The following is a 121,896-nucleotide window of genomic DNA, read 5'->3' as shown; positions in this document are numbered from 1 at the left end:
TCTGTTTCACTATATTTCACTACTTATGGTGCAACTGACTGCAGCTGATAAATATTTCATCAGAAAACCCACCATTTGATGGGGCTCTGGTCGAAGTTCAGAGGTCGCGTCATTGTTCCAGCTGACTCGGTGATGGAGCACTGTTCTCAACCAGCAGGGGAGGTTATCTCAGCTGTAATCAACGGTCTGCTTGATTTCTCTCTGACACACATACACACTCCTCTCAGACAGATATACTTATCTGCTGTGAGGCAGTTTTGTAACAAACCATCTGCTGAGGTCACGTCTTCTGTAGATATTTGGACCAAAGCGCTGGTCAAACAGTGTCACTGTAGGTTGTATTGCACTGCGGGACTTAAATCTTTGCAACAAAACAACCAGATCCATCCTGACCTCAAATAATCCCTGAAAGATGGCGATCGGTCGTGAGTTTAAATCACCCGATGAAATCAGCTCATGCGATCTTTGACCTTCAGTAACCCTTTTGAACTGAGGAAATGTTTTCTGATCTATATCTAAGTCAATTGTTGAGAAGAAATCATCATGTGTTCTGCATTCATGGGTATAGACGAGTGAAAAACTGCAGTACGATAATTGAGGTGGTGCCCTGGAAAACTGGAGTGAAAATGCACCCATACTGGCTCGGCAAACCTATGAAGGAAATGTGGCCCTATGCGAAAGAAATGCTTAAATTGCTGACTTCATTTTTCATTAGAATTACAATTAAAAATGTTCATGCAATGAAATCTTTTTTAGGCCCCTAAATACTGAACATTTCAAAAGTGGTGCTTGTTTTCATTCAGCAATGACATACATATATGTCATTACTGAAATGAAAATATGTCGAATTTTTGTAATCTAAAGAGCCGGGACAGAACCAAATATGGGCCTTCCAATGTGGGTCTGAAGGCCTGTTTGTAAATTAAATACAACTATTGCACAAGATTAAGAGGTTATTCACCCTCTTACGAGAAATGATCCACCCACGACATGGACAAAGAACAGCCACATGTCAATTATCCATAGTGCTCTTGGGTTGTAAATAAGTTTTTAAGCTCAATGTGGATAGATTTTGGTTTGTTCTTTTTAAATTGCCTGAGCCATTTGTTGAAGTATTTCTTTTGTATGCATGCAAAGGGACGTCAGCTCTGCAGTAGTCGGAAGGAAGGAAGAAGCCGTCACAACAGGATCCCACAAATGGGGTTATTTAACAACTATGTGTTAATTGGGACCCTAGCTGGGGAGATTAGGGGAGGAAAGTGACATTTTTTAAGATAATTTAACTCGACATGTTTTTTCCTGTCGTCTCTCCTTTGGTGCTGTTAATATTCCAGTTATTTTCCAGCATTGCTGTGACCCTCACATTATTTGTATTGAGGTGTAATTATATAATAGTGCGACCGATTTAAAAAATATAATAATTTCACTAACAATTGACTTAAATTATGTTTAATAGTCTTAATCTTAGACATAACAAGCCAAGCAATATATTACAGCGAGTTTAAATGGATGATGAAAATCATAAAACAAACTTTTAGTATGCGAGAAGCTACCACTAAAAGAAAAGAAAACAGAAAACTAACTCACTTGGTTGGACCACACTCAATAAAACTGATCATATCATCATATTCACATTTCTTTTGGTTTCTTTGTTTGACTTAATGTATAGCATTGTTTCTCCAGTACAAATCGTTTTTCATGGTGCATTTCAAGTATCAATGGTGCAATGTATTTTAATTTGATTTTAAGTATGTAGCATTATCATATAAGTTGCTATTTATTCAATAGGTATTTTTAATATTAGAATTATCAGCAGCAGTTTCTAGCTATTAAAAAATGTTATTACACGAAAACGAACCGTTAATAACCCCTTGGTGAAAACAAAAGATTCCAAGGGTTCCTGAACGCCTCTTAGGTCTCTCAGCCACTCAGAGCGTCGTTTCTATCGACAACAGGAAACGAAATGGATCAAGGCAGCAACAAGCGTCCTTGGAGATGTTACAAATACAATTAAGTTTCGTGATTTTGCCTCAATTCATGTCCACCATGCACCTCGTGTATTAGACACAGTGTAGGAAATTGGTACAGAGGATTTTGGAAGGTAATTTATCTCATAAAAAGTTACGTCAATGGCTTGTTGGCGGTTTAAGTAGCTGAATGGCGCCCAGCTAATGCTTCATGTAGCAACTAGCATTGATACCTTTCTTTATCCCCGGTCCATTTGCTTTTGTAAATTATCGCGGTGGGCTAATGGCATCGGTTAAGTTGCGTATACATTTTTTATACCTGACGTATACAGTTGGCTGTATCGTCATTTAGTAAATGTTTCGGTGAAAAACAAATCCTGCGGCTCGTCCCCACCAATTGAGATATATATATAAATATATATAAATACACGCTTATTCTGCCGTCAAACACAGATGTTTTATTCATTGGATTCATATAAGAAAGGATATGTTCATAGAGCAAGATGTACAGCAAATGTACTGCTGTTGTATGTGCCTTGTTTTCGGGAATGACGTGCCATCATTTTCATTTGATCTCTCGTCAACATCTTTCATTCTGTGTATTACTCGCATTCCTGTAGTTGTGGTTTAACCTGTATGTTATCGTTTTTGGTTCCAGTTACTATGACTGCAGCTGCCATGGTAGGAGACCAGCTGATTCTTGAAGAGGACTATGATGAAAATTATGTTCCTTCAGAGCAAGGTATTGTCACTGCATTGAATTTGGTTCAGGATATTATTGATGTGCCGGATATAAATGTGTACAAAAGTTAACAATGAGTCTTCGATAACAATGAATAAAGGTGATAATGTAGCTTCACTCTGCACCTTGGCCCTGACATGCTGGGACAATCAGTCTCTTAGGGCGGGCAGTTTAAAATCACACCATCTGTGTGGATTCAAATTTCGAGTTTGGATCGGCACATCCTAGAAATATATGTAGATTTAAAGCCTATTATTGTGTCGAGAATGTATTCTGTTGACCTTTTCTTTTTTAACTGTAATAATAATTTCCTTTTATGACTTGAATCTAGTTTCATATCAGGGTCAGGACATTTGCACAGGGTTGACTAACCTTTATTCATAGCATGTCAAGGATGTCAGGAGTGACCTGGCCCTGTGGGGGGAGGCTATAGGCAGTAAAATAAATCAACATTTTAAGATTGACGTTGTCTATTCTAAATCCTAAATTGTGGCTTTTCATGCATAAAATGTTTTTGACAATAATCCCTCCTATGTTTTCACCTTATCAGAGATCCACGATTATGCAAGAGAGATTGGCATTGATCCGAAAAATGAACCGGAGCTCATGTGGTTGGCCAAGGAAGGTGTAAAAGCCCCACTACCCCCTGAATGGAAACCTTGGTAAGCTCTTATTCTTGGTCCCTCTGAAGAAAGATGGAGATTACAACTGTGTTTTTGTCATTATGTTTTGTGTGAGGATATTAGGATCTAATAAGATATTTTTCTTCATGTTTCATTTTATTCTGTCAAACTAATACTTTTCATGTTTTGTGACAATACATTTGTGCGATAGTGCCATTGTGATTGAATGCTACATTTAGTGTCGTTTTTTTTATGGGGGGGTTTCTTAAGCGTCTAAGATAAGTGTTTGCCCATTATTTTCTTCCAACCTTGGATATATCTATATATATCTATATCTATATCTATATATCTATATATCTATATATATATATATATATATATATATATATATATATATATAATTTTATTTTATTTTTTTGCACGCGCCTTCTGATTCAGTGTTTTTTCTTTATTTTTACTACTTTCTACATTGTACGTACTTGAGATGACTCAAAGTAGCCACCCTTTGCTTTGTTGGCAGCGCTGCAAACCCCCTTTTATTAAGCTTCACGATGGAGTCACCTATTGGTAAACCTTATCAGGTGACTACATCATGAAGCTCATTGCAAGAATGCCAAGAGTGAGCAAAGTAGTAAGTAATCAAGGCAAAGGGTGGCTGTTCTACAACATCTATGATATAACGCACTTTGAGTAGTTACACACTTCTTTGTTTACTATTCCATATGTGCTCATTCATAGTTTTGATGCCTGCAGTGAGAATCTACAATGTAAATAGTTAGGAAATTAAGAAAACATATTGAATGGCCAAACTTTTGGCCCGTACTGTACATCTATATATAGCTTTAAATGTTTTCCAGTGTGCTTTACTTTTTTGGCCCTGGATTTGCATTGTAAATATGTCATTTTAGGTGTGCAATTGTAGCTTGATTAAACACAAATGCTGCCAGATTCTTCATAATCATGTGATGGAAGGAAGGAAGATAACTTAACTCGACATGTTTTTCAACAAGGAAGGCAAACAAGTTACTTCTTAACTTGTTACATACTCAAAACTATTTGAAATATATGTATTTGTCTTTGTGTACAGCCAGGATGTGACGGGGGACATTTACTATTTTAACTTCTCAACGGGCCAGTCCACCTGGGATCATCCTTGTGATGAGCACTATCGCCAACTTGTGGTCCAGGAGCGAGAGCGTGCCAAGATTGCATCTGGACGTTTGGGAGCTACAAAAGATAAAGATAAGAAAAAGAAGAAGGAAAAAAAGGAGAAGAAAGAAAAAAAGAAGAAGGATACTCTCAAGAGCTCTGAAGTAAATATATTTATATATATCCACAATTTAATATGTCAGGTTTCATGTTTAACCTTGGCCACGACCCAAATTGAAGACAAAAGAATGAACAATATTGGGATCCTGCTGCTGACTAATTTATTTAACCTTTTTTAAAAATGCTTTAATTGCTTCTGTTTACTTGCTAAACCCTCTTAACTACCAGCCAGTCTGTCTAAATATTCAGTGACACGTCATTCAGATATGATTCAATTATGAGCTGCTGGCTTGCTTTTACTTAAATGTCTTATTTATACTGGATGGTTCTAATCGGCCACTTGGCTTCTGGTCCCTTTAAGGCGCTCAGTTCTACTCTTCGACCATTATCGTCCCCCTTGGGTAGTCTTGCCCCTCTCAGAGGTTTAGATGCCCCTGGACTGGCACCACTCCCTGGGTCTGCTCCTGCTCTTCGACGATCACTCGGTACTTCTGGCGGTCTGGAACCCCTCAAAACAGTAATGGCCTCAAGTGATTAAGTCAATATGTTTTAGTGCTTAAAGTTTCAAATATTAAAATCCTAAATATTGTTTTAGGGTCTTCGAAGCAATGGGGCAGCAAGTGTTTTGGGCAGCAGGCAGGAGGAAAGAGTATCACTTTCCCTTCCTGGCTTTGATGATGATGACGATGATGCTGATGGTGGTTATATTGGAGGAGACAAAACACCCAAGAAAAAGGTAAAGCACAACAGAAATCTTGATGTAGTTACCTTGAAACGAAACACTTCTCTGTGATTAGTTTCATTCCAAGCCGTTTTCTTCATCTTTTTTAAGCTAAATGCTGATGCTGGCTCAAATCCGCTGTTGAAGAACATATACATGGATCTGGATAACCTGACCGGTGGTCAGCAGTATGAGGTATGTAAACTCTAGATGTAGTAGCTAGTGCTGGTGAAAAGTAATTTTGTCTTCTTCTCAGGACAGTGATGCCAGCAGTGCTGTTCCAGTTGAGGAGAGGACAGAGCCAGAACTGCAAGACTTGGCACTCTCTGGAGACCACAGTCCAGAGCCTCCATCTCAGCAGGTGCATATCTAAATAGAAAGACTTTGTATATTTCCTGCACGTTTGCTGATTTAACTTAACCTTTTTCTTTGCCTTGGTAACTGATATCTCTTTCTGCCTTGTACAGAACTAGACAAACAGTCTTGTGTCATTGTTTGAAGCGAAGAATTATGTTTGATAACATCTAGTTTTTCTAAAACTGTAACTGGTGTCTACAACCGCAATACATGTAGGTGGAAAAATAGGTGTTTGTGTTGCTTGGATCACTCTAATGGTCTCCATCTTTTACATGTTACAGTGGCTGACTGCTATAGTGGGATTGTTCCATTGTCTGATGTAACTTAGATTTCATCCTTCTCTTTGCATCCCTTTCTCGCATGTCATGCCCTTTTGCCTTTTGCACTGTGACCCAGGATGTCTTTCTGTAGCTTCTATGCTGCTGGAATCTGTCCTATGGGCACGGCTGCCATTGCACCCTCCTTTTTGTCCTTCTCTCTACCTACTGTCACTGTTACTGTTTTGCTGTCTGAAACCCCGTAGCATGTCTCTGTTTAAGTCTTTCATTATTTTTATTTTTTCCTTCAGCGTTCATTATGTTTAATAGTGTCACAGATAAACCAAGCTTCTAAAGTTAAATCAATGAAAAGAATAAGTAGAAAAAAGGAGGCACTGGGTTTTGGTTGTGAAGGAGACCTCAAAGACAATTCTTTCTTTTTTTAAATTACATTTAGTTATAAATTTACTTTGTCAGTCAATTGAATATTGTCTTTGCGGTTGTGCATGCGTTTATGTAAACAGTTTTTTCAACCCTTAGTCCTAATCAAATTTATCACATACTTTGCCTGCCTGCACCCTTCACTTGCCTTCCACTTCTCTTTGTCCCCCCTGTTTGTCTGTGTCTTTGTCGACCTATCAACTGGATGGATTGTTCCTCTTGTACACCTCACCAAGGACCCTTTGAGGGGCCGACACGTCCACCTGTCCCTTCTGACGGACCACAGAAGCCTTGTCAGTGAGGCAGGGGCTGGTGCTATCAACCCTGAGCATTCCCTGGAACAAGAACTAGCAGATGATGAGATAAAAAAGCGGGACGTTGAGAAAGAGGAAGTTGATAGTGAAGATGAAGTGAAGAAGAATTGTGCTGGGGAAAACAGAAGTTTTAGTTGTGAAGAGGAGGACAGAGTAGACCACGTCAGCAGAACTTCATTCTCTTTCAAGCACAGAGAGGAGGTGCGAGAGAGTAAGGGGGAGACACCCAGTGGTGAAGAGGAAGAGAAAAGCAAAGCTGTAGAAGGAAAGACAGAAGACGTGGAAAAAGCTGTGGAAAGTGCTCTGATTCTGTGTAAAGAGGGAGATCTGGCTGATCAGGGGGACAGCCTGAAAGGGAAAGATCGCTCACAAACGGATATAAATTTCCAGAACGTTAAAGTAAGGAGCGATTTTTTTGAGCAACTTCTAAGCAGCGAGGAGGCTAAATTTGGCAGCGAGAGAAAGGGGATCAATAGACAATCCCTCGCAGAGGAAAAGCTTGTAGAAAAAGACGTTGAAGTTGTAAGTGAGGTGGACTTGGAGAGGTGCTCCCTTAGTCGGAGGAAGCAGGAAGAGGGTGATGAAGAAGCGTTACAAATGTCTGATCCGAGCAATCCAGGACCAACAGAGGGGGAAGGGACGGAGCTAGATGAGGAACCAGATGCCCATAAGCTCCCATCCGAGAATGAGGAAGAGGTCATCCGTGTTTTTGAGACGGAAATGGTCCAGTCCACCAAGATGAGCAAGAGAGTGATGCTACGTGACCTTAAAAATGCTGGAAATATGAAGAGTCTGACAGATAGCAGTGCTCTGGAGGAGGTAGGGTTTGCTGTAGCCTTGATGCCTCTTCATTACCCTTCCCTATCATCTCAGGCATGCTACTAGAAAGTACAGGTACATGCAAATTGCTGAATCCAATGCCTTAGGGGCTCATCCTTTTTGGCAAAATCATGACCAGCTATTAGAGCCCCTGAGGTTTGGAAAGCTCTCACTCCCTCCTTTTCAACCACTGCTCAGCTTGTAGTCGGTGTGCGTTTGTATTTTATTTAAAATCAAATTTCACATTGAAGTTTGATTTGATCATTTTTCCAATGTTAAATTCAGTCCTTGCTGCCCATATATATTCAGTCAGCATGTACACTGCTGTGGTTTTGCTTTCATGCTTTTCTCCCTACCAGCGCATGTTTCACTGGCATGTGTGTGTGAATGCTGAACTTGTAACCATGCTGATGTGTTTCTGAAGGAGTCAAAGGGCAGCGATGTTGAAGAATTTTCCTCCACTGGAGCGAAGGTAAGAGAGAACCCGACACTCCCATAGTTTAGTTCAAGTATTAATCTTTGTTTCTCTTTTGTTTTAAGTTGTCAGAGAAAGCTCTGGACATCAATGACTTATCTCCGGCTGTGAGTCCACTGCACACAGACGACAGAGAGGATGGCAGACATGCAGGGTTGCAACGGAAGAAAGCAGAAGCTCCTCAACGGTTTGTCTTATGAGCCATTTGATTAAAGAATGTAGAAAGTCAGGTCTCATTTTTCTTTCATGAATTATTAATTGCTTTAAATTTTTTTTTTTTGTTTGAAAAAATATAATTGGCATATACAGGTGTAGGCCCACCCGTCGCTTGAAATACAAAAGCATTGTACCAAGGTTACCAAAGTTGTGGTTTGAATTTTATATGTATAAATCTAACTGATACTATTTGATCTGATGCAGATTCATGAATATGGCACGCAAAGAACAAAGTCCAGCTCCAAATGTTGACCGACTGGTCCTGCATCAGACCTGCTCCTCTCCATCTCTCTCCAGTCACTCCCTCTCTGAGCCAGTCCTTAAACATCTACCCAAGGCTGAAGCTCACTACAGTGCCTTGAGCCTGCAGAGGCCTGAAACCTCTCGAGGTAGGCCGGCCCATATTTGTAAAGATAATGAACCTGACATCCAGCTTTCAGAAGAAGAAGAAGAAGAGCCTGAGTGGGGATTAACAGCAAGCAGAAGTGGTGACAAGCAGGAAGAAGATGAGAACATAAGCGAAGGGTTCAGGAGTTTAAGGAACGTTTGTGATGCCAAGAAGAGCGATAGAAGAAAAGCAGAACAGGAACTTGAGGAAGAGAGGAAGCGTTTGAAGGACGAGAAGCAAAATAAGATTTCTGAACTGCAGAAACAGCTTAAGGATGAACTGCAAGAGGAAGAGAAAAGGTTAAAGGAAGAAAATCAGAAAATTCTAAGGTAAAGTTCAGCACATACCCCTGAGCCATATATCCGGCACGTGGTGATCACAAGGTCTCAAGAGAAAATGTAATGTTTTGTGTTTGGATGTCTCTTCAGGGATCTACAACTGCGTCTCCTCGCTGAAAGGAGTGAGGAGGAGAGCAGTCTGCGTGAAAAGTCTAATAGGATGCTGGAAGAATATAAAGAGTCTCTCCAGAGGGAACAACAAAAAGTCAGGTCAGAACCTCCCAAACCCGCCCCACCCCACCCACCAAAATGATCAAAAATGTGTTAGTTCTATCTTGAAATGTCGGTGTGTTCAGGGAGGAATTTTGCAAAACACTGGAGGAAGAACGTGCAGCTGAGTGTGACAGACTGAAGGCTCAGAAGGAGAAGGACATTGAGCTCCTGAGGACGGAGTCGGAAGCAGAGCTGCAAGCGGAGAGGAAGAAAATCCTGAAGGAAAAGGAGGAAAAAGTAAAGGCCTTAAATCAAGAGGTAACAAGAGAGTGTGGCTACGCAAGTGGGGCTGCTATGACATGAACCTCCTGTCCTGTCTCTAGCAACACTAGTGCTGCTGTGATCGGTACTGGATTATACCCGGCAGAGAAAACCCATTAGCATTTTGGCTTTAAATGATGGGCCACGAAAATATAATTTCCTGGAGAAAAAAAAGTCATGGAATTCAGTGCAAGCAACATGGTGGACCCTCCCATGGGGTTTTTAACCAATGACTGTCTTGTTAGTGTTCTGACATTTTCAACTGAATCAGACTGTGCAGAACCTGTGCTATGGGCTTCGCCCACTGGATGACCAATCAAATGCTTGAATGAAAAAAGGACTGACCAATGACATGGCTTCCACCTTTAACATTAATCTTTGTCCCACCTTCCTCATTGCCACTCATGCATGAGGTCCCGAGGAGCAGGGAACTAACTAAGACTAAACGCAGGTTGTCTAGTAGTCAATGAGAAATATAACATGAATACAATGTTGACCAGTTATAGGTGCTGTTAGATCACTTTTGAAATGTCCCTTTTCCCCTTTTTTGCTCCTAAAAAGAAAAGAGGAGTTTGAATTGCTTTTAGTCTGATTGGCGAACACAGCAGTTGCATAAAAAGAACTGTGCTAGGGGACAGATGTGGGGTCATCTGTGTTGGTGGCCTTGAGGTATTGCACAACAAATTTCAGTCTGTGTCCAAATATTTACCTATTACGAGTATTTCCAATGAATCGAAATCCATTTGTTTCATTTTTAAAATGGCTTTCAAGGACATTTTCTAGACAGCCACCATCATCGTGAGGAGGGGTGCCATATGAACTCCTGTTTGTAGTTTCAGGGATGTAATGAGGATAAACAGCTTTGTTTTGTTTTGTGTGTATAAAGGTCAAGAGTGCAGACTGTAGGAGGGAACCGATGAGTCCGCGACCTGAGCTGCAGTTGGCCAGCTATCACAAAGAGGTAACAAACACAGTTATCGAAAGCTTTCTTTGCGCACTGAATTAAATTTTGGCTTATGTACTTTGTTGGTGCAACACAGGTACCTTAGCCCTGTAGTTCAGTTGGTGAAAGTTGGATGTCTCTCTTAGGCCATGTTGACCAGCTAAAATCTTTATGTTTCGTTTCAGATGCGTCTATATCTTTGTAAATGCGCTGTCTGAATAAGTGAGCGTTTGTATTCACTCTAACAGTCAATTTGCTTCCTCCAGCTGGGTGAGGTGCTTCAGGAGGTGCGGGAGGAAGTGCAGCGTGAACATGAGAGGAAGCTAGAGCAACTGAGAGAAGGCCATGGAAGAGAGATGAACAAAGTCAGAGAGGAAAACATGGATGAGGTCAGAGCATTTGATTGGCGCCACCAGGGGAAAGAAAATCATTGGTGTAGTAGTTCTTGATTTTGTATGCTCTGGTCTTGACCCAACAATGAAAGTTTAAATGCATGAATGATTTAAAAAGCCACAAAGATTTTATTTGTATCCCCTCTAGAGGGAGCGCTTGCTTTCGTCTCATCTGAAGGAACGAGAAAACCTGCAAACATCGCACAGCATCCACCTGGAGAAACTTCGCTTACAGCTCGAAACTCAAATACAAGCGTTACAGTTGTCACACTCAGAAAAGGCGAGGCCTTAATATTATTATTATTGTTATTTTATCCCTTAGTTGCTGTCCAACTCAGATGTGTTTTTTTTTTTTTGCAGGAGTCAGACCTTCAGGATCGAGCCAGTCAGTTAGAGCTAAGAAGGAAAGAGCTGCAGAGCCAGGAAGATCTTTTTCAGAGCAAGGTGTTTGGCTCAAATCGGCGACTGTTGGTTTACGGCACTGTGTGCGCTAACGCCTCGGTTTCTGATCAGATGGCGGATTTAAAGAGGAGGAGGTTGAAGCTGATGGCTGATGAAGATGAGCTGAACAGAGAGACTGAAGTAAGGAATGGATTGTAAAGTTGAAAGTGTAAGGTTCCCAACTTCATATTTGTTTATGATTCGTCTCACCAGTTAATGTGGGAAAGAGACCAGCTGAAGCAGGAGCTAGAGAAGGTAAGGGAGGAGACGTCTCAAGCCAGAGAACTCTTGCTTAAAGCAAGGGAGGAGAGCAGCAAGGAGGAGAAGAGGCTGATCCAGGAGAGACACCAGCTGAAGCAGGAGATGGAGAGGGCGAGAGAAGAGAGTTCTAAGACCAGAGAACTTCTTCTTAAAGCCAAGGAGGAGAGAAGTGAGTCCAAGCTGGAGGAGAAGAGGCTGAGACTGGAGAGAGACAAAGCCAGAGTGGAGAGCAGGAAATTCAGGGAGGAGAAGGAGCGGCTGGAGAGCAAGGTGGCACGGCTGCAGGAGAGATGTGACCGTCTCAGAGTCAGGTATTAGAATTACAAGAATTACTTTCAAATATGTAGCGTCTAATAGCCACGCCTAACAAAATGGGTTTAAATGTGTTGTGTCTTTCAAACAACAGTCCACTGGAGGGTCAAGACAAAAAGATAGCCTTCAGTCAAGAGCAGCGTTTCACAACTAAAGCCTCGGTTACATCGCCCTCTAGTGAGTGGAAGGAGACATTGCTTCGTGCGGACAACCTGGAGGAGCACCCACTTTCCCCTGTGCCTGACAGCCACAGCAGCGTTGATGAGTACGGAGAAGCGCCCCCTAATGGTTGGACGTTCTGACTGAATCACGTTGTCTTCTCAGACTGAAGATGTACATCTCCTCCCACGGTGAATCCATCCAAAAACTCAAACTCTTCCTGGAGAAGGAGAACAGGAGTCTCACTGAGAGACAGGCAGCTCTGCAGGCAGCTCAGACCAGCTCCTCTCAAGACCCCAACCTGCAGGAAGACCTTGCAGAGGAGATCATGAAGAACCTCGAGGAGGTGCGGAACTTCATTCAGCCCATAGTTCAAATGATTTTGGAATGAATTCCCCGTTTGTGTTGCCAGGAGGTCAGAAATGTGGAGCAGATGCAGCGGACGGTCCAGAGAGGAAATGATCTGCTCCAGAGAAAAGAGGAGCAACTGCAGCGGCTGGAGAGCTCGTTGGTGGAGGAGGTCAGGTTTTCTAAACGTTTGTGTTCATCCATTACAGTGGAGCTCAATTGTTGTCAAGAAGTACATGTCCGTGATCGTCCAGATGATGTTCTGCGCCAACTGGCTGTGGAAGACTCTGTTGGGGACAACCTACGTCTGTTGAGAAGAAACTCATTCAGATAGGTTGATAGGTTTTTCGGAAAATACTTACTGGTTTTATGGATACTTAATTAATGTATCGAAACTGATCCAAGTCACATTTTTTTCCTCATTTTCTAATGATAAAAAATGAGGTTTCATGAAACACACTTGAAAGGCCACTAGATGGCACTGCCTGCGGTGGATGTGCACTGTTTCATCGAAACCTCACATCATTTTTAAACCAAGAGCTCCACCTACTGACCTGAGAAAATAATAGTCAAACATATGTAACCAACAATGGAGGGGGAGAAGCCCATTTTGCAGCTAAAAAAACACTAAAGGTTTTTGGAAGCCAGTGTGTAGAGGACAATTGTGGTTGTAAGTTTGATGTTGAGGTGAAGGGGTTAGAAAGTCTCTCAATCTCCAAACCTCCTACATGGAGCACATTTTCACGTCAGTGTACAGACAATGAATAGCAGTCGTGTGTTCTGTCTGCAGTTGGTGGTGGAAGGTTTGCCGGGGACAGCTGGAGAGAGGAAGGTGATGTTTGATGTGACGGATTCAGACCTCAGCACGTTGGATCATACAGATGGGACAGGTAGCAAACCCAAATCTTTTCCAGCGTCGAGACCCTCATTCTGCTTCCTCTGGTCGGCAGCCCGTCCTGCAGTTCCCGCCGATATCCAGAGATTGGCAGAGTCCCTCCAGAGACTCACCAGCGAGTTCAACGCTGTCGTGGGCTCCCTATATCCACAGAGCCAGAGTTTTGCACCGGTCTCCAGCGTTCCTCTGCAGGGGTCTTACTCTCACCCCAGCTTGACTCCCGCCTACACGCTTGGCCCGTCCCCATCTCGCCAACTTTCAGAGAAGGCCTGGAGCTCCTCTGTGGCTGCGCCTCTCTACAGCACCCCCATCAGCAGTGCCCTCAGAGCCTCCAATGACCTGGCCATCAGCAGATGGAGCCAGATCTTCCCTGGTATGATCCTGACAGGTATCAGTGACTGATCTAATCCAATAATCTTCCCTCTGTGGTTGTGCAGGAGCTGCCCTGGGTCCAGTGGCCCCCGGGAGCGTGAGAAGTTCTTCAGGTTACTCCTCATTCACCACAGCCACGTAAGGCCTAGCCTTGTTGTTAGCGTCGCGTTAAAGTCACCTTTTCACCGCTACTCTTTTTGGGTTCTAGTGATCCTGGACCGAGCCGAGCAGCTGTGTTGAAGTCAGTGGAGCTGGACAGTCAGAGGCTGCAGGGGCAGATCGACAGCAACGTCAGATGGCTGGAGATGCGCAAGAAAGACGCTAGCTCGTATCCTTTAGCACTGAGTATTACACAGACTCCTGTGCACTGAAAGGCTACCCTGGCTTGTATCACCCTTGACTGCCTCAGAAACCTCTTCCCTCACTATCAGGCTCCGGCCACCAAGAGCCACCTGGTCCAGTTGGGCCTGGACGAAGTCCAGCAGATTCGGGTGTACCATTACTGAGGCCACCAGGGAGTGAGCAGACTCGACAATCATCACATGACAAGCCTGCGTCTTCACCGTCTTCTAGCACAATGGTCTTCTGGGAAAGTCCCGCCCTCCCTCCTGTGACCGGAGTAAAGTGATGACAGTGCAGGATTTGGCAAATCAGGGAAACCACGTGTCAGCGGCCGAGGACTTTCCTCCTCCAGCCGGGCTGAACTTTCACAGCACTTCTGTTTACACATCATTGATCCACCTCTGCCAAACTGTGTTCCCCTGTGTGTCACAATCATGTCATGCGACCGTTACACATCAACCGTTTCATTTAGGTCTCACATGATGTTTATGAATTTTAAGTGTTCCGTTGGTGAGATCCGAGAGAACAAAGGTCAGCGTTTAACGTTCACGTTGCCCCTGTTGTTTCAGTCTCGTGTCTTGTGTAAAAGTATATTGGTGCTATAGACACTTACAGGTGGTTTACATTTCAAGTTAGATGTTTTTTGGCCAACTCTTTCAAAACTATTTTGTGTATTCATGTACTTGTGTAAACATGTATTTTTCTAAAAAAAATATTTTAATAAACAGTGTTTTGTATTTGGTGCTGTTGTCTTCAGAGCATGACACACTTGACTGTCTTCAGCCTGAACTGAGAATGAGACCTTTATTCAGTAAACGCGTGACGCGATTATTGACATTAAATCTGTTTTTCATTCGCAACAGTGCAAAAAACGTTAAATACAGTACAATCATCAATGTCTGTGAGGGAGTGTCGCACAGTATATCAGGATTATTGGAACAGTGAAGGCCACGGACGCACACTGTCATGTAAACGCACACAACTGTAGAAACACACTCGGCGTACAAACATATCAAAACGCGTCATTAGTAAAACAATATAAAATGGACTGCAACGGTCATTTTTAGCGCGAGCAGTAGGTGCACATCCAGTACAGTTAAAAACGATGGCAGCGAGAGGACGACACATTTCACCATCAGCTTCACTCGTGATTGACACAGAAGTGTCCTTCAAAAAACAAGTCCCGAGGGTCCTTTCCCACCCCTCCATGTGTGTGTGGTTAAGGAGCCACTGGAGGGAAGTCTCTGACCCCACGGCGGGAGGACGGAACACCAGAGAGAGAAGTTGTAAGGCAGATGACGCATCTAAAAGACGTAGATCTTGTCCCTCTGGACACTGTCGAGGTCGTCGTCCATGGTGAGCAGGACCTGCAGGAGAACCGGAGAGTGAGGAGCTGAAGGGATGCAGTCAAATTCGTATGAAACATATCTACAACGCTTCTTTACTTCAACAACCAATCAATATTATCAATAATATTTTTTATATCCAGCACCGTTACTGGGTTACAGTGAGCCACGAATAATCCCCACTACTAGAGGCAAAACTAGACTGTTAAAAAAATGTATATATTGTTTTTTAAATCAGAAAAAATATGCAGTATATTTTCAGAATGCAGCACATTGATACAATAGTTATAAAATCGTAATATACTGTCAGTAACATGTTTGTAAGGATTGAAATAAACATTCATTGATTCATATAAAAAATATGAATACACACATAACACAAACATTAAAGAAAATCAATAAAACAAAATCAAAATATAATTTCCACAGTTAGCAATTTTCAAAAATAAGAAAAATAAATATATTATTGTCATTAGTACTACTACCGCTACTGCTATTATTACTGTACATGTTTTCAAAGAATAGATCTAAATATAAAAAAATTAATGAAACACAATATAAAATAAAATGTCCAAATAATAATGTTTAAATATTTAAAAAAAAGGTGAACTCAGTATATACAGTATTGATATTGGACTGAAGTGGAGTGGAACTCACCAGGAAAGAGCCAAACATGGCGATGGAGGACAGGAAGTGCCAGATGTCATGGTCGTCGAAGAAAGAAAGTAGAATACAGTCTCGGTTGTGTTCGCGGGACTCTGCTGGAGTTTTCTGACCAGAGAGAGGAAAAAACAACACTGACTGAACCCGTCAACAGAGCGGAGCTACAATGTGTTACAGACCTGCCATGTGCTGAGGCCTTGGAAGAAGAAGTACAGTGCAAAGCCCCAAACCACAGCGGTGAAGAGGATGCACACCAGCGCCAGACACTGGATCCTCTCTCCGCTCCGCAGCTGAGCGCACAAGTCACAGCAGAGTGAATCCACTCAGGAGTCTTGCAGCTACGCTGAGTGGATGACCTCACACTCACCTTCATGATGATGTAGAAGGCAAAGTACAGCAGCAGGTTACAGATGGCGATGGCCAGCAAGTAGGAGGCGAAGTCGTTGGGCCTCTCGATGAGGCCGTACGCCGCCCTGCGGACATACTCACGCTGTCAAATCGGCTTCTTGTCCAACTGCTCAGAGCTTACAAGTTCACTCACAGAGACCAGTTGACTATGTTTCCCATCACCAGCAAAACCATCCGGTCCTAACACACAGGAGAGAGGTGATTTAGGAGCAGACAAAGCTTGAATCGAAAAAAACCCAACCCACATCCCTTTACTCCACATTTATAGAAAGAGGAAGAGATGAAGCTTCATGAAGCTCCGGCCTCATTTCCAGAGCCCACTAGAGGGCGGTCTATGTTCAGTAATCTCTGGCTTTTCTAACTGCATCATTTTTGCACTTAGAGCGCCACCTACTGAGTTGCGAAAATGAGGACACAGAGTCATGAAACCTCATTAACCCGACACTTCTTACTACCATCTTATTCCTATTCATCTACTAATACTTTTGAAATCAGTTTAAATGCTGCTCTACGAGAAGTTTAAAGCCTCTATTTCCCGTTTTTTTTATTTCCCTCCTCAGTTTGCTCTTCCTCATTTCGCTTCTCTCCCATTTTTTTTTATGTTTTCAACGTGAGAAAAAAAACATTCCACACTTTCACTTTTTATATCATTCCATAACTTTGTTAACTGTGTCTTTATAGCGAAGGGAAAAGAATGAACAGATATTTTTGTGTTTATAACAGCTGGGACCTAGTGAGGTTCATATGGATAAACAACAGAGACAGAAACAAGTGATTCAAAAAGCACAGATTTTTCAGTCAGTAAGACTGTTTTTGTTAAAAAAAAAAAAACGTGAACGTAAACTTTATGCAGCACTTCCACATTAAAAATTCAGTTATTTATTCCAGCTTTACGTAGCTATAATGACAGGGACTATGAAGGCAACCCAGTGTCTATGAGCCCTGTTGGCCAGTTCACTCAAGCGCACCACTGACTGGGATACAATGATCGACCGCTCCTTCAGTTTGCAGCATGAAGAGAAAGCAGGTAACTCACTATATACATGGGTCCGCTGCACTGGCGAATGCAGTCCGTGTAGATGATATTAATCATCCGGCGCAAGACTCCCGAGTCTGGAACACCAAGCATAGGAGAGCGTTGCTTGCACAGGCGAGTCACAGACATCACGAGACAGGATGTTTCCATACTTCACAACTACAGTACTATTCAGTAAATTAACAGTTTCACTCCGACAGTACATAAAGAGCAGGGCATTCTTAGTGGACCACCATGTCCTGCGATGAAAAAGGTCACGCTTATCTGCATGTTTAATTCAACCTGGCGTGCGGGAAGTAATGAGAGTGAAAGAATGAGTCGGCGAGACCTTACCCAGTCTCCACCTGCCCATGTAGTAGAGCTGAGTGCTGAGCAGGAGAGTGGCCAGGATGTGGATGACCGAGAAAACGATCCAGAAGGCTGCGTTTCCTTTCCCGAACACCTGAAATGGCATGACCATGATAAAGCCCTTCAGGGGTGAACAGCCCCTGGAGGGGAGACTTACCACGCCCAGCACGGAGAAGAAGATGACGGCGGCCAGACAGGCGTAGGCCGTGTAGGCGCTGGCGTTGATGTCTGGGTGTCTCTTCTGATACAACTTCAACATGCACAGCCCTGCGATCATGTACATGAACGACGTGTCTGCAAGAACACAGCTGACCTTAGACGGACCCAAGACGCGCGCTGTGTCAGACCAGGCGGGTGGGTGAACTCACCAAACTGGAAGTTGGTGTAGTTGGGACACACATGGTAGCAGGCGCTGAGCAAACCCTCCATCATCAGGGCGGTGCCCATGGCGTAGAACAGACCAAAGTGTTTTGGAATCCCACATTCCTGTAAAAACAAAACAAGTGAGTAAGTCACCATCACACACCGTGACTCTGACTTGACTGGCAGCCTAACCAGTGCGTTGATGTCATTGCGGCACAGAGCCCGGTTGTGGACGACGTCCCTCTTCAGGACAATGAGGAGGAAGAGGAGCCCCAACATCACGTAACCCAGGTTACTGAGGATGTTGTTGAATGCACTGTTGACAAGCAGACACGCCACAACTTTAATCTACAAAACACGTCCATTTATGTTTCTATAGCAACCACAGGGCGCCCCCTCTTTATTTAAAGGACAATGTTTAGAACACACTGTAGAAGTGAATTCAAATGGCTGACATTGAAGCTTTAACTTAGAAGCAAATCGCTCTGAATGTCATGAAAACACTGCCATTATTAATACATCTGATTTTGCAACTATTTTTCCATCAATCAACCTGCCTCTCTCTGCATTTGTCCCACTGGATGTGTGACTTCAGTTCAGCGAGCAACAGACTTCAGTTATTATGAGGTTTCTTTCGGGATTTTTCCTTTAAAAACATGCAGAAAACCACCATGATCACATCCACGTTTTCATGTTTCCACTTCATTTTAATATGTTTGAATATGTGAGATTTCATCTTTAAAAAGATCATTTTCCTGAAGGCATGGTGGCTCTCATTTATGCCAAGGCGGTTGTTTACATGTGGAAGAAACCCGAAAGTGAGTAAAAAAAAAAACTTTTATCTATTTTTTTTTTTTTTTTTTTTTCAATGAAACCTTGTGCAGTTTCGCATAAATCGGGCCCTGGGTGGTCGCCCACATTGCCCATAGCTGAAACCGACCCTTCCACCAAATGACATCTACATAGATGGATGAAAAAAAGCAAAAACAGGCGACTCCTGAGACCTTTCAGTCTTGCAATGCATGATGGGTCGCCTCAGGATCCCCCAAGACATTTGTGATATGACTTGTGGTCTTTTATAAAGGAGCCTGTTCCATAGATCTAGTGGCCCCCCAGTCAATTGAGTTTGCAGCTACTCCACATATCTACGATTCCACGTTTTGTATGCACTAAAACAAACAACACAACCTGATTCTATGGCACTAACTGAGGGCGGTAGTAGTAACTGACCTCAAAGCTCCCAGAGGGTGAGCGCACATGAAGTTGTAGTAGCAGATATCCTGGTTTCCCGTGACGTTCACGACCTGATGGCGACAAGTGAGGAATCTTTCAGTATAGAGCTGATCAGTAGCTGTCAATCATGAACTGAGCTCACTGTCTGATACGTGATGACCAGCTGGATGACCGGCAGAGCGTAGAACACAGCGATGGTGGAGATATTCCTGAGGAGATGCGATAGGTCAGAAAAATGAAAAACGAGCAGGAGCGCGTTTATCAGGTCCTCACCAGAAGTAGATCTGATATTTCTTGCTGAGGATTCTCTTGTCTTTGCGGGCCAAGTCCGACACACACAGGTATTTCTGAAGCAAAGAAACAATGGATCTGAAAAAAGCTCAATTGAAATCTGATATTTTGACCAATGAAATGACATACTTTGGTGCGAACTATGTTCTTGTCTGATTCAATATCATCCAGAGTGTCGTAGTCGTCCTCCTCCACTGAGCTCAGGGACTCCTGTCTGCTGCGGCCCACGGTGTCCAGCGATCGTTCTGACAGACACACAATGTTTAGAAAAATGTCCCATGATCATCTGTATCCCGAGGTTTTAGACTTAACATCCGCAGCCTTTTCTTCAGAATTTATAAGGATTTAAATTCATTCACTGGTAAAAGTGTTACCAGGTCATGATTTTTATCATTCCCAGTTCACTGAATCATCAAAGCGGCTTCAAGCATCAACAGCAGGTCGATAGGGAGGTGAGTGATTGGTTGTGAAGCACTGATTCAGGTATTTATAAAGCAGCGTGTCACCGATGCGGAGGGCTATGTGGTGAAGGTGATTGAGGAAGGGCCGACGTTTAAAAGGCTCCCGTCCTGATGAACAAATACACATCAGGGTCTGGTGAGGGGCTGCGGGCTGAGAAACTGAGGGATTGACTCCAGTGTTGTGATACCTATGTATCCATAGTTGTTGTCAGTGGATGTGGCGCTTTCTGTGACGGCCTCTGAACTCAGGGTGCTGCAGTTGTCAGCTGGGAAGAGGAGGAGTCACGTAAATTGAAGTGAACAGAAATGACTAGCGTGAGCAGGAGGAATGACTCACCCATTGAGCCGTACTCGTACGGTGACGCTGGAGTCTTGCCTGTTGACACAAGACACAAACGATTGAACAGTATACAGGGGAGGTGGGAATTTAAATTTCCTGAGGGGCCACATTAGTGATGGGCTGATGAGCTTCCATTGACATGGCTGTTCAAACCCCAAGAAAAGAGAGCAGCGAGTTGCATCTGGTGGGCTCTGAATTCAAACACAGTTTCAGTGCACATTATATACTGCGACTGTTGTTCTGACAAGATGGACACTCAAATCTTGTGACTAAAATATCATAAAAAAGGAGAAAATCGGATGTGTAATTACGGCACAATATTTTATGGCCAAAAAAACAACAACTAATCATAAATACTACGTTTTTAAATGGTGAATTTCTCTGCAACTACGGGCATAGCATAAATATAAATGTACTTTATTACATGATATTTTTTTGAATATCTATTTTTTATTCATGGTGAGGGACAAGAAATACTATTAAAAGGATTATTAAACAATCAAAATCAAATTAACCTTTCAAGTCACGCATTACTAGCTACAGGGAAGGGAAACCTCCTGAACACAGGCAAAGAGCCACATGTGGCCCCCAGGCAACTCTTGTCGGGTACATATCATCAGCCGAAACAACAGATGAATGGCTGGAAGGAGACATTCTCTGTCTAAAGAAGGAGTTGAATGCATATTGTGAAACCATGCAACTATAACAATGAATCACTTGTAGCCACTTGTAGGAGCAAGTTGAAATCCTGCTTTCAAGCGCAACTGGAAAACAGAAAAAAAAATGTTCCGTGTTAAAGTAAGAAAAATTTAGAAATGGTGCAAAAAATTTTTTAAAAACATCTCATGTGAAAGACAGAGTGAAAATTACAGTTATTGCACAACTAGATACAGGAAAAAAGGGAAAAACCTCATGTGAAAATGTAAAAATAATGAAGGCTGTGGAGGAAAAAAATGAGGAAATGAGGCACATATTGCGGCATTTCAGAAAGACTGAAGAATATTACAGCAAGGACTGAGAAATACGTTGAAAAGAACTGAACATTTGGATGATTTATTTGACAATGATCTGCCAGGGACCATTAGAGTGCTGAATGCGTCTTTAGGTCATTTAAAATTCCTTTGAGAATCCTCCAAATCTGATAAAGTGGATCCTTACTAAAAGGTTGGTGTGTCATGAATTTTCAATGACCTGAAGATGATGTGTATTAACCGCTTCATTTCGGAGCAATTATTGAGCGTTGACGAAGCAGCGTTAAAAAGCCATCACACAGCAAGTGGCCTCGTGCATGCAGAGCATATACAATGGTAGGACAACAACAGCAGTGACTTGTACCGTCTCCACTTTTCCCGAGCAGGGAGGCTGCACCACACGTTAGCATGGGGGAGAGAAAGTGGAGGACATGTTGAAAACATGTTAAGAGGGTAGGAAATTAAAAAAAAAAACAAGTTTTGCTGTTGCTATGACATGAACTTTTTTTGTTTTACGCTCGGTTGCCAGGTTACCTGTCTCTGCGGGCGACATGTCAGGCGGATTCTCGAACACCTCTCTCTTCTTACTCGTCCTACAGCAAGAAAAAAAGGGAGATGTTTCAGAAACAGGTTTCATCGATGCAAACTGGTGAAGTGTCCATAGTTTTTTTGAGTGTTACCGTTTGTTCTCCACACAGGCAACCAGCAAGGTGAGTAGGTAGAAGGAGAGAAATATCCCCAAACAGAACAGCATACCCATGACATAGATTTCCGCTGTAAAAAGGACAAATTATTACAACAATCATTTACGACCTCAATTATGCACCAATAAAATGCAGCTCACACTTGAGTTACATTGAGTCTAAAGTGCTCCGAAGTACTTCCTTTTACAGAGACAGGCAACAAAGCCATATCCCAGCACTTTTCAATTCTTTGGAGAGCTACAGCATCGCTCAATGCTTGGAACTCTGCCAAAACCGACATGAACACAAAGCAGTTTGAAATTGCAACAGGTTTGAATAAAGGTTTGGACTTGATTTAGAAAACAAAAACAAAACATCTAATTAATTACATATTTTATAATGAATCACATTAATATTTGACAACAGAATGACCAGATCTAAGATGAACCTGTATGCATTCATGTAAACATCAGGGTGGAAGCCATCAAGTGATGAGTGGTCTCTTTGCTGCATTACGTGCACAGTATGCACATGTTTTGTGTACACATTTTTGTGTTTTTAATTAAATTTTCCCTCCATCAACACATTTTTTTCTCCTTCATAATCTAATCATGAATTTTTGGTTTATACATCACATTGTTCAAAATGTATACTACCTGTGAAAGGAATATGTGCTGTTTGGATCGATTATTTTCTGTAAATCCAAAGTTAATATTTATTATAAAACACATACATTATAATTCCATTTGTTCGCATTTATCTCATGATTTTTTTTTCTGCAACTTCAGTAAGGTGAGGAAAAAACACTTTCAAGGGACTGAAGTTAGTGCAGATGGTGATACTTGTATATTAATAAATAAAGGGAGAAAAATTACTTTCGTTTCACCATATGAAAAATCACACTTTCATATTTCATTTTCAGAACTTACTCTTGATCGCAGGAGAGACCACAATATCAAGGACTTTGGTTCGATTTCCGGCATCTATGAGTTCATCTGGGTGCAGTGGGTATAAAAGTAGCGGACCTCCGCATGCTTCATCCTCGGTTTTGACCACGACCACCACATAGAAGCTGTTGTTGGGAAAATCTTTCCTCTAGTTCAGTGGAGAGAGAAGTCACACAGGTTTGTAGTGAGCCTGCACTAAAGCCTAAATTTCCTTCGAGGTCAATACCTGCACAGTGATGGCACCTTTTTTAGTCATCGTTTGGTACATGCCGATGAAAGCTACATTGTTGTCCAGGTCATACACAGGACACTGAATAGCAAAAAACATCAACATGTTTAGGAATAATCATCCATATCACCTATGTTAATGATTTTACAAAAACATGTGTAAACACATATCTGGAAAAACAGTACCTGGATATCTTGGATAGACATCACAGAGCAGGGAAAGTTCATCTCTGAGCTGACTTTGACAATGACAGTGTCCACTCCATCTGGAAAATTATACTTGAAGTACTATAAGAGGGAGAAGGTAAAAAAAAGGATTCATTCAGACTGAACATTTACGATACAGAAGTCAAATATGTACACATGTATATTTAGGTGTGTATAAGTGTGACGGACCATTGAAGAGACCAAGACTGTCACGTCACATACCTGTGGTTGGGACGGAGAAGCGGTGAAGCTGAAAATGATGTTTGTCCTGTAATTAAAAAAAAAAAAAACAACTGACGTCAGACAACACGCAAAATGATCATGCTGCCATGGTTTATCACTCACTGGAGGGTGAAGCTTTCAACGCGACTGACACGGAGCTTGTAGTTTGTTGCTTCATTGGACAGAGTGGACACATCCACGAAGAAGTACTGGGTCTCTGCCACTGCCTTGGTTGGAGGCTGACACAAGGTCCGACCCACATGATTGTAAGGGTACTTCCTTTGGTATCTGAAAAAAACATAATTGGAAAATTTGTCACATTGAATGCACCACAATTAAATGTAGAACTTTGCTACTCTCATCTGTAGATTAGAAAGCACTTTGCTCCTTGAATGAGAGGCTAAAAATGACTATAACAAAGTTATAAAGTACTTATACAGATTACAGAGGACTACTGGGCAATGATGAATATTTATTTCAATCTCATCTCATGCATTGACATTTTATTGTAGTATATTCTGTACATTTTGCATATTGAGTTGTTCAAATCATTGTCAGGATTAGATTCCACCACAAAGGAATCCATTAGGGGAAAAGGGCTCTTGGAACTGTTGCTAAACACAAGCATGAAGCAACAATTCCAAGACTGGATTGCTCATCGTTGAAATGACAACACACATTTAAGAAATGCTGTTGAAAGTACGGTTCAGATTAGGAACTAAAGCTCATCTGTCTGTGGCCTATTATTCACTTGTTTATTTCCGTTGCAACTGAAGTGCTCCCACCAGAGACAACACACCATCTCACATGCGAACAAACAACTTTGTAGCCCTTCATGGTTCATTCACAGTCAGTAACATTTTCAGACTGACAAAAAGGAACGTGGTAGACCACTGAAAGTCCAGAGTTCAAACAGTAATCTGATGAACTTCCCATTGCTTCATACATAACAAGAGAATGCAAACTAAGCAGGGAAATTCTAGAACCTAAAGAAACGTGTGAGAGACATTGTAGACGTCATTATTGGGCAGTTGGCCAGAGTTTAATCATTGTCTTTTATTGCCATCTCATGAAATTCCATTCGATTAGGTCATGACTGTTGAAAAGGCGTCCACCTACGTGACATACCAAAGGCTGTGAGGCTTTTAACTGATTTATTCATACAGACCACACTAGTTTAACTCATGAATAAGGTAATGAAGTGAGCAATGAGTAAGGAAGATGATACAAAAATAGAATCAGATACTACAATAAACTTCACAAAACAAAGTTTGAAAAGGACAGACTAATCGGTCACTTCACTCCTAGTCATTCTTTAGTGGGTCTGACTAGAATTTCCTGAGCTGATAACCCATGGGAACAATTTGAAGCGTATTGGAAGCACATCAAGGAGAGTAAATCAGTCATTGACAGAAAACAATATTACATAAAACCACTGCTCGCTGTTACTCACAGGCCTCTTAGAATGAGAGGTACTTGGAAAGACAGGACAGCCTGCTTCTGTCGGATCACAAACAAGATGGGGCTCCTCATTTCCTGAGACAGCACGTCCACTGACACACGAACTCCCTCGGTCTGAAACAAGACAAACAATTAGGATTCTCTCACATGGCATTCAAATGAATTGTGCTATATCTTGACTCGCCTTGTTCCTGGAGACAGTGTGGTTGAAAGCATAGATGGTCTGGTTCTCACTAGTAACCGTGTCATTATAAGTGATATCAAACTCGGCGTCTCTCTGGACCACATTTTTCGCCTGCGCCAAGTCACCGCTGCTGCAGCCGATCTGAGCCACGCACAACCACAGGAATAACGCCACTCCTGACCGCTGCCAAACGACAGCACCTTTATGTCGAGATTTCCACCGACTCCTTGACACCATCTTCCTCAGCTTTGTCACTGATGAGTAGCGTTCTTCTAGTGCGAATAAGAAAAACTCCACCCCATCAATGTCATTGAGGAGGTAACTTGTCAAGCTGACCGGCCCCACTTCCAGTAATGACCAAAACACCGGGAAGCTACAGTGACAGCGGGATGTTTACATCGACAAAAAACACCTCGACTTTACGTTTTCTTAAAAAGGTTAAACAGACTGTGAACGAAGAAGCCAAACGCGTCGCTTTAACACCAACCCGAGACAGTGATATTCAAGTCTCCCTCAAAGCTGGACAACTGTTCGTCAGCAATGCTGACGTTAGCGCTGTTAGCTTCACGAACACTACAATGTTTTGATTCTAGGTTTTAGTCCCATGAACGTTTTCTCCGAGAAGAAAATAGCACGGCGTTAAAACTGTCCAGCGACAGCGCCGACTGTCACAAAGTAAATCCCATGTGCTGCGTGAATATATCCGTAATTCTTGCCATTACGGTGAAAAAGTGTTGACAACCAGGCAGCTCCATTAGCGCCCCTCCACGCTCACACAATAAACAATCCAAAAGGACGTCATGACGTCATGACGCTGGCCGACTGAGGTAAACACTCCAACAGGATATAGACGCAATGTTTACTTTTTACATCGTCAACATGATGTATATTATAGAGATGCAACTAGGTCGTTTGACAACCCGGAAGATAAAATTTATTTTAAACAGGGATACAGTTATTGTGCGTTATGTGTTGTTTTATTTTCTTTTTTTCTATATGTGTATAATACCATTACAAAAGTGTATTATGCTCTATCACATTGACTGTATATTATAATGCCTTTTAATTAGTTCTGTTCTGTTACAATATACTTTTTTTTTTTACATAAAAACATATATTAAAATAGCTGCTCTTATGACAACATTCAAAAATAAATTAAATCCCATAACTCTTGTTTGTTCGTCTTTGCTTTGCTTTGTAAACGACAGCAATGTCAAACCACTGGACGCAGTAACACCTTCCAACCATGGTGTGGTAGTGTCCACAAACCTATCGTGCGCCGACCATGAGCTCACGAAACACTTAATAGAAGAGTCCTACTTAATATCAACCGTGCAGCATTAATGTGCTAATATATTACAATATGAAATTCACCAGATTTAAACCACGTGGAAGGTCGGCTTCCCAGGAAAGTTATTCCCCATGATTCATCTTTAATAATTAATCCCACCTAAATACCATTGTTGAATCCCTATATTGGAGATATTTTAATCGTGATTTGTGTAGGTATTAACGCGATTGATCATTTTTGAACTCGCAACTAGTTATGTGTGTATTGGTGTAACAGTAGTTTGAGGCTTTTGAAACCTCCCCATCACACACTGTGCAGCAGTTCGGACTAGAAAAAAAAAACGAATCACGAGAAGCAGGGAGATAATGCGCACTTCTTTGTCGCCATGGCAACCACAATACGTTTCTGCGAGTGAAGTCATTTGTTACGCTCATCGTTCCCATGGTTACAACCTAGAGAGGGCGCTGCGGAGGAGCGTTTAACGTAAAATGACGCAGGGCGGGGGCGTGGCCGAGATGCGCGCTGCGCAAGGCTGCTTGTTGTTCCCGCAGAGAGGCGAGAAGATGGCGGCCGTGTCAAGCGGAGGTACTGCTGGGTCCGCTGCGGCCGGGATTACGCAAACTGCCCGACCGACCCACGCAGTCATGGGCTCTCAGAACAGAGCCCAGCAACCGTCCGGCATGAGCCATCCCGGTCGGACCGCCTCAGCCGCTGGGTGCATCACCAATTCTGTCCACACTTCGGCCACCAGGCCCCCCCCAGCTCGAGTGGGCCACTACGAAATCGAGCGGACCATTGGCAAGGGGAATTTCGCGGTTGTCAAACTAGCCACGCACATCATTACCAAAGCCAAGGTAAGAGAGCTGTTGTGAAACTCTTGCCAACAAATGAATAGAGGCTGTCACTGTTGTATTTCAAGGCTTTTCCCTCATTTACCGAGGATGACGCCGGGGCCTTCAGGCTCCGGAGACTCAGCGGCCAGCGCGCTCTGGTGACACCGCTGCCTGTTCAGGGGGGCGTCCATCTAAAGGGCGCATCATTCCGACTTAAAATAAACACCTGTACTATAAGCACATGCGTTGCCAACATGACCAATACACCACTTGGATGATTCCTCGAAGGCCTGCGGATAATTTGTGACAGTGCAACAGAGGACGTAGAGAACGGTATTGACGAAGATGAAAAAGTTAGCTTAGCCCTTTTAGCTCATTAGCTTCTTTCTTTTCGCTACATGCCAACACACCAAAGTGTAGTTTTGTCAGCAGCAATCCCAGTACCATAAACTTCAGTGGTCTGGGGGGCTCGTCGTGTAGTGAAATGAAAAAACGGCAGGACCTGGGTTTTGTTTTGAGCATGCTTCATACTCCTCCATTCACTGGGGACGTTTGTATTATCTTCACAGTGGAGTGTAACTGTTCATAGTGAAGTAAAACTGTTTATGCTACCTATGCTCATCTTGACTGTTGTTGTTGTGGGGGTTTCTGATAATTGCTAGGTGACGTTTGCACTGGGCAGGGAAACGTACGTCATTAAATGGTGTGTTTCTAAACAGGCAACAGTAAACACGTGTCCACAAACAGGCAACGAATATCAAGTGATGCCAATACACGACCACCATTGCTTATTGTGGTTTCTCCCAATCCCACGTGAAATTTGTCGCAATCCATGAGCTTGTAGATCCCAATGGCTTCTTACTTGATCTGTATTTAAAAGGTAAAATAGTGTCACAACATCAATTCATTCTTTTTATTGTCTGCTCCTTTGTCACATCAAAGTCAGGGTAATATTAGAGGTCATCAGCACAGGGACTCAGCAATAAAAATGCTCAAGCTTTCAGTCAAAGGTGTTAGTTTGATGCACGCTTGAGACTATTTTCTCTGCTACGCTCATCACAGAGGCGCTGCACCGTGACTTCCTCTTTGACACCAGCGTCTGATGACCAAGCAGGAGAGATTCAATACCAGTCAAAGGTTTTCTGGATTGTCCCTCCCATGACTCACATGCCTGCTCTGCATTTGATCACTTTCCTTGTTGTCCGTGGAGTGAAGTATCAAGTGCAGCCAGCATTGAAAATGTATCAGATGCATTCTGCTTTCCATCAACTGACTCCTTGCTGGTGTGGTCCATTGTATGCTATATTAATGGGGAACTCTGTCTAGATGCTGGAAGAAATAGACGCCCCGTATGTCAGTGTTTTGTGTTTATGCATTTTATTTTTCATTTTCTGCACTGCTTTGTTCCTCTGATTTTAGATTAGATTAAGTAAATGAAAATTAAACTCAAGTTATTATTCTACAGTATGAAAGGTTTCTCTTTTTACAGTTCAGTAACAAGGCTATCTAGGCCTGACTTACTGTTTTGGTTTATATGTTGTTGGGTTTTGTGTTGATCGTAATATAGAATGATTTGTTGCTTGTGCTCAATTTATAGTGCAGTAAACAAATTCCCAATGTCAAAAAATCACATGCTGAATCACAATCGCAGTATAGTCAAAATAAATTGCAATTCAATTTTTTCCCAAAATTCTTCAGCCCTGGTTTGAAAGTGCATGCACGTCAACTGTGCACAAATAGGCAAAGATGGGTCATTTGGTTTGTTTTGTCCAAAATATCCAGAGGACTTGACGGGCCGTAGTGGCATTTCATGGCAAAACAAACTTGGATCAGTATGTCCTGTAGTATTTCTTTTTGAAGGCCTTTGATAACCTGTTATGACTACCATGTTGTTAACAGAGAGCTTGGCTGCTTCAGAATCATATTGCCGACCAACGACAGTCCAAGATTATAATTAGGGATTTGCTGTCTGAGTTTGACACCAATCTGTGCTTGTCTGTGTCCTCATGCAAATGTGTCATCCTGAGTCTAGGGAAATGACAAGACCAAGATTCATACTGGGCGATTTCAATATCAAAATGTGTTTAAACAGTTTTTATTCAAGGGCATCCAATTGAATCTATATTTATATTGTGCATTAATTTTCTTGTGAATTCTTTTATTTTTAATGTCACATACAAATAGTGTGGGTTTGTTTGAAAACATCATTTTAAATGAAGGTATTTATCATGTTACGTTGACTTATAGTTTTATAGTTTAAAAATTTGTAGTGACACTGTTCCACAGTCAGTGACTCACAAGTACTAATCATCATAATCATTATTGGTGTTTTGTGGAGCTTTGAACAAAACCATTCTTAATAATAATAATTGTAATTATAGTAATAAAACAAAACAGAAAAATACTGACTCAGTGTCGACTGGGTAAGACTTCTGTTGCTGCATTTTTGCAGTAGGCGAACCCGAAAACACGTTTCACTCCTTCCCAACTGAGATGCTGTGATTTGAGGAGTGTTATGTTCCTTTCGAGATGGTCTCTCCCTCCTTCAGTTCATGTATTTGTCTTTCATTCTTGTGATGACCAGCATAAAATTTAATACTGGAATTTGTTCAAAAATGGGTTAATGATGTTTTAGGATGTGACAAAATCATTGGATTCACTTCAGTGACACCAGCTCCTGACAAAAATAGATTCACTGGTTGGGGCAAGCAAGCTCGAATCCTGGAAGAATTGTGCTGTGTATTTTTTGAGTGTTGATCTCAGTCTGACTTGTGACAGTCCTCCATAGCTAACAGTGGTTTCACTTAAAACATGTCGCGAAAGGAGGCGGAACCTAAGTCAGTTGGTCTCTGACCAGCATTTCATGGTCAGCAGTCCAGTAGTATGAGCAGATTTTGCGAATTTATGGTATTGGGTTCACATTAAAAAAAAATAACTGGACCTACATTGTTCTTCCACATCCGGCATTCCTTAAGGTGATGTTTCATTTTAATGCAATGTGAAACGCTCCTTTAAGAATAGAGCATGGGCATCCCTGGCAAAAAAAAATGTTGGTTCCCCCCGAAAAACCACTGTCCATGTGACAACAGCAACGAATGAAGTTGCCCTTTATTCTTTAACTCCATGCCATGTAGCTGATGATTCAGAATTGGCCACTAATGCTAACGTACAGAGGCACCTGCCTTCATTTTTGAAAGCGAAATAGCAAGGCCTGTACACCAACTGGAGGGTTGTTTGGAGCACATCACCTGACCCTTGAGCCCCACGTCTTATCAGGCAAGAGTATGAGCTCTATGTGGCAAATAGTTCCAATGGTCGAAGGCCTGGATGTTGTTTGAGGCTTGTTACTACACTTTTTAGCACATGCCATATCTTTTGGCTCATTGTTGATTCACTACCATCTCATCACCACCTCTAATCTCATGTCATGGCTGTAGCAGCAATGAAAGGACCTTCACAAAAAAAATAAATGCTACGATTCAATCAGTTGAGACTGGGAGAACAGAAAGTAATATAAATCAGATATTAGTTGTGCTACCACTAAGGGAATACTGTAGTAGTGTGAAATTGCCTGAGTAATGTGCCTTGTGACTTTTGGATCCATCCAATACTTCATTGTGATAGAACTCTATGTGGCTGTTAACATTCACAGCTTTGCTGTGTTTCTGGGGCTTTTAGCTCACGAAAGGTTGTTGTGCAGGCATCGCGCTGCGTGTTCATATCTCCCACTTCAGAGTTTAATTGGCTGATAGATTATTTGTAAAGATATCTGTGTCTGACACTTCCATCGACACTTGAGAATGTTGAACATGACATTTTACATAGAGCGAGCCTCAAATGGATGTGTTGTCAAGTTTTCCCTCTCTGTGGCATGTCACCAGTGAGGCACCCTTAGCTGAGTCATTTCCATGCTCACACTTGTGCACAACACACTAGTAGAACATCTCTTTAAGGCATTGTGCTGACTCATACAACCATTGTGCTTTCATTTGTGTCGGCACGTGCTAAATACAAGAGTTGCATGGTAAAGCTTTTGCTGGCCTGCCCTGCTTTGACCCTTTTTTTTTACGCAGGTTTGGCACAACTAGATTATTCTTCATGGATACATTTGGTGACGACACAAAGGAAAGGTTATGTGTCTTTGCATCTGCCTCACTTGTCTGATATGGGCTAATCCGGATCATAAGGGTTTGGTGTAATCCCTTTTTGTAACCTCTGTTATTGTGTTCTAGTAGTAATTATTACGTAATACTTGGGGTTCTCCCCAGCACTTTTGCGGAATACTGGTCACCTACGCTGGAGTTTAACCCCCTCTGCTGGGATTTCACCGCCTACACTGTGAAAATACCAGTGTGGGTGGTGAACCCCAGCATCGATCAGTGGTCTGATCTATTTTTTTGTACATTTTGTGAAGTGATAGACATTAATGTTGAGGTGTAAAAACTATGATCATGCAAATGCAGTAGATTGTTGATATCAATGAAGAAGTTTCTGAGGTGAAAATATTGCCAACCCTTCTTCAAAGGTTTAATTTGTGCTGAATTTCAAGCTTCACTAAATGAAACTGAGCTTTTCAAACTATTTGAGTCATACTTGAAAAATCTCACCTACATACCGTCCACAAAGCTAGTTCGGAATCTGGTGGTGCATAATGAAGACCGTTCAATTGTCATAATCTTTAATAAATATAATAAGTTATAGCTTCATTTCAGCCTTTTAATTGCATAGTTTTATTTATTTTCTCTCACTTGCTTCTCCATAGCATTTTGCGTTTTGTGATTTTCAACATTCCAGAACCACAATGTGGGAAGAATAAAGTCAATATAATATAATCTTAACACTATCACATTGTTTCCAATTGTAGGGGAAAACACCACGTGTTTGTGGTTATTCTGTTTATTCAGTCACCTTTATGAACAAGCTTATGTTCAATAAAGCATCAAAGTTCAATGTGGACGAACAACATGGATGCTGTCTTTAAAGACAGAACCTCAATAAAAGTGAAATTAGGACTGCTTCTGTGAATTTCACTTGAATGACGCGAGTTGAAGAGTTTAGTTGTGGCACCTCGTGTGGCTGAATGCAATACCATGTGATAAAATTTTTCCCGGGGCTCTGTCTGATGATCCAGCATCAACTGATAATTATGAGAAAAACAATCTTGTTTTTTGATTTTTCTTCTGTTGACTTGCTCTAAAACAGGAACCAATTTCCTTGTTAAATATCTGTTTGGTGATTTTAAAAAGCACACAAAGTGTGAAGTGTTGCGTTCTGTCTGTGTTTGTACATGACTTAGGTGTGCTGTACTTGTCCTTGTATAATCCTGTATTTAATTGTGGTCCCTCACAGTGTATTATAAGTTGGCCGACTCCATGTGGGATTTATCATATGGAGGTTCATAATTTTTTATGTTAATATAAAAGGTGCACGTCAATAGCCTTTCAAGTTCAAGATGTTACTGCCATCTTGAGGCGTATTGTTTTCTTGATTGTTTTTTTTTTAAATGCATTTTACTAATAGTCACAGTTTTAAATTCAATTTTACTTTCATTATTCAAGTTTTCCCAAGGCGGGGGTTTTCGCCACGATTTTTTTAAAACAATTCTCCACTTTAAGCGGTGATAGCACCATCTCCCCAAACTTGCTGCCCGGTTGACTGGTGACCAAACAGGAGGGGTCCAACTCGAGTGGAAATGACTTTCTGACCCATGTATCACCCATTTCCTCTTTATTTGACCATTTCTTTATTGGCCAAGGTGTCGTGTATCATGCGCGATGCTTCAGTGCAAGGTGTGATACGTGTGAAGTCTGCATACAGGTTCAACACTGCATGCAAGAGCGAGAATAGCAGGATGAACCTAACTATCTAGAGCCTTCTGTTTACATTATCAGCCCATTGTATAATGGAAAATGGTGTTTGTTTTTCTATTATTTGAATAGCAAAATCTAAAATATAAAAAAGAATGTCATAAATATTCAATTATCTTAACATAAACTTTCTTTGACAAACATGTATGTTAATGTGTTCTCGACTACTTATGTAATGTTAAAAAAAAACAACACATAACCACATTGGATATTCAGCATTTCGCCAAGCGTTTTATATTTTATTTGACTTCAGCACGAATTTTAAGTGCATCCCTATTTTAAACACACTGTTGTTAAAGTTGTTCATGTTTGAGAGTTGCATGACCATAGTGAGAGGTGAGTGTTGGGTACGCTGCAGAACCCCGCAACACAACACAAGATAATGAAGGTAATATTCCAAGACGTATACAAAAGTTGTGTATGTTGCAATGATAGAGCTTGACAAGGATCCTTACTGGCGGGAAGTAAACAGATTCTCAGCAAGACACCTTTACCTTTGCATTTCTTTTTCCATCGTCAGAAATTGTTTATTGTACTTAGCATGCACAACTAAAACAACATTCTAATATCATTCACAACAGCTTGTTTTGATGAAGAAGTGCTGTGGATCACGAGTTGAACCTTGACATTGTACTTCATACAGGACCTATAATAATATGGATAATGCACCTAAGTATTTCGTGCACAAGTTCAGTCTTCACAAGATGTCTTTGAATTGAAACCTTTTCAGATATTGTGCAGAAAATCATGTTGTCATGCTTGTGTGAGTCTGTGCCTGCCTCTGAACCCAAAACCTTTTCAGGAAAAAAAATCAAAAGAGTCAAACAGGAGTGCTGAGGAAAGGGAAGCGCCCAAGGCTGCTTTGGTACACACTCCAAGTCACAACACACTTAGTGTACTTAGCTCGAGAAGAAGTGCAACTTATCAGATCACAGTACACAGTTGCAGTTGTGTCTCTGCAAACACAGCTCATGCAGTCTCATTAATGGTATTCATCTTTGAATGCTCTGGTAGTGGAGTGTGATTTCTACAAATGATTGTGTCGTTTTTTCCCCCTTCTGCACATGAAGTTGCCTGCTTTGAGTTTGCTAGTGCTACTTGCTTTACCGTAACTCTACTGCTTCTAACGGGATGACTAGCAAAGCTGGAGGACTCCATGCGCTAAAACCAGAGATAATTGACAGGCTGATTCCACAGCGACCCCTTTTAAGCGAGCAGCACATGATCACTTGGAGGCAGAATACTAATCCAACCTGAGTCTTGCCAAAAAGCTCTCATTCCCTCTGAGAGCATTGTTCCCTGGCAAATGGTAAAATGTGAAAGAGATGATTTTCAATTCCCATTTCACAAGATGTTGACATTGGTTAGGCACCTCAAATATTACTGCATCTATATTCATCTCCAGCTGGAATCAGAGACCAGCGAAAATATCAATGACCAGTTTACTTTTGATATGTATTTGCTAAGCTGTTTCCAAAATTGCTCTGTTCAAAAAGTCTTAAGTCTAAAAATTGAAATGGAGGTAGATTTACGACATGGACTGATTGTCAAGTATTGTTTTGTACGTGTTTGTTATTCCACATGTAGTAATAATTGTTGTGTCTTTTGAGGTTTGCCAGTTAAAACCATTCATAAGCATGTGTCTCTAAATGAAGGGTAATATGGCATCTACCAAATTTGTATGACAGCCAGTGCTAAGAATAGATTGCTCAAGCTTAAAATACCGCTTGGACACACACTCCAGTTATTCCAACATGACATCAACACACAAATGTGGGGGGGGACAACCTATTAATATATTAACAAAGAAAGAACGTTGTACGTCCGTCCAGTCTTAATCCAAGTCTTACTCCTTGCATATGATTGTGGTTAATATAGTTAATAATGGTTGTTGGTGCTTTTTGATGTCCTCGAGCTTCTTGTTTGTGCGCATGCTAGCTGAGTGATCTTGTTAAATGTTCCCGCTGAATGTTGAGTTGTTTAGGCTAATGTCTATCTGTTGGGATTGCGACGATAGACAAGGTTGCCCCTGGTGTCCATATACTGTAGTGTTCAAGTTGGAAAATCTCCGGCAGTCGTTATTGTCAAAACTTGAGTGCCACGCTTCAAACAGCTAGGCTCCTTTTTCAAAGCTCAGTTATAACAAAAAGTCATTAAACAAGCTGGACTCAAGGCTCAAGGCTCATTCCGATATCAGTGAATGTGTTCTTTGAATGCAAATCTTGTTTATTAGCCCAATTGTTTAGGCCTTTCCTCTGAAATTAACCAAGGTGTCTCTCCATCTCTAGGTGGCTATAAAAATAGTGGATAAGACCCAGTTGGATGACGAGAACCTGAAAAAGATCTTCAGAGAAGTGCAAATCATGAAGTTGCTGAAGCACCCCCACATCATCCGCCTCTACCAGGTACACACTTGCTGTTACCCACATATGCAGTCATTCTGACTTGATGTCAAAAAAAATTGTTGAGAGAACCTCCAACTAAAGTGGTTCTCTCACATTACAGTCAAACTTTCCATGATAACCACACGTGTTTGGAGTGGTTACACAATACCTGTTGCTTAGTTACAGTAAAATTGAAACACGGTCCACTCTCTCCTCTATTGAGTTTCATATGGTCCTTTAATTGATGTGTGTCGATAACAATACTTGTCACAACTGGGGTTGTCACGATACTAAAATTTCAAACTCGATATCGATATTCGAGCTCAATACCATTTATGATAGTGGTGGCTCACATTTAAGATGCAGCGGTACACCACCGTTAACATCTTGCAGAGATCCAGCAGTCAGAGAATAAAAGAGCATTTGTTCTTACTCATGCTTATAGGTACAGGCCCATGACTAACTCATGAGTGTGGGTTTTTCCTTTGTATTCTGCTACTGTCTTTCTCTGTTTATCGCTTGTATCTCACCATACTTTGGAAGGAAGAAAAAAAATGACAGAAAAAGGAACGACAACTCATGCAATTTGGTCATAAAAAATAATAAAAATTAAAAACATTGCACTCTCTTTCTTCATACGAACAACCATGCACTCATATCCAAGTTTCTCACGAAGACTAGCTAGCTGCAAAAACAATTTGAAACATCTTCATGGACTACAGAATCTACAATTCAATCGGTTACTCTATTAAATGTTTACTTTTCTTTCTGAAAAAGTTTTAAGTAAATGAAAGAAGTTAAATATTAATTATTGTTTGCATGTACTGATTGGCGAGATATTTTTTTCTTTTCATTTAATTACATAGTGCTTATTTACACACCATCAAGGTGAATACTACCATGGAAAAATGACATTTTTCTTCTCAATATTTAGAGCCTTCTGTCTGAACAAACACTCTTACTCATACTGTTGTGTAACAGGTGAACCACCCATCACTGAGTGTTGGCTGAGGTTTCTGTTTTGCTTTTTTTGTTTTTTTCTTTAGGTCATGGAGACTGAGAGAATGATCTATCTAGTTACAGAATATGCCAGCGGTGGAGAAATATTTGGTAAGGAGTTTTTAGTTTAGTATTCTGATCTGTTTCAATGTTTCCAAATAACATTCTAAAACGTTGATGGGTAACATTAAACTGTAGAAAGCATATTTCTTGTTGTGTTTTGGTGGTGTTGAGCTGCCCCAGGAAGTACGATGGCAAAACTAGTTCACTCAAACTCCAAATATTGATTTGTGTGCAGATCACTTAGTTGCTCATGGGCGCATGGCAGAAAAAGACGCCAGGAAAAAGTTCAAACAAATCGTGGCAGCCGTCCATTTCTGTCACTGCCGCAACATTGTTCACCGAGACTTGAAGGCAGAGAATCTCCTCTTGGATCACAATCTCAACATCAAGATCGCAGGTATGAGGCAAACATCATTTGGTGCCCATAAGTCAATGGACTTGTGGGCAAAGGCAAGTGCCAACATGTACAATGGAGGCATTCTTCTCTCTCCTCCACTTAAACTGATGTGGTGACATTAATCATTTCCTCTGTCTCCTGTCAGACTTTGGATTTAGCAACCTGTTTAGCAGAGGCCAACTGTTGAAGACGTGGTGTGGCAGCCCGCCGTATGCTGCGCCAGAACTGTTTGAGGGAAAGGAGTATGATGGACCCAAAGTAGATATATGGGTGAGTGACATGATTTGGCTCATTATATCATTCAACATGTATTTATATTCAGGATGCTCCGATCAATCGGTCACCGATCATGATCGGCCGATTTCAGTGTGATGGATGAATACTGATCACTACCTGTCATTGCCCATCACAACAACTGATCATGTGTGACAGCTGGTGCTCTGATGGTTGTGATGCGTCCGCTCCTCTCTACTCGCTGCTCACTAAGCAGCGGCATGTCTGCTGTGGAGCTTCTTTCAATCTGTCATGTTAAGTTTGCATCCTGCAGCACATGGACAGGAAAAGGCTGCACAGGGAATCACCTTCAAATTAAACATGCCATTTAAAGCGGCTGCACTTGGCGGAGCACAGAGTTTTCTGGGCTCATGACAGTGAGACCGCTGGTTCCTCACCAGCGGGTCCGACTGTGACATTCGAAATGATAAAATCATGATTAATTTCACGGAACCTGATGAGCAGCCTTTCTCAGGTGTCGTTTACGCAGAAACAAAAGTCAGGAGTCAGGTGCAGCGTCGGTGAGCCACTTGAATCTGAAACTTTTGAAAACATCCGGAGTGGAAATTTTCGTAAAATGCAGTGCTCTGTCTCGGAGTCACGCTACAGTATGTAAATATTTCACGGACCTCACACAGTCTCTAGAGATTCACCTGCGATGTCTCTCGAATTAAATTCTTTTCAGTTGGTCCTTTTGACAGAGTAATTGCTGCATTCAGCAAGGTTCTTCTATTTTTGCCATCTTGAAGAGCTGTGTAAAAACATGTCTGAATCAAAATGATTTTGAAAATGACTTGAAGTTGATTTTTTCACATCATGCATACAGAAGGTCTCATCATTTTGATGACAAATTCATTGTCAATTTATGTGGTCGTTATTGGTGATCGGCAGCAAATGTGTGTGTGTGTATATATACAGGGTTTGGACAAAATAATGGAAACGCCTTCAAGCTAAAAAAGCTTGAAGGTGTTTCATTATTTTGTCCAACCTCTGTATATTCTAGTTGATCAAGTGACGATGTAATTTCAACTGATCAAAAATACAAATCTGTTTTCTGTTGCTTACATTGTGCAGAGCTTAGGTGTCGTGTTATACGTCTTGGTTTGTGGCGCCCTACCTTTTGACGGCAGCACTCTACAGAACTTGCGAGCACGAGTCTTGAGTGGCAAGTTCCGCATTCCCTTCTTCATGTCCACAGGTAAGAGTGGAAAAGTAATATCCGAAGAGGTCATGTTTTGTTGCCAGTTTTCTGCTGTGCCATTTTGCCACATTACACCTGTTGAACCTGTTGTCTTCGCAGACTGTGAGTACTTGATCAGACATATGTTGGTGCTGGAACCAAGCAGACGGTTGACAATGGAGCAGATCTGTAAAAACAAGTGGATGAAACAAGGGGACCCTGACCCAGACTTTGACCGGGTGAGACATGTCCTAGCTAAGGAAGTGAACATGAATGGGGTGAAATGACTGTTTCTGAAGAGGTCATTGGTGTTAGTCTTCAAGAAAACATGCACAAAAAAAGTCTCCCTTTTTATTTATCTCTAACTCAATGGCCTCTTCTTGTCATCTAGTTGATAGTAGAGTGTGAGCAAGTCAAGACTGAGAGGGAGACTGAACTCATCAATGACCAGGTGCTAATTGCCATGTCCGAAATGGGCTTGGACCGCGAGCGTACAATTCAGGTTAGTGCATTGCTGAATTGCTTAGTGGCATCTTCAATGAATACTAACTCATTCTGCCATGCTTCATTTTCTCCAGTCACTACAAACAGATGCATACGATCATTTCAGTGCCATTTACAGTTTATTGGCTGACCGCCTCAAGAAACACAAGACCCTGCGTGTGGCACCACCAACACCCAGATCCATTAGCTATCCTCTCAATCCCATACAGGTAGGTTTTTATTGTGACGTTAAAACAAGAGAGTGGTTTGTTGCCCACTAGCTCACATAGTGGTCTTCGTGCCAGGTCACTGTACAGGGTTGTTCTGGCTTAACCCACATCTGTCACTGCTCTAAGAGGATTGTTTGAAAATTAGTGCAATCATCCCATGGCCTGTGTGTTTGCAGGTGGATGCTCAGAATAATCCTGTCAGCATGACAGTTCCCCACGTCCAGCTCATCAATCCAGAGAACCAGATTGTTGAGGTAACAATGAGAAATTCTGAATGCTAAATGCATGTTGGCCACAAATGGGTTCTAAGCACATGTGTTTGTTCAGCCGGATGGAAGCATGGCGTTGGACAGCGATGAAGGAGAGGAGCCTTGTCCTGAAGCGATGGCACGGTACCTCTCGATGAGGCGGCACACTGTTGGAGTACCAGACCAAAGGTTAGCACGCCACTCAATTATTTTCGAGTACAGCAAATGTTACTTGCTAAAGGTTTAGTGTTGCAAAATGTTTCTTGATTTCCTTTACAGGACAGAAATGCAGGAAGACATGCAAAAACTACCACCAGGTTTCCCCCGAGGTGCCGTGCCTCAGCCAACTTTCCCTCCTCTGGCTCCTATAATGGGCCAAATGCACACCCTCATGCCCACACAAAGTTTGCAGCCCACACAGCAGCTTGAATACAAGGTAACCTCATTCGATGTGATATTGGAAAAGCCCTGCAGGCCATGAAGAATCTTTGAATTTTTTTATTTTTTTTTGCTTTAATATAATCTTATTGATTTTTGTATTCTCCAGGAGCAGTCTTTACTGCAGCCGCCCACTCTGCAGTTACTCAATGGCATGGGTCCTTTGGGTCGAAGAGCTTCAGATGGTGGGGCTAATATACAGCTGCATGCGCAGCTACTGAAGAGACCACGGGGGCCATCACCACTTGTTGCCAGTCCTGTATGTATAAAACAAGGCAAAAACGTATATATTGTGTCCACGAAATCATTTTTTTTTTTAATCTTCTATCAGCACCCAATCCCTGCTGTAGCTCCGGTAGATGAAGAAGGATCTGATGGAGAGCCAGATCAAGAAGCTGTCCAGAGGTAAACATGACTTTCCTTGGGCTTTTGGTGGTGGGAACTAGTGTACAGGGGTGCTGTCTGGACTGGCGATGATAGGACTCTTGACTATCAAATAGATAATTATGTAAATGTCAATCTTGGTTCAGTAGTTTGGTGATGCAAGACATCCCGAGTCCATTCCAGCCAGCCTTGTTTCGACAGCACTTCCTGTAGTCCTCGCTGAGTGTGTTTGGCTGCTGTGCTTTTTTTTCCGCGGGGGTGTCCTCTCAGCTGTGGTGCTTAGCCCATCTCTCCTTCCATACCATCCTGCAAAGTGCCTTTCTCTCCAGTTCCAAAACCAAGTCCTGCCGTGCTGTGGCTCCACTTTAGTCAAACGCTTTGGCCTTTTCTCATTTCAGTGAGCGCCAATCTATTCTTTCTCAGCTGTACTCACAAAGCCTTCCTAATTTTAAAGCTTGCAAAAATTAATTCGGGAAAAAAAAGAAAATAATTTCTTCATTGGTCCTTTTGTTCATGAAGAAATGCTGTGATCTCACTGGCTTTCTCTTATTGGCTGCGTGATATTGATCATGACACCTATTGGCAAATTTAGGAGGAGGTGGGTCTGTCCCCTCCCTGTTAGCCAATGAGGACAGAGAGCTGACCAGCGCTGCTTCCTGTCTTCCCCCCTCATCCCCACCCTCTTCCCTCCCTGCGGCCCAGGTACCTGGCGAACCGCTCCAAGCGGCACACAACGCACGCGCTAATGAGCACATCGCATGGCGAACCCTCAGCAGAGTCACAGCGACCCCAGGGCCCCCGCCCGAGGGTGGTCTGGGCAACCGACTCACACACCCGGTGAGGGGACACACCCGCACTGAGCTAAAAATGTATAGTACACCACGAGGGGTGTATTAAGACACACACTAGTATGATGTTTATTTCTTCATTGGAAGGTTTTTTTTTGTCATATTGTGGTGGAGTGTATGAGTCTGAAATGGAAATTTATAATAATGGATAATAGATTTAGAAAACTGCTGGGTTGTTTGTTTTGACTTGAATTTGGCAGTAATGATGCTGTGATCCATGTAAATGTCTTGTATTGTTTTTGTTTTGCTCATTGAATCATTTGCTCATTGAAAGTTTCCTTGAATTGTATTTTAACCCTGTAGGCACCAGCCTTTTTCTTCAATGAACTATTGAATATTGATGTCGCTATTTCAAAAGGTGCTAGCTTGAAAAAGGTAACAGATAAAGGCATACTTTTAATCAGAAAAGGGACATTCACTCATCTAAATTGTGATGTCACCTCCTCTCTCAAGCCGTGTTAATGGCTGGGCATCATCACTGTTTTTAACAGCAGGATAATACCAGTGCAGCATCCACCGCTATTAGCTGTATTATCTCCTGTGGCTTTTTTCTTCAACATTCACACTATCTCTGTTGTACTAAGCAGTGTGTTGCTCTTGTCATCGAATGCGGTGAAGCAACGCGTCGGCTCAGGTGCTGCTTGTTGACTGGAGGTGCTAACAGACATGCTGTCACTACATGCAGAAACAGCGTCACTTTCGGTTAGACAACTAAACATCTTCAGAGCACGAATTTTCCATTTCTGAATCTAAGCTAGTCAAATTCACTCTTTTCCTGTCTCTGATGCTCATACTGAGCACACAAACGTTGCTCAGATTGAAGCTACACGTTTGTACTCTCTGCTTGTGTAAAGCAGTAACTACGCCAGGCTTCATCTTTGCAACTTGGCTTGTTTACATGTAGCGATGCTTCTTGCCGCAATAAAGTGTTTAATTCTCAGACAGCACTTCATTAATACTCAATTATCATACTAAACTCCACCTTTTGAATATTTCAATGTTAACCAAATACTTTAACTGAAAACATTTCATGCACATTCAATGCACTCTTCTCAGTGATTACTGCACCATCCCTTATTTATGACGCGTAACACATAGGGTTGTAAACAGAAGTTCATTATGACATCGGTTCAAGGTTCAAATAAAGTAGCAGCTTTCAGCATGGATGGAAGCTGCCGAGTGATTCTTCTGGATTTTTGTTAGTACTGAATTATTTCTTTTGCAGAAGACATCTAAAACTCAAATTATGTATTTTCTCTGAAATATAAATATATTTCAATAAATTAAAATGGGCATTTTTATTTTAACTGTCATTGTCCAAATCTTCTCATTTTGAGTCAGATATCTGAGTAACTTAAAAAGTGGCCTTGTTTTTCACAAGCCAACCTCCGAGTTAAACCTTTCACACCTGTGTTATCTGCGTTTGTCTGACTGAATGTTTGGGTCATTGTAATCATGTGCGTGTGTGCTCCGTGTGTTCACATCCTCCTCAGATCCAGCTACAAGGACTGCAACACCCTTCATCTGCCCATGGAGCGCTTCTCTCCTGTCAGAAGATTTTCAGATGGTGCCGCTACCATCCAGGCCTTCAAGGCTCAGTTAGAGAACAGCAGCCTCATAAAGCAGCTGAAGCAGGTACATCTAATCTTGTCAGCGTGTCATCTATATCCCCTGTCTGATGCCTTTTGTTTGTCTATTTTGAGTTTGCATGATGGTGTAATAACTGCAATTATTATTTAATTACAGTTGGGTTTTGGTTGGAGCAATGTGGGTAGAAGAAGCATGAATAGTGTATTAGGGAGGTGCATGCATGGATGTACAAAGCTCATGATCCTGTGTTGCGAAGGATAATATAGTCAAAGAGAGAGTCCACCTTAACTTAAGAGACATCTTAAAACTTCGACATCAGCACCCAAGATTTTTTATTTAAGCCAGTCAGATATCTGAGATTCAAAATAGAAAAGTGTAAAATATTTCCAGCTGGAGTCACATATTCTCTGTCCATAGGAGTGTGAGCAGCTCCAGAAGTTGTATGCGGCCCAGCAGGATGAGCGACTCCTGGAGCACACCCAGCAACAGCATATACTCTACCAGCAAGAGCAACAAATTCTCCACCAGCAAATCCAGGTAGGAACCTAAGCAAAGGGTCGTGGGTTGGGCCTTACTCTGCAATGTTGAAGCCTGTCGTTTTCAAAAGAAAACTATATTAAACTAAAACTATATTAATATTTTCTCCTTCTTCTTCATACCTTATGAAGTTTATGTTGTGTTCACTGTGTCCGTTAATGCAATAGTTGTTTCTAAGTGCGTCAGTGGTAAACAATATCTAAAAATATATATATATATATATATATATATATATATATATATATAAATAACGGTGGCAGTTACATTTTCAGAGGCCAAGTGATTTACCGTGACTGTCCCGCCTAAATACAGGGTAATAAGAAGCTTTAATGTGATGGAAAAACTTCAGGGAGGGACATTTATTTTAAGACTCTTTATGTATATACGAAATATGTGAATGTTTTCAATTAAAGTGATGAATATCTTGTAAAAAGAACCATGGAAAAACGGCTATTTTTTAAATGTTTTAGTTTTTTATTTTGTCTGGAAAAAAAAATATTTAGCCATTTTACATTAATTATTAGCAATGAACATCAAAAACAAAACATGATCATTTAAAAATCCTACCACAGAAAACAAACGACAACAGCACGATATGTGAGTGAATAGGGTTTTCTTGTCACTTGACTTGCAGGGTCTGTCATTAGGCCATGGAGAGAGCCAGCCCAGTCACCTCACCCACCAGCTGCAACGGCAAGTCTTTGCGTGCATTAAGGTCATCCCTCAGAATTGGTTTTCTGATGGAACAATATCCTCTTTCTTACTCAGGTTGCACATCCAGCCATCCAGCCCTCCGCCAACTCATCCCAGCAACCACCTCTTCAGACAGCCCAACCAGAGCTCTCCACCTGGCTCTGCAGGGATGATGCAAGCGCATGGTTTGTAGCTCATCTGTCATATATTGACTTGCCCACCGCAATATTTTTTAAATATGAAATCATGTGTTTTTCATTTAAGAATTTTCACATTCTATATTCTATTCCTGCTGGGATAAAGTGAGCGAGGTGTTTCACATTTTAGGTGTAATCTGAAAGTGCATTCCCTACTACTGCACTCGGATTTCAGTGAAGCTGTGCACTCTTGAGTCCACAATATGATGTCCTTCAACCTGGAACTATTGGCACCAGAACTGCTAGATTGTGTACGATTGGTGCCTTCAGCATCTCTGCCCCAGGAATGTGTGTATGTTCATATCATTGCAGTGGAATGTGAATTTGACTAAGTCACCCTCTGGACAGCACTGTCAAACTTGCTGGCTCAGTTTGGGAGTTTTAGGAGTATTGTTTCATGATGCAACAGCCTGCAGGGCAGCAGCACTCCCACTGGGCCTCGCCTGCTCTCTTGTCTCGTCACACAATGTTTGCCAGTTTTTCCACTAAGGTTTCTCATTCTATGATCGTCAATAGAAAATGACCCCACATGCTTTATTTTTAAAACGTGCCTGTCTGTCTTTTGCTTCAGGTCCAGCACCTGTACAGTACCAGCACGGTGCCCCGGCACTGTACCAAGGTCAGAGCGGAAGCCCACCTCCCAACAGCCTTCCCAGGGTGTCCCTAGCCCCCAGTCAGCAAGCAACATCTGTGCGCCCCTCTGTCCCACTGACCCAGGGTGTACCTCAACAGCAGCAGGTGATCTTGCATTTATCATTCAGAAATATTCATTCATCGGCCCAGTCTACCACTGCACTGATAACTGACCAACGTCTGTTTATAATCAGGTGACCATTCAGGTGCAAGAGGTGGAGTTGGGAGGTGGGTCGCAGAGGCAGGGGTTTTTGTCGACACCATGCGGACACAGGGTCCTTGGGAAGCAGCTGAGTGCGGACAACGCAGAGACCCACAGGTGACCCAATCGTCTACCACGTCACCTGCAGATGGTTGCCAAACCTTTTTCTTTCTCCCCCCATATATCTTGCTGCTTGGACTTTTATCTGTAGTTTCGCTATCTGTTCAGATTAAACACATTTTGCATTAATGTGGACTGTTAGAGCACAAAGTTTCTTCATTAACAATGATACTATAAGTGTCTCCCATGGGCTCATTGGGATGTCATCAACACATTCTCCACCTCATTGTGTTTGGGTGAGTGACTGGCTGCTGTGTTGGTGCATATAGAGATTGTCTCCTTCATCTGTGGCATTTTAGCCTCAGTGTGTAGCTTTCTTTGTTTTCAGTGAGAGGCATGGTTATTTATTGAAACTGGGCTTGGGATTTTTTTTAATTTTTTTTTTGGTTATGTACTAGGTCGAGTTAGTGCTTTATTTTGATTCCTCTCAGTGAAAATCCTTGGTTGTTTACCTTGTATAAAGATGTGAATTAGTTTGATCAGTCTTGTCTTTAAAAATATAAGCATGTTTTAATTCACTCTTTTTATCTTCTCATTTAGTCGGAGCCTTGGCCGCTTCACGTCTGCCTATGACCAGGCCCAGTTTAATCCCAACCTCTTCTCTGGTGACGTTGGCTCGAGGGGCCCCTCTGGTGTGGTTGGATCATACAACCCCTACATACAGGGTACCCTCAACGTCCCGGGCCTCGATGGTGGCTTCCAGAGCGGGGCAGTAGGCGCCGGCAACTATGGCACCCCGTCTACACTACAGCAGGCCCTGCTGTCCCCAACTCCGTTGGACTACCGCCCCCCACAACAGCATGTGACGCCGACGCTGCAGGGTCTCCTGTCTCCCCGCCATTCTTTGACTGGCCACGCCGACCCCCGGCTGTCACCCCAGGACTTAGCTGCGCTATTGAAGAGACAGAGCCCGCGACCTGTCCCGCCCACTCCCCCAGGTGCTGCGCCGCAGGAATATGGAGAGATGCTGCTCCTACGCCAGCTGAGTCAGGGGGAGACATTGGAACAGTCAGCGCCTCAAGGAGGTCCAGGAAACCAACACTACCATCACCTCCTTCAGATCCAGCCCCAAGAAGTCCAGCAGGCGCCACAGCATCCACCACCCAGCTTGCCTCACTCGGAGAGCATGGAGGAGGATGACTTGCAGACCGGCTACCATCACACGCACGAGGGTTTGTTGGCGAAGGCTGTGGAAGGTCATGAGCTTCTCGGGCCCCCACGAGGAGGGACCCCGCCGTACAACTCCCCAACCCACAGACACGGCTTCATCCGGCCAGCTTCTGCAAGTAGAGGTAAACTTTCATCACCAAAACTTGTCACCTGAATTGTGAATGACATGAACCTCTTTCAGAACCAGAGCATGTGGAATGCAGAACCCAGGGCCAGGCCATGGAGGTGCCGGATCATAATGGCGTCGGCTATTCACGAGGCTCCCAGAATGACAACTACAGGTCCCGTGGACAGCTGCAGCGCCACCACACCATCCAGACATGTGATGATGCCTATGTACGTGACAGTTCAGTTGATCAGACGTGATTATGAGAGAGCAACTTAAACACTATTAAACATGTATATTAAATAAATAATAATAAAGTTTCCTTCTACGGACACAACAGATAAAAGGGCTCTTATTAGAGATGAATGTTTTGGGTGTTGTGGTGTTTCAATTTGTCATTCATGAACTTATTTTAACAGGATCAGTCTGAGCCCATGTCTGGGATGAGCTTGTTGGCTGGCAAAGCGCTCAGCTCCGCTCGCATGTCGGACATTCTCAGCCAAACATCACTGACGGGAAGCCAGCAGCTGCATCAGCGGGAAGAGTCAGGTCCGTCCGGAACTCTGTCTCAGATCAAAAACAGAAAACCTTCAATAACTGCTATTCTCCAATAGTGTGTGATGTTGAAGGAGAGCTCCATGCACCGGCCTGCTACCCCTCCTCCTGCACCAGTGACATGCTCCTCAGCTACAAGCCCCCTGACCTGCAGTACAGCATGGAGCAAGCAGGGGTCTAGCGCAGGTAAGCAGCCAAAACAAAACATTAGGTATAAACTTCTCATTGCTATGGTAACTGTTGTCATTACGCAATCATTTTATTGACTGATCATTGGTAGATAGTGCTGCACTTTAGTTGCAGTAGAGTTGCTTTTCCAGATTATTGAACACATTTAAATCCTCCCCCTTTTAGTCATTTTTGACATGTGCCAGACAAGTCCCACTAGTAATAAACACCTGACAGATTCATTTGAATTTTCTGTAATTTCATCAGTAAAAGTAGAAAAGCACTCAATCTCCACCTGACCAAGTATCCTTAAAAAATCTGTTCGCAATGCCTTTTTTTCAAACCCCTAACATTCATTCAGAACACTGTGTCATGACTGAAGCTCTGTCAAAGAATCCAGAAAAGTCGAACTAAGGATTTCTGCAAATGTAGTAACAGAGAAATGAGTCTGGGGCACGTCAATAATAATGAAAAAAAGGACAAATCCTCGATCTAGAAGGTGATGAGTGTCACCACCAAGATTTCTATTCCTTATTTCTCTTGAGAATTTTCATCCAAATCCTTTTTCACTTCTTTCAATCATTTTTCCAAGATATCTTGAACACAAACAAACCAATGGCGTCAACATTTTACACAAAACTGCCCTACATTGATTCGACACACGTTCATTCCGGCTACAAAGTTTCTTTAAGTGACAACGTTCGAACCCTTGCACCAGCTGAAGATCTCCAGCAGGAAAATTCCCACTCACCTCTATTTGCCATTTTTTTTGGTAGTTAGATAGGGTTTGTTAAGCTTAACCTCAACACCCCTCAGTAGCTTGTGATACTGTTAAAATAAAAACATTTTGGAGACAAAAATTAACTACCCCAAGTAGGATTTATAATTAGAATTATCTAAAATTGGAGTTTTTGTGAGAGGAAAACATCAAATCTGTTATCGTGTGGTTTAAAAAAAAAAAACAGGTCTACAGGTCCTGCTTAAAATGATCATTAATAGGGATTTATGTCTGTGGTGAGAATTTTTTTTTCAGATCATATGTGTGTTTCAGAATGTGAATGTGGTTGATCAGCACAGTTTTCAGTGTATGTCATCGTCACCTTATATTTGCTCTTGTCTCCCTGCAGGTGAACCCTGTGTGCTTTGGTCCATATCAACCATCCTAAGTTGTGTTGACTTGAGTTGACTAGCATCACGCCAAACCACAGCCACCGCCTGCTCCGGCAGGGGCACCTTACGTTCATCAGTCTGTCTCCATCTGTCCGTGGGAGGGCAGTCAGTACGAGAGAGTGGGAGTGTGTGGGTGGGTGGGTACAAACAAAGGAGCGGCGGGGTCACATGTGCCACTTGGGATAGTGAGGGTCAAAGTGCCAGCATTTTCTGCAAAGACATCCAGCAATCCTCCCGCGTGGACCAGGTCTCCATCCCAGCTCCCATAGTGTGTGCGTGTGCTGTCGTTCCACATCCTATCCTGACCTCCATCCCAAGCCTGTCTCCTCCTGACCTGCTCTCCGTGGTCCCTTGTGTTTGCATCATGTGCCTCCTAGGCCAAAGGATCGCCACAGTTGTATACCAACAGGAACACCAAGTCCAACCACACAAAGAAACACAAGCAGTGCTGCCACAAATCCAAAGTATTGTGCGAATGTGTGCGCGCACGTTTTTTTTGCATTCATAACTGCGAAAAAGGGATGAGCAGAGGGGAGGCACGTCTCTGAGCTTCAGTCCGCTCCTTGTCATCTGCAGCAGATCGTTCTGGAGCGAGCTGTAATCTCATCAATGGTCGCCCTTGCTGTCGTGTTCAAGGTCGTGCTCCAACCGAGCAACCAAACCTCTCTCTCTCTCCAAAGATGGAGCTCAGAGTCATCGTCGTGACAAACCAGCTCTCCTTTGCTCTGGAGTTGACATTTTATTGTACATTTCATTTCTTTTTTTTTTTTTTTCCACAATGCCCATGGTGGCATTATGGCCATCATTGTTACTCATATAGTTATTACTGTATTCTGTAAAAGATGTTTTTATTATAATGGATATTATTATAATTAAAGAAAAGAGATGTTATTTGTTGAAAGGAAGAGAATATTGTTTTATCTATACTGCACTTTGGGTTCAAGCTATCGACGCTCTCCAGTCTTCTCGAGAATGACTCCTCCCCCTCCCTCCTCCTTCTTTATTTCTCCCTTTACATGTATCCTCCTTAACCTCTCATCCTTGTCGACGTATTGCATTGTGGGTTTTACCAAAAATTTCTCCCTTTTCTTGTACAGTTTGCCATGTATAGATCGCTATTGCTTTTCTGTATCCTTTTATTTTGTAATGTTTTTAGATGTTGTCAGACATTTTGGTTTTTGTTTTTTTTTTTATTTACAGTGTTATCGTTTTATCATCCGTCATTTCTGATGCTTTATTGTTTTGCTTTTGTAAACCATGAGATTTCTAGCCAAAAGAGGACAGAGAAGGGACGTGGCTCTTTCTGTGTCGTGAAACGATTGTTCTTATTTGTTTTAATATTATTCTATTGACACTTGAATACGAGGAGAGTTTTTGCTTTTCAAAGAATCATTTCAACTGTTATTGTTGTGACTGTCATTCATGTTGATGTCGAGCCTGTTTCTGTTCATAAGCGTGTTGTTGCAGGCTTTACAGGGTCAGGCTTTTTTGGGGTGTCGCCTGGGTTGGTTTGGGTGCTACATAGACTTTGAAGGAAGAAAAAAAAAAACATACAAAGGGAATAACCTGTAAAATAGCTGACATATCAAAACATCCAATACAAGTGTGGAGGAGGAGGACAAACCCACATCTCAACCCTTGCTGCGCAACCCACTGAAATGGTCTGCCGTGATCCTCCTACCATGTTTTATCGCATCAGCATCGCAGCGGATTACAGACGGAAACCTCTGGCCACCACACCGGCGAATACTCCACCGTTACATCTTTAGTTCCCCTCTTTAAATGTCTGCCTTGCTTTTCTTCCCACTGAGCTTGGAAGTAGAGAATTGCTGCATTTTATTAACAGTGACTTGATCTCATTTTTGGATTTTCCTACAACCGTCAAAGGAAACTTTTCCCTCCTCCAGTCAATGGCTTTGAATTGGACTTCCAGCAGATGTTGAAAACAAGCTTTTTGGCAGGGAAACGTGTGCCCATCTTGTCTACCAAAATCTCTACTCAGTTTCCTCTGCTGAGTCAGGCTAAAGCACAGCACTGGGGACCACAGCTGAGGACTTCAAAGATACAAGCATCCTTGACTCTGTTCTGATCAATGCTCTCATTTGTCCTTTATTATTGCCCCTTGGTGTTGAGTCTGTAGTTTGCCAGCCAGAAAAATGTGAGTTCAAAGAGTAGATCTCCAGGTTGACCTGGCCAAATTCACAGATACTGTTTGCACGGTCGGCCTATTATATGCTTAAAAAAACAAAAGTTGTTGACGTCATGCTGCGCCTGTGCTTTTCATTTGCACCACAACATTTCCTGTTTATCAGGGTGCCTGGATTGAGCAATGAATCTGGATGGACCTATGTCACTTATTCAAATGTTCATCTTGCTTTTGTTTTGGCTTTGAATTTTCCAAATCCGGTGACCTCTGCTTTGTTAGGTTCTCAACCCCCGCCTCGTGTTTTCTGTTGTCACAACAGATGTGAGGGGCCAGTGTCGTCAGAGGAAGCAAATTAAACTTTAAGTCTTTTGTTCCAAATGTAGGGTAAAGACTGCAGGCACCACCTCATCTGACGCGAAGCAGCCAACAGTTGTTTCTTGTTCGACGACGTGTGGAAATCTCAGAGGCTCACAGGAAGAGACGGTGGAAGATTCGACACATGAAGAATGTGTTGTGCCGAGGCGAGAGCTGCTTTAAACACATCTGCCTGATCAGACTGATAAGTAACTATTATGTTGCATACAGACTTCCCTACGCTTCATCTCCAAATCCACCTCAACAAGCCAGCTCTGCTCTGCTTCTGTTACTTAGGTTTTTCTTTTTTTTTTTCCAAATGGATTAAATTTTGCCTTCTTGTTTCGTTTATTTCTGTTCAGTACAAAATACTAAAGTGCAACAACAATGTTTAAAAAGAATATCAACCAAACTGAGATGAATAAATATATATATAAATAAAGAAATAATTTAAAATGATGTTTATGTAAGTGTCGTTCTGAGGTCAACGTCTTTTTTTTGTGCTTTTTTGACAAGTAAGATTTCAAGCTTTATGCAACAGTGTTGCATGGCACTGCTGGATTTGAACATCCGTTTCATTGAGACCTCACATCATTTTTTAACAAAGATCGCCGCCTACTGAGCTCTGAACATGAGGACACTGTTTCACAAAAGCTCATTCGCCATCGATCTATGACAGTCCTCTTGACGGGGTTTGGTGGCACACCTGGTATATTTGGTCGGACTCTATATCCAGCTGCATTATGGGATTTGTTGTATGATATTTTATTTTTATATTGCATTTATTAATATTTATTTTTTGCAATTGTATTTCAAATTTAAATTTGATCATACAGCGTAGGTACCCATGCAAAAGTTATATTATTATTTTAACTTATTTAAAAGTTATAAAATATTTTACGTCGCTCAGGTGGCTGGTTATCTTGGTTAATATAAATCTGAACTTTTCTTAGTTTTTCTAGTTGGAAGAAGAAATAGATGCCGAACGATAATTTAATAAATTGGTAAAGCGCGTTTTAATTCCAAAAATGGGCAGGGAGTGTACGTGTAAAAAACAAAAAAATCTTTCAGCGTGACAGAGAAAATCGTATTCAAAAAAAAAACTATTTTCTGTGTGCTGCTGCTCTGGTCTGTTCAGCTGCACTGCAGAGGCTCTTCAGACTACAACAATCGAGCCCAGAGAGTGCGATCTCTGTTTGTGTAGCAGCTGTGTCGGCAAACATGGCGGAGGATGCTGCTGAACAGCTGTTCATCCTCGTGAGCTGACAGTGCTGCCGCTCTCGTCAGCAGCAGTAGATTGACGTCTCCCTCCTCGCTCACCCACATCTCTGCTCTCCTTCCATCCTTCCTTCCTCCCACCCACTCGCTCTCCTCAGAGCAGAGCCCGCGTGACCGCCTGCGTCAGCGTGTCATCCTGCTGCCAGCTGGTGAATCCTGCCATCGGAGCTGCTGTGCCCTGCAGAGCGCCTTGTGTCTGCCTCAATGCATGTGTGAGTGAGCACAGATGGGAGTCAGGAAGGGCTGTTCCCCATCCCTCTGCTGCTTCCACCGTCCCTCCTCTGCGGCCATGGAGGCTGACTCACAGCACAGTCCGCTCAAAGTGCTCAGGTAATGTGCCAGCGTGCTGTTACTCAGGGTTGCAGCACTGTGTGTGTGTGTGTAGATGTGTGTAGTTGTGTGCTGATGCCTATCAGGTTTCCTTCACAGCCACACTGGTCCTCAGTGTGAGGCCCAGCATCTTGTGAGTGTGTGTCCATCTTACGCCGTCAAAATAACTTGATTGAAATCTCAAAATGTTCCACTGAAAAATGGTGTTTTATCTACATCCCTTCAGGATTCGAACTGTTTCTGTCTTTGTGGAAGAGACAAAAAGAAAAGCAACCAGGTGGAAGAGATGCTAAAAATCTTCCTTGACTTGTTCCTGACTCTCAATATAACTGGTCCTGGTGCCATCTCTTCATGACCATGGCCTCAAGTTTAAAGGGTCAGTGCCTTTGTGCTGAAAGTGATGTGGCCAATTCCAAATCCCTGCCTCTTCTCAAAGAAGATTGATATCGTAACAATGAGGTTGAAGTCAGGGTGAATTGTGCATTATTCTCAGAAGGAATCTCATCAGAAGATATTTCAGTATAAAATATCTGGTTGAATGTATTTCAGAGTTTTTCATGCTGTATTTGTTAAAATAAGGCTGAAGGTTTTTAGCATTCTCATGTAAACAATGACACACAGGACTGTGTCTACTCTCCAACATTCCACAAGAAACAGACAAACCAACTTCATCCGAAACATCACCTCCTGGTTCCTTTGGTCTTCGGTTGTCCTATTGCGATGGGCTGATGAGGAATCACGAATCACTCAGAGCTCAGTAGGTGGCGCTCTAGGTTAAAAAACGATGGGGAATTTCATTGAAATGGTCAGTCAAATCACAAGGTTTTAGATCCGAGTGGCATCTAGTGGTCTCCGAGGAAAAGGGCTCAAGTGATGGGTTCATGAGGCTTCTTGAAACAGCGTCCTTAGTTTCAGAACCCACTATATGAAACTTTGCATCATTTGCAAACAGAGAGCGCCACCTACTGAGCTCTGAACAAGAGTTTCATGAAGCTTCATCAGCCCGTCCCTGCTACTGTGAGATCAAGCATGTCAGTTTCCTCTATACATTTCCTGTTTACAAAAACTAAGTTAAGAAATGAATAAATAAAAATCAAACCAAAAGAAGCAGTTGTCACTGTCATATTTTGGAGTTGTTGTTATTATGATTATTATTTAAAAATATCATCATCATCAAACATATGGGTCATTCCGATAAACAACATGACAATATCTCCTTTTCATGTAGGTAGACTGTGTGTAACTGCTCTGCTGGGCAACTATGAAGAGTGCAGCCGTGTCAAGATGGACTCCCGGATCTGTTGTCGTGTTCCTGCACATGCTCGCTGTGTCCTGGACAGGTTACGCCACTTCTACCTTTAATCGCATGAACACTTGAACATGTATGTTTCTGTCATGAGCAAAGATTTATTTGAGAAATGATGTCATCCGTCAGAGTGAATGTAAGACAGAGCTCACCACAACCAACTCACTGAAACGCTTTTATTATATTTAGTTTAGATGTTTTTGTATTTACAGTGTAAATATATTTCCCCATATACACCATCTTTCCCCTCAACACCTCCTACACCTGGTGAAACTACATGTTGTGTTTGCATTATTATTATTATTATTATCATATCTATGACTCCCAACATTGATGAGTAATAGTCTCTATTTTTAGACATGGTTAGTACGCAGATGAGTCTCTAACTGGAGAACTTGTTCATGTGTGTTTCCACAGGTGCAATAGAGCCCGCCCCCACTATTGATGGACAGCAGCGGGCGGCGCTGACCATGCAGGAGAACAGGACGCACACCTTCAACTGCCAATCAGAGGGCTGGGACCCCCAAGCCCCGCCTTTGTTGAGCTGGTACTTGAACGGGGAGCAGCAGAAGGATCCGTCTCCGAACAGCGGGCGCCTGGTGATGACCTCACAAGAGGATTCAGCCATCATGAAGCCAGGCTCTCATCACAACAGCACCTTCTCCCTGCGGGCCAGGAAGTGGGACAGGGAGCTGGTGTGTGTGGCGTCCAACCCGAGGTCAGGAGAGAGCTACAACGCCACGGTCACACTCAACGTCCAGTGTGAGTGCTGATCCAAAGAGTCTTGGTTTGAAAGCGACAACACCCCTGACTTCGTCCTTCCTCTCTCCCAGTCCAGCCGGAGATCCTCAGGGTCAACGCCCTCTATGGGGAAACCTCCGACCCTGGTCTCTCCTTGGTCCTCTTCGCCTTGGTGCGCTCCAACCCGCCTGCCACGATAACCTTTGTGGACCAGTCGGGTCAGCTGGTGGCCAACACCTCCGACTTCCTCATCTTGGACTCGCGGAGCTATCCCTGGATGACCAATCATACGCTGAGGGTCACGCTCAGCAGCCTCTCAGGGAACATCTCGCTGAACGCACGCAACAGTGTGGGAGCCGCGCAGAGCAACCTGACCCTCGCAGGTCAGCAGGGGGCGTCAAATTGTCCTCAAAGATAACTCTGCTTCTGTGAGGAGTCACGGCATCATAATAAGTGACAACACTTGACACTTTAAAAAGGCTATTTTTAACAACATTCACAGTCTCTAATGACATTCTACTAATCTTTTGCAGTATAGTGCATGAATTATTTTATAAGCATAAAAATGTGAATTTATTTTATTTATATAGGTTTGTTTATTATTTATATTCATTTATATATTATATATATTTATTATTTGAGGTTTAATGTTCTTCAAAATATTCTCTGATGCACATAAATTATGATTTTCATAAAATAAATTATTTCATTTTTAAAACATCTAGTATAATCAATGGCATAATTTAATAATAAAAAAAATGTAAATTTGGCTACAAATTGTAGTTTGGGATTTTTCTCTGTGTGTATCACGTTTTATATTATTTTGAATTGTGATTGCCAGAGTTCCTGCAGTCTCGTGTGGAGGTGCCCATGCTGGGGATCGTGACAGGAGGGGCCATGGCCTTCATCGTCCTCCTCATCCTCAGTCTCATTGTGCTCTGTCTCATGCAAAAAAACAAAGCAAAATCGTTCGGTGAGTGTCTGTGCTGCCTCCTAAATTCCTGTATTTTGAGAGTGAAACTGTCAGTCTTTCTGTCTTAGATGAACCTGTTGAGATTCTGATGACAAAGAAAAGGTAAGCAGGCTTAGAATTTACTTTCAGATTTACTTTCAAATTTCTATATTTATAACAAATGTGTTTTGATCTACTTTTGTCACGGATCTGTTGTGTTTCCTTTGTGTCTTATTGGAGCACTTCCTTCCGTGACCTCGAAGTCTGGTAGCAGGAAACTCAAATCCACTCATGCATCAATGAGAATTTTAGTAATAATATAAGTACATTGTTTCTTCATGTACAGTATGCGCTTCTAAAACCTGGAGCAAGTCGTCAGAAAGCTACGACACAAAGGGTTTAATATGTGATGTGGATGCATCGATTCTAAGTTGAGTTCAAAAGAGGACATTCTTTGGTGTTTTAGTGACACCCGATGGTTGAATTGCATATTGCGTTTATTTTTAAAAGCCTTCCTCCGCCGTCGAATTTTCATGTCGCAACATTTGCTGCATCATTTCTTTTTATTTATACCCTAAATATTCATTAAATCTTCGATGCAATCATCAATAAAAACGCCTGTTCAATTAAGTTTTGTGTATAAAAGTAAAATACAAAGATGATACTTGAATAAACTTGAATAATTTTTTTTTTTTAATATATGTTAAAAAAAAAGGAGCATAATAATGATCTTGAGTTTGATATTTCGCCTGTATTTCCCCACAATTCTTAGATATTAAGTCTAAGTCTACTTTAAGTTCAGCCCTGCCGACTGAGTCTCAAGCCATTTGTGCCCTGCTTATTAAGGGATTTTCTTCCGACTAAAAAGTGGGAGATTCCTTTCATCTCTGTTGCCCAGCAGCACCCCGACCGTCTCATCCAACACCCGGTCATATCATCTTCACCACAGCGGCATCAGTGAGCTGCATCTCTGATGAAAGCGCCAGGATCCTCTCATGAATTCTTGATGGCCGATGACTGAAAAAACACGTCTGATGTTTGATGTCTCCTGATATCACCTGCGCAGTGACTCCGCCAATCTGAAGAGTGGGAAGGCTGATAAGACTCACATCCCCAGAGAGAACATGTCTCTGCCTGCTAACATGCAGCTCCATGACCTCAGCACCCTCAGACGCGGTAAGAGGCTGAATATTGCAGTGACATTCTCTATTCAATGTTATTCCTGTCGATACATCAGATCATACTGACCTGTGTGGTGGAAAACATATAAAAATATATTTAAAAATGGAAGGTTAAACGCTGCACTCCAAAGTGTTAGTGTCTTTGTAACTCAGAGACTGGTGTTTTATAAATACTTCATGTACTTTTTTGCATTCTGCTGGCAGCACGGGAGGCCGCTCTGCACAACACTGTAGGAGAGAAGAAGGAGGAGGAAGATGAAGATCTGTCTTTAGCCTACGCTGCCAGAGGTCAGGAGAATCCTCTCGACACCTCCTTCAGTATTTATACTGGAATCGTGAGAGAGGAGCGCTGAGTCATCAGGTTGTGTCCCTCCTGTTGATATCCTTCTCTGTTTTGGGACGCAGGTTTCGCCAGATATCCCATGGTCGGCTACATCTACAAGGTGAACAGCACGAGCAGCGAGGAGATCTGGCTCTGAATGTGATCCCAAATATATGCATGCGCCATGTCTTTTTACGTGGATCATTTATGACCAAACCTGAGTTACCTTTGGGGCAGACCACAAATTCTCAAATAACGTTAATTTTGCACAACTTATGGCAAATGTATATTTTTGCATCCAGTCCTTTGATGTATTCAGTATGCGTTAAATTCTCAGAACGTGACCTCATCTTTGGTTTTAACACTTGAATGTACGTGAGACTTTCAATGAAAAGTGAAACTATGATGAACTACTCTCGCACAAAGTACTGTTTATGCATCATATTATCGATGTCTTACGACGGATGTACACTTGAAGCGTATGTAAGGTGTCTAATAAAACTGTTTATTGGATCGATGTCGTGCGTGTATTGTTCACCAGGGGGCGCTGTTGAGCGCAGCCAGTGAACGTGAAGCGCCTTCAGGAAGTGTGAGTGTGCAGGTGTGTGTCTTTTGGGTTAAGGGTTTATGTGGTTTTCATCTCACACCGGAAGCAGCGGTGCATTCTGGGTGCATGTTGGTTTTAGGTGCAGCACATGGCTGTGACACAAATACAAATACACATGAAATGCTGTGTGATGTTGACTATTTAAACAAACATCCTTATTCACAACAACAGAGTAGCTGTTCCCACCGTATACATTGCTTCCTCACACCACACCTACGTCTCCTGACTGTCCACTTTCCTCTGATCCCGTGATGGAACACATACTGAATTAAGTCTATCAATGTATCAGGTTCAGAAGCGTAACATCGAGCCAGTCACCAGTTAAAGCGCCAATCTCTTGTGCGTTAGCACAGCAAGCTAAACACGGCATATATTGAGAGAGGAGTCAATTCGTTTTTCTGTAATGATGAAATATTATTTGTATCCTATTCCAGAAGAATTAGTAAGCTTTAAAATGGGGAAATAAATATTGCAGTGGTTCGCTTTCAGTTTTAGTCTCATTTGTCAGAGGTGCCCTATGGTGTTGGTTTTATTTATTAAGTTAAGTTGCTGAATTTCACAAAGTGATCGCTTTAAGACAAGTATCTTTACAATGAAATAAAATGCAAAATGTTTGTTTCAGTTAAAGTTCACAAAATGGCCGCCTCAAAACATGCTGGGGAAGTGGGAAGTCTCACTCCCTCAACGGTGTCGCAGGCATGGACCAGGCTAGCGAAGCCACTGTTAGCACAGTCCACATTGCAGTTCGCATATAGTACAGTTAAAATTACACTTAAAGAAACGTGTTGCACTGTTTTCACTTCAATTGATCAAAAATATCAATGAAGCATTTAAAGCGGCTTAAACTAACCTGATTCTTAATAACAAAATGTTTGCTATTTTTAAAAATAAATCCAAACACTTTCCTACAGAGACAGAAATATTCTACAGAGACAAATAATCTTTTCTGTCATTAAACTTGGCTTAGCTGTTTAAAAATGGAAGGCAGGTTTTGTTTATCCAGTAAAAATGATCACAATATTAGAATGACGTAACGTTACATGAATACAGTGGCACCTTGGTTTTCGAACGTCCCGGACTTTGAACAAAAATTTTGAGATTTTTTTGCTTCGGATTTCGAACGAAAATCCTGAACTCGAACGCCCCCAAAAACAGCCGGAGAAACGTGCGCGGACCAATCAGCTGACCCACGACGTGCTTTGTTATTGTGTATAATGCAGCCTCTGTATGCAGACGTGTCGCGTTAGCTACATTTACTGGCTGTTTTTTCTTCATACTGAGGTGTAAAACCTTTCCTGTCTCCGCACTGGACCGTGGTAGAGGGTCACAGGGGAGGTGCTCGCTCTCCACACCTCCGAGGCTGGAGCGCTCACTCCAGGGTTTGATGTCCTGTTGTCAGCTGGAGCTGGGACAGGGATGAGGCGAGTCTGGGACAGAGCGTTACTTGGTTTATGACTTTGTCACAGCCAAACTGCACAGAAGCGCACATTCAGAGCTGGACACGCACCGGGCACCTCTTCACTTCTGGAGAGACGTCACTCACTCGGCAACCCCTCCCACATGCAGCGGCCACACACATAGAGGAACAGTGCACCTGCAGCAGACACTCTACATTCACTCCTACAAAAGACTATTTTAAGGCTTGGAACGCATTATTTCTTTTTCCATTCATTGTCATGGGAAAAATTGATTCAGATTTTGAACAATTTGGTTGAACCAAGGTAACACTGTATATAAAATATACACCAGCATCAACACCAATTTGGAAAACAGTCACACCTTCGGACAAGGCTGCAGCAATGTTGACCATTTGCAGGGCCGAACGTCAACTTCATGATAGAGAAGAGCAAATACGAATTCATCAGAAAAATAGTCTGATCATGATTATGGTTATGAATGTTACAATAATGATGCACAAGCAAAATGTTGTTAGAGCGTATCTCCACCCCCCACCGCACACACACCTCTGTTTTGTTCCTGTGTGAGCAGAATAAGATGGGTGACAACGCTTGCAGATAATGGCCCACTTCCTGTTCGCTGGTGTGCACTCGCCTGCTCCGTGACATAAAACAGTCCATCTGTCTTCAGCAGCTCTCAGAGGCGAGGAACACGATGAAACACCGCAGAGTTCTTCACATGTTCTTGCTGCTGCTGCTGCTCTGCGAGCTGACTGGTGAGTAGCTACTGAGTTTTGCTCTATAAGGCAAAGAAAAAAACTTGAGACCTGTTGGACCCTGACTACATCGACAGGCGCTCAAGAGAAAGACTTCAAAGTGAAGGTGACCACTGTACAAGAGGGGTACAAGATCACGTGCGGCACGGACAGTAACGTGACAATGTCAAATGGTGGAATTGAAGTTGTTAAGCCACTGAAGTTCAAAGATGAGAACAGCATGGAGTACAAGTGTGTCTCAAAGGATCCGGTCGGAGAAGCAAGTATTTTTGTGAAATTCCGAAGTACGTTATTTTTCTCACACTTTTCAACATTCAAATGTCTGTGTTGCCGTTTTGTTGAGGCAAGTGTGTGCATGTGTGTTTGTGTCCAGCCTGTGACAACTGTGTCGAGCTGAACATGACCACCATCTCAGGTCTACTCGTCGGAAATCTTGTCGCCACTATTGCGATTGGAGTCTCTGTTTATCTGGTGGCGTCGAAGGGTCAGTTTGGGACAAGCAGGTCTTCCAAGAGAGGTACCCACTGTCTATCCGTCCTTCCACTCAATGTACCAAGCTTTTCGCCTCCCACTCTCCTTCCTCTCAGTGCCCTCAAACACATCTCTTCTTTCCTTCATTCCTTCTATCTATCTATCTATCTGTCTGTCTCATTTCTTACCATTTTCTTTCTTCACACACCTACCTCACATCCCTTTCTTACACACCTTTTAACCAGTACTTCCTCTTAACTCACTTCCACTCGCACGACACCATATTGATTTGTCTTTCCTCCCTGCTTTCTTTTCATCTTCCTGTTAAACGTCCATGTTTCCTTCCTTCCTTCCTTTCTTTCTTCCTTCCTTCCTTCCTTCCTTTCTTCTTTCCTTCCTTCCTTTCTTCTTTCCTTCCTTCCTTCCTTCCTTCCTTCCTTTCTTCCTTCTTTCCTTCCTTCCTTCCTTCCCTCCGTCCTTCCTTCCTTCTTTCAATGCATTTTTTCATCCTCTAAAGACCTTTGACCCTCAGTCTAATTTCACATTTCTGACTACGCCTACAGGATCCGATCAGCAAAATCTCGCGAAAGGTGGGAGGGGCCCAAATGATGTCTACGAAGTATGTAGTCACATGATCTCCTCTCACAGACTGGGTTTTAATCTGACCACTGATCACACTTCTCTCCGTCAGCGACTGCAGCGCAGCACTCAGGACACGTATGATCAACTTGACCGGAGACGCAAGCCTGATGCTGCATACCAGTGAAAATGGCCTCCACTCACTCAGCGACGCTCGCCTGAAAATGAAAGCATTTTCTAGCGTGTTCTGATTTCCTTGCCATTTCTAAAAGTCCTTTTTTATCCTTCATGCACACATCTTTTTTCTTTCATTTGTTGTTCGGGTTTAACTCTTTTATTTCATTGCCACATTTCTTCTATTATAATGGTGGATACAATACAAATATAACTCTGTTGCTGTGTGGTTGTTTCCTTGTGTGGAATGGTTAGTTGTACAATAATAAAGGGAAAAACAGAGAGAAGGGGAGCATTCATATGCTGTTTCATCACATTAAAATGAACAAGACAAGTATATTTGGAAGCCAAAAAGAGCAGTTCTTTGCATATAACGTTTGAAGAACAAAGAATAAAATCGAAAGAAATAGAAATAAAAAGCACATTGGCAGTAATATCAATGAAACATTGCAATCCTGGGCATCCCGTTCATGAGTTTAACATAAATGCCTCAAAGACTTGCAACCATTTTTTTCATCATCATCAGTTCTTTTTTTTTGGTCGGATCACAATGTTTAGAATAACGTCAATTAAATAAATGTGTATTTATTAGTCACGTTGACTGAGTTATCAGCACATCTGTTAAACACTGGCTTTGATGTTGGATTTATTTTGGGCGGCATTTTCCTCCCCGTAAGAATTCAATAACTCAAGTTTCGTTCTAGTAAACAGCTTCTCTCAGACTAAATTGTGGAGCGCTCCAATCTCCTCATTCCTTGCCACAAAGCCACAGTTCTATGACACGACCTCTTTTTAAACTCCCTGCACCAAACACATGAGTGCAGCTGAGGACTGCAGCTTATATACAGGTCTTTTCATGGCGATGGCACTATTATATACAGAAAACGGCCGACACATTTAACACTTCTCACGAACAAATGCACGAAAATAAAACATTACAACTGACCTTGTCTGATCCTTTCCACATATTTTTTCATGTTTCTCCAAGGTTTATTGCAGACGTGCCTGAAACTTCAGCTCCTGAGCACGACTCTTCTGCTGTTGAGTATTTGAGGGAAGCATTTGGTGACAACTAAAATGTGGTTCTAAAATGATCGGCTAAACATTGATTTACTTGCTATGAGAGCATGCAGAAGTTTTTCACTTTAAAAAATGTACTCCCCAGGTACTTTGCTTGCAGAGATGGATATACAATTTGGGTTGTTGATACACGGGACATAGAGGCATATGCCCCCCACTATATGTGTATGTTTTGCGTGCATGTGTGTTGCCATGGTAACAAATGCTTACGTGAGAATGGATGGACAATTGTGTTTTTTAAATAAAATTTGATCTAATACCGACGCATTTCCAGTTGGTCCGGTGACAAGTGGCAAGTTTACAACTGATTCCTCCACACCTTGTCACTGCGACGTCCTTTGTGCGCCGCAGTTCCCGACTTCTCTAACCCATTGTCTCTCATCTGTTCACTAAGTTACAGAACATATCAACCACACCCTGCATTACGATTTTTAATGCTTGTTGCGAGTAATTCAGTTACGCAACTACATGCTTTATTCTGTTTCGCACTACATACCAAACAACCAGCCTCCGCATGAACTCTGACTGGTTTTCAATGCTACTAAAAAATAAAATAAAATAAATCTTTCATCTAAAATAAAAGGAAATTTCACTCAAGACAATGAGAAGTTTTAGTCCTTGAAAATTTTGTTTTATTGATTTTTTTTTTATTATTTATTGATTTAATATTGTTACTATAAAAAATGTCATGGTCAAATAAGTTTTGTGAACTGTGATCTAGTGACACTATGGAATGTTGAAGGAAGCCTCAGTACACGATGTTGCATGTGAAGACTCTGTTAGGTGAAGACAGTTTACAATATATAATACAAGAAAACAAAATTTCATCACAGAACCGTCAAGGAAGGAGATCAGACATTAGTCTGCGGGTGTATGAGCTCAGTCATCCCACATATGTGGAGCAGAAGTTAACGTGACAGATTGGTTGAACACAACTCAGAAAAGTCAGGTAGTGCGCCCAGTCTGAAAACCCACTTCCTCCCCATCATCTCTTTTCTCACAGCAACAGGTGTGTGGGAGTAATTCCGTGAATCTCTCGTGATGTCAGGCTTCAGACATCACACTGAAGGTTGAACTTCAGGTACCGTTGTTGACTTCCATCACACAGGCAACACAAGCGGCAGAATCCGTATTGAACGTTTCCACTGTGAAGCCTGCGAGAGAGTTTCCATGCATGTGACATTACATGCTTGTGTTTGAGGTCTTAAACTTCATTTAACCACAAGAGGAAACCTGGACAGCCACGTTTCAACAAGCAGACAGAATATGAGTTTCATGTACACGTAAAAAAAAAACAGCTCTGTACAGTGATGTTCATATACTGTACATGACTTCTACTGGTCGTACAAACAAATATATTAAAATATGGAACAGATAAAGCCTGATGTCACTCAGAAGACTTGGTGGGCTTCTCGAACATTACATCTCTGGACTGATCGCATCCTGGTCAAACAAGGTTGGAGCCTGGAGTCAAGTCTGACCGCTCTGATCTTCAACCAGTCCGCAAAGAGTAGAGATCCTCGCGGGTGTGGGGGGATAGCGGCTGAAACACATCCACAGTGTTGGTAGAGCTCATGTTGAGGAAGCGTCCGGACTTCCTACCTCCTCACTTGCTTCCTTGCTTCCACCTTACGTTGTCTTTCCTCTATTTGAGTCCTCTATCTACTTGTGTCTTCCTTTATTTAGTCTTCCTTTTCAAATTATTTCTTTCTTTAATCCCTAAATGTCCTCATGACTTGACTGAATTTTCTCTCTCTACTCGCCTTCATTTCATTAATATCCTCACTGCATGTGTTCTTTGCTTCCTTTTCTTTATCTTACCATCCTTTAATACTCAGGTCTGTTCCTTGTTTCCTGCTCCTCTTCATCCACTCTTCTTTTCCTTCCACGTCACCCTGTCATCATTTCAATATCTTCCCTTGTTTTTTTTCTTTCATCTCTTATCTTTTTCATCCCTCCCTGCCTTTGACTTCTCAATACATTGTCTGCTTTTGTCCTCTGCCTTTCCCAACTTCTTCTTCCTGTTCGCAATTTCCATTTAATTTCTTCCAAACTCTATTTGTTCAGCCTCACTTCATTCCTTACGTCTTACTGTTCTCTCTTTCTTTTCTTCATTTGTTTCTTCCTTCATTTCCAACCCCTTTTTAAATACCTCGTACTTCGTACTTCCTATACTGAATTCCTCCCTAAGTCTCATCTCTCCACTGCTGGTTGTCATTTTTTTTTAACAGTACCATGTTTTATTTCCCAATAACCTTTAAAGAGAACAACAACAATAAAAAAGATTATTTACCTCGTACACAGGAGTCTGTGAAGGCTGCGCTTTGCCTCCGGAGCGGCTTGACGCTTTATAATAAACATAACAAACGTGTTAGTTTGAGATTAAGTAAGACTGCACTTCTTATTAGTTATGAATAACAAATGATATTGAATGAAAATACATAAACATATGTCCAAATGACGATGAGATCAGCGTCTTACATTTGGAGGCGCGAGGTCCTGAGGTGTTTTTGCTCCTGCCGCATTTGTAGATCATAAACATCACCACCATGGTGAAAAGCACGTCCCCGATGATCACACCGACAAACAGGAGGCCGTCCAGCTCGAAGCAGTCGCTGCAGACTGATGCAGAAAAATGAAGACAATATTTGTGTCTTTCTATGTGGAGTTTCATTGCAAACAAACAACAAAAAACTTCCTCTTGTGCTGTTCAACCCAGGTGACCATGACTCCTTGCTTTTGATAAATATGAGGGAAAAACTGGAGAGCTTTGATTTACTGCTAACAAAGAGAAGTCTGGATTTATTTCCTCTGTGATCAGGTTTGGAGACGTAAAAGGAATGATATTTCTGAAGGGGAACAGGTGAATGATAAGCAACAGGGACCAAGAACTGAGCCATGGGGGACACCATTACTCACTGGGGAGAGTCGGGACCAGAGCTCTCTGAATGTGGTTAACTGATCGGCAGTGATGGGAAATCACTGCCGAGGGAGTGATGGGAAATTATTTTGAAAGCCTCTGTGAGGTGAAGGAAGAATATGAGTCGGCCTTTGTGGTTTTGATCACTGCAAGCTGATGATGTCTGAACTTGGAAGATTTTAAAATTCTGAAGAAGTTAGAACTGTAGGTGGTGGTGTTGTGTATAGATGAACGGAAAACATTCTGATCTTAGTAAGGAGTGGACTGAGGAGGGAAGTTTCTGTGGAGAAGATCAAGTTTGAAGTTTGGAGCTCTTACATTTCAGTATGTAGAAGAATAGTATATACACTGCTTTAGTACGGGGAGTTACTAAAACACGAGCACTTGAGTACTACTATAGATATATATGTATGAGGAGAATAAAGTGATTAGACAAAAAATACATTCCTCAATAAAGAAGAAAAACATGTCAAGAGTGGTTTTTACATACCTCTTCCTTCCACATAGAAATAATACTTGGTTTTCTTGGTTTTCTCAATATTGTCCTCATATTCACAATAGTAGAGACCGCTGGTGGCGTCGTTGTATTTATGTGTATGTGTGGAGGTCTCACTGCCAATGTTCTGTTTCATATAGTACCAGTCCCCCTGCCTTGGACAAGTCATTGTGAATTCCTCTCTCCAGAAGGACACTCCTGGGGTCCCTTAGAAAGACAAAACAATGCTGAAATCATTATTGTTTCACATTCGATCAATAACAGACTTCATGTTTCTTCAAATATGTTTTTCTCTCATCACATGTGGATAGTAGTAACTCTATAATCTATAAATCCTGCTGAATGACATAATTAGTAAAAAAAATAAAATAAACAGAGACAACAGTTTAATAGTTACCGTCCTCTGCATTCACATGGCCGGCGATGATGATGATGATGACGGTGTAGAAGATGATGACCCTGGTTTGCCCTCTCATGTTCCTACTTTTGCTGGAACTGAAGTGTCTCCGAGGATGAATATTGAACGACACGGTGTCTGCTGTGAGGAAGGAAGACTTAATGATTCAGGCTGCCTCGCAGATCCAACACACGCCTGAAGCATCACGCAGGAAGTCACTGCACTCACAGTTAGACCTCAGAACAAAGACACCCGAAACTGAGATGACTATCAGACACAGCACTCACAGGCTCAGAAAAAAAAAAGCCAACATCCAACAACCACATTACAGAAAGTATCATTTCATTTGGCATATTCTACAAATCACAAATCTGCTGGAACTTTACTTCACTTTACTGCTACGATTGCAACAAATACTGGTGCTGTTTCAAGTACTGCATACCTGCTATCACCTTTACTACTAGTAAAACACCTAAATGTGGTGTTTTACTAGTTTTACTACATGTAGTCATAGCAGTACAACTGTCAGTACATATGAAGATGTAACCCTCATCACTGAATACTGACATGTTTTGATCATATTACAACGAAAAGTATTGAATACATTTAGTTGTACTTCAAATCAAATATGTATATACCACATCTTTTACTGCAATACAGTTTCAATAATATTACTACACAAAACAAGTTTTTTTTTTGTAGCTTGATTCAGTCTTTATTATTGGGTTGGGCGAATAATAATGGTTGAACTATTGTTGCAATTAACTGACCAATGATGCAAAAACCACTGAAGTACAACATATTTTATTCCCATGTCTAAAACTGTAATAATTTCTGAAGTTGTAGTTCTACTGCGACATCTACAACCACAACAACCATCTCGCCTCTTGAGCTCAGTCAACGACTCAAGGTCCTGCTTCGCCTCCAAGTGGTGAAAACTAGACATTACATCTTTTTATATATATATATATATATATATATATATATATATATATATATATATATATATATATATATATATATATATATATATATATATATATATATATCATTCAATACATGATTATCACGATATTGATATATGTACATCGTTTTGCATACCATATATCATATATAAATCATATATAATTTACAAGTATTAGTATTACAAAATATGCATATATTTAATATAAATTATTATTTGTTCACAGTTGTTTTAAATGTAACGTATGTCCTATGTGAACTTGACTCATGACATGCTTTTTTCCGATAGATTGCTCATTTTAAAATTGTGTATTGCGTCTGACAACATCTTAACGTACTAACCTTTTCTTTTTTTACGGTCCCACGCATGTAAGGTTGTTTATTAATATTATTGTTGTTGTTGTTGTTGTTGTTGTCACGGGATATTCTCCGGTAATAGTTAAGATTTTAAGCACCATTTTAAGTACTTTAAAATATGTGGTCTCATGTGTGTTTTCACTGTTAAACCCTTGTCATTTTCAGCTGTTTAAGTAGTTTAGCAGTTGTTCTGAACAAGGAAAACACGGTCCTTTAAACTTAATGGCCGTTTCAAGATGTATAAATATTTATGTCGTTCATTCGCGTGTAAAATTGAAGCATACGTTTTTCATTTTTCATTAACTCCTTTCTCTCACATGACGTCGAAGTTGCGCAACAGTTCGACTCCGCATCATAGGAATGTTTGACGCAGTCGAATAACAGGTTCGAGGACCAGAAAGAATTGGGAGAGTTTGGGCTCCAGCGACGTGTGCGAGTGAGAGATTGGGGCAGCAGCAGGGACTGGACGGACTCGTTACTCCGCCTGAAACAGCGGTGGGAGGGTGCTGATCTCATCAAACCCATCCAGGCAGCGGCGAGTCCGGACGCGTCTTATTGGGTCGTAGAGTGAAAGGCGAGGAGCTTTAACTCAACCTCGCGAGTGAGAGGGATCGAGAGAGTTTTGAGACCGCTGTTTCAGAGTGTCGGCTGGTTGAAGCCACGGTTCTTGGCTCGGCTCACCTGGTCGTCTCTCCATGTGCGTAAAGGGGCTCCATCTTGTCACCGTCCTGTTCGGACTCGGACTCCCAGGTGAGAACCTCTTCACTCATCCAAAACCAATCGTTTTAAAGGTTATTTTACCCTTTATTTGGAGTCTAAAACCACGCGGGGTTTATGGGAATCCTTGACCTCTTGCTTGTGACTTCGTAAAGTGAACAGTTCTTGACTGTGCGTCCATGGCGCAACGCTCTGGGGACCTCTAACTTCAGCCTCGTGCGTCACTACTGAGACGATTCCCTGAAACCCCCCTCTCAGAGAGCCGTAAAACTTCATCATATCATCCCGTCCGACATTGTGTGGCCGTTTCTTCCAGCCTCCCTCACTTCCTCTCCATTAATACGCATCCGCGCCCCCGCGATCCAGGATGTCTCCAACTTTTTCAGACGCAAAAACAAAACTTTCCGCCGCAGACTCCGCGTTCTAATCCCACCAATTGGTGTATCGTTGGTAATACGTTCACGTTGTTTAACCTTGAAGTAATCTGCGGCCATCCTACTTAAGTGGATTATATTGATTGGAGTGTCCATCTCGTGCCAAAAGCGCCATGTGCAAGCTGCTTATGTTTACATGGCGCGCACAGATGGAGAAGAGGGGAGACAAAAATACACCCTGGGTCAGATAATCACACACAAGCAGGGAGACGCGTCGGGACCACATCACTGCAAATCTGTCCGGCTGCAATCGTGGCTCCGAACATCTCATTCTGGGCGGATTCATTTACCCAGAACCAGCCCTTGTTTATTCTCCATCTCTGCAATCTGCGGGCAGAAATACACTCCAGACACGCGCCAGTCAATCCCACTTCTGACGTTATCCAGCGTTGTTTGTTGTCCCGAGTTTGATTGAAAACACAAATCCAGCGAGCACATGTGTGGTTTGTGTCGTCCAATCGAAGGAATCGTGCGTTTTCTGCAGATTAACGTTGATGAAATGAATATGTGTGTGTCAGCCAGGGCGCAAGGACTGTTTTAGGTTCTGGGGGAAAAAAAACAAACAAACCAGCAAAAAGCATGTAGACACATTGGGGACATAAGTGCTGCAAATAATTTTCATCATGCATTTTATTGAAAAAAGAAGAAGAGGAAAACAGCATAAAAATGTAGTTTACTGTGAGCAGTCGGTTCAAGTTCAAATTCTCCATCCTCTCTTTCAATGTAATCTTAAACAGTCTGTGAAAACTAGCCCTTATTCAATTCTGGTCTCGACTCATTTTGGAAAATTTAACAGCGTGTTTATCTTCTCTCTTGTTCACCATTTTCCACATCCATATTCCCAAGACACTCACTCAGAGGTCTTAAAGCTCTGAATATAACCAACAAAGTCCCTGCAATATTTTCTTCTAGCAGTCGTAATTTCTCAAACATATCGTGTGTCTAGCCTTCATTGCCCTCATGATTCTTACTCACTTCCATGTATAAGTTCATTTGGTGTGTGTAGCTCCATATTTCTGAGCATCGAATCAGAAGATAATGCTTGTTTTTTTTGGCTTTTTTGCTAGTTCTATGTCAGATATTGTGCTGAAATTGTGTCTGTAACATCCCCAAACTCCCAGTCAACTCTCTGAAATGCCTTCACTTGTAATCGACTGTGATCCGGAGATGAAGCTCCACCTCATAGTCTGCCCACACAAGTTTCTCTACGTAGGTTTGTTCACGGTAGGGTAGCTTTTAAATGCATATCCTCCAATATCTTTTTGATTTCATCAGAGTGTGTCGTTTCAGTGGACTGGCAGTTTTTACTGAGCACTTTTTTGAAAGGGTCATGGTCGAAGATTGGATATGAAAATGTGCTTCTCTGTGTGGGTGTAGACGTAACGTAAATGTGTTACTTAAGATTTCAATGTGAGTTGTTGCAGGATGCCATTTCTCCTCTGAGTCTTGGTTGGGTGACATTGGAAGAATGACGGACTCCAAAATTGCTGCAACCATATTTGTATTCCTAATATCAGAATTCACTTAAAAAAAATCCTAGAAAGTGAAATCAGTAACTGAAGTTAATGTGTATGTTTTTAGAGGCGTTCAAGGGCGGTTCGGAGCTTTTTTAAATCAACTAACCTCTATGATTTACACAGCGGAGGTAATGAACTTTCAGATAACCACACTGCTTTTCAGCAGTGAACAATGCTGAGTATCCATACAAGACAGAGAACAGCACCACTCAAACATGAAAGAAATAAATCCCCCAGTTAGAGGTTGACATGGAAGTCTTACTTTCGTATGCCATCGAATTATTACACAAGCTGAAGTTTGTTTTTTTTCTTTGTGTCATACACTTCTTATGCAGCGGTGACATGTGCCAGCTTGTCCTGACTGACAGGTTTAGCACACGCACGGCTTGGTCGACGGCAACATACCAGGACTTATGCACCGGTTGTTTAGGCTCTGTCTTAATTCTGCCAGGTTTACAGCAAACAAGCAGCTTTTTGGCACCGTTCCGACTTATCTCTGCGACGCAGCATCTGTAATCTGGCAGCAGAGGGGGTCACTTTAACAAAGCTGTGATTCACTGACATGTCGCGAGTGCTGTTGACACACCTTGGAGGAGGTCGGGCCTTTGTGTGGATGGGATTGCCTGAGGGAGTGTGTGCGGGAGACAGTGACACTCTGCTGTGTGAGACAGCGTCACTGTGACACAGGCGGCTTAGGAGCAAATCTGTGAAGTGTTTGAACATGAAGGCACGGCGCTTAATGTTCTGAACAGAGAGGCCCACTCTGCTCTGAGTTTGGACAAGGATTTGGAGTCCTCGTGCGTTTACGCCTCATCTGTATGTAAGCAAGCGCCATCACTGAGAGGCTTTTGTAATCCTGAAGCCACATTTAGAGATGATGGTTTGGATTTCTTCCCAGGTTGCCTGATTGGAAACACACAGCAGCGGGACATAAACTCCTGTGACTGAATGGTCAAGTTTGTTTCCTCCTCAGACTCTGAGATACTTCATCAACAAAAAACAAGTGACTTATACGATGCATTTAGGGACGCTATCAACACCATATTTGTGTGATATAACTGCAGTGCACCCATGTCAGTGAAACCAAGATGGCAGGCATCTATGAGGAGTCTACAGTATGTTGCATCGACAATAAAGTCTCCTAAGGCTTCAGAATTTGACTCAATTTTCTAAGTAGCAGTGACGATAACTAAAGTGGTAGCCATGGTAATAAGCCAAGGGTAAGTTGACATTATACACCGGCTCTGTTGTGACCTAATAATGACATTTTTTCTAAGTAGTTATGTGTTCTCGTTCAGTTTTTACAAGAAGGTCATATCTGGGAACGATACGATAAACAAAATATATTTTCCACCCAAGAAATGTCAATATAAAGGTCAATAGAGGTACAGAAAAATGTGAAAAATTTCTATACGGGTGAATTAAAAAAAGTTTAACAATGAATAAATATGCAGCTGGACTGTTCATGTATTGAAGCAGGAGCATGGCAACATCCACAGTTGGAAGCTTACGAGGGCCGCATGTTCCTCAGGTCTGTAATAAGCTAACGCTAAAGCTAATATGCTGCTGATAGCAAATCTGAGAATCACCTGATGCGCTGATGAGTGAAGTGAAACACTTTGTCCGCTAAATAGTGTTAGCATGAAGTTTGTACCAGTTATTCCATTTCCATTTTCACAAACAAAGCTCCATACGATTCAAGATTGTGTTCAGTAGCGTTTCCTGAAAGGGACCCTAAAGTTCTAATAATTGAATCTCACACACTCTCAAAACATTGTTGTACATAGATAGACCAACAAGGACTACAAAAATGGCCGATGTACAAGTCCCACTATTCTGTTCTGGGTTCAACTAATGGGAGAAAACCGATTCACTAGTTTGTGGCTGCATTTTAGCAACTTGAAAACCATGTGATGCGAAATGATTTGGCGAGCGCTGCGTAGAGAAGTGCTCTTCCTCCCTCAGTCAAGTTCAGAGTTTCATACGTTAAACAGGGGTTAAGTGGTGTTGTATTTACTTCACTGAGGAGCAGGGCTTAATAATCGATTTCTGAAGATTATCTTGAGTTGAGAACTGAATTTGATTCCATGTACATTCAAGTGTGTAAAGCAGTGTTTCTTTCAGCTCTAACACCTGTAACAGGGAAATGCCTAATAGGTCCCTGTTTATAGGAAATCACAGTCAAACTGCACTAAAAATGTTCCAAAAAAACCCCCCAAACAAACATAAGACTGTTTGTTGCTAACACATGCTTTCAGATCGGAGGAAACATCTGTTCACAGCAGTTTTGAAGCAGATTCTTGTGGCGACAAGCCTCAGCGCCGGCACTATTTGTGATTAAAAACTGATCAGGAATTTATAAAGCGCTGTTATGTTTGCATGCAAGCGTCTGTGCCAAGCTGTTGACGTGCCGGGAATGAATAACAATGGTGTTGTCCTAAGCTGATGGGGCTGTGAATACCCGACTCAGCTATTTGAGTGAATGTAAATGGTGAGTGGGTGTGTCAGAGAGAGGACAATGTCAAAGGCGTCAAGGAGCCGCTCACCACGTCATTGAGGTGCAAATGTTCCTCTGTGGGTCTGGCGCCCGCTCCTGCACAGATGTGCTTCCTTGTCAGGAAACTGTAACCATTTCCCCAAATCTCATCACAGGATGAACAGCCATCTTCATTAGCAAAAAGAGGAGTTGTTTTTCTGCGCTCCTCAAACACTCATTGTTTGTCGGAGATGCTGATAAGAGCGGTGATTTGCAATTCTTCTCTGGATGGATTTAACACATGGTTCTCAGCGTGGCTGTTTAAACGTGTTAGAACTGACTCACTCTGCTGTAATGCACATTTCCACAGGCTTCCAATCCTTCGAAGATTCACATGCATTATTGATGAGATTTAAAATACACCAAAATGAAAGTCCTGCTGAGCGAATTACGCAACAACACAATTTGTTTTAGCTGCTCGACTCACATCCAACATGGTTTTCGTGCACATTTAGACTCTCATGTTGAGTAAAAACAAATTAGCATCCATGTACTCTTTCCACTGACATGCCTTGTATCTATTAAGCATGCTTCATGAATTATTTTTATTCATCTGTCAGCAAAATAATTGGATTTTTCTGTGGAATTTCTGTGGAAATGTTCGTTATGGGGCAACATTAAATGAAATGTTGCTGGTGTTCTGGATTATCATCCGCACGCATCTGTACTGAAGTCTTTCCCAATGAAGACTGACTCACTTCTCTGTCTTCTCTGTGAACGCTACTGCCACCTGCTGTCATGTTCTATTTTAACTTTGGCTTTAAATTATATGAATGTTATAATTCTATACTTCAACATTGCATCAATATATATTCAAAACTAAGCTTGTAGTACCTAAGGATCAAGATAACTTAGGTACCTGGTTAAAAATGAGATACGGCACTGTAATAGTATTTTTATGGGTGAATATAGTAAAGTCGATCCAAAGGTGAACATTCTCGCATCACATGGTCCCTGTTTCTAGCGCAGTAGAGTGAATATCAAATTTAGGAGCGCTTCATTTATCACATTGATAGATCTGAATAATTAATATTGCTATGACTTATACGTAAGCGATCTTGAGTCATAACAAAGGAGTGATGCGCTGATGAGGCTTCATGAAACAGTGTCCTAATTCTCACAGCTGAGTAGATGGCGCTCCTGAAAATGATGTCAAGTTTCATTGAAATGGTTGAATATTTTAGAGCAGAGTGCCCTCTAGTGGGCCTTGAAAATGAGGACACTGTTTCATGAAGCCTCATAAGCCTGCGGTTAGCCCTAAGTGGTAAGTGTGATGAGGCTTCATGAAACTTCATATTCAGAGCCCACTTGATGGCACTCTGAGCTCTAGAATCTAGAAATCCCCATGCCATTTTTCAAGCAGGAGTGCCACCGACTGACCTCTGAAAATGAGGACTCTGTTTCATGAAATCCCATCAGACAAGTTTGCAGGTGAACTGCAGCTGTGTGTGAGTGCAGGTGAAGCAAAGACTCTTTTATTGATGCATTGAATATGATTGTTGTGTCTGGGTTGAGCAATTCAGATCGATTCTGACTCTATTCATCCGAAGTTATGTATCTAGTTTCACAGTGCATCTGTCAAGGTGAATCTTCTATAGCGGCCGGGTATGTCCATGCACGCGCAGCTCTGAGGTTGAGACGGATCCATCAGCCACACCGCTCCGTCGGAGTTTGTAATCCAGGCGGGAAGGTGTCGAGTCAGCGGCGGGCTGGGAGTGGAAGCAGTTTGATGGATTAAACTCTTATCCCCACTCAGCTGCCGCACGCTTTCGACCGGACGGAGATCCCTGATGGACTGCAGACCCTGGAGACGGGTCAGGAGACACAGAAGATGAACAGGGAAGGATGCTTCCTATGATGATTCTGAGCCTTACAGTCTCACATCCGCAGTTTCTGAGTCAGAATTGATGTTATGGAAGGTTGAACTGAAACAGGCTGGACTAGATGAGCAACAATATCCATGGTATATCAAGTCTAATGTGAGACTGGGGTTGATTTGGAAGCTGTCAAATCATTTAAGATGATCGGTTAGCAATGTTAAGCTAAGTGTTTTAGATGATAAATCCTTATGTTCCTCTTTTACAGACCTAAAGCTTTAAAGACAAGATGAGTTCTGCACATATTTTTATCTTGTCCTTCAGTGTTTCCGAAACATTTTAAGAGGGTTACCAGTGTGATTTTCTCAGAACTGTTTCACTTTTCAAGGTGTTTGCGGCGGCAGGAGAAAAGCTAGTCGCTCTTTACCTGAGATGTGGTTGAGCCGTTGTCGGTCTTTGGTGTGAGCTGGGATGACGGTGAAGTCACCTATGGATCCTAAAACACTACTTATACCACCATGTTGGAGCGAGGAAAATTGCTATAATACGTCTTACGGAATTTTATGACTGTGTTTCAGTCTAGGTGGGTTGGAAAAAAAGATTTCTGACTGTGCTGGAAGTGCTAAAAACAAATGATTCAGCAACTATGAAGTGCTCGCAGCGAAAAACTGTGACCGAGTTTAGTTGCTTAGCAGCCTTTTGAGAGCAGCTATTTCATCGGCAGATGTAGGAGAGAGAGAGGAAGCTTGATGTTTAGTGTGACAAAATCCTGGATATTTACCAGAGACGCTATAATAATCATGTTTGTATCTGTCAGAGGTTCAAAATACTGTGTTGCCAAGTTACAATCTGCACATGACTGCAGTCCTTTTAGTGTGAGGAGACATCACATCAATGAAAGACTATGCTTTCATCCTCATTTAAAAAGCACTTTTTGTCATTCTTCTGTTGAAACTAACCCTAGCTATCCACTTGTGATGGGTAGATGAAGTTTCATGAAACAGTCACCTGATTTTCAGAGGCCACCAGATGGCACTGTACGCTGTATGTTAGGATTTTAAGTCAATGAAACCTCGGATCATTTCTAAACCTGGAGCTCCTTCTAGTGGCCTGTGAAAAATAGCACACTGTTTCATCAACCTAGCAACACCGTTTCATGATACATCATCTGCCCATCACTACTACAAACTATTCCCATCAGCAAATACCAAAGTGACAAGAGACTTATATTTAACATCTTCCAACTGTTAGAATGTGTTGCGCTGCACTTATTTCAGATGTAAACAAAGATGGCGACCGTGCTCAAAATGTATTCCAGGATCATGTGCCCTCTAAGCCCTATGCAGGTGTCAGCCATCATGTTTGGCTTGGTTGGTTTGCGGATTTGTCACATCAATAATTCATACTTTTTTTTCTATTGCTACCTAATTTCTGCTCACGCTTCAGCCTGGCCAGTGATGGGCTGATGAAGTTTCATGAAACAACGTCCTCATCTCCAGCTGGGGCTGTCATTGAAATGTGTGTTCAAATCCAAAGATTTGACTCTGACTCTGAAAATAAGGCTGGTGTTTCATGAAGCTTCATCAGCCCATCTTTCTTTTGCCCTATTTTGATTTAAGTTTCAGTTCTGTGTTTGTATAGAATGCACATCCATGTTTTGAATAATGAATAACATTGAAGTTAATTCTTCAATGGAGTGTCAATATTCTGATACTGGCATTCTTAAAAGTAGTTAAAATACTTTCTGCTATTAGCGACCATATGAATTGAAGGGCTACTCTGGAGTTTGCTTCAAAATACATTCAGAAATTTCTCCTTATTCACCACCAACTTGGTTTTCTTCTTGGCGCGCGATAATCCCAGTTCCCCATCTTTAATTCTGTCTTGAACACTAATCTTTGTTGGTCATGATGTCAACATGCTTTGTTGGTGATTTGGAAACTTTTTCAATGACATTTTTGGATTTTGAGCTCTTGCAAGCTGAAATGATTTGCTGGGCAACATTTGGCCTTAGTTTGACACATGTGCTTTTGAGTAATGACACTTAATATTTTAATACACGAAGCAATTCCATGGTTTTTGTAATTGTTTTCAACATTGCGTCATCTTCTGGGACTGCAATTACATTTTTTAAAATCATTCAGCCCCAGTGGGGCTTGTGTGTGACTCCAGAATGTCTTTCAGAGAGCACAGTGTCGCACTTGAACTGATGCGTTGGTGCTACGGCTGAACGTAATGGACAATATTTCATATCACAATATCGACACGATACTGTATGGACTATGGGTTTTGTGAAAACCACTTAAACAAAAGGATGTAGAAAGTCGGATGCCTGCCACTGGTTGGCTTTATCTGTCGATCAACTGCTGGAAAGCAGGAAATGACCCTGACCCTGCTCTGAGCTGTACGTTGCAGGGCAAATTTGTTTCTCAACATAGACTTGATAACGATATATATATATATATATATATATATATATATATATATATATATATATATATATATATATATATATATATATATATATATATATATATATATATATATATATATACCAATAAAAATATTGGTATATTACTGAATCAAATGATGGACCTATTCATACATTGAAACAACAAAATATTGTTTATTTTGCATCAGTCACCTTATTATTTAAACTGAAGCTCTTTTTATGTCTTGAAAATATTTGTATAAGAATTTCAATTTTATAAGAATTTCAAGTCCATTCAGAGTAGTGGAAACCCTGGCCATTGTGTAGTGAAAATCATCCCTGAACAAAAGCAAAAACAGATGCTTTTGTTTGCTTTTGTGCAGGGATTCCTCCATGTTGTTGTTGTTATCATCCTAGCTGCCATGTGTCTTGTGCATCAGTGTCATCAGTGGACCAGGATCCCGTGTGTGTGTAAATGCAATATCAACTATATATAGTTGATATTGTGAAATTAATATCTTGCAAACTCCATTGCTACAAGCTGAGTTGCATTTTGGTTTGTTGTCATCCATACTCTCCAAGGGCCTTAATGGTGTGTTGCAGCGAGTGTGAAGATTTATTCATTTGCTTCATATAACAAATTTTCTGGTTTCATCTCTCGAAATTTGTTATGCAATGAGGTTCCCTCCAGCTTTCATTTGCACAGTCAATCAGCCTCAATGCGTGGTTTTCAATTCCGGATTGCTCTGCCCTTTTTTTTTTAACACTTTTTATTTTCACTGCTGCAATTCTTCAATTACACGTGTCCCTTGGTTTATAGGTACAAATTTGCCGTTCAGTTTATGCACATTCTCTGTAGGAATACAAAGCTCTCTCACCCCTTTTACCTATCATTCTCGCTGACTAAGAAAAGTGCTGCCAGTTGAATCGGTTTCTAAATCAATCTATTGAAGTCATTGACTCTCTAAACTGCAACATGCTCTCTCCTTCCTTTACTCCATTATTACTCTTGTGCGACTTGTTCCTCTGCAGCAACCTGTCACCTGAACCTGCTCATGAAAGCCCTGCTCTGTCCCCAAATAACAGCTCACTCTGCTCTGTGTGACCTCTCACAGAGTACAGAAGAGACTCTGTAGAGCCTGCAGCTATTTGTGTGTTGGACAGTGTCCTGAGTGTTTCCTCCGAAGCTGAAGTAACTGAGACTGTGGTTTCCTCGGGTGGAACTGTTGTTTCTCAGACATAATGAAGTGAGGAAAGGCACAAACCGGCCGCCGAGGAAATAATGCAGTGAAACTATTTCCTGGGTTGAGCCAAGCACTTGATTTATTCCGCGGCTCTTCCTCTCTCTTCCAGTGCAGTGAAATGTAAACATCAGGTGTGCAGAGTTTACTGCAAAGAAACCTGATATTAAACAGTCACAGTAAACGCTGCATGATATTTGACATCGCTTCCTGTTTGACAGTTTCTGCCTCAAAAATCCGCTGAACCAGATCGACTGAAAATATGGCATTAAAAACGTCATACAACGGAGCAGATCATTCTGTTTTTAATATTTTCAAAGAGAATTTTTAAAATTCCATGGGGAATGTTTGCAGAGCGGTTGTGACGGGAGGTTCATATGCCTCACTGCTGTGTGAAAGGCATCGGGATTGATGGGAACGAACAATCCCTGCCTTGTTTTATTACCTCTGTGCTCCTGTGTCTCTTCTTAAATCCTTGCTTGTATGAGGAACCTGGCTGAGACGCGCAGAATACTTTTTTTGAACAAGAGACCATGAACGAAAAATGATCATTTGTCTTCAGAGGTGCTTTTATTTTGCTAGCCTTTTGTGCAAATTGAAACAAGCAGTTTAGTCATCTTATAAAAATAAAAATAATGCAGCTAAATGTAATCATAAAAAAATGGCAACTTTAGTAGAAAATGTATTTTTGTGAGGTAAAAAAAATTTGCTCTTGCAGACAGAGACAAAGGAAGCGCAAAACTGAGCTAGATAATCAAATTGGATATAACACTATAATAAAAAGGTAATAGGTTGAAACATTGCGACACATCTCTCCCGAGTTGTAACTTATTGATGGCTGTCCTGTCTTTCGGCCATTATTGATTCTGACTGTTGAGGGTTAGGGTTATGGAGTCAGCCTTGTTTATGCATGAGGGATTAGGCCTTTCAGTTGGATCAAATAGTTCTCCTCCCTGTGGCATTTCCAGACGTTTAAAGGATGGTTGGGGTTGAGACCATGGGTTGACAAGTTCTTGCACTATGCTTGATGTTCTTGGTATATATACTACATTATTTGAAAAGTGTTTGTGTTCGATACCAGAGCGTATAGAGACCAAGACCATAGGTTTTCAGGTCTCGATTTATTTTGATAAAAATGACGACCATTCATATGAAATAGATGGACGTGTCTATATAACTTAGATTTACCCTGTATTGGCAGGTACCTTGCGATCCCAATCCCAGAGTGGTAATACAGTGCATATAGTTATTGTGATACTGTAAGTTCAACAATATTTAATATAAATATAAATAAATATCGCAAATTTGTTAACCAGAGAGGAAAAAAATCAGATAATGCAGTACAATATTATGTGTACGAAAACAAGTTTGTAACAAAAACACTGTCCAGTTACAACAGCTCCCTTAGTCAAAAAATACAGAAAGTAAAGTAAAAGTAAAGAAAGAAAAATGTTATCAGTATATAACACATGTCACAAATGCAGCAGCATTTATTTACGTATTAAATATCAATATAGCTGACTTCAATATCAAGACAATGTCACACAGTCAAGTATTGCGATATTTTAGCCTATCGATATTTTCCAACTTTCCATATTATGCTCAGTCTTGGGCATGGTATGCTCTCATCTCGTACAAGGTCTTGTCTATGAAAACAGGTAACCGAAGGTATGGTATATCTATGGTAGTGATGGGCTGCTGAGGCTTCATGAAACAGCGTCCTCATTTTAAGAGCACTGGTGCTGCCACTGTTGGTTAAAATCTATAGGTTTTAGAGCAGACAGTGCCATCTAGTGGCCTCTGAAAATGAGGACACTGTTTCGTGAAGCTTCATCAGCCTATCACGACTATGAGGGTCACATGAGGTACTGTATATAGTATATATACAACAAAGTCGAGTGTTTGCTCCTGACTAGTGCCTGCAGAAAACCTGACATTGACAAGTATTTATTTATTGAATACATAATTGTAAATATAATAAAATAATAATGATAAAGCTTTATTTATGTGTCACTTATTAAAACGCTGTTCTCAAAGTCCTTTAGGAATGTTCGCACCAGCTCCACCACAAAGGTGCTATACCCTCAGTGAGCTAGAAGTAAGGATAACTATATAAATGCAAGCCTGTAGAAGTGAGTTTTTAAGTAGAGATTTAGAGCTGACGGTGCACGTTGTGTTTCAGATCTCCTGTGGCTTTAACTTATAATCTTATAATCTTAGATAAAAGCTTTTGGACATTCCATCACTTTTGCGATTGGTGTAGAAGTGACCACTTACGGAGGGGCGTATCTTGCGTCGCACCCTGCGAAGCAGGGAAATGTCCCACCACTGCCCATACTGGACGAAGAAAAAAATAGGACTGAATGAATGAATAAATGTCGGTGTAAATGTTAATGTGTTTGTCTGTGGCAACAATTGTGATTTTACCTTGAGAAAAGTTTCTTGCACTTGAGTGCAAATGGAAAAAAATGAAAATTTGTAGAGGAGATTAGAGATTCAACTCATTTGTAAGAGACACTCAGACTCTTAGGGGTTTGTTGTTCTCTGAAAGAAATGTAATTTATCACAATATTCTTGGATTTTTATGATGAAAATGAGCATTGTAACTGAATGAAACAAAAATGTTGATTTATTGTTCCTTTTGAGGAAGCTGTACGTGAGTCATAAGCCTCCCTTAACAAACTTTCCGACTCCAGCAGGTTTTGAAAGCCAGCCTGCATTACATTACTTTCATGTCGGAACCAGAAGAGTTTCAGTTCAACAGCCTTGAGTAAATACTTTCTTAGAGAAAACTGCAATCACCTTTGAATGTGAATGTAAAGCACTTAAAGCTCTGCCAACAGTCTTTGACAGCAGATGAAATACTATATGTGCGGGTCAAATGCGACTTAATATTTTCTGAAGCTTTCAAACACTGCTGGGAAAGTGCCAAGTCAAGCAACCCTCCAGTAGGTTTGATCATTCACCGCCTGGTGAAAGTACTACTGTATATTCCCTGGCATCGGACGAGGCGGCGCACCAGCTCAGCTCTCTTGACAGCAGTCGGACTAAAGTGCGTTGAGAGTTCGCAAAGTTCCTTCCGCTGTGACCATTCACATCTTGGCAGCCTTCTGTGGTAATGATGATGTAGGGTTTGCTGTATGTGGAACATCGGAGAGGGCATTCTTCATCCTGGCTGGGGTCTGGCCGACATAGCTTGGTGTTAATACAGTGTGAAAGTGCTCTCTGTCTGTGGGAGCTGGGTGTGGTCGGCCAGGATGTGGAGACCTAAACACTTGAGAGACTTGACTGGACGCAGCGATACGCTGAGGAAAACAAACTAACAGGGTTATCTGAGCTGCTAACACAGATGAAGCCAACCATCATCATCATCATCATCATCATCGATGCCACTCCTTCAGCCCCTCCCTTATCCCTCCCTTATCCTGTCTCGAGCAGGAATGACTATGTAATGACACCGATCCTCTGCAGCTATTAGCGCAGGCTAATGACTGACTAAACTGTGATTGTGTACTTCGGGCTACAGGGAAACATTAGCGGAGTAATTGCAGTACTACATACATAACTCTAACAAGGCCGCCGTTCCGCTAATTCATCTCCTCCCTCATGAAGCGTAATTCTGAATCCGCTGAGCCAGAGTAAAGGGATGGCACAGTGGAGGGGTTGTTGTGCGAGGCAGATCAGACACGCGCTTTTCAGTTCATGTTCAGATCGGTGGCAGGAAATTTGGAAATTACAGCCTGTAGCAGTTGCTCTGTACGGGAGCGATGATGAACCATTAAATTGAGCGTGTACTGAACTGAATGATGAATTAATTGCTTAAAAGCATACCAGGCAAGCCAAGCAACACATGGGAAGCTAAATAAAAGGCCATTTTTTTAAGCGGTGAATAAAATATACTCAACATTAGATGCCATTTTAGCTCTCTGCACCTTCCACGCTGACATGAACGACCAAATCCACAGGAATCTGCTTCAACCGGTTATAAAAGAAGGAGCTACATCATTTTTTTTTTTTTACTAAATCTGTGGCCCTCTTTGTGAGGTAATATTTAATCCTTGCTAGTCAGACAGGCCAGCCTCACAAACATACACGCTTAAAGGAAAGTTGCATTCAGCAGCTGCCTATCAGAGCAGGGCTGAGATGCCAAATAAAAATGTCTCTTTCTGGAACTATCTGAAGAGAACAATGCAGTGATGCTTTAATTCAAAAGTTCCATGGTCAAACTGAGCATAAATAATGCTCCACAGTTTTGTTTGTGTTCCGATCATTTCAAGTTCCAAGTTTCAATGCGTTTTATTATTTGGATGTGTCGAGATCACTGTTGTAAATGGCTATTTATATTTACTTTCACACTATCGCAGTATTTAGTATCAATGTTTCCTTTCAATCTAACTTTAATGAGTAAACAATAATGTAACATGACAAATCTCAAAAACATGACAAATCTCAAACTGTTGTTGTCTTTTTGATGGCAGACAACAACCACAGTTTGAGAGTATGTGCTATAGACGCTTATATCCACTCACTCCATCTCTATCTCCCCATCTATCTTGTGATGAGGCTTCATGAAACAACGTCCTCATAAACAGTGATGTGAGGTTTCAGGTCCAGCAGAAAGCGCCATCTAGTGGGCTCTGATAATGAGGAGACTATGTCATGAATTCACATAAGCACGTGACCACAGGACTCTATCAATGAATCTTGAACAAACATCTGAAGAGGCAACAACATCAGACTAACTGACGCACAGAAATAATATTTGGGATATTTAATGTGATGTATTTTGGTCAAACAATGGTTCAGTATGTTTGACTGGCTTTGAGGAAACGGTTTGTTGTTGATATGAGGTTCAGTGTTAAGCAAAATAGGAATATATTGAGTTTATTCTGCAGCTACTTTCTCATGCTAAAATGCTACCTTTGTTACCAGAAGGTGTGTTATCGGTTCAAAGCTAAAAATATCGGTGCTCAGAGACACCACAACTCTTACATCTGCAGGAAGGCAGTCTGCTGCATGCTTGACTTTAATAAGGCTCGACAACTCTCCTGGTATTAAGGTGTATAGAGCGCACTATAAATAGCTCCGGTGATTTAGACTGCATAAAAAGACGCCGCAGACACACTTCCGACAAATAAGGTCAGATTGTCGCCGGTTAGCGCAATAAAAAGGAGGGAGTCCTTATTAACGGTTGTCTGGAAATCAGAGTTGTGAAGAAGCACCACCCCTCTTTGTGTCTGCGGAAGCGTGCGTAGATCCATCCATCACTGCGTGAGAGAGCCAAATTGTTGCCAATAACCCATTCCGTTCGTCGACCGCGTTCGTTCTCGGGCTCATAGGTCGACCACACTCTGTAAAGATTGATAGAGTCCACGGCCATATAACATCTCTGCTACCGAGAAAGTGCCCATTACTCATTAAAATGCCTCAGATTTTGGTCTGCTTATCTAAAATCAATAATGCAATGACAAAGCCAGTTGAAGGGAGGTCAGCGTTCCGTGTACCGCATATGCCGGAAAATATAAAATAAATATTTGATATGTTACAAGTTGGCAAATTCTCCGGCTGCAGCTCTGCGTAGGACGTGTCACCGGGTTCACTGAGCAGAGGAAAAATGTGAGGGTGAACTCTCCTGCTTCTTCATCAGCCTCTTTATATAGATGTATCGATTTTTCGCTACATGTCCCGGATTTCTGTTCTGAACTGTTGCAGGCATGCTGCAGGTCGGCGGCATACGAGTCTACACGCCTGGGGAGGTCGAGGCGGTCAACGGGACTGATGTTCGTCTGAAGTGCACCTTTCACAGCTCCTCCGCCGTCAACCCAAATTCCCTCATGATCTCATGGAGCTTCAGACCTCTCAAACCCGGCAGGGAAGAGTCGGTGAGTGCACGCACAGCCTGCAGTCAGACAAGCCTGTGAGTCATCTGACTCCTGAGACTCGTGTGTATCTCGTCGTGTGTGCATGTGTGGAAATACATATCAGCGCATCATCTGTCTTGAGAGTCTACTTCCTCCACACCTTGACTCATAATTCTGTGACAATTCATGTCGCCCAATTCAGGTGTTCTATTACCAGCAGCGCCCATATCCGCCTGTGGAAGGAATTTTCAGAAGAAGTGCCACATGGGCTGGCGACATCATGGGGCGAGACGCCTCCATCATATTGCGGCAGGTCAAGTTCACATATAACGGCACCTACATCTGCCAGGTGAAGAATCCTCCAGATGTCCACGGATCCCTCGGCGAGATTAAACTCCGAGTCGTCACCACAGGTCAGCAAATAAAATATTCAAGCTACACCAGTTAAATCGCTCAGAAAGAAGATTAAGGTCCGAGAATCTGTTGTGCTTCCATTATCAAAGACAGCTCACTCTGGAGCAGGGAGACTGAAATATGCTCTTTTTCTTTTGAGGTCCAGTTTTTTTTTTATTTTTGCATTCTAATCACTTCTTTCTCTGTTTTATATATTTGGAATCTTGCATGAGAGGGTTTGCAGTGGACGGAGAGTCTGAAGTTGCTGCCTTAGTCTTACTCTATACGCAGGCTTTTGTCTAGGATTTTGAATCACAGCGTCCAAAGCCCCCGTCCCCAGCCCATAACCCTGCACCCAGCCCGTTCCCCTTCTGTCACGCCACATTGTTTTCTTACAGAAGTACTTGCTTTGCAAAAATAAAAATAAAAATGAAACATTTATTTGTATAAAAAAGCTTGGGCTTGATGAAATAAATAGTACGTGACTTTTGATCCCTGTCAAGATATTTTGCCCCCATTCAACAAGTGCTGTGTGTGAGCTGCTCTTTGGAGCGGTGCAGTTTGCTGCACGGCCCTGGGAGCGGGGGAGCGGAAAAACGCCATAATACTCCTATGATTAAAAAACTGTGAGTTAGATTTGTGAACAATTGTTTGAGATTCGCCACTAGCATACCGGCTTACGAGATGTGGATAACCGCAAAATTTTGCCAGTAAACAATTTCGCCAAGTTACAGCTGCAAAAGGGCTGAGACTTTCTATCATATTTAGTGATATTAGGGGGCGGAAAAGCAATTTTCAAGGAACTCAGTATGATGGCAAGTAGGCATTATGTAGGCACTTATGACTTATGAGAAAACTGAGGGCACATCTGCAGGACGCCTAGGTGAGGAAAAGCCTGTTACACGTCACAGTGAAGTTCAGTGCATCCCAGTTGTAACATTGGGAAATGGAGATAATGATGTCCACAGACGTTATTCTCACGTGTGCTGGTCTGGATATAAGCAACGTCATGATAAATACCTGCTCCATTTGATACATTTGTAGGATGAAGAGGAAACTCAAAGTCATTTGTCCCTTCCATTGATTCAAAGCTTCTACTTCTCTGTCGTCACTACAAACTCTGACTTCAGTCTGATGTTAAGCTTTGCCTGCTGCTGCACATTTGCTACTAGCATTTTTGCCAAAAGTTGCAGCTTCTCCTCCTTTTCTCTGATCCCTCTTTCCGCCACGCTAGTCTACATGTTTGTTTTTCCTAACTTGGTCTCCTCAAATTGTGACTTACTGTCTTGTCAAAAGCAGTCATGGATCTGAGAGAGAGAGAGTTGTAGGAGTCAGTCTCTTACTCGAATAATAATCCAATTACAAAATTCAAAACTTAAAAATGAAGCAACAATGTCGGTGCTGTGATGTTTGGGGGGGGATAAAATTGTAATGTATCATCCGTCCATTTGAGGCTCTGAGTGAGGAGCAGTTTATAAATGTGTCGGTGGGAGACAGTGAGACTGATACGAAGGAAAGTGACGTTAAGTTGTAAAGTGGCACTGAATAGAGTCAGTCTAGCCGCCTGTCCTCAACAAACCTCATCATGTCGGCAGTAGCTTTGCTTAACATCTGCCAGCGAGTATCAGTGAGGAATTTAAACAAGCAGTCTTAAAGCTGACTGGGTGCACGTTTCTATTCGCAGCCTCTTTCTCCGAGATCCTCAAGCTGGCTCTGATCATCGCCGGGGGAATCACCGCAGCCATGGTTCTGCTGATCATCATCGTGTCGTGCAGAAGGTGCAAGAGGAAGAGACAGAGGAGGGAAGGGGATGAGGAGGTCCCTCGAAAGGAGAGAAAAGACCCAACTGCGTGGTAAGAACAAGAGCTGCCGCGTGGGAGCCACAGATGAGGGGAGCCTTCCTCTCTCACTCTCCTTCTGACTTTTGGGAAGTGGGGCATGTGGTGCAGCTTCTTGGCTCCTGGGACTCTTTTTCCTTTTGTCTTTATTCTGTTTTTGTATCCCAGACCAGATGACTGAGGGCAGCTAAACAGCATTAGAAAGTGCCTTTCTGCAGGAAACTTTGATATAACCAATAGCAGGACAGATTTTTGAAATGTCACAAAGTGCCTTTTTTTTTGTTTGTGTTGAATCAATGGGCTTCCAAAAACATTTCCTGTTTAGAGTGAATGTTTCTGTGATGTGGATGTGGAACAATGCTTTATTCCTGCTGTGTACTTCCCTGCTAATATATTCTAAACACGCCAATGTAGCAAAGAATAGAACACGATTAACAATGAAGGAGTTCTAAAGCTTTATGTTCTTTTTTTTTCACTTTTCCCCTGAACTGAAGGATGTATGGTTGCGGTTTGTACTTGTATGATGTTTCACTACTGAGGTCTGTTCACTGTACTTCACTGCCAACTGTGGTGCAACTTACTGTAACGTTGTTGAGGTGCTTTTTTCAGATGTGCTGGCTGAAAACAGACAATAAAACCCTAAAGTTTGTTTTAATGCTCATCATATTAGATGTCACAATAGAAACACACAACTATAAAATTGACCTTCTGGCATTCCTGGATATCACTTCATCTGAGGGTCTTTTGATGACTTACGCAGTGTCTGTTTTCAGCTATGAAAATGTGTTCTTTATTTGCTTCGGGACTCTTCTCTCCTGGGTTTTCAGATCTGTCTGCGTGCAGACAAAAACTTCAAAAAGGCTCTCAGAGATGAGGCCGATGCATTTAAAGCCGACTTCAAACTTTTGAAATCTGGCAGAAGGAAGGAAACCATTTACCAAATCTGATGCAGACCCATAAACACTCTTGGTCCTCCCTCAGAAGTTCTTGTCCTTAACCCTTTGTCCCTGCTGCTCCTCTTTGTTCTGGGCCTATTGTGTGTGTGTGTATGTATATAAATGATTCATAAATGTGCCATGCTTGAACGCATCTCCCGTCATGTGTGTTGATGTGACTCATCTCCGCGCCCTGGTGTGTGTCTCTCCCTGTCCTCTCCATGTGTGTTTACATCTCAGCCACCCGTCCAGAGCCGTCCACCTATACATGTCAGACACGTCAATAGAGATTGACAGTTCGGACGGCATGATCTCAGACCCCAGTACCAAAGACTCCAGCTCTTCCGAGGAAGAAGAACCGAGCTCAGACGACGACGACGGCGGCGACGACTCCGATTGAGGCCCAGACAAAATCAAAAAGAGGAAAGAAAAGCTATTGTGTGTAGCCAGAGATCTCCCGGGGGAGATGCCCAGATGGCATCCGAACATTAGCTTCTACAGCTCTGCCGACTGCAGAAGAGATGAAACGCGAGCTGTTGCAAGCACATTGTTCATGAGGGAGTGGGGGGGGAGTTCTTTCGCAGAGTTTCTGTGTCAGAAAAAGAGAACTGTGAGCCTTTTGATGAAGATTTTAAAACATGAGCAAAAATAACTGCGCGGAGAGTCGAGCTTAGACGGAAGGTTTATGAAGTGAGGTGAGCTCGGGCCGAGGTTGTCAGGAGCCCAGCTCCACAATTAACAGTGTTACAAGAGAGATATACTTCCGGGTCATGGTTTCATGGTCAGCTTCGTCTGATGCCAAAAGGGACTTGAACAGAGGTGAATAAAGATGTTCATATTTAATAACGGTCGGTACTAAAATCACACTCAATAAAAATCACATCCACGTCATGATTTAATGCTGCGCCCGGAGCAGGAACATAAATCCGGTCGACTTGTTGATACAGCGCCATCTTTAATAATGAAGGTCTTGCTCTTCACCGCTCGCTCGCCACTTGTTAAAAGCAATTCAGTCTTCCGTCGGAGGGGTTGAGGGCTCTCAGTCACGCCTGATGACCGGAGAAGTTTTGCTGCTGTCACTGACTTTGAAGGCCGAGTGCGCCTGTCCTGAATGTGGTGTGGGAGGAAGCAGTCTGATCTGAAAACCCATGAACATGAAAATGTCTCTCTACCAGTGAACAAATCTTTCGCTAACAAATCCACTGTTGCTTGTTGAGTGACGGAATGTTGTTCTTGTGATGTGATACGGAGGGATTTATAAACGTGTATAGTTTTTAATGCCAGCAGTATTTCAGTATGTTCCTTCCTTCCGTTTTTTTTTAAATCATAGAGCTTCTTTATTAAAACGATTTTCTAATAAAGAGTGGTTTCAAAAATGGACATTATTGAGTTTTGTTTTGAAAAAATATCACTTTATTAAAAAAAAAAGTCAATCAATCAACTCCATATTAGAAATCATACGATACTGGAAGCAGAAGAAGAGCACTTACTGAAGTCAAACTTGGGGCACTGCAGAAAAGTGTCCCTCCACATCGCTTTAGGTACTACGAGGTGTGGTGCAGTGCCCCAACGCCCCCTAGTGGCCACTGAGTATAGAGTTCCACCAGGATCCCAGACAGTTTTAAAGGATTCGTCTTTCATTTGAAAGGCTGCTGCCACTGCAGCACATGGCACAGAATCCAGTCACTAAACATGGCAAGGATCCAATATCACTGCTTCATTCTGCGTTTGATATCTTTTGTTAGCAAAAAAAAAAGTTGATTTGGTTACATGCTGTGTTTGATAAAATAATTGGTTATGTTAAATGCTTTTCTTATGATTAATGTGTGGAGAATTACTTCATCGGGAAACTCAAAATAAAATGGTAGTATGCATCACTATCTTATTTCGCTCTAAGTCAAAGTCCAAGAGCCATCAGAATAAGCAAGACTGGGGCAGGCAGTGAACTACCAGGAGGACCCCACCATTCTGTGCACAAGGCCCCACCGATTGTTGACCTCGACCCGACACCTGGTTGACTCGTGAATAAAACTACTGAGGTCAGCGACGGTGTCAACATTTTTCCATTGTCACATGAGAAAAGTTGCACCGTATCACTTGGAAGAAGCCACTCCTGTTTTTTTTTTCTATTTTCTGCCAGCAAAAAAGTGCCCTAGCAAATGAGACTCCATGAATGAGAGTACACTGAATGTCAAAATGCAGCTACATATATATTTAGTTGTGCGACTTTAACAAGTTAATTACGATTCATTACAAAAATATTTAATTTAATTTAATTTAATTTAACCCTTTGTTCTCCAGACAACAGAGAACCTTTGTAAGTGCAGGAGTTCCTGGTCCACTGATCACACTGATGCACCAGACACGTGGCAGCTAGGATGAGAACAACAACAACAACAAACATGGAGGAACAAAAGCAAACAGATGCTTTTGTTCAGGGATGTTTTTCACGACACAATGACCAGGGTTACTTGAAATTCTTCATCCAAATATTTACAAGACATTAAAAGAGCTTTAGTTTAAATAAGGTGATATAAAAACTTGAATACAGCCACTATCGTGATTTATTGTGCTATTGTCAAACTGATGCAAAATGAACAATATTCTGTTGTTTAAATGTATGGATGGGATCACTGATTCAGTAATACCAAATTCATCCAAATAAAAAATGTGGCTTCTTGTGGCAAATATTCTTATGCCATTAAACTGCGATTAATTGAGATTAATTAATCGCAAATTCTCTTATTAACTAGATTCATTTTTTTAATTGAATCCCACAGACACCTAACCCATAACCCTACACATAATGATCAAGCATCTTTCATATTTTAAATACATATTTAAAATGGCTCCCTTCCTTGCAACGCTTGTTTTCCATGGTCACATGACATCAGCGTGCTCTTGCATAACTCAAAGCTACACTAGGAGTGGCGGGCAGGGTGAAGCGATACAGCTCTTTGCAGACATCTTGGACTGGTGGCCCCACCACACTCATTTCTCAGCAGCTTTTTGCTGAGTCACTGCATACTTCTAAAAGATGCCGTTCAAGTACATGATCCTATGTGTGTAACTACCTTGGGGTAAAGAATAAACACCTTCGGATAAAGAATAAACGCTATCGGTTTGCATACTGTGGAAAATCATTTCAGCGAATAAGATATTATGAACAAACCAATAAAATCTATGCAGCCTCAACTACTATTCTTTGGTAAACATTCGACAAACGTTCTTTGATTTGGGTTTGAAAATTGAAGTGCCTTGAATATTAAAGTGTTTTTTAAGACGGTTGAGCTTGTTTTGAAACTCACTTGTGATACCTCCAAGAGACATACCGTATATGTGTTATGAAATATGAAAACCATTTGACGCACTAAATCTGTTTAACATTTATCATACGAAACATTCTGCAACATCACGTACTGTATTCCTTTCACGTCATATTTCTCCTGTTTCTATTTTTTTCTCCATTTTTTTAGGGTGTGTCCATGACAGAACTCAATGCCTTTAAAATACACTGTTCATGCAATTGTCCGTTTACAGTCAACTGTCATTTCTTTAGACGTTTGTATAAAAAAGCATATGGGCCCCTGACACAAATAAGCAACTTAATTGAACTCATCCATAATGTAAGACTTTGTTGCGCAACCTTTATTGTGCGTTGTTAACTTTAACGTCGCAGTCGAGCGCTGGTCTGTCTGCAGACGCTGGTTTCCTCCTTCATTACTGCGGCTCCCAGGCCGGCTCGATACACTTGTACCTGCTGCTGTGACTCCTGCTGCATCGTGCTTGTTTGTGGGAGGCAACTGGTTGTGACTGCGAATACGTTAGGATGAAACCTCCGTCCACGTGAGTGTCTGTGTGTTGCACGGAATAAATCAAAGTCTATTCCTGTGGGTGCAGCCTGAGTTACTGACTGACAAAGTATATGCCTGGGCTTCAATGTAAAATTGCAGGCAAGACACAGGCAGAATCATTGGGGGATAGACCCTCACAGCTATCTGCTTAAACAACAGCAAAGACTGAAGATAATCTTGTATCACTCTGATTTTGTTATGCGCAGCTCAGACATTTGATCATGAGCCGTCAGCTGTTGGCGCATGGTTGAACATGATTCATGAGCGAGTGCCAGTGTAAATGCAAATACCCACCAACAATAACACGACCGTGGCGCAGTTGTGTTTTCTAAAGACAATGCGACAAAGATTTGCTTCCTCCTGTGGGGAATGAATTAAATATCAAACAGTTGTCAGCAGAGGGAAACGGCAAAGTGCACCGCTTGCTGTCTCAGTAAACCAGGAAGCCGAAAAGTCAATCAATGGGAATGAAAGTGAAGAATGCAGTGGAAACATTTGTGTCTAAACACAACACAGTGTCTACAAACGTTACTGTCTAAGGGAATGAAAACATTTTCATCCCTAATGGGAAATTAAATAGTGCTTGTGATTTACACAGATAGATTCTCATGTCTGGTTAAACCACAGTTTGTGCCATTAAAATGTATTGATCTAGTTATATGGAGGCTGTAAAGCTTCTCCTTTATGAGGTCGTCCCTCTGCACCTGAACCAGATGAAATCACCCCTGCAAGGAGCGATACAGGACGAGACAATAGGAATATTTACATGACAATATCAGCCAGGCCTTAAAATATTGACGCTACACATGTCATGAGGGCATCATTCACAGTACATTTATTTTAATAAATAAATCACAGATAACAGATGGTTTGGACAATAAAAAAATATTGTTTAAAAACTGTATAGTTTAGTGCTACTGCTTACTTAACAAGCACATACTAAAATAACTGCAAAAATAATATTTCCATGTGTTCAACTCGTGCATATTTCCCTTCCAAAACATTCCTCACCTCGGCAGCAGGTTTACATGGCACCTATGTGAGTAAATTCCTCCCCGAACACTCACGTGAATGTGGTTTAAAGGCCCACTCGCCACACAAAAATAATTTAAAAGCATATATATGTATATATTGTAACATTCCTGAGTTGTGCTGCTTGGGTTGTGGGGGAGTTCTGGAGTGAGTGCGCATGCATGCAGGGGAGAGTTGAGTTTTCTTTTGGGACGCTCAGAGGAGTGGCGTGTTGCAGCACAAACTTTTTGGGATTTGTTTGCTTGTTTATTGACTCTATAATAAAACCATCCACTTCGGAACTAGTGCATGTTCTTTGGAAGGAACACCACATCATCACTATATATATATATATATATATATATATATATATAGTTGTAACGTGTATAATTTTGTAACACCTAGCGGAGGGTTTGCAGATTGCTATCTCACAAGGGCGCTTCCTCCCCTACTTGACCCAATGATTAAAAATGTCCTGACAGAAGTGAATCTGCTGCTAAAGATTTTCTGCGATACAATAAACGCAAGTTAATAAATTATGTCATGACTTGATGTCTGCGTCTTGGAAAAAAACCTGAGCCGCATTTGACCTTTGACAATGGTAAATTATACTCACGCTGAGTCATTGTTTCATGTCTGCTATCAAGAGGTGCCCATAATAATCACCTTATGTTATCATGCAATGCAGGTCCAAAATGCACTGCAACAGTTGAAGCTGTTATGTTTGAAGGCATGAATATGATTATTATGATTTTTCAAATTAACTATATATATTTCTGTATTCAATTCAGAGTGTTAAAAATGTGTTTGCTCCATTAAAACATTAAATGAATTATTACCCTTAAATATGTTTCCAAAAACCAACATTATTCTTTGTTAATGTCCTGAGTATAATGCTTCTAACTGACCTGGCTCCAACAATTTAAATCGACCATTATGTGCCCTATCTGAGTGGTGACAACAGAAGAACTGTCCTTGTTGTCACTGTTATTTGGAAACACAATGTCTTCAGTGAAGTTCCGACTGAGAGGATTCCAGCTGAAACTGAGACTGTTGCCACACAGAGAAGTCCGTGTGCACACACACAATAGAGGCACAGAGTGAAGCGGTGTGAGCGCAAATGTCCAGGTAAGACGGAGCTAATCTCCCAATGCATCAGGGGCGTCCACAAAAGGAGCAGGTTACATTATTTGGATACAACTCTGTCCGGAGTTCTGGTACTTGTTAGAGAAAAAGTCCACTATCAGTGTGGGAACTGTTAGATAATATTCTCCTTGCTGAAGTTGTGAATGGATTTATCGCGCAGCTATTGCGTAACAACCTTTCTAATCTTAGAATGGACTTAGTGTTTTCAGAGCATGAACATGAAGTGACAGGTTGCAAAATAACATTAAATACCTAGAATTAAAGCATTAAATCAGGAATGAGTAGAAAATTATTCAGACATTTACAATAAATATTAATGGTTAGAGTTCTAAACTATGTCAATGTGATAGCAGCACAAAAACAAATGTAGTTGAAATGTGACATAGATGAAGATCACGTGGGCCAAAAAGACATTTTCTGTAACCACGGATATTGAAATCACATCCTGCCAGTGGATGACAGTTTAGGGGATCAGATTTTTGGCTATATTAATTATTAAGGTGAACACAATGTTTCAATGATTGATTTGGTGTCAGTGTCATGGTTCATTAAGACAAACATGAGGCAAAGCATGTTTGTCATATTTGTCTAGAGAAAACAAATGAGTGGAGACAGCCAATGGTCTGACTGTCTGTCTGAGGGAATCACAGTTTAAAACCTGGTCACGTTTGTTATCCTCTGATGTTTCAGGAAATGAGGCTTCACCAGGTGACAACTGCTTTCATGGCTCCTCTTCACACTCCCCAATACCATGCTCGACTGGAAGCGACCGACTGAAGACAAAAATAAACTTCAGATGGATGAAGAGCCAGTGCCTGGTCTTCCCTGCTGATCTGAGACGCGTCTGAAAACACATTTTCCCTCCTCATTACAGACAATTACAGCACTGAAGACGGGAGATTGGCGACAGGGATAGTGGACACAAAATAGCAGGCGCCTCCCAAAAGGCTTGGTTTGGTGAACACTGGCTGGCAGAGAAGATAAGGAAGGGATTAGGACTGCAACACAGCAGGGTCATCTGAGGCGATCGAGATAAAGCACCGAGTTAAAGGGTTCTCTGCCTTGATGGCTCTGATCTGTCCCAGAAGGATCCATAAATGTGTACCACACCTGGGCAACAAGTGCAGCTCCTGAGATTGTTTCTTTGATGGTTTTGACTTCAGACAAACAGCTAAGCATTTTTTATTTCAACTTCAGGAGAAATACATTTGAAATATTCTGTATATACAACAACAATAAAAATAAAATAAATAAACACCTAAACAAATAAATAAATAATAATTATAACAAAAATAATAATTTATTATTATTCCTTCTTCTTTCAGTCTTTGTCATTATGAACTTTAGTCAAACTTATTAACTTATCCTCAGTTCCTGAACAATGTTTTATTAATGAGGTGCAAACATGCTCATTGTACTTTGTTGTGATTATATAATGCATGGCAAACACTCTCAGCTTTTAATGCCTTTAACAAAGCCTCTTTCCCGATGAAGCCATGCAAACCATAATGCGTTCCAGCTCATGAGGTAAAAGCAGAGACACCAGCATTAACAGTTACACGTCTTAAACTGCCACGTCAGCAAAAGGCAGCCTGTGCTGGCCCTCACTCACCATTTATTCAGCTGTTACTAGTATGTTATTTTCAGAGATTCTATGAAGTCACTGTTAAAGAAAAACTAAGTATATTACTGTTTTTGTTGTTTTGTTGTCGTTGTTAGTATTCTTTTATTATTAGTTATTGTTATTATTGTTATGGATGTATTGTAGTTATAATAAATTTTATGGTAAAAGTAAATGTAGCAATATTAGAAGTCATGAAGGATGCATATAAATAAATAGATAACTACATTATCACAGTACGTTTGGGGAAAATAATCCAAGTTGAACAATTCCTGACTCAGCATGCTTTAAAAAAAAAAAACAACAACAACAATAACAACAAAGAAAAAGTGTCAACCCACATCCTGATTTGATAGATATACTTTGCTCAGACGAGGTTTTATTGACTTCATAACCTTTAGTTTCCCGAGAAGTATCTGTTTGTGCCTGTTGTTGGAGATACTCCCACATTCCATCAGTAGTGACTAACAGAAGGTGTATTTTCCTGAAGGAGTGGTTCCAACAATACCGCACACTAAATCGTTTTTGCTCAGTTTGTATTTACTACTAAGCTTTTGCATGGTGAAATGCAAAAGGAATATACATCGAGGAATGCCACGGAAATGTAGTTTTAAATCCGAGTATTATCAAAAACGATTTTGTGCCAAAGTTCCTTTGGGCCAGTCACTTCCTGAAACACCTGTTTGTCAGGTAGGATCATCCGCTGCGTCGCAGCACCGGAGAGATTGAGTCACCACAAAGCGCACCATGGACGGAGTTTTACTCCGACTTTGACGCAAGTTTGACGTTTACTTTTTCCGTTGGGGGAATTACGGTGTGAATTCTTGAGTAAAATGCGACGACTGTGCCGGAGGAACGGCGGTGCTCACGTGCTGCTCCTGCTGTGTTGGCTCGGCTGCTGGGGTGAGTAAACAGGCCAGTGACGCCCCGAACTCCAGAAATGTGCAAAATATACGCGCTTAAAATTCCAAAACAGCCGCTTAATAAAGCTAAACTGACGGCTAAGTGTTTGTTTGTAGTCATTTATATCAACTAGACTTTTAGTTTAAACACCTTTCGCCTGCGGAAGTCCAGGAATTATCCAGGTCCACTGGGAAAAGTAGTGCGGAAAAATGCTCCCATATCGGTCTCTTTTCCGTCCACCCCGCTTGTTTATAGTCAACGAGCAGATACTGTGACGCTTCATTTAGACTTAAGACTAGTTATTGTATGCTCTTTTTATTCTCCAATTCAGTTTGTATACACCATTAGTCTCGAAATTAACCACTGCCACTGAACGCACCTTCGTCAATGCAAATAAGTTATGATAATTTTTTATGTAGTATTAAGGTCGTAAATGCGATTATACACTTCAGTTTTTCTAAGAATACTATTTATGACACCAATGAAACTACACTGGGTGTTGAGCACTGTTGCATAACTCTTCTGTAATTATTAACAAACATGGGGTTGATGTTATTGAGGAAATGTATCTGGATTTTTCTACTACAGTCAAGTAACTAGGATTTATTCTTCTTTGTGTTAATCTGCTGGACAGTCATGTTGAAGTTGGACCAGGTGAGATTGGACCCAATGCATGTGGGAAATGCGTTGTATTCACATCAAGCATCAACCTTCATGTGACATGATATCATCTGTTTTATTGATGGGAACCCATGACGCAGTCACTGCCCAAATATTAACACCGTACTATGAATACATGAATAGAAGAACATGAACTGTGACACACAAATATTGGAAACGCGTCAAAGACCCACTTCATTTCTTTGTATCATGTGGCATGAGACGGTTGTGGGGAGAGATGCAAACATAGTATAACTGAAAGTCATCCATGATGCTTGGATGAAACTCTCTTTTTAATCAGGAGGAATTACTGCAGGTGCATATGTTGTGAGCTCAAGCCAAGAAACTGTCGTGTCAGGTGTGTTTGGAGGTTTGCAGGCCGCACAACAGCAGGTAAACACAGTAGAGAAAGAGAATATATTAATATCCTGTTCATAATCTGGAGTTGTGCTTTCAGAGCATTGCTGCCGTTTTTCATGTATTATTTCAAAAATATTTTATGAGAGGATTGAAGTTTGATGTCATACGAGTAAGTGATGAGTTCTTCCTTCAGTAACAGGGTGTTTTTTTTGGCTTGTTGTCAGTGTTGCTCAGGTGTGTCCTTTCATTTTCAGCTCCATCCACGGTCTCCTGCATCAAAGTCAACACTCCACCGGAGCTCCATGCATCTAAAGGGGATACTGTCAAATTGTCCTGCACTTTCACCTCCACCAGCACCCCAACCAGCAAAATGATCATTGATTGGTCCTACAGGCCGCAGACTGGTGGACCACCGCAGAATGTGAGTTTCCAGGAATTTAAGCCACATACGCTCCAAAAAGAAACACAATTTTAATTGGCATTTCTTTAAATTGAATTGAATCATATTTTAGTTCATACTGCACACATTGTTTGCAGTCACATTTTTATTACGTACAATCCATCAATGCCAAAACATCTATTTTACTAGTATTAAAATTGACAGTTACACATAATTGTCAGTTCTAGATGTATTTTTCACGTTTGCCTTAAGGTCATGCTGCCTAGAAAAGTCGGTCTGAATTTAATGTGTTGCCCGTTCACACATTGGCATGTGGCTCTTTTACCTGTTGTGAACAGTGTTTGTGTGGCTCTTGGTATTTGTTTGAACTGTATTTCAAGTACTCAGAGGTGATTGTGACGCTGATTTAATTACTTCTATTTTTTCTCAGCCAATGCAAATTATCTACCAGAGAATCTAAACAGTTACTATATTAAAGTACAGTATGTCTGGGGGGGAAAGAGAAACTTTGTTTGACCTGTATTTTCAAATTTAGTTTGCAACATTTTGAAAAAAAGATAATAAAATGAATGTTGTGTATAAAAAGATTAATTTAAAAAGAAAAACAGGTGGGAAATAATTTACTCTATTTAATTCACCATGAAATATCAAAATATTTGTTATATCATGGTATTTTATAGCATAATTTTAAATAGAAAGTCTTATATGTTGGTGTTGTTCGTATGTTTTGAAGTGACCGTTTTAAAAATAGTTGAATGAATTTTTCACAGTTGATAGAAATATCACGTCTGGTCAGTAGACTCCAGATGATAAACATTTGTTGTTTTGTCTCTCTAAGTCAGCAGTATCATCATCCTCTTAAATCCCAGCGCCGCTGACTGTTCAGTGACCCCTCTTGCTCGTCTTGTATCCCTGAAGATAGTCTTGTGGTATTGCTCCAAATGTTGTATCCATCCCAGCCCATAACTGCACTCAGTCCTCTAACCCTCCACAATCGGGTTTCAGTTCCTGTGACCAGTCCACTAAAATGCACCACATAATTTAAGGCGTTCCATTTGGAGTTGAAGATTTCCATCAACTGTGGTTGCATGTAATTGCATTTGGACCCTCGGAATCTATAGTGTGGTAGTTGCAACCCTATATGGCATCATTTCCTATAGGAGCACTCAGAGTTAAGTGAAGGCTAATGTTTTGTGGCTTCCCTGATATGGAGTGCTGTTGGTTCAGCCATTAAGATGAAGATGCTCTTCAAGGTATGTTGGAAACGAAGATTAATGTGTGTTTCAGCGTGGCTCTTTTTCACCATAAATCAGCAAAAAAATACATGAACAACTGGACTGTGCCTCAGAGTCCTTGGTTCTCATATGGAAAAAAGTTTGGACCAATTTGGGAAGCAGTTCCTTCCCCTGGTTAAGTACTTAAAGTGTCTTAGGATTTTGTTCAAGAGTATGACATGGACAGGTCAGTTCAATATCTCTGTGAATTAAGAGCTGAGCTAAAAGACAGGGCTGCTCAATCAACTGGTCAGCGACTGTCCATTCATTTTCAATGTGTTGTTTGTGACGGAAATAACAAGATGGTAACTACAAGCAAATGTTTCTCTACAGTGAGAGGAAACTTGACATCATAGTAGAAACTCTGTTGCTCTGGTCTGAGAGAGGCCAGTTTAGGTGTCATGTGGGCCGGTCGCTTTGCTGACGTCTCAGTTGTCAAGTGTTGTGATGACTCTTGAGATAAAATATTTCACTCAATTGTCTGAAAGAAGTATGCTTCACATGAGGTGTGTTGTCCGGTGAAGTCTGCAAAATGTAGTCGAATCCATTTTATCAGTCTCTCGAAAATGTTTTGAATGTTTTGCAGCACTAATGATGAACACACAATGTAATTCACAACTTAATCATTTGACCATGGAGTCTTGGGACAGGAGCGATGCACAGTCACTTTAGATTGGCACTCAAAGCTGAAGTTAGAAAAAAAAGAAGTGAGAAACATGCTGACTGATGTAAACTTACTATAGACCAATCAGATTTTGACCGTTTTAACACAAACCAATTTCCCCAATTTTCTTCACTGACACACCATTTCAGAGAGTCAGACGTGTTACATAGTTTACCAGTTGGATTTGCTCCATTACTTTGAGACAAATGTACCACTCCTGCTGTAAACTACCACAGAAACCATCTGTGGAGTTTCTCAATTTGCTTCCCAAGCTTTCGCTTAGACTCCATCCAATTTCATTAGCTGCTTTATTGGCCGGCGTGGCCTGGCCCGTATATCACCCCGGGGTAGGCCATGAATAAGCATGTGAGAAGCTCTGTCAAAAGTATAATTCTGCAGCCGAGGCTTTCGCGTCAATCTGTAGTGCTGCATTGCTTCAGTGGCTTGCATAATTACCTCAGTCCTGATGAGAATTAATTCCAAAATTTGCAGACTGTGCAGTCAAACATCAGTGGAAGCTGCCTAATTGACTTGATTTAGCATTTGAACTCCTGGCAGTTAATACGTATAATAAAACAATATTTAATCATAATCACGACTTTCTATTAATATTATTCAAGCTCAGTCACTGTTGGTAAATTGGCCAGTCAGTCGACGACATTTTCGTTGCCAGACTCTATGCATTACTCCTTTAAAAGCACTGTTGAGATGAAAGGTTTGTTTTTAGACTCAGCAGACTATAGTGCAGACAGACTTGAAGCGGCTCAGAGACTCGCCAAGTCCTCAGATGATCAGCTGAGAATGACTAACACTGTGTTGGGGGTTGAGATTCATCGCTGCACTCACTCAAGAAATACTCAGACAGTCATAAAACTATAAAGCTTTATCAGCATGTTTGCTTGCTTGTTCAAGTCTGCATTTTATTGAAGCCACACGTGCGTCCGCCTGTTGACCAAAGTGTGTCAATATTTATTTAACAGCCACATGAATGGGATATGTCCATGAGGAGGAGAGAAAAAAAACAGGCCCCAAATTGAGCTCTCGCTGTTCTTCAGTACCCTCTGAGCAAACTATAGATCTGTGGAGCTTTTTCTCAGCGTGAAACCGTACTGCTGCTCACTGATGCTGACTTCTCCTCAAAGCCTGGACTCGACAGCTTTTCACATCTCCATGGTGTGACTCATCAGTTGTTTTGCTCTATAGTTGCCACAGTTCTGAGAGTCGCCTTTGTCCTTGATAGTCGGCTGCAGAACTCTCTTCCTCCTCTTGTCAGCCTGCAATATCACGTTGAACAGTCAGAAAGTTCACTGCTTGCTTTCCTTAACACGTCCACTGGGATGCAGTCGGGGATAAATGCCTTTCTAGTCTTCATTCTTTTCAGAGCTTCCCTCATTTCAACTTTGCCAATTCCATAAGCTACCTGACCTTTTGTTTTGACGAGTGTTGACCACAGAAGTAGTAACAAACAGACGGTTCTTATAGATCGGAACCTCTTCTAGGTTCCCCCAGCCTTACGTGGTATAAAGCCCATTTACTGTATCATTGTTATATACGGATGCGGACAGAGCCTTCTTCAGAACCTATTTCTCCAATGCTTACCACAAAGCTTATGGATACGGACCAAAAACCACAAACCGTGGGGGCAGTGTTGTTGTTCCTACCCAATACGTAGCTCTGATGAGACACGGTGAAGACATAACAATGGCGGAAATTCTCCGTTTCCCAATCGTGATATATTAAAAAGCCTCACTGACCACCGCCTCCTACAATGCGGCCTCCATTTTTGTCTTTTGTGCGAGAGGTATGTTTAAAGGGCTATCGCCATGCTTGTTTTGGAGTTTGTTGTTGTCATAAACTTTTGACTCTGGGCTGCTCCCCCGATGGGTGTGTTGGTGAACAGCAATGCCAACGTAAAGAATACATGGAAGTATGTGATCAGCGATGTTGACGTTGCTTGAAAAGGACGGTTACAATTTAGTACGTAAAGCGAGGATAAATGGGCCTTAAGGTGGTAGTAGAATGAGCAGCAATATTGACCGTCAAGTGAAATGAGTTTGTGCAGTTTTTCATCAATATTTCCATGCTGTTTTGCCAACAAGAAAATATAATTTAATTTTTGGAACTCCTGGGTTTCTTTCCCAGATGTTATCCAAGCAAGATGATGACTCACCTGTATCCTGAGCCGTCCTGATCTGTTTTTTGAGGTCAAAGATGCCACACCCACACGCTGCCCTGTTTTGTCATCCATTTAAAAGCGGAGAACACACCTAAGAAACCTAACAACAGTTTCGACATTTGAAGAAACGTTGACAGCCTGAGAAACATGTTCTTGAATCACACTGATCTCCTCAGTTTCTGAATGTATCTTGCTAAAGGAATGGCGAGGAATTTTAGATTGTGACGTGCTGCTTTGAATATCTGCACCACATTTACAAAAACATCTGAAACCATTAACTGTGGGCTTCATATCGTCCCGCTCTGTCTTGAAAACTCTCAGATGAGCGTGACCAGTGGTGTTAATTGGAAGTCGGAAACGCTTTGATGGTGTATTTAATGGGGGTGGGAAAAAAAAATCAATAATTTAATTTTGTCTGCATCCAGAGTCCAGCCGGAGAGATTAGATCTTATCTCGCAATTCATCTAAAATGCAATTTGATATCTGGTCTTTCTTCTCATCCAAGACCAATTGCTCAGATGCCGTCGAAGCAGCGTAACGCTGCCATTTCTTCATGTCAGCCTCATTATCTTGGGTTAATTTCACCTAATTTGGAGGGTTTGGATTGTTGAAAGTGGCTGGTTAGATGTATAAAACACCACATCTTTCAAAAAATGGTCCCAGTGAAAATATTCTTTTGTTAATTTGACAGTGCCTGAATCATTATCTATTACAAGAAACATCCAACTTACGTCCACCCGTACTTACAACCACGTCCAGCAGCCTTGAAGAGCATCTTCTGGCACCGCAGCAAGTAGTGGCCCGGCAACACATACACCAGTTACGGCAGCACAGTATCCCAGCATCTCACTCTCACACAGTGATCTACCACTATAGTAGTAACTATAACCGTCACGTCAGCTATTTAGAATGGCATTCGACTTGCGTCCAATCTGACTTATGTAAGTCGGATGTTACTTGTATATTCTGGGTTCAGCACCTCTTTGCCATCAAACAGCGGCTTTTCCCCCCTCAGAAAAACATGAACTCTAATTCTGTTTTTTTGTTCTCAGACTGTAAGCCAATCTCCAAGTGACATGCCTTGGTCTCATGAGTCACTCTAACAAGGAAAAATAAAAAAAGGGCTCATTTGTTTTTAGATTTGTCTGCCTGTCATATAGTTCCGCTCACACTTCTCTCTACATTTGCTCGACGAGACTGAACATGCATCTCTCTCCACTCAGCAAGCAGCAATATTGCCAAAAAGAGAATGTCCTGTCGCCATCTGTCCCACCACCTGTTGATGCACGCTGGTTCTCTGTCGCCAGAAATGATGGATGTGATTTGGGAGTTATTAGTACGACTCGGCTTCCTGAACAAGATGAGTTCCTCTGCTCTCAACATGAGCAGGCCAGCTGTGCTGGTCCTCCTGTTCAGCAAGCTTGGTCAGCTCCTCCAGGACTTCACGTTTTTGTAATTGAAGCTGGAGAGTTTGCTGAAAGTTGTGCTCAATGAGCAAGTCAGGGATGCTTTGACAGCAGATGATCAATGTGAAAAACCACCAAATATTAGTTTTGATTCCATCCTGTTTCATATTAATAAAACATGTTCACACTGCCTTCATTATTATACATTTTGGCTCAAATACCGTCATTATATTTTATATTTCTACATTCTAAGTCTGAAGTTTGTCATATTCCACCTGGTGTATAAAGCGCATTGTCTGCTTTTTTTTAGTCTCACATGAACAGAGTAGCTTTGCATCAAAATAAAATGTTGTGTTTGTTAGTTCAACAATTTAACAAGGTAAAGTTTACTTGACACGCTCTGTTTATACTTTGACTAACAAGAAGATGAGCCTGTGTGTCCATTCAGGCTTCACCTGATCACAAATGTCAGTCAGTGAAGCATTAAAATCATCTTAAATGGACCTCAACAACACCACACAAACTCGCAACTGAGACACTTATGTGTGGAGGTGTTCTCTTCCTCCCTCAGTTTATATACAGTGTTTATACTCTATTCTTGTTGTGGAGCACATGAAGTCCACAGTTATTGTGTGTTTTAGTACGTGGCAGAATCATGTCGGTACTTCAGCGGCAGCAGTGCCAGTGAAAACGGATTTGAAGATCACATCCAGGTCCACATAGTTACTCACTTTCTGTGGCATCACTAATGACCAGTGACATTTATATGTGTAAAACTTAAGTACTACTTTATATCATGGTCCACAGAGCTGTCTTGCATGACGTGGCTGCATGCACATTAATACGGCTGTTAAACATCAGCAAGCCCGAACCGAAGGGGAAAATGTTACAGTGTCGGTTGGTCCTATATATATATTACTGGCATTAATATTAGCATACCTTCTTCATCTCCTCAGTTTTTTCACTTCTCCTCTCGGGCCTTCCATCCTCAAGATGGCCAGTTCAAGCAGAGGATTGAGTGGGCGGGAACTCCAGCGCGGGGAGACGCCTCCATCGCACTGATCAACGCCTCTCTGAGCGATAACGGCACCTTCACTTGCTCAGTCCGGAACCCCCCGGATGTACACGGCTCTCCCACATCACACACTGTTCTCACTGTCACACCAAAGGGTAAGGGCTTGCTCGCGAGCAACAGAGGCTGTGTGGGTGATGAAAATCCTGAAATAATAATAATAATAGAACATCCATTTTCTGACATAACAGTTTCATTAGTTTAAATAACAATGGGTAAAAAGTGTAGTAAATGTTGTTTTGCATTTTCGTTTCAATATTGTAGCCACTGTGAACAGCCCCCCGATACTTAACATATTTCCTTTGTTGGTTTTCTCTTACTCTGAAAACCGACTTGCTTATCATTAAAAAACATTTGGATTTTTTCAGGCGGAGCTGGGACGATACAAGTCCCTGTTTTAAATCATCCCAGCTCTGCAGAGATTAGGCTTTCCTCCCAATACATTTTTAAATACAGTAAAGGGTGTCAGAGGAAGTTTAAATTCCCACATTTTCTTCTGCATTTGAGGATAATCCAAATGTTTAGTTGATGTTTGTGTAAGCCTGTTATGTTCACCATGTTGACACACATTTCTGCCACAGAGAAATGCGGAGCTGGATTTGCGAAGGGATGATTTATTAGCTTTAAGTTATGAGCCTTATCTGCTGAATATAAATGTCTTTGACCTACATTTCTTGTAGACATCAAACCACATGGTGTTAAGTAACAGCTTTTGAAAGCTGTTTCTGAAGATGCACTCAAAGGACCGAAGGAAAGAAGAGTAGGTGGTTGCTACCACCTTTTGCTGCAAAAGCAAAGTGTTGAACTAAATAAGTGAAGGTGACTGACAACAAATTGTGTTCAAATATTTCCTGAGGCAAGCAGTTCACTGTATGTTGGTCCTGCATACATATTTATTCTGTAGCTTCTGTTTAAAAAACAAATTAAAAAATATGAACGCAGTTTAAAACAAACTGAAATTCTCAGGCTGCGCGAAGTAAAGAGGTGTCTGTTTTGACAAAAAAAAAAAAGATTAAAGGCTCCATTTGATTAATTTGTTTTAGTGAAAAAGTCATATAAATAGGAAGTAATTTTCCAATATATTTGGTAAAGAATTTAACTTTACATTCCGGGTTTTAATTTACGCCACATTAGAAATGATTCCGAGCAAGATTTCATCTTCTTTGAAGGTGCTGGAGATTTTATTGATCGGGGATTGATTTTTTTTTTTCTTTAATCGTATTTAAATGGATATGTGACGAGTCACTTCCGAGTGTGCTGAGAAATATCCGATCGTTAATGAGTGACATTCTTCACCCGTAGCACCGAGCATTCGCTTCACTGACATCGCCGTGCTGCTCGCCGCCATCCTCCTCCCCTCCGCCGTCATCACCCTCATCCTCATTGGCCGCATGCTCTGCCCCAAGAAACAGAAGCACCAACCAAAGTCCACCAGATCGCCGATAGAGGTCACAGAAGGGTGAGCAGATCTGATCGACCAATCGCTGCAGCGGTCCCCTCGGGAATAGTAAGACTCTGATGGTGACTGATGTTGCCTGGAAATGCTAATTTTATGACAGTTAAACAGGAATGAAGGTGTTGCTTAAGGATGCGCTGACGTGGGCTCATTGAATTTTAACGTTCTGGTGAATTCGGATTTGTTTTTTTCATTTGCTTATGCATCCAAGAGGAGCCAAAAGTCCAGTGTTATGTCGTTGAAAGACTAAATACTCAACGCACTTGTCCTGTTTTGGTTCACAGAGAGGAGTATGGCATGGATCCACACGGGGCCAAAGTAAATAGGACCACATGCTGTGACCTATATCTGATGGTACAGTACATGGCTTCCTTTGTTGCAGCCCATAAATAACTTAAAAAGTCATGTCTGCCAGATCCGTTTCAGATGTTTAATTTTACATGTTCTCCCTGGCTGGCTGCAGGACCACAGGGTTAGTCCGATATTTACTTCCCAAAACAACTTGTTTTGTGTCTGCTTTTCCGACCACCCAGGACTCCGACGATGAGTACGAATACTACACTGAAAAAAAGGATCCAGGCCTCCGAGAAGACGCCGAATCCCAGTTCTAGAAAACCCTTGTGGCTACAGTGTAAACGCACCGGATGGAACAGTTAGTGCCTTTTTAATGAAAAGGTGCAGCGTAGAATCAATGTCACTCTCAACTACTTCCTTCCTCACTTTATGTAATTGAATTTACTGTTCATACTGACCACTTCGTAAAGCTCTGTGTTTCGTCCCTCCCTCATTGCCCTTTTCTAGCCTTCTGCAGAATGATTTCCTCTTTTTCTCCCTTATTTTGTACCGTGTGGAAAATGTATTTTGACACTTAATACTCGTCAGCAGGTGACACACTTGCAAAAACAGATGAGCACTATGTACATGTATTTATATCTTGTTCATCCATACGTGCGTCACTTTATTGTTTTGAAGGAGATATTGTTTTTGTATAATTTATTACTTGTTGTAGCTGTAGATTTGTTTTCTTGAGATGAACATTTCCTTTGTTGCTTCATTTGCAAATTTCAGTGGCTAGGAAACGAAAAAATTACATTTTACAAGTTGTTCAATACTCTAATCTGTAAAATGTTGATCAGTTTATGACATATGCGAATTCATTTTTTTGCATACTCAGCACTATCATACCTACTTCCATACATGTTTTGTACTTGTGGGTTCATTTTTTTTTCAAGTTAATATCATCCATGAATGAATGTATATTTTGTCAGCATAAAGCAGCGGCAGACAGCCGGGTTTGTGTACGTTTGTTTCCTCGATGTTCCTTGAAACCAGCGGCTTCACCGGCAGTGCATTGTCTCGTGGGACCACAGAGTCATGAAGAGACTTAATAAAAATGTGCCAATGAGATGTACTGATAACGATAAGTCCTCATTTGTTTTCCATTTCTCATTCAGCCCATTTGTGCACTCAAGGCTTTAATAATTCACACTCTGCTACGGTGAAACAATTATCATTCCTGCCTCATCTCAACTACCATGGCAACAGCTTACGCATAGCAAACACGCTCGATATACAGCAAATGTTTGAGTTGCAACTCTAAATGGTCCATTAATACGATTCCAAATTAAATACAGCGCTTGCTTTGGGAATTATATTCCATTATGAAGCAATGAAGAAGCATGTTTTCTATTTTCATTAGGCATTTTACTTGACACACATGGAGCTCGTGGTGATTTGAAAACAAGCCTATGTCTTGATTTGATAATGAAATTTGTGAGGATTTATTGCTCTAAATAGTTTACGTATACATATAATTGTGTTTTCTTCTCGATATAGCGCCACCATGATGCCTCTTTATTGGACATCGTTGTTTAGGTAAAGTGAAGCAGCATGACTCTCCTCCTATGCTGATCTTGTAACACTCCAGTATGCGTGAGCAGACTCTTTCTAACAGGGTGTTTCAGCCCCCTGTGCAGCCATGCACTACATTAGTGATCTCCTGTGGACCACAGCTAGTCCTTGCTGGGCACTCGCCTCTGACACGTGGACCTCCATGTGTCAGGGTTGAGGCAGAGCTGTGTGTCCTGCCTTGTCACGACATCATTAGGCCAACGCAGGTTCTCAGACTGGCTATTCTGACACACTGGAGTAACTGGACGTTCGGCAGCACAAGATCGACTCTGTCAGTGACCTATTGGTTGATGCCATTCAGTCTGTCCCTCTATGTGGTGACACCTTCACTCAGCAGGTTGATGAATAGCATAACCTGGCTCAATGGTGGAGGTCAACCATTGGCTTGGCCTCGCGCACAAGTAATGAAGACACTGTACCACTGTGATGCATCTTATTTTACAGTGGAGATTAAAACAAAACACATTCTATATTTGTCAGCATTTAGCTGGCGAAGGTGAGACTGCCCCGGCAATATAGGCTCTCTTCACAGCGTGATAGTGAAGGGCTCAGTTGGGGATGCAATAATGAGCCCCTATGGTGACTGCATTTCAATACGCAATAGTCTCAAAATATAACTGAAAAACATGGCTGCTGAAAGTAAGAACCTGCTTTTGTACAAGCCAGGCACTGGACATATTTTAAAGGGTGGAGAAATGTGAATAGAAAAAACACTTTTGTGTACAAAATCCTGAAGAACATTCACATCTCACCCCTTACCACTCGGAGGACATCATTGGTAATACATCATTTTTAAAGCTGCCTGACTGAAAACACACATATATGAAAGATAATACAACTCATAAACACGGTGGAGCGTTATTGTCCCCCACTGCCATGATTGGAGAGTCAAACAGTGGGGTTGTAAAACAGGGTCAGTGATCATCTGTGCTGCCACTTGACTATTTTTTAAACGGTCACCAGCCAGTCGGTCTCTGTTCAGACAATCACAGACGCTAGGCAGCAATGCTGCGCTAGCAGCCATGCTCCAATTGTCAGATGGATGATGACTGCATCCCTGACCTTCATAGTGCATGGGTGGTCCTTCCCCATCTGACATGTTTCCACAAAACCCAAGCACATCAGAGATCATATTGACTCAGAATCCACTCTTCAACTGTTTTCTTTTTTTATTTCTTGAAAAATAACCAATGTTAGAAGGCATTACAAATGACAAAATAACCACCTCACATCAAATCTCCTTGTTCTTGTTATCCAATAGGGAGATGAAAGATATTACACTGTAGTTGAAGCGCAGCATATATTTGAGACAGCAATGGATATTTACTGTATGTCCATATGTGTCACTGCTAAAATAAAATGTTGCTCCCAGAAGCCACGACATAAGCATAAGAGCCTATTTGTGTGTGTGTGTGTGTGTGTGTGTGTATATATATATATATATATATATATATATATATATATATGTCATGTCATTGTCATGTCATTGTAATAACCTTCACAGCTGCTTCAGTTAAATGGTCATAATTTCTAAACGTGTATTTTTAGAGCAGTTGCGTCAGTAGGTACGTAAAAGCAGATCTGTTTAAGGATACGTACTTTTGAGGACATTTAATGCTGATCAAGAGATTGCTCCATGAATTATTGAGAAAATATGAGCCATCCTTGTGGAATATAACCGGTCTTAATAGGTCAATTATTGGCTTCTCTTTTTTAATCTCCGAATTGGACGCATTATTCGGTGCAACAGATTGCTCTCTTCTTCCTCTCTTTTGTTGAGTGTGTTCCATTTCAGTGTCATGTTTTTGTTTTCACAGGCACTTTTGACTGTTAATGTGAATGACGTTGGCTTCATAATTAAACCTGCTTTGTCTTGCTGATGAATATGCCTCTCAAGCAAGAGACTCTTCAAACGTCTATATCATTCAAGGGTCTAAAGACTTTAAACAAGATTTGGATTTCTAGTTTGGCATAACACGCTTGATGTTTAGTGGTGACGGGCTCATGAAGCTTCATGAAACGGGGTCCTCATTTTCAGAGCTCACTAGATGTCACTTTCTGCTCTAAAAGCTTTGGATTTCAACAACCATTTTACTGAAACCTCACATCATTTATAAACCAAGAGCGCCACCTGCTGACCTGTGAAAATAAGTGTGTTTCATGAAGCCTCACCAGGTGGTCACTAGGGTAAACATGCCGTGGCACACAAACCGACAGAAACACAGTGAGTGCAGACCCGATCAATGATCAGCCAAAACCACTCCTCTCCATCCAAAGGAAGGTTCATTTGGAACAGGACATGACATTCTGAAAGACGCATTGTGCATGTAAATGTAGCGGCTGTGCAATGATGAGCAAAGTGGGACAACGTCACTCGCCTTTAAAATTTCCCTCGGCTTTTCAGATTTCTTTAAATCCTTTCGCCTACACATTTTGTATCAGGCTTTCTGTGAAAAGGGTTATACTGTATCTCTTTGCTAGCTTAGTTTAAGCACTCGGATCTTCAGTGGTTACAATATCAACATGCACTTAAAGCTATATTGAATATATTTTTTGAATCCGCTTGTGGGCCATATAAAATCAGTTCCAGGGCCAAAGTTGGCCTGCGGGCCTTGCTGTGCTTTACACGAATCACCTGCATTGACCTTGTATCACTATTCTGTTTTCAGTTGTCTGTCTTTTCTCTCTGACTTAAAAGCGTCTTGCTCTCACTCAGATTCATTCCTCAGCTTGTGCTACGGATCGCAAGGTCACGTGACCCTCACTTTATACAATACGCCCTTTCATTGAGCGACTTGACACAGATGCTACACAGCCACTTTAGTCATTCACAACCTTTTAATTATCTTAACGTAGTTAAGCTCACCTGCCTGCCTGCGAGAAACGGCGGTCTTGCCAAGTCTCTCCAGTCAGTTCCCATGAGCAAGGCACTTACTGGCTCATTACCCCAGCGAAGTGGCCCTGGGGGGAAATGAGGAATTGTGGATACCAGCTCTGGGTGAAAAACTTTGGAGCAGGTGATGATTCAGACTCAGCAGCGTGACGCTCGGTGTGTGTCATACACTTTTGGTTAGCCCATGATGACATTGCGATGAGGTAAGCGCAGCTGACACTCGGACCACCGGGATAGCTGAAATTTCCTGGAGTAATCCTGCCAGGGCAAGGATGCAGACTTGGGAGTCTCTCTCCTCTTCTCATCGTCCTTGTGTCTGGAGCATCTGTTGGCGGTTGCCGGTGTCAGAGCGGGGGTGGGGACTCTTCCGAAGCCACAGTGTGTGCGATAGCGGTGGGTGTTTGCCGACTTGCCTCCCTGTGTGTTGATGGTTATAAATGCACTTGTGGGGATGATGCATGTGCCCACTCATTAAAGTGTGTGCAAACGCGGGCGCAGAGAGAAAAGTAATGGGGGGAGGGAGTGAGATTTTTGACTGTCTACCACACCCTGTTCGCTTGCTTCCTCCTCCTACCTTCATCCCTCTCTCTCCCTCTCTCTCCTCCTCCTCCTCCTCTTCGAGACTATCTGCTGGTGTTTCCATGAGAACAGAGAGCGCTGGGTACAGGGGGTGGGTGGGATGTTGGTGAGGGTGACGTGTCCTAAGAGCAAATGTGAAGAGTGTGTATGCAGCTACGGATGCGTCCATGTGTGAGCCTCGCGATCATCACTGCTCTCTTTCACACATCTTCTCTGGCAAGTGTGGCCGCGCCAGGAAACATTCTGGGGCTTACCGGCACATCATGCTGATTCAGTGGCTGAAAAACACTCTTCTCGCCAAGCAAAAATGATGGTCAACGGGAAGAGTGGTTATAAAACCGGTGCTGTTTAAAATACGTCTCAGGAGCAACCAGAGTCATTCATTGAAGGCCTTTCTTTTATAGGTGGGGCAGTAGCTTTCACTGGTGAGAGGGGTGGATGGGGGAGGAGGAGGACAAGATGTAAAAGTGTTGATCTAAAATAGGTGGTGGTGGTGGTGGTTGTAGGGGGGTCATCAGTGTGACCAAGAAGGGGAGGAGGAGAAGAAAGAAGAGGTTGGGGAGAGAAGAGGGGTGGAGAAAAGGATGGAGGAAGCGGAGAGAAAGGGAGGGGTTTAAAGGGTGGGCTTGTAGTCATTGTCAGCCTGCGAGGAGGAGGAGGAGAGAGAGAGAGAGAGAGAGAGAGGTGCGTCCAGGCAGACCGACTGAAAAGAGTGTATGTGCAAACTGGGATGAGTAAATGCACTGGACGACTTAGCTGTTGATACAGCCCGAACGAGTGTGTGCGTGCACGAACGAGAGAGAGCGAGCGAGTGCGCGAGCGTGAGAGAGAAGAAGTGAAGGGGAGAAAAGGGCCAAGAAAGAAGCTGAGAAGAGAAAAGGGAGGATACCACATCTACAACTATGCTGTGCTGCATAAGAAGAACCAAACCGGTAACTGCTTCATTCCTCTTCCCGCTCTTTCTTACAGCCTTAGAATTGAGAACTTTTGCCATTCTTCATTGATAGTTTGGGTGGAATAAGTGTTGAATTTGGGCTTCAGGTAGGCCCGGCTTCTTCGTCCTCACAGACCTGACACGCCTAGTTAATGTGATTATCCTGCATGAATGGATGTTGCCACAGTGTCTGTCAGACCTCACACTGTACTCACAGGCAGGCACAAGACTGTAACCCGATCTTGGCCAGCGGGGCTTCCCCTCCTATTGATCATGCACTTGTTCAAAGTGAAAGATTATCCCAAGACACTTCACAGACTTCCTTGGAAACGACAGCTCATTTTGTGAGAAAAGAAAAATACCCTTGGTAAAAGACGCGCCGATCTAAACCCAGATCTTGAGTTCTAATGCCTTCCGCACTCTTGAGGAGATGTAGATGCTGGAGAAAAGTAAAAAGCGTACCAGGAGGGGAAAAAAGGGTGGGGTAGAGTGAGGAGCACCATCGTGTCAGGGGCCTCGAGGGGCTACAGTGGGAATAAATGGCTCTAAATAGATTATCAGAGCCCTCCAGTCTTACAAGTGGACCCTGTTAATGGATGGTGGAATGAAGAGCGCACTCGTTTAAAGGGTGTGAACATGTGCCGTTTTTAATAATAGCAGGCAACTCGGAACAAAAAGGAGTGGATCAAAGGTGCCACTTCTAAGTTGATCAGCTACTACCGTGTCTGGCGGCTTCACAAATGTCAGCCCGGATGATTCATCCTGAGGAAGAAAACAAAGCTTGCTTGGTTGCTAAGGGTCGAATGCAGCCGGTCTGGGAGGGTTGATGCCGGCGCACATGGCTGCGGTGGAGAAGGCTTTTAAAAATGAACAGCAGAAAAGAGATGGAACTCTCAGGGAATTCGGCGGTGACAGCGTGAGGGATGATGCTGGAGGTGGTGAGCGGGCGCAGAGGTGAGAAAAACCAAGCCGGCATGTTTCACAATGCAGCCATGTGGGTGAGGCACCGGCTTCTTTTTTCTCTCTCTCTCTCTCTCTCTCTCTTGCTGAGCTTCCCTCACAGAAAAGGCTCTGCTTTGCGCCTGTGCGTGTCCCCACCTGAAATGCTGTGGGACGTCAATGACAACTTTATCGTCTTCACAAAAGGGCGGGCAAAGCCGGTCAGTGGTGTTGAAAAATGGTTACAAGCACTAAATTACTTCATGAAGTGGCCAGGAGCCAAATGAAATAAGCCCTTTGCCATCCCTCTTAGCGTTGAGGGTGGAGAGAAAGGGAGGTCTCTGAGTTCAGCTCTTTCAAATAAGGTCTGCATTGTCACCATTCTTATCTAACTTCTATCAGTTTTTGCGTTTATTTGAAAGATAAATGCGACATCCTTGTCCTCTGCTGCCCTGCTTGCCACCCTCAACACTCGGCCCCATGAGATCAGTGACGTTTGCAGAGCCTTTGTTCAAGCAGTGCGCCGGTGTAATTGAATTAAAGACTGCTCCAGAGGATGTAACAACAGTGGCATATGGCTGCTTATTAGCCGCAGCTGAGCTACGTTTCCCGGGCTGCCCTGACACAAACGCCGCTACAGCTTCTGCCTGTCGGCAGGCGAGGCTGTGGTGTTCAGCACCTGAGCACCGCTCTCCCTCATCCGCAGGAGATAGCCGGGTAAAAGGGTGTGGTGCGTCGCTCTGTCTGCCAGTGTGAGCGGGAGAGAGAGAGAGAGAGCGAGAGAGAGAGGGACGCGGGAGGAATGAGTGGGAAGCTGGCTTGTCAGGGAAAAAGAGGGAAAGATGGCAGAAGGAGGCAGAGAGACTTCTCTTCATAATGTCATTTTTATTGACTCAGATTATGCTTGACAGGCTTTAATATCCTTTCTCTGATTTGGATGTTTTCAACATGTAAAAACGCAAAACAAATGTGGACTCCAAAATTGTGACACATGCTCTGGTCAATGTGTAACAAGAAACTTTGAAAAGGGCATTTGTCACGGTGGAGTTGCATTGAATATAAGGCGGGGTCTGCCTCGTGCTTCACTGGAGTAAATACACCTGATGCGTTGGTGTGAGCTCTGGGAAAATGAGTGTCCGCCACACTGCTACACCTCTCTCAAATGTTGGAACTAGGAACCTCATTGCACCAAGCACGAGGCCCGGAGAAGCCTTGCTTCTGTCACCAGTTGGAGGAGCGGGGGGGATGGTGTATGTAGTTATAGATCTATTGACTATTGACTCCGGGGTGTGGTTCTCACACGGCCCACTCAAGGACGAGGGAGAGCAGGGTGCGACCGCGGCTTTAATAGACACATCCAGCGTGTCAGATGATGCACTGAAGACTTTTAAGCGTGGAGATTTATGAAGCTAACCGACAGGGCAGACAGAAGGGCTTGTCATCCGCTGGCTGCCACTTTTGGATTTTGATAGATGATGCTCAGGCGTCCTCGGAGTGTGAGGACAGTCGATGTTTGTCACCAGTTGAATGCTAAAGAGTCACGTCTCGGAATCAGCCGGTAACTCACCGCAATATTGGGCATTTAAAAACACATTGTTTGACGTGTCTGCGGAGACACGCCGCCAGTTGTCTTAAACGTTGTTACGCAGCAAGTGAATGAGCGTGAGAAGTGGAGCGCACCTGAGAGGTGCTGGTGTTTTTATGAATGGAAATGTGTGCCGCACAGAGGCGGGCTGCATGAGCGGACGTGACCGGGGTTTAGTCATCAGTCAACACCTTGCAGGCTGCTGTATGTGTCAATCATTCGACAAATATTGAAGCGATAAGAGTCAGGTGGGTGATAAGGCTCAATGGCCCTCAAAAGCCGGAACTGTTTTAAGTCGCTGAGTTCGAGTGAAATATTTAAAGTGGGGACCACAAAAAAAAGTCATAGGAAGGCACTTAAGGTTTGTTGGAGCTGTCAATAATGCAAATGACGGTCAAGGCGTGACGCCCACTTCCTCCATCCTCTCGCGCTCATATTAGATCACTTGGCACTCTGCTGGCACTTTATTACATTTGCACTTAGACGCTCTAATCTCTCAAGTAAATGACATCTCCTCTCATTCCAATCATGATGTCATACCCTCGTATCCCCAGACACACTCGACCACCTCCCTCCTTCTCCGTCTGACTCACTGTATTCAGCCAGGAAGCCATTCTGTTGGGCACCAAGCGCTGGGGCCATATTTGACCAATTTGCGCGTAGCTTTTTTTTGTTCATAAAGCTTCCAATGATTCAACATCGATGTGTTTGGAGTGTCCTTTGGTGCTTTTTTTTTTAATCAAATGGGATGTGCAGGAGGCCGAGGGCAGGATTTATACGCGGGTCCCCGGGGAGAGCCTGCGAATAAAAGGTGGAGGAGGTGAGTTTAGCGAAGCAGCTGCGGCAATATTGTCCTGACACACTGACCCTGAAGATGACAAGTTGTGTTGGGGACCTCAGGATCTTCAATCACGTCTCTGGAAAGAGACATGGCTTGTCACTTGCCGGCTATTCTCGATGTTTGGTTACACTAGATTCGCAGTTCCTTGACTGAAGAATTTCAATTCAACCCTCAAGGAAGAATGAATATATTATGTCATTCATGTGGATGGAGGATATTTTAGATTCCAAAACCGCCGTCCTCAACAGCATGAATGGGTGATTAAACACGCAAACGCCACCCTGCCCCCCAGTGACCCCACGTCGTGCTCTGAAGCCACATCCTACGAAAGTTCCTCGGCCATGCTGATTGCTGCATCTGATTTATGAGTTTCCATTGGCTTCTACCCTCTGGGGGTCAGGTGCACTGCCAATCACAGCAACACGCACAGGCGCACACACTCAGCCTTTCATAGCACAAACCAGCAGACAGCGCCCGTGATGAGTTAGCACTCTGGTTGTCAAGGTAACCTTTGATGGTTGGGAGGGGTATGACAGTGAATGCTGAGGAGATCCGGCTGGTTCCCTAGCAGCCAGAGAGCGAGCCGCAGAAAGCTACTGTACCTAGAGGATTGTGTTTGCCTCATTATTTTGTGGAAATAGCCTCGATGTCGAATGCAATTCATGGGGAATTCAGGGGCAGAGAAGGGACGGCACACTCCTGGCTGCCGTCGTGAGCTTGAGCTTAGCGCTGAATTGTTCCTTCATTCTTTGTCAGGATCATTATCAGGAGGATAAAAAAATGTCTCGAGTCATTTGTGGTGCGACAAATCCCAGTGTGTCCAATTCATTATGAGAATACAACCACCCTCCAGACGTCTGTTCCACTGCTGTACACGGCAACATTACATGCTCGAATTCAGCCTACGATAACCAGCCCATGCTTCTTCTGTCTCGCAGTACTTTGCTTGTTTATGTTTTGGATTTTATTCATTTATATTTTGTTGGCACTCTTAACCATTCATTCCTTGATTTGATTTGATTTCTTTTCAGTAGATTAATATGACTCATATCACAAGCCACTTTTTGATGGACAGCTTGGATCCAGTGAGTAAAGGTAAACACACCGTCCACTTTCAATAACGTATTCATTTCCTCTCCCTGTGTGTTGTTCTCTCCTTATGTCGTGTCCTGCACACCACATTAGAGGTATGCCTGTGGTTTGTCTCTTCCCTCTTGCCTTTTTACCTTTTCTGGAGACTTTTTGGGAAGAAAAAAAAAAAAACTTGAGCCCAGCAAGACTTTGATTATTTTCATTGACTTGTTGTTGACTGTATGATCTGACTGGCAGGTGGAGAAGAACGAGGATGCGGATCAGAAGATCGAGCAGGATGGCACTGCCAACAAACCGGAGGACAAGGCCCATAAGGCTGCAACCAAAATACAGGCCAGCTTCCGAGGACACATAACTCGGAAAAAGATGAAAGACGGAGAGGAAGAGAAGGAAGACAGTCCTGCCGCCCAGGAAGCAACAGAGGGTGGAGAGGAGGCGAAGAAAGCGGAGGGCGAGGAGGCCCCTGCAAAGGAGGAGGTAGCTGCAGGAGAGGAGGGCAAGAAGGAAGAGGACACGAGCCAAGCCAAAAGCCCGGTGGCGGACAAGCCGGCTAACTCGCCGGCAGCTCCAGCTGCCACGTCTCCCGTAGCGGCAGCGCCCGTTGCGTCTCCCACGGCGCCTTCAGAGCCCAAGAAAGAGGAGCCGAAGGTGGAGGAGAAAGCTGAGGAGAAGCCCAAAGAGGTGGAGGCCCCAGCTGCATCAGCCAAGAGTCCCACCACAGCCACAGCTGAGGAAAAGAAGGAGGAGAAGTCGGAGGAGGCCAGACAAGCCGACGTGCCTGCTGCTGTCAGCCCGACAGCTGAGAAGGAGGAGCCTAACCAAACAAAAGAAAAAGGTATGCATTGTTCTTGGCTTGCTCGCAGTTATTAGGCTGAGCCAACTGTATTGAATAGTCATCCAGAGGCCTGTGGTACAATACCTGGGCATGAAAGAGCACAAAGTTCAGTGGAGAAAACAATGCTACGATCTTCCCTCTGTCCTCCCGGGCACTCACTGAAGCAAGTCGATTATTGTTGTGTGTCTGGGCTTTAAAGGCCGTTGGCGAGGCTCCACTATTCGCTGGTTAACACAAAGGCACAGCTTGTAATGTCAGCACCCGTGACAGAAACTCCATCACCATGATGGAACACAAACTTGGGGATAATCGGCGCTGAAGACACAGCGTTCAGCTGGAAAGGGTTTCATGAGGCAACACTGTGGTGCGTGAGGCGCATCGCTGTCTGAATATTTCAGACCATTTCATAAGAATTTTATAAGACAGCGTGCTTCCATTTGATCACAGCTGCCAACCAAGTGTTTATTCATCAGTGGCGATCGCATCAAAGGAAATGTGATAATTCCAGTGATATCACGCTTGTTTGTTTTTTTTTGAATGATTTGTACAAGCTGATGCGCAATATAAGGTTGTTCACACTCCCAGTAGCACAGGTTTATGATTAGCAGTTAGCATTGTCGTCCAGAACAGGGGTTCTTAACCTTTTTGATCTCGGGGCCCACTTTTCCCAGAACAAATGGGCCCGGGGCCCATTGAAGTAATAGAACTGATTCATGACTATTGATTTCATTCGTGATCAATAACCATATTTAATCTACTTACACGTGAACAAACCGAAACCTTGTGAAATGACATGAAACCATGTGATCATTGCCAAGATATTTGTCATAAAAAGTCAATCCAGCAGCAGAACCAGGTGCAAATCATATTCATCAAATTTACTAAAGAAATAAATTTAAAAGATATACATGATGCAAAATGTTGAGAAAATCTGAAAAAAATGAATAAAATTCGGAATAAAATAAATAAATAAATCATAAATAAAAAAATTATCATAAAATAAAAATGGTGTATTTTATTCAAACTCCAAAGAAGATATAACTAAAGTGTAAATGAAAGTATTGCCATAAAATGTTCTAATAAATTTTCAAAACTGCTTCGACAGGTGCTTTCATGGTGCTTTTACTGTTTACTGTTGTTGCTTGTACCGCCACCATACATGGCTAATGTATCAAAACTGAGCCTCTCACAGCGCTCATGACCCAAAGGTGTAAAACAAAAAAACTTTTAGCTGCCCTCTAGGAGGCGCTTGCGGCCCCTCCATCAGCCCCGGCCCTATGGTTAGGAATCACTGGTCTGGAAGGCGTTCTGTTTTTAACTGAGGACAATAAAAAAGAAAATAACAATCGAGTTCACTGCTAGTCGCACGAATATGACCAGAGTTATTGATTGATATTGATTGTATTCTTCTATTCTGAAATTGCAACCGTTTCTTTGGAAATCAGATTTTTGACGACGGAAACTGCCTTGCAACTTCAATTGAGAAAGAAAGGTTGCCTCTTCACTTCACTTCTGTCATTGCTTTGCTGAATTCCGATACCTGTCTATACCTGCTTTGCAAATGATTGTTTAAAGGTCATCCTTGGCATCAATGCAGCATTCCCGCAGCATTCCTGGCCCACAGAGTCTCAGACTGAATCAGACAGCTAGTTAATGGAGCATGCTCAGTCTGGCGTCGCGGGGGCGTGAGGTGAAACATATACTGGAGAAGTACACTGAAAGTAGGTCACCAAGGCAGCGCTGACTATGTTGTCATAGTTACCACCTCGCTGGCCGTGATGGAACAGAGCAGCAGATAAACAGGTGCTCTGATCGGAATGAATGATTAATGATCCCTGACGGTCACGATGCGCAGTGTGTCGTACCAAACGCGAAGAAATGAGCAGCGCTGATGAACCAGCCGTTGTTTGTAGCAAAGTGCCTGAACAGCAATTAATGAAGTTCACACCGCTGACCTTTTTTTTGAAGGCGCAGGTTGATGGTTAACATGTGAGGATGTAAGTCGGATGTTACTTGTAGATAGTTAAAATTAGCTGATGAACTTTAAGTGAATGAGAATGATGTTAAGGGTCAGTCAGCGGAAAGTTATTTATGAAACTTTGACTCAGTTTTAGTTTGACCCTTTCGTATAGTGACTGTTTGACAGGCGGTCAATGCATTTAAAAAACACATTTGATGATTAAAATGGCAGTAGTGAAGTAAGAGCTGAGCCTGAAGGCAATGGTCTTGATGATCTATGTACACTGGGAAGTGACCCAAACAATAAGCAGGAAAAATGAGTTTTCCCCTCAGAGTGGCTGTACTCAAGTTTAAGGGGAGGAAACTCAGAGTACAACTGGAAGTCAGTGGGAGTGGCCAGACCCAGTACACGCTGGAAATGCCTCAGTGTTAGTCCAGAATAGCTGGTGGGGATGACTGTGTTGGCCTGTTTGGTCTGGCGCAAGGGCTGATGAAGCTTCACGAAACAGTGTCCTGATTTTCAGAGCTCAGTAGGTGGCGCTCTTGGTTTAAAAAAAAAAAAAAAGAGATGTGAGGTTTAATTGAAGTGGTTTTTCAAACTCAAAGATTCTTTAGCTGAGGGTGCCATCTAAAGTGAGGACACTGTTTCATGAAGCCTCAGCAGCCACCTGCAGCCCTGGCAACCTTCAGGAAACGGCCAAAATTGTTACACGACAGCCGTTGGAACTTGCCAACATAAGGATTTAAATCTGGAATCTTTAATGGCTGACCTTACTTTTGAGATCCTTGTTTTTAGATTTACTACAGCAATTTAAAGGACATCTCACTGAAAGATGGCGCCTTTCATTTTTGTTCTTGATTTGTTGGTGATATATTCAAAATGATATGAAAAAAAAATCAAAGTAAATGTCAGAGCAGCGACCTTGGAATAGGTCATATTATGATCACTTGGACGTTCATCTCTGGTTCTTTGAAAGCATCAGCTGATTTCTAAATAAATGGAGACTCTAGGAATAAAGTGAAAAAAACATGTTTTTTTGTGATTATTTTGTAAAATAAAAAAAACAGGTTTGGTTATTTGTGCGCCAATATTTGCACAACATCGCGACACAGCAGCCCTTACATCAGGTTAGTCCAGTTTCAGCAATTTAATTTGAATTAATGTCAGATTTTTGAGGGTCGGTTTGCTGCAGCGTGGATCCAGGTGTATTTAAAATTAAAGTCCTCACATTTTGTCTTCAAAATCCGTCTGTAAAACAGTTGAGCCTATGGTAAAGAGTCTCATAATCCCCACTTGTCTGCATTTAATATCCTTAAGTTCATGTCACTGGAAGAAAAAGAAACTGCAGGACAACAATGATGAAATGAGTAACTGATAAAAAGAACCCAGACAAACCCCTCTAGAAGCCCTCATTTACATTATTCATGAAAAAGCAAAGTCAGTCATCAGATTTATTGACAACGTAAATCAAAAGTGGGTGACACCATTTTAGCAAATGATCTTGGTTTCCCGATAGCAGGGAAGGAAGAGGGTTCTTCGGGATTGGTCGAAAGTACGAAGGACATCATCACGTCTCTGACTAAACCCAAGCGTTTACCTATAGCTTCTGCTGTGACTCATCTTCTGTTGAGTCACACGTTCTCTACCATGGAAGAGTGTTGGCATCCAGACAGACTGACCGTCATTGGTCTCCATCTCCCCTCTCCCTTTTACAGACACACACTTAGGAGCGCAGCCACATCACATCAATCTCCAGTGGGATGATGTCATCCTTCAATTTCTCCCCTCTCTCTTTAAGCAGAGTGAGATCATCTTTGTGGGTGACATCATCCGCCTTGCGACCCAGAAATGGTGGGGGAAAACAAACTTTCTCCATTGGTGTTCCGATTCTCTTGCTGCTGAACACCATATGCCGGCAGTTGTATTTCCAGTAACGTTATCCGTCTTGGCGAACCACCGCTGGATGTTATTTATTTCTTCTTTGCTCTGTTCTCAGCGGGCGTCACGGTCTATTCGATCTGACAGGCCAAGAAGCTGCTGTTAGTCTTGGGATGTCAGTTCAAATGCTTCATAGGCCCATTAGGAGCACTCTCTCCCTCTATTATTTAAACAGTCAATATGGGATTTGAAGCAGCATGTTGCATATTTTGACTGACGTGCTCTGATGTTAAGATCAAAACATCAATGTCGCGTGAAATAGATTCTTTTGGATGTTTTTATCCGCTAATTGGAAACGGTATTATAGAGAATCACCCTCTGGTGCTTCAAGGATTTTAAGGACCTCATGCGATAAAATATTGAATACATTGCAGGTGCTGTGTTGGATCTTTGAAGTTCACTTTCGAGCAAACCTTTATGATATAAACGACAATGAATATCACTCATTTTCTGCCTCTTCTTTTCCCCGAACCCACCCTGTCTTTGGACTCAGATGCTGCAGAGGAGTCTAAACCAGAGGAGGAAACCCCAGCAGACGCTGAGGCCGCCGAATCCAAGGATGACTGAAGACAAAGTTCAACCTAAACCCAATTATGAGTATGAATGATAACACAACAAAACAAAATTCTAAAAAAAAAAAAAAAAAAGGTTGCTCTTTGCCATCCCAATGTGAAGGGAGTCTGTTTTTATTTGTTTGTCATTTTCTGTGTGGCAATGATTTTCTCATGTCGGGGGAGTTTCCAGCGTGAAGTTTTTTGGCTCAAGCTTATACGGTGAAGATGTTGATTGTGACCTTGAAGTCGATGAGAACGCTCTGACGTTAAACAGCTTTATTATTTATTGTGACCTACTCAACGGTGGAATGAACACTTCCAACTGGATCGTGACACATTTAACGCGCACTGTAAATGCATCTTACTCTACTTGCATTGAAATGCACTTCCTTTAAACCCATCTTACCAACCAAGTCAATAACCCCTAGAATGGACACACGAAACAAGCTGGTTTTGAATGCATCACTTGTGTATTGGAAACACGGCAAACACGTAGTATACCGGTATTTGATATGAATAGAATGTAAAACTGAATGTGTGACATCTCCAGTTTGGCAGCTGCATCATCCATCTGAAAAAAACCTACACTTAGATATCTACTACTTTTTCCATTCAAGTCTCTCTGTTTACTCACATTTACAGTGAAGGACCTGTTGCCATTTTATGATCATAGTATTAATTATAGAAATCTGCTATAGAATTTATGTAACTGGACAATAGACGTCTTGCCACGCAAACATGAGAACAGCAGCATGAACCATTGAACCAGATGCATGATGGGAACTCTCCCACAGAGAGGAACTTTTTCGCAGTCACAAATACTTAAGAGGTGTGGCGGCTTCTTTTTGATGTCTTTGGTGTTGTTATGGCAGTTTATATCAATTGGGGATATATTAAAAAAATACTCTTGCACAAATGTAAACCGAAAATGCAAACAAACAAGTTGAAAAAAAAAGAACAAAAAAAGA

General features: G+C 42.1%; 8 protein-coding genes across 11 annotated transcripts in view; 7 read left to right on the top strand and 1 right to left on the bottom strand.

Annotated features, from left to right (window-relative positions):
• The first annotated feature begins 1,795 nt into the window (after positions 1-1,795).
• Positions 1,796-14,586, top strand: LOC128763678 (centrosomal protein of 164 kDa-like). The gene is made up of 28 exons (XM_053872758.1): positions 1,796-2,101; positions 2,626-2,709; positions 3,260-3,371; positions 4,420-4,645; positions 4,963-5,118; positions 5,197-5,337; positions 5,434-5,517; positions 5,579-5,683; positions 6,614-7,510; positions 7,935-7,982; positions 8,051-8,172; positions 8,406-8,918; positions 9,018-9,137; positions 9,224-9,398; positions 10,288-10,362; positions 10,611-10,733; positions 10,885-11,016; positions 11,097-11,180; positions 11,250-11,318; positions 11,391-11,749; positions 11,845-12,015; positions 12,075-12,255; positions 12,322-12,429; positions 13,048-13,147; positions 13,208-13,525; positions 13,590-13,662; positions 13,733-13,852; positions 13,934-14,586. Exons 2-28 carry the CDS (start codon positions 2,631-2,633, stop codon positions 14,028-14,030), a joined length of 4,788 nt encoding a protein of 1,595 aa, XP_053728733.1. The 5' UTR covers positions 1,796-2,101; positions 2,626-2,630; the 3' UTR covers positions 14,031-14,586.
• A 70-nt stretch (positions 14,587-14,656) lies between these two features.
• Positions 14,657-26,183, bottom strand: sidt2 (SID1 transmembrane family, member 2). 3 transcript variants are annotated; one of them, XM_053872759.1, is made up of 26 exons: positions 25,259-26,183; positions 25,067-25,188; positions 23,737-23,901; positions 23,614-23,659; positions 23,371-23,472; positions 23,183-23,266; positions 22,939-23,104; positions 22,007-22,100; positions 21,861-21,919; positions 21,691-21,717; positions 20,353-20,391; positions 20,204-20,281; positions 19,684-19,799; positions 19,537-19,610; positions 19,406-19,472; positions 19,261-19,334; positions 18,223-18,346; positions 18,036-18,153; positions 17,825-17,961; positions 17,653-17,761; positions 17,320-17,396; positions 16,417-16,463; positions 16,243-16,348; positions 16,055-16,165; positions 15,870-15,983; positions 14,657-15,233 (listed from the first exon to the last, which is right to left on the bottom strand). In XM_053872759.1, the coding sequence occupies exons 1-26, from the start codon at positions 25,493-25,495 to the stop codon at positions 15,171-15,173; spliced, it is 2,556 nt and encodes an 851-aa protein (XP_053728734.1). In that variant the 5' UTR covers positions 25,496-26,183; the 3' UTR covers positions 14,657-15,170. The 3 variants fall into 3 exon arrangements, with proteins under 3 accessions (XP_053728734.1, XP_053728735.1, XP_053728736.1); XM_053872760.1 differs by lacking the exon at positions 21,691-21,717 and having other exon boundaries at positions 25,259-26,181; XM_053872761.1 differs by lacking the exons at positions 21,691-21,717; positions 21,861-21,919; positions 22,007-22,100; ... (5 more) ...; positions 25,067-25,188; positions 25,259-26,183 and adding an exon at positions 21,073-21,684.
• Positions 26,184-27,081: 898 nt separating this feature from the next.
• On the top strand, positions 27,082-50,567 carry sik3 (SIK family kinase 3). 2 transcript variants are annotated; one of them, XM_053872912.1, is made up of 26 exons: positions 27,082-27,403; positions 35,538-35,654; positions 36,680-36,743; positions 36,931-37,092; positions 37,238-37,362; positions 38,440-38,563; positions 38,666-38,784; positions 38,937-39,047; positions 39,124-39,258; positions 39,435-39,512; positions 39,586-39,695; positions 39,786-39,942; positions 40,054-40,203; positions 40,276-40,349; positions 41,031-41,165; positions 42,670-42,811; positions 43,184-43,303; positions 43,938-43,996; positions 44,072-44,181; positions 44,765-44,931; positions 45,021-45,145; positions 45,689-46,440; positions 46,500-46,654; positions 46,844-46,973; positions 47,039-47,165; positions 48,275-50,567. In XM_053872912.1, exons 1-25 carry the CDS (start codon positions 27,113-27,115, stop codon positions 47,158-47,160), a joined length of 3,834 nt encoding a protein of 1,277 aa, XP_053728887.1. In that variant the 5' UTR covers positions 27,082-27,112; the 3' UTR covers positions 47,161-47,165; positions 48,275-50,567. The 2 variants fall into 2 exon arrangements, with proteins under 2 accessions (XP_053728887.1, XP_053728888.1); XM_053872913.1 differs by lacking the exon at positions 41,031-41,165 and having other exon boundaries at positions 27,093-27,403.
• Positions 50,568-52,015: 1,448 nt separating this feature from the next.
• Positions 52,016-57,412, top strand: LOC128763901 (transmembrane protein 25). The gene is made up of 9 exons (XM_053873167.1): positions 52,016-52,425; positions 53,654-53,765; positions 54,149-54,493; positions 54,565-54,855; positions 55,314-55,445; positions 55,514-55,547; positions 56,491-56,600; positions 56,810-56,893; positions 57,011-57,412. Exons 2-9 carry the CDS (start codon positions 53,687-53,689, stop codon positions 57,082-57,084), a joined length of 1,149 nt encoding a protein of 382 aa, XP_053729142.1. The 5' UTR covers positions 52,016-52,425; positions 53,654-53,686; the 3' UTR covers positions 57,085-57,412.
• Positions 57,413-59,566: 2,154 nt separating this feature from the next.
• LOC128764007 (T-cell surface glycoprotein CD3 gamma chain-like) lies at positions 59,567-61,396 on the top strand. The gene is made up of 5 exons (XM_053873346.1): positions 59,567-59,707; positions 59,785-59,991; positions 60,081-60,224; positions 60,742-60,797; positions 60,870-61,396. Exons 1-5 carry the CDS (start codon positions 59,647-59,649, stop codon positions 60,942-60,944), a joined length of 543 nt encoding a protein of 180 aa, XP_053729321.1. The 5' UTR covers positions 59,567-59,646; the 3' UTR covers positions 60,945-61,396.
• A 6,162-nt stretch (positions 61,397-67,558) lies between these two features.
• LOC128763898 (myelin protein zero-like protein 2) lies at positions 67,559-88,223 on the top strand. The gene is made up of 5 exons (XM_053873163.1): positions 67,559-67,894; positions 83,550-83,719; positions 83,901-84,111; positions 85,776-85,944; positions 87,105-88,223. Exons 1-5 carry the CDS (start codon positions 67,840-67,842, stop codon positions 87,262-87,264), a joined length of 765 nt encoding a protein of 254 aa, XP_053729138.1. The 5' UTR covers positions 67,559-67,839; the 3' UTR covers positions 87,265-88,223.
• Positions 88,224-94,964: 6,741 nt separating this feature from the next.
• mpzl3 (myelin protein zero-like 3) lies at positions 94,965-106,285 on the top strand. Its single transcript, XM_053873859.1, has 6 exons — positions 94,965-95,399; positions 96,674-96,840; positions 103,296-103,509; positions 104,714-104,870; positions 105,152-105,221; positions 105,401-106,285. Exons 1-6 carry the CDS (start codon positions 95,330-95,332, stop codon positions 105,476-105,478), a joined length of 756 nt encoding a protein of 251 aa, XP_053729834.1. The 5' UTR covers positions 94,965-95,329; the 3' UTR covers positions 105,479-106,285.
• Positions 106,286-110,890: 4,605 nt separating this feature from the next.
• Positions 110,891-121,896, top strand: part of gap43 (growth associated protein 43) — an 11,136-nt gene continuing 130 nt past the window's right edge. The window contains exons 1-3 of the mRNA XM_053873527.1: positions 110,891-111,182; positions 115,879-116,476; positions 120,868-121,896. The exon at positions 120,868-121,896 is cut by the window's right edge and continues 130 nt beyond it. Coding sequence (XP_053729502.1) covers positions 111,153-111,182; positions 115,879-116,476; positions 120,868-120,941 — 702 coding nt within the window. The 5' untranslated portion in view covers positions 110,891-111,152 and the 3' untranslated portion in view covers positions 120,942-121,896. The remainder of the gene's footprint in view (positions 111,183-115,878; positions 116,477-120,867) is intronic.

This window comes from Synchiropus splendidus, chromosome 8 (assembly GCF_027744825.2).
Source record: "Synchiropus splendidus isolate RoL2022-P1 chromosome 8, RoL_Sspl_1.0, whole genome shotgun sequence".
NCBI lineage: Eukaryota > Metazoa > Chordata > Actinopteri > Syngnathiformes > Callionymidae > Synchiropus > Synchiropus splendidus.
Note: the sequence above shows the minus strand (reverse complement) of the source record. Positions and strands in the feature narration are given on the sequence as shown.

What these genes read in the sequence shown, in the direction of transcription:
- LOC128763678 (XM_053872758.1), top strand. Translation starts at nt 2,631, where the DNA reads ATGACTGCAGCTGCCATGGTAGGAGACCAGCTGATTCTTGAAGAGGAC. An exon ending in AAGATCTTTTTCAGAGCAAG is followed by an intron (nt 11,181 to 11,249) that starts GTGTTTGGCTCA and finishes GTTTCTGATCAG; the next exon opens with ATGGCGGATTTAAAGAGGAG. An exon ending in TGTGACCGTCTCAGAGTCAG is followed by an intron (nt 11,750 to 11,844) that starts GTATTAGAATTA and finishes TTCAAACAACAG; the next exon opens with TCCACTGGAGGGTCAAGACA.
- sidt2 (XM_053872759.1), bottom strand. Translation starts at nt 25,495, where the DNA reads ATGGTGTCAAGGAGTCGGTGGAAATCTCGACATAAAGGTGCTGTCGTT. An exon ending in CCTCTCATTCTAAGAGGCCT is followed by an intron (nt 23,902 to 25,066) that starts GTGAGTAACAGC and finishes TGTTTTTTTCAG; the next exon opens with ATACCAAAGGAAGTACCCTT. An exon ending in GTACGAGTACGGCTCAATGG is followed by an intron (nt 20,282 to 20,352) that starts GTGAGTCATTCC and finishes TCCTCTTCCCAG; the next exon opens with CTGACAACTGCAGCACCCTG.
- sik3 (XM_053872912.1), top strand. Translation starts at nt 27,113, where the DNA reads ATGGCGGCCGTGTCAAGCGGAGGTACTGCTGGGTCCGCTGCGGCCGGG. An exon ending in CTGACCCAGACTTTGACCGG is followed by an intron (nt 38,785 to 38,936) that starts GTGAGACATGTC and finishes CTTGTCATCTAG; the next exon opens with TTGATAGTAGAGTGTGAGCA. An exon ending in AGACATGTGATGATGCCTAT is followed by an intron (nt 46,655 to 46,843) that starts GTACGTGACAGT and finishes TTATTTTAACAG; the next exon opens with GATCAGTCTGAGCCCATGTC.
- LOC128763901 (XM_053873167.1), top strand. Translation starts at nt 53,687, where the DNA reads ATGAAGAGTGCAGCCGTGTCAAGATGGACTCCCGGATCTGTTGTCGTG. An exon ending in GGTCACACTCAACGTCCAGT is followed by an intron (nt 54,494 to 54,564) that starts GTGAGTGCTGAT and finishes CCTCTCTCCCAG; the next exon opens with TCCAGCCGGAGATCCTCAGG. An exon ending in CCTCAGCACCCTCAGACGCG is followed by an intron (nt 56,601 to 56,809) that starts GTAAGAGGCTGA and finishes TTCTGCTGGCAG; the next exon opens with CACGGGAGGCCGCTCTGCAC.
- LOC128764007 (XM_053873346.1), top strand. Translation starts at nt 59,647, where the DNA reads ATGAAACACCGCAGAGTTCTTCACATGTTCTTGCTGCTGCTGCTGCTC. An exon ending in GCTGCTCTGCGAGCTGACTG is followed by an intron (nt 59,708 to 59,784) that starts GTGAGTAGCTAC and finishes CTACATCGACAG; the next exon opens with GCGCTCAAGAGAAAGACTTC. An exon ending in AAGCAGGTCTTCCAAGAGAG is followed by an intron (nt 60,225 to 60,741) that starts GTACCCACTGTC and finishes CTACGCCTACAG; the next exon opens with GATCCGATCAGCAAAATCTC.
- LOC128763898 (XM_053873163.1), top strand. Translation starts at nt 67,840, where the DNA reads ATGTGCGTAAAGGGGCTCCATCTTGTCACCGTCCTGTTCGGACTCGGA. An exon ending in GTTCGGACTCGGACTCCCAG is followed by an intron (nt 67,895 to 83,549) that starts GTGAGAACCTCT and finishes GAACTGTTGCAG; the next exon opens with GCATGCTGCAGGTCGGCGGC. An exon ending in AACCCGGCAGGGAAGAGTCG is followed by an intron (nt 83,720 to 83,900) that starts GTGAGTGCACGC and finishes CGCCCAATTCAG; the next exon opens with GTGTTCTATTACCAGCAGCG.
- mpzl3 (XM_053873859.1), top strand. Translation starts at nt 95,330, where the DNA reads ATGCGACGACTGTGCCGGAGGAACGGCGGTGCTCACGTGCTGCTCCTG. An exon ending in CTGGTGGACCACCGCAGAAT is followed by an intron (nt 96,841 to 103,295) that starts GTGAGTTTCCAG and finishes TCATCTCCTCAG; the next exon opens with TTTTTTCACTTCTCCTCTCG. An exon ending in GCTGTGACCTATATCTGATG is followed by an intron (nt 105,222 to 105,400) that starts GTACAGTACATG and finishes CCGACCACCCAG; the next exon opens with GACTCCGACGATGAGTACGA.